This window comes from Bos javanicus, chromosome 15 (genome assembly GCF_032452875.1).
Source record: "Bos javanicus breed banteng chromosome 15, ARS-OSU_banteng_1.0, whole genome shotgun sequence".
Lineage (NCBI taxonomy): Eukaryota > Metazoa > Chordata > Mammalia > Artiodactyla > Bovidae > Bos > Bos javanicus.
Window position 1 is genome coordinate 58,542,693 of NC_083882.1, and position 144,179 is coordinate 58,686,871.

The following is a 144,179-nucleotide window of genomic DNA, read 5'->3' on the forward strand; positions in this document are numbered from 1 at the left end:
TTAAATTTATTTACTTGGTTGTGTTTAGTCTTGGTTGTGGCATGTGAGATCTTCGATCTTGCTTGCAGAATGCAGGATCTTTTTTTTTTTTTTTCAGTTCCAGCATACAAACTCCTAGTTGCTGCAGGTAGGATCTAGTTCCCTGACCAGGGATGGAACCCAGGCCCCCTGCACTGGGAGCACGGAGTCTCACCCACTGGACCACCAAGGAGGTCCCATGCTGCTTCTTTTAAAGCCAGGAAAATCTTTGTTGAGGCTTTAGCATTCCCACCTCCCTAGGCCTGTCCATCTGAGATCTTCCTCCTCCAGGGAGTACTCCAGGATACACAGATTTCCATTCCATTTCCATTTCAAAGTTCTTCTCTTCTTTCTTCTGCTCCTTCCAGAATGCCAAAGGTAATCTCCTCAATGGGCTTAGGTTTTATAAAATTCCGGATCAAGATCAGAAATGTCTTGCAAACAATTTTGGCCTCTGGCCCTGTGAGGAAAGTCTCCCTTATGGCAAGAGGCCACAGAAAGGCCTGACCATCTGCTTACAGTGCAGGAAAGGAAGAACACAGGGTGGGACAAACACAAATTAATATTCCCAAAGCTAAATCACCACACACTGTTGAAAGCTTGGTGAGTATCCTTCCAGAATTTTCTTGTGCTTACAAAGTAAAATATCTATTTACACATAAGCTATTTTTTTAAACAAAAAGGGATTTTAAAAAAATCATATGTAGTCACAAATTCATTTTTTCACTTAGTATAGCATCTTCCTAGATTAATCTTATTATGTTTGATGAGACTGGGTATTGCTCCATTGATTGATATTCAGGTTGCTTCTGTGATTTTGTTCTTACAAACCATGCTGTGTTATGCACGTATATGCATGTCTTTGTTTTGTTCATTTTCCTGCCATTGCTTCCTAGGAGTGAACTGACTGGCTTGACCAAGTGGTTAACGAAGCTTAAGTACTCAGATTTATTTGCAAACTGCAACTGAGTTCTCTGCATCCTGTACCATGGGCTACGGCCTGTTCTGGTGGTGGTTTGACACAAGCTGGTTTTAGAGAAAGACAGAGCCCCTAAAATGAATTTCTCAAGTTCCTAATTCCTGTAAGTTTGATAAAGGAGGTGCGGTTGGTCCAAAATTTATTCCAAAAAGCTCCCTCGTTTGCCACTTGGAGTAGGAGCTCACCATTTGTGTTTAGGCAACAAGAACCTGGAGTTCACCACAAATTTGCTACATGACACAGGCAAATCACTTCCCATTCAAGGTCTTCGGTGTGTTGTTAGTGAAGTGGAGATGAGTCACACAGATGATCTCCCAGGGTCTTCCTGCTATGATATCATGATATTATACATATGACATGCTCTCTGAGTCCATAAACATCCACTGTCCTAGGGCGGTAACCAGCATCCATCTGTGGGTATATGGCTGACCTTGGGCTGCTCTGGATCCTACTATGCCTCTTCAGGGGCTTCCTAGGAGGTGCTTACATCATAAAGAACCCACCTGCCAATGCAGGAGACATAAGAGATGTGGGTTAGATCCCTGGGTTGGGAAGATCCCCTGGAGAAGCGAATGGCTACAAACTCCAGTGTTCTTGCCTGGAGAATCCCATGGACAGAGGAGCCTGGTGGGCTATAAGCCATAGGGTCGCAAAGAGTCAGACACGACTGAAGCGACTTAGCATGCACACGTGCATACCTCTTCAGCCTCTTACACTATATTTTAGCAATACCGTATTTGTATTAGCTTATGTTTCCCTAGAAGTAAACCTTGGGACCAGAATTCAAGTTCAAGGAGTTGATATTTGGGAAGTTCAGGAAATACCTCTAAAAGGGTAGGGAAAGTTTGCAGTGAAGGCAAGTGGCCATTAGAGGGTGGATGCGGACAGCTGTCACTGTGGCTGTCTGGAGCTTATTCCCAAAGGCAGTCCTGGGAAAAGGTATAAAGCACCTGCCATAGAGTTATCTTGCCTGAAGGGCAAGGAAGCTGGGGTGTTTATACACCACCTCTCACCATCATACTATAATGTGCTAATTAGCAGCACTTTTAGCCTACTACACACAGCATCTCTGCCTCCCCTGGTGAGAGGAAATCAATCAAGAGTACAAGAAGAGGGACTTCCCTGGTGGACCAGTGGCTAAGACTCCATGCTCCCAGTACAAGAGACCTGGGTTTGATCCCTGGTCAGGGAACTAGATCCCATATGCTGTATATCTAAGCATCCACATACCACCACTAAATATCCCACATGCCGCAACAAAGAAAGATACTGCCTGCTGCAACCAAGACCTGATGCGGTCAAATAAATAAATAAAATATTTTTTTTAAAAAAGTGCAGGAAGAGTTCTCTGGAACACAGCCTTGGGATATGAGCACGCCACGACCAGTGTCTGCTACCTAACTCGTCTTTGCCTTTGCTCGTGTTCTCCTTTCTCCGTTCTTTATCTGGTTAACTTACAACCCTGAGACACCCTGGGTTTGCATCCTGCCCCTGCGCCTCACTACCTGTGTGACTTGGAGCAGGTTGCTTAAGCTCTCTGTGCTTCAGTTTCCTCTTTTGTGTGATAGGTAGAGTGATATGATATTTTATCTCATGAAACAGTATTTAGGATTAAATGGTAATGGATGGGAAACACTTAGAGCAGTGCCTACTGCTACGTAATACTTCTCTAATATGTGTAGTTATCATTTTTATTACCCTTCAAAAGTTCATTGAAGGAATTAGCCCTGAGACCCCCAACTGGGTTAAGGGATCAGGCCCCTTCTGAACACATCATGCTGGTAGTTTCCATATGAGTCTGTCTTTTTCTACGGACAGAGAGTTCTTCCTCAGGCCTGCATCCCTTGTAGTGAGTGCGGGGCTTAGCCTGACTTTCTGTGAAAGTGAAAGTTGCTCAGTGGTGTCTGACTCTTTGAGATCCTATGGGCTGTATAGCCCCACAGGCTTTTCTGTCCTTGGGATTCTCCAGGCAAGAATACTGGTAGTGGGTTGCCACTCTCTTCTCTGGGGGATCTTCCCAACCCAGGGATTTGACCCCCATCTCTTGTCTCCTGCATTGGCAGGTGAGTTCTTTACCACTAGTGCTACCTGGGAAGCGCAACAGAGGTAATAAACAGAGACTCTGATTTTACTCATTTACAGATAAATGCTTTGTTTTAAGAATGACTCTGGGTAAAATAAAAATTTCACTCAAGTGTAGTAATATGCTTCCTTTATCCTAACATACATACTCCCACCAGTGTCCCCAAGAAAACACATATACACACACTCACACAGAGGAGAGAGAAGCAAACATTTTTTAATGCTTCTGAAATCAGGTTGAGTTAGTCTTAGCACTGAAATGTTTTGTCACCCCATCTGCTTTGCTTTCAGAAAATCAGCTGTTATTAAAGAAATGGTGGGCTCTCCCATTAAAATTGACGATGTTTGTTTTAGGAGCTGATATGCTGAGCTCACTGAGTTTCAGCCTCACCTCAGTCAAGGATGAGCATGGCAGGTTGTGGGAGGTGGTGGAGGGGGGGTTGAGTTCTAAGAGTGGAACAAGGCTTGTTGGAGCCATGCCAACCAGGGGTCTGAGGGTCAAGATGAAGAAGCCTGATCAGATGCCAGGATGAAGGAGCAAGGGACATTGTGATGCACAGGAGACAAAGTTCAGGAATGGAGGGAGAGTCACAAGAAATGAGAGGATGAACCCTGTGCTGAGGGGCAGACCCATCCAGGAAGTCCTCCTGTGTGAGAAAACAGCTGCATGGTGTGAGAGTAACTTGGCCTGGGATGGACACCCCAGGACCAAGATTTGTGGCCAAGTGGCACTGAGAGAAGTGGGCCTGGCCCCGGGCCTCAAGGGGGTGGTATAGTTTGGGTGGGGGAGGGGAAGGCAGCAGTGATGAACCAAGGGCCACAGGGAAGTTTGCTGCTGCTGCTAAGTCACTTCAGTCGTGTCCGACTCTGTGCGACCCCATAGACGGCAGCCCGCCAGGCTCCCCGTCCCTGGGATTCTCCAGGCAAGAACACTGGAGTGGGTTGCCATTTCCTTCTCCAGTGCACGAAAGTGAAATGTCAAAGTCGTTCAGTCGTGTCCGACTCTTAGCGACCCCATGGACTGCAGCCTACCAGGCTCCTCTGTCCATGGGATTTTCCAGGCAAGAGTACTGGGGTGGGTGCCATTGCCTTCTTAGTCAGGTGCTAAATGCTGCCTCATTCCATTTTGGTTGAAGAGAAACATAACTCTGACAAGAAAAATTTAGCAAATTGGCTTCTAACATCACCAAATCAGAAAAGGAACTTTGTAGGGAAAAAAAAGCAAAAGCAAACCTGAGTAGGGTGAGAGATAAATTAGAAATTTGGGATTAACAGATACACACTACTGTATATAACATAGATAAACAACAAGGACACAGGGATCTCCTTGCAGTCCAAGGGACTCTCAAGAGTCTTCTCCAACACCACAGTTCAAAAGCATCTATTCTTTGACGCTCAGCCTTCTTCACAGTCCAACTCTCACATCCATACATGACCACTGGAAAAACCAGAGCCTTGACTAGATGGACTCTTGTTGGCAAGGTAACGTCTCTGCTTTTCAGTGTGCTATCTACACTGGTCATAACTTTCCTTCCAGGGAGTAAGCGTCTTTTAATTTCATTGCTGCAATCACCATCTGCAGTGATTTTGGAGCCCAAAAAATAAAATCAGCCACTGTTTCCACTGTTTCCCCATCTATTTGCCATGAAATGATGGGACCAGATGCCGTGATCTTCGTTTTCTGAATGTTGAGCTTTAAGCCAACTTTTTCACTCTCCTCTTTCACTTTCATCAGGAGGCTTTTTAGTTCTTCTTCACTTTCTGCCATAAGGGTGGTGTCATCTGCATATCTAAGGTTATTGATATTTCTCCCAGCAATCTTGATTCCAGCTTGTGCTTCTTCCAGCCCAGCGTTTCTCATGATGTACTCTGCATAGAAGTTAAACAAGCAGGGTGACAATATATAGTCTTGACGTACTCCTTTTCCTATTTGGAACCAGTCTGTTGTTCCATGTCCAGTTCTAACTGTTGCTTCCTGACCTGCATACAGGTTTCTCAAGAGGCAGAACAGGTGGTCTGGTATTCCATCTTTTTCAGAATTTTCCACAGTTGATTGTGATCCACATAGTCAAAGGCTTTGGCATAGTCAATAAAGCAGAAATAGATGTTTTTCTGGAACTCTCTTGCTTTTTTGATGATCCAGCAGATGTTGGCAATTTGATCTCTGGTTCCTCTGCCTTTTCTAAAACCAGCTTGAACATCTGGAAGTTCACAGTTCACGTACTGTTGAAGCCTGGCTTGGAGAATTTTAAGCATTACCTTACTAGCGTGTGAGATGAGTGCAATGGTATGGTAGTTTGAGCATTCTTTGGCATTACCTTTCTTTGGGATTGGAGTAAAAACTGACATTTTTCAGTCCTGTGGCCACTGCTGAGTTTTCCAAATTTGCTGGCATATTAAGTGCAGCACTTTCACAGCATCGTCTTTCAGGATTTGAAATAGCTCAACTGGAATTCCATCACCTCCACTAGCTTTGTTCGTTGTGATGCTTCCTAAGGCCCACTTGACTTCACATTCCAGGATCTCTGGCTCTAGGTGGTGGTCATACCATCGTGATTATCTGGGTCGTGAAGATCTTTTTTGTACAGTTCTTCTGTGTATTCTTGCCACCTCTTCTTAATATCTTCTGCTTCAATTAAAAAAAAGCAAACTCAAATTTCAATCCTGGCTCCTTAATGTAGTAGCTCAAAGAATTTGGGCAAGCAATTCAGAGAAGTAATCTCTGTGCACTTAAATTTTCATCTTGAAATGCAAATAATATCCCTCAGCTGTTGTGAGGAATCACTAAAGTAATAAGATAATGATAGTGATGATTTATTGAATTCTTAGTATGTACCAAGCCCAGTACCAGGGGTTTTCATACACTTCACCTTATTTCCTAGCATAATCCTACAAGATAGATATACTATCATTCTTGTTTTACAGATGCAAATTGAATCTCAGTCTGGTGAAGTAACTTGTGTCATCTCCCATAGCTAGAGAACATATATAATCATCATGCATGTTTAACACAGTATGTGTTTAACACACGTGAGTTCTCAGCTTTCATTCTGCCTGCAATACTAGCCATAGACGATTTTAAAGTCAAATCCTTGGAAGAGTGTTCCCCCTCTGCTGGTCTAGGGTTTGTTCAAAGACTGCCATGTTCTTTGTGAATTTGATAGCATCTTAATCTATAGAAATCACATGACCTTATTGTAATGTGCTGAATTTCTCTGCTGGTAATTCCTCTAGGAGACCTCCATCTGCATTGGTTTGCACCTGACTCTCTCAGTGGCATTTCCTCTTCTACCTGATTCCCGACATGATTTATCATTTGAGTTTAAGCAACCTGAGAGATAATGTCAAAATCCATCAATCCCTCCACAAACTTTGTACATCCCTTGGGTTTGCGTAGAGGATAATCTTGGCAACCCAATTCTTGTGAGAGTGGTGAGGGCTCCCAGAAGAGAACCAGGAGGCTGGAACACTTCCTAGAGCATGGAATGTCATGCTTGGGGGAACTTGAGTTTCATAGCACTTGAGTCCCAGAGCAGGAAGATGGGAACTGAAGAGATGTCATCCATACCCTGGGACGTCTCAAAACTGCAGGTGGGACCCAGGAGCCCTTCCTTGGTCCAACATGGGTCACCAAGAGCCCCTCTAGGAGTTCCAGGAACAATCCTGCATCTAGTCTTCCCTCCTCTCCCAGTTTCTGGCCTTAGGTTTGGAGGAAACCAGTGATGCCTCAGGGCTTTGAACTGGTTTCTGAGGAAAGACTAAGGCTGGATCTCAGGCTCCCTCTTCTCTCAAGACAAGCCAGCAGCCACGCACTGAGTGCAGCTTGTGGATTTGCCTCATAAAGTGTTTGTTAAAAAAAAAAAAAACAACGAATTAGTTGCGACATTTAAAATGAGAGACTGCATATGAAACTCCACATTTCTGGCATCTCTTGAAAAATCACATCTGATGATCCCAGGCTGGCATTTCCACAGTGAGAGTAGGCTGGATCTAAGGAAGCCTCCTCAGACAGGACAGGCACTCCCTTGCATGCCTTGGATCGGTGCTCATGGCTCCACACGCTCTGAAGTTATTTGCCTTATTATTTGCCTGGTCCCCTGGGCATTTTGGCTTTGAAAGAGCAAAGGAAAGTAGCAATGGGATTACAAGAGAGTCACAGTTTATAACAGGAGAAATAAAAGGCACTTTTAAACTATTGCCTTCATATATGGTTATTGAGTTTTGCAGAAAGAGAAAGTGGAGATGGGAGGAGTTAATTAGGCTCAGTGTTATGTGGTTGGTAAGTGGTAGAACTGTCATTTGAGGTGTGCAACCACAGAATCCCACTCTGCCTTTCTACCGCAATGACCTCACTGAGGATCTTCTTCCTCCTTATGAATAGGATACCCACTCATTCCTGAATCCCTAGGGCACCTGTCAGGCCCTTCAGAGTTAATATTATACCAAACACCATCCTTGATACCAGGAAAATCCAAGTAGAGTCTTGCTCTGGCTAGCATCTTCTCTGCTCTTTGAATCCCTAATGAGGATGTGTGTAGTGATATTCAAAGAGGAGAGGTTCTCTGTAAGTCAGCCAGGTTACCATTTGCCTTAAGGTGAAGAGGTTCAGGTTAAGAAGTTGGATGACTCAGTCCCACAGCTCAGCAGCCATCTGCACTTGACATCACGGGCCTGAATTTTCAGCCCCATTACATTCTTTCAGGTCCTTTAGTCTTGTCTTTAGTCAGGTCTTTAGTGTTGCCTGAGTTCATATTCATGTCCTAGGAGAGACTCATTTTTCAACCTGTGCTTTACTGCTCCCACCTCCCCACTAGCCTTAATTGCTCTTGAAGTACTTCTGGCATTATTTTTTAAAGACTCCCCTCCCTTAATTATTTCCAAGAGCCCATAGAGCCTACTGTGTGTGTATCAGACTTTTACCCTTTGGGTTTCTATGGGACACCTGCCTCATTCTATCCAAGTTCCTGGGGAGCTGCTTTTGCCAAACACCACAGTCTTTCACCTGACACCCTGGCCAAGGGGGGTCAAGGTCATATGAGTTCTGTGCAGTAGTGGTAGAACCAATGGCTCTTCTCTGTGTGGTGTTTTAGGGTGGCTACCAAACTGCCAGTAGCCTCAGTTCTTAGAGAGTCTGACCTCGAATTTTCTTGGTTTTTTGGTGGTGATTTAGTCACTCAGTCATGTCCGACTCTTTGCGACCCCACCAGGCCCCTCTGTCCACGGGATTTCCCAGACTAGAATAGTGGAGTGGGTTGCCATTTCCTTCTCCAGGAAGGAACCTGGGTCTCCTGCATTATAAGCGAATTCTTTACTGAGGCACCAGGGAAGCCTGTTTTGTTTTTTTAATGTTTACGTATTTGGCTGTGCTGAGTCTCAGCGGGTCCCAGGGATCTTGCATCACGCAGGATGGTTTGTTGCAGCGCAGGGACTCTCCAACTGTTGTGTGCAGGCTTAGTTGCTTCGCCGCATGTGGGATCTTAGTTCCCTGACCAGAGATCAAACCCATATCCTCTGGGTGGCAAGGCGCCACGGGACCAGCAGGGAAGTCCTAAGCTTGATGGTTTTTATCACAGCACTCTTCTGTCTCCAGATATACCCTCCCATTGCTCTATAGAACCCAGAGGCGATGCCCAGGAGAAATGGGTTGGGAGGCATGATACTGAGCTGGAGTCTGCCCTTCTCCTTCAATGACTAAGCCTATATTACTGCACTGAGACAGTCCACCTAATGCTGTCTTCCCTAGGACTGAATTTTTTGTGCAAACCCTTACTATTATCTTACCCGTTCTAGGCATGTCTGGATGGTAGTGACGAATGTGATTCAGAGTTCAGTTGGAACCCCTGAAATCTTAGGTGGTAGTATTTTATATTATCTCATGGCCTTAAAGAAATAGGCTTTATTTCATCTGAAATAGGCTTATCTTACAGCTTCAGTCCAGACACAGGTTGGCTTAAGTGCTCCTCTGGGTGCTTGGGTATGCACTTTCAGTGTCCTGTTTCCTAATGAAGAAAGCCTCATGACTCAAAGGAGATTTGGGCTTTAGATTCCTGCACTGTGTGGGCTGAGTAACAGGGCCCCAGGGCCCCAGTTGCTGCTGTAATAGGTGGAACTCCTGAGGTGACACGGAGGACAAGACATGGAACCCAAAGACAGGTTAAAGCCGGGCCTTAGGAGGAGACAGAGGCAGGAAACCCTCACACCACTGCCTTCCTCTGCAGGCTGGTTTCACCCCCTCTCTCTGTAGACAGTCATCCTCAGCTGACAGGAAGGTGTATGGCCATCTCAGAGATCTCAAGTTTACATGTGAGAGTTCCAGAAAGAAGCAAACTTGTCACGTCTTTCCCAATGCCACTTTCAAGCTTCCAGGGAGTAGAACCTGGCTGTTTCTACTTAGATCCATAGTCACCTCTGATCTACCCAGCTCTGTCCAACCCACATGTTTGTGTCAATGGATCAAAGGCCATCCTCAGAGAAGGGGTTCAGGGGATTTTAGGCGTTCCAACGGACTCTGAGCCACATTCAGCACTGACATCCAGGCATGCCTAGTGGGCAAGATAATAGTAAGGACTTGCACACACACACACAAAAGAAAAAACACACAAAAAAACTCAGTCCAAGGGAAGACAGGATTAGGCAGATAGTCTCAGTGCAGTAATACACATCCATCATTCTACCTGATCATATCTCTTACATTCACTTAAATCTTCCTGGAATGGCAATGAGGAGGGGAGGGATGGTACTTAAGAGAAGTAGTGAGATCTAGCAAATAATCTTGGTATCTAGTAGTTACAGAACGTTTCCTATACACCAGATACCATACTGAGTGTGTCACAGGAATTATCTTACCTAATACGTAAAACCAGATGGTATCAGTGGTTACTATTAGCCTCATTTCATAATGAAGACACAAGGCTTAGGGAGCCGGCTGGACCAAGATCTCTGTAGATAGCAGGGCTCAAGCCAAAACTTACGCTTCTAGTTATTTTATTTAAAGTCTGGCACATCTAGGTTCAAATCTTGAGGTTGCCACTAGATATGTGATGTTGGACTAATCTGAGTCTAGTTCCCTGACCTGTAAATGGACACAAAAATAACTTTTCAATTTAAAAGGTTTAAGCGACTAAAGACTATCATTCTCTTCCTCCATGTATCTGGGCTTCCCTGCCTCATCCAGGCACACCTGTTCTCTCATTCAACCTTATGGTAACCAAATCCTCCAGAATTTTCCAACCACCCTCTCATTCTCCATGAATTCTCAGGTTAGAAAAAAGTGATAAGAAAGCAGTATTAGGAGTCAGAAGATATGGATTTGAATCTTGTGTCAGCATTAAATTAATTTCTTGACCTCAGGCAGGTTTTTTGACAATGCTGAATCATAGTTTTCCCATCTATAAAATAAGAAGACTAGACTACTGCAAAGATATAGAAGTGGTGGCAGTGATGGTATATGTGTGTGTCTGTTCTAAGGATTAAATTAAGAAAGGCATGGGAAATGTTCTGGAACCTCTAAGGCACTGCTCACTTTGAAGAGATTATTATTAAGGCAGAAAAATCCTAGAATGACCTCCTGGCCTGTTGCCTGGTTGCCGGGATGTTTTAGGCAGGCATTGTTTGCACAGTGCTTTCATACTCTTAATTTGTAGCTGGATGTGTTTGCACATCTAAACTCTTAGATGGCACGAGTCTTGAGCCTAGGGTGCGTCTTTAAAGTTTCTTTACAAAACTTAGAAATGATGGATGCCTAATAAATGCTAGATATACAGATAGAATTCAGGCTTTCTCTGCATTGGTCTTTCATGTTATTGTAGCAATGTTTTTCAATAGTCTGGTGACCTCTTAACAATGAGCATTAAAAGCCTTTGAAAAATCTCAAAAAGCCCTGTTCAAATGCAAAGGTATTATTAAATTTTCAGGAGGTGCTATTATTACTAATACTATACGAATTTATGAGTAGCAATGGAAACCACAACTCTATAAGCAAAATTGCTTTTATTTCTGTTTTGTTCTTTGCATTTGGCAAAAACATCCTATATAGGTCAAATTTCTATATTTCTGTATCCTGTGTGCCTTAGGGCACATATTGAGCTATCAAAAGAAGAGAGAAATGTATAACAACTCAGAATCATGAAATTTCAGAGCTTAAAGATCATTATGTTCAGCTCTGTTATTTTATGGATGAGAAGACTATGTCTGAGAGACATGAAATGACTTGCCTAAGTTCACACTGTGAAATGTAACCTTTGTATGTCATTATTCTTCCTTGGGAACATTTGATGTCTTTGGTATATTGACATGTCCTTGGAAAGAAAACAATTTTTAAAGTGAAATCCTTTCTTTCAAGGGTAATGATATGTATCTTAAATTCACCAATGGAGATGGTAGAAATAAGGCAGTAGACAGAATTCAGAAAAGTTTGCAAGCTCACCACTTAGTTGACCACAAATAGGCCATTCAAGTAGCCAATTGCATTCCGGCCAACAGGCATCTAATCAGGTGACCTTCTTCAAATTAAATACTGAGTCTTTGTTGTTTAGTCATTAAGTCATGTCTGACTCTCTGGCAACCCCATGGACTGTAGCCTGCTAGACTCCTCTGTCCATGGGATCTTCTAGGCAAGAATACTGGAGTGGGTTGCCATTTCCTTCTCCAGAGGATCTTCCCAACGGGGAACTGAACCTATGTCTCTTGCACTGGCAGATGGATTCTTTACCACTGAGTCACCAGGAAAGCCCCCATATGGAAAGGACACTGATAAATACCATTTCCTTTTGCTTTTTCCTGTGTCAAGATGGGCTTCACCTAGCAGATCTGATGGAGTAGCAGTGATTTAAATATTCTTTTGGCAAAGTTCATATTTACCAATGTCTGACTATTAAATTGCCAAAAGCAAGATATTACTTGGGTTTATTTGATTTTAATACAGAGCAGGTGTTCACAGTGCATGATATACAGTAAGAGCTGTATCGCTGTTTCACACATACTATCTCATTGAGTCTCCTGGCAACTCTATGAAGTTGGTACCCTCCACCTTTTACATGGAGTAAACTGAAGTGCTGAGAGTACAAGTAACCTCTTGAAGGACACCCAGAAACCAGTGGCAGAACCAGAATTCAAACCCAGGTCTGTCTGACAGCCAGGCCTGTTCTCATACCCAATATTCTGTGTACTGTCCTGAGAAGCAAATTTGCTGTCAAGAAAGCTGTGTTCAGTTCATCCATCTCTACAACAACAACAAAACAAACAGCCCAGTTGAAAAATGGGCAGAGATCCTCAATAGACACTTTCCCAAAGAAGCTATACAGATGGCCAACAAACACATGAAAAGATGCTAACAGTACTAATTATTAGAGAAGTACAAATTAAAACTATAATGAGGTACTGGCTCAAAGCAGTCAGAATGCCATCATTAAAAGGTCTACAAATAACAAACGCTGAAGAGGGTGTGGAGAGAAGGGAACCCTCCTACACTGTTGGTGAGAATGTAAATTGGTGCAGCCACTATGGAGAACAGTAAGGAAATTCCTAAAAAAAACTCAAAATAGACCTTCCACATGATTCAGAAATCCCAGTCCTGAGCATATATCCAAAAATAACTCTAATTCAAAAAGATACACGCACCCCAGTGCAGCACAATTCACAGTAGCCAAGACATGGAAACCACCTAAATTACCACCAGCAGATGAATGGATAAAGAAGATGTGGTTCATATATACAATGGAATACTACTCAGCCATAAAAAGAATAAAATAATGCCATTTGCAGCAACATGGATGCAACTAGAGATTATCTTACCAAGCGAAGTAAGTCAGAAAGAGAAAGACAGATATATGATATCATAGATATGTGAAATCTAAAATATAACACAAATGAACTTATCTACAAAACACAAACAGACTCACAGACACAGAGATCAGACTGTGGTTGACAAGGGGGAGGGGGTTAGGGGAGGGATGGATTGGGAGTTTGAGATGAACCGATGCAAACAAGTACACGTGGAATGGATAAACAACAAGGTCCTACTGTGTAGCACAGGAAATTCTATTCTGCATCCTATGATAAACCACAATGGAAAGAACATGAAAAAGATTGTATATATATGTATGACTGAGTCATTTTGCTGCACAGTGGAAACTAACATGACATTGTAAATCAGCTCTACTTCAATAAAATAAATTGTAAAAAAGCAAACTGTGTTCTTGGAGTGTTATGGCAGGACTGAAAATGCTCGAGGTCCAGTGAGACCAAGAGCTAATGTGGAATGGAGGCTTTAGGACAGGGCCTGAAGACGATGGTTTCTAGCTTGGAAAATGAGGAGCAATGTCATGCAGGATGTGACACTGAAGTTGAGTCTTGAAGGACTTAGTTATCCAAGGACAGGAGTAAGCAAGGACAAGCAAAGAGCCAGGGGTGAGAAGGGCAAGGTAGTGATGGGAAGCAGGCAAAGGGTGTTTCAGGAAAACTGGATCCTGAGGGCTGTGCAGGGGAGCATGGAGGCAAGGGCTCTGAAACCCTAAGTGCTGCCAGATCACCACGGCCTCAAGTGCCAAGCTAAAAAGTGTGCATCTCAAATTGAAGTTGCCTAAAATGGCCCTTAAAGAGATGAAAGGAAAAAAAGAACAAAAACAAAAAATTAAGACCCAAGAGTCTGAGACATGGTTATCATTTATCAGTGAGAATTGGCAAAATATGAGCTTATGGATCTAGTCAGATCTCTTCTGAAAAAGGCACATCAGTTTACAGAGAAAAAAAGCCTTTTTTAACCACAAAGAGAAATGATTTTGCAAACAAATACTTGTTCATTTGAAGAGCTTTCTTTCTGAAATGTGATATAGTTTCCATTATTTAAATGAAAATACTATTGTGGGTATTTTTCCTAGGCTGGATAAAATACACCTAGAACTTACACTTTATTTGTGAATTCTTTGCCTTCCTCCTACCCTCCTTCTCTCTGTCCCTTCCTTTTGCTTGCATTTGGACTTGGCTTACCCCTTTGTCCTGGACAACTGGTGTCTTCTCCAACTTTAATTCTGCTCTCTCTTTCACATTTTCAATGTTGTATTATGTTTAAATTTCATGCTAAGACATGGAAGCAACCTAAATGTCCATCAACAGAGAAGTGGATAAAGAAAATGTGGTACATATATACAATGGAATATTACTCAGACATAAAAAGGAGTGAAATTGGGTCATTTGTAGAGACATGGATGAACCTAGAGACTGTCATACAGAATGAAGACAGAAAAAGAAAAACAAATATCGTATAATATCACTTACAGGTGGAATCTAGAAAATGGTACAGATGAATTTATTTGCAAAACAGTAGTAGAGACACAGACGTAGAGAGCAAATGTTTGGATACCAAAGGGGGAAGGGGGATGGGATGAACTGGGAGATCGGGACTGACATATATACACTGCTATGTATGAAACAGGTAACTAATGAGAACCTACAGTGTTGCTTAGGGAACCCTACCCAGTGCTCTGTGGTGACCTAAATGGGAAGGAAATCCAAAACGAGGGGATATATGTATACATATAGCTGACTTACTTTGCTGTACAGCAGAAATTAACACAGCATTGTAAAGCAACTATACCCCAATGAAAAATTTTTTTTAATAAATAAATAAATTTCACATTCACTGCAACGTGAATTCTCAGCCACCAGCACACCCAATATCCCTGGCATGACCAAGCTGAAAGGTACCGTCCAGAGAGGATATAACCTCAGATTACAGCTGAGAAGACGAAGGTGCAGACAGGGAGCGTGTCTTTCTGAAGAACATGACACCCGTTCTAGTTTGAGCAAGCTCTGGGAGACAGTGAAGGACAGGGAAGCCCGGTATGCTACAGTCCTTGGGATTGCAGAGAGTCAGACACAACTGAGTGACCGAACAACAGCAAGGCAGAGCTGGACCCTGACCTTATCCTCTGTTCCCCATCCAGTGCTCATTTTAGCACATCATCTGAGCACATGTATAAGCAGGGCTCGGGGGAGAATTTAGTTTCTTAGGAGTAGTTGGTTCGCAGAGTTCCAACAGACTTCTTATGTGCTATTTCAAGATAGAATCCATGGGGTATTTAGAGCTGGGGGGAACTTTAAGATCATCAAATCCACTATCCTCCTGTTGCAGAGGAGATGACCAAGACTGAGAGAAGTGAAGAGGGTCTTGCCCAGATCTCACAGCTGGAGAGGGACAGAGTAAGGTCAGGGATTCCAGTCCACGGACTCTCAGGCCCATGTTTTCTCTCTGTACATGCTCATCCTTATTCCTCGGAGTCTCCACTTCAAGAATCCATCTCTTCGCAGTCACACACACTGAAAGGAGTTCTGCTGCACAAAGCCTGGAGGAGCTTCAAGTGGAATGTATCCATACCAGGATGAAGCTGTGTCCTTGGTTTTCCTGAGATGGTCAGTTCAGGTTGGTGTGTGGTGGGGTGGAGGTGTGGGAAGCTGGCCAATTCTGCTCTGGCAAGTCCTTCATCCTTTCGTCCCCAAAATGTATCCCAGTTATTGACGGCTTCATGAAACCAGAGCCCAAGCCAGTCAAAGTGGAATCGGGAACATTGAACTGGGCCCAACCCAGTCAAAGACAAAACTTCATATTTGCACAGCATGGCTGCATCCACCCAATTCTCATACTCACAAAGCGAACACATGGTGAAGTCTCAATGGCTAGATTGGGTCACGGGTGTGGCAGGCGTATGTGTGAAATCACTGTGTGGACTAGTAAACACAATATATGGAAAAAAATGAAAAGAAATCCATATCTCCCTCATACTCCATTCTAACTCCTTTAAATAGATTAGATCCAAAGAAGAATATTGGTCCTGATCTCTACCAATCAGTCATCATTTTCAACCTTGTCTGACCAGTAAAATCACCTGGGAGCTTTGAAAACAATAGCGATGACTGAGCTCCACCCTTAGAGATTTTGGTTCACTTGATCTGGGATGGTATCTAGACCTCAAGATTTTTTACAAAACTCCCCAGATGTCTAACATGCAACTAGGATGGAAAACCACTCAATTGGATGATCCAGTAGCTTTCCCTGACTGCTGGGACCCATTCCTTTTGCTGCTGCTAAGTTTTTTGTATCCACTTAGGGTTAAATGCCCTTAAAATGTGGTGTTACACTGCGTCATTCAATCTCATAGACACTTGTTGAGTGCTTGATGGTTAGATGGACTGCAGGGGGTGAACAGATGAATGAAAATGCCCGTGGTCCTAGAAGAACATAGGGTAAAACAAGGGCCTCAATCTCCTCGACATTAATAACCACTGCCTGGGAAGGTAGCAATTACTTTTTTCTGGGAAAATCCTAAAGGCCTTATAAAATTGAACCTTGAAGATTCTATAACATGTGGGAACAATTTTATCTTCTTAGTAGATGATTCACTTATAGGGAGAAGAGGCCTGCCTAATGGGAAGGGTGCTTTGATAAGTCCATTATTGTGTTCAAAAGCGCCTTGGGCCAGTGTCTGGATTTGCAAGATGGAAGTGTCCCCGCATAACTGGGAGTGGGAGCTGGAAGGTAGGGCTGAATGCCCTGTAGAGAAGAGCTCAAAAGAACACTTGGCAACTTTTTCACCAAGAACTAGGGCTCAGCACTTGCAGCAACATGAATGGATCTAGAAACTGTCATACTGAGTGAAGGAAGTCAGAGAAGGAGAAATATTGTAAGACTTCACTTATATGTGGAATCTAAAAAGAAAAGATACAATTGAACGGACAGAAGAGAAACAGACTCACAGACTTGTGAATTTATGGTTGCCTGGAGGCCTGGGGGCGTGGGGAGGGGAGGGGAATGGACAGTTAGGGAGTTTGGGGTGGACATGTGCACACTGCTATGTTTTAAATGGAAAACCAACAAGGTACTACTGTATAGCATGTGGAACTCTACTCAGTGTTATGCAGCAGCCTGGAGGGGAATTTGGGGGAGAACGCATACTTGTATATGTATGACTGAGTCTCTCTGCTGTGCACCTGAAAATAACACAGCATTGTCAACTGGATATACTCCAGTACAAAATGAAAAGTTTTTAAAAATGTAAAGACAATTTTAAAAAATGTGGCTCAGGAGTCCATTTAAAATAAGATATTTGAAGATGAAAGTTTAGGTACTGTGGAATGGGAATTCTACCTTTCATGTTTACTAAGAAACCTTCAATAAAATCCGCACTGTTCACCAATGATTTGGTAAGAGTGAATTATGTGTGGAAAATACAAAGAGGATGCTGAGTCCCATTTTGAGATGGGCTGAGTAAAATCAGAGGATACATATGAGGCAACATCTCAAGGGCAGGGCTGCTGGATTTAGCAACAAAAACTCCAACTCCATCAAGTTTAGTTTGAATTTAAATAAATACAAATAATATTTTAAGTATGTCCCATGCGGTATTTGGACATACTTATATTAAATATAAGTATTTATATTATATGTATATAATATAAATATAATAGAGCCAGACATCCTGGAATGTGAAGTCAAGTGGGCCTTAGAAAGCATCACTACAAACAAAGCTAGTGGAGGTGATGGAAATTCCAGTTGAGCTATTTCAAATCCTGGAAGATGATGCTGTGAAAGTGCTGCACTCAATTTGCCAGCAAATTTGGAAAACTCAACGGTGGCCACAGGACTGGAAAAGGTCAGTTTTCATTCCAATCCCAAAGAAAGGCAATGCCAAAAATGCTCAAACTACAGCACAATTGCACTCATCTCACACGCTAGTAAAGTAATGCTCAAAATTCTCCAAGCCAGGCTTCAGCAATACGTGAACCGTGAACTTTCTGATGTTCAAGCTGGTTTTAGAAAAGGCAGAGAAACCAGAGATCAAATTGCCAACATCTGCTGGATCATCAAAAAAGCAAGAGAGTTCCAGAAAAACATCTATTTCTGCTTTATTGACTATGCCAAAGCCTTTGACTGTGTGGATCACAATCAACTGTGGAAAATTCTTCAAGAGATGGGAATACCAGCCCACCTGACCTGCCTCTTGAGAAACTATATGCAGGTCAGGAAGCAACAGTTAGAACTGGACATGGAACAACAGACCATTTCCAAATAGGGAAAGGAGTACGTCAAGGCTGTATATTGTCACCCTGCTTATTTAACTTATATGCAGAGTACATCATGAGAAACACTGGGCTGGAAGAAGCACAAGCTGGAATCAAGATTGCCGGGAGAAATGTCAATAACCTCAGATATGCAGATGACACCACCCTTATGGCAGAAAGCGAAGAGGAACTGAAAAGCCTCTTGATGAAAGTGAAAGTGGAGAGTGAAAAAGTTGGCTTAAAGCTCAACATTCAGAAAATGAAGATCATGACATCCGGTCCCATCACTTCATGGGAAATAGATGGGGAAACAGTGGAAACAGTGTCAGACTGTGTTTTGGGGCTCCAAAATCACTGCAGATGGTGACTGCAGCCATGAAATTAAAAGATGCTTACTCCTTGGAAGAAAAGTTATGACCGACTTAGATAGTGTATTGAAAAGCAGAGACATTACTTTGCCAACAAAGGTCCGTCTAGTCAAGGCTATGGTTTTTCCAGTGGTCATGTATGGATGTGAGAGTTGGACTGTGAAGAAAGCTGAGTGCCAAAGAATTGATGCTTTTGAAGTGTGGTGTTGGAAAAGACTCTTGAGAGTCCCTTGGACTGCAAGGAGATCCAACCAGTCCATTCTGAAGGAGATCAGCCCTGGGATTTTTTTGGAAGGAATTATGTTAAAGCTGAAACTCCAGTACTTTGGCCACCTCATGTGAAGAGTTGACTCATTGGAAAAGACTCTGATGCTGGGAGGGATTGGGGGCAGGAGGAGAAGGGGACGACAGAGGATGAGATGGCTGGATGGCATCACTGACTCGATAGACGTGAGTCTGAGTGAACTCTGGGAGTTGGTGATGGACAGGGAGGCCTGGCGTGCTGTGATTCATGGGGTCGCAAAGAGTCGGACACGACTGAGCAACTGAACTGAAATGAACTGATATTAAATATTATTCAATATTTATTTGAAATTCAAATTTAACTGGGAATCCTTTATTTTATCTGGCAGTGGTTTATGCTTGGTGGGGCTTTCACAATCAGGGAGTCAGGAAGTGAACAAAGGCATGGAGGAGGGAGAATGCAAAGTGTACTAGAGGATGGGGAAGGGTAGGCTGGGAGTTGTCTGAGAAATATAGTAGGAAAATAATCTATAAACATATCTATAAGGCTCTGAATGCCAGTCTGACTGATATATACTCTGTCAGCAATGGAAATCCTTTCAAGATGTCAAAGGAAGGGAAATCATGTGGCCCATCCATCTATCCATTCATCTGTCCATTGCTCCATCCATCCATCATTGCATCAATGTATCTATGAATATGGCATATGGGAAAGCACACATCCTCTGAATTTATATTCTCATTCTGCTATGTGCTCACTGAGTGATGTTTCGCAAATCATCCAGCTTCCCTCAGCCTCTCTTTCTTGAGAAATGGGCATAATTAGGTCTTCATCCTATACTTTTCATCAGGATTATCATGCTATCATACAAGTGCTGAGCAAACAAGGTCATCTTGAATGACTTCTTAAGGCCTTCCTCAAAAGCTCCAATACTATGTTTACCAACTGTTACCCTTATTACCCTAAAACATTCCACTCAGTCTGTCAGTTTCAACCTTTTGCAAAAGCACTGGACTTTATCCCTTACCAGCGCCCTTACCAGTGTGTAAGGGCAGCATCTCTCTCTCCTGCCAAGTCAGTATACAGGTGTTGCTATTCCTTCAGATGTGCTACAAACTGTTTTCTCGTGATTTCCATTGAATCTTCAGGGAGATCCTTCTGCTATCTTGAGGGAATAGATTGGGATGGGGGTAACAGAGTGGAGGTAGAGAATGCACCAGAAGACTATTCTAAGAGTCCAGACTAGAAGTAATGAAGACCTGAACCAGAGTAGTAGAAAGGGTGAGCTGAAAATGGAAGAAATGGATGAGGAGAAATGACCCTGAAATAAAAACAAAGGAAAGTTCTGACCCCAGGAGTTGGTCCCTTTGACATTGCTTCCATTTCCTCTAGGGACATGTCCTAGATAACGGTGAAATCGGATATTCCTTGGCAGTTTCAGATGACACCACCCCTGACTTTCCATTGGATGAGTGGAAGCCCAAAATAGCCTCTGGTCCCACAGGCGGGTGATTCCTGGGACTCAGATTCCTGTTCTGAAAAATTCGGGGAAGAAGCCAGACACTTGCCCACTCACGCTCTCACCAGCTGACCCTGCTGCCTGCTGACACAGAGCATGTGCCAATTCCGATGAGCCCTGTGGCCTAGCAAAGCTGGCTGTGTCCTGCACTGCTGCTCCAAGAAGCCCTCCTGGAAGGGGTGAGATAGGAGAGATGTTTTTCCTGCTAGGAGTCAATCAGACTGATTGCTTGGCAATTTGAGGTAGAGGTGGGAGGGAGACAGAAAAATTAGAAGGGGCAGAAGACAAACCCAAGTGTAAACCTAATGGTCAATCTGAAAGCAGAGAAGATATTTCAAACAATTGAATCTTAGTATTGCTTGAGCTTTACAAAGGCCTTAGGAGTCCCGCAGAACAATCCAAGCTTTAGTGACGTATGGGAGTTCATCTCTCTCAGAGCGGGCTGCTCGGAGGTGGGACAGGTGGTGACCTGTCTGCCCTCTGGCCGGTGGAGCTTTGTCCTCTGCACTGCCGCCACTGGGCCTTCAACTGCAGCCTCAGCCCTCAGAGTTTGTGTTTCCTGTTGCTGATCACAGTGAATTTGAAGAAATTTGAGGACCCTAGTTTGGGATTCAGTGTTTGAGCTTTCTGGTCATCCCATCCTGACTCTGAATGCTGATTTTTACATCTAGAATTGTTTTTCTTGTTTCTATGGTAAGGCTTCTACTTTATTTGATTTCCTCTGGGCCTAGGTTCCTAGCTGGTTAATATATAGGCCTTAACTCCCATGCCCAAGTCCTAGGCACCAGGTTAGGACTAGAATTCTCTGATGTTTCCTAGTCATGCTTACCTGAAGGAAGTGGAGTTTGGTGCAGTGGTTCTGCCCTAGCTGGTCAAGAGAACCATTGGGCAACTTTAATAGATGCCTGCACCCCTCTCCAGAGATTATGATTTAACTCATCTGGGGTAAAGCCTGGGCATAAATATTTTTTAAATGTTCTCTAATGATTCAAGTGTATAGATCCTGATCAAGAGCCACTGGTCTGGTGATTAAGATTGGGGCCCTTAGCATTTGCAACGATAGGAATAGACCATAAGGGCATTATGCTAAGTGACATAAGTCAGACAGAGAAAGACAAATACTATATGATCTCTTTTATATGGAATCTAAAAAAGCTGAACCTTAAATCAGACCAGTGTTTTCCTAGGTCAGTCTTAAGGCAATAGAAATAAAAACAAACATAAACAAATGGGATCTAATTAAACTTACAAGCTTTTGCACAGCAAAATAAACCATAAATAAAACAGAAAGACAACTTACAGAATGGGAGAACATATTGCAAACAATGCAGTCAACCAGGGCTTAATTTCCAAACTACATAAGCCGCTGGGTTTTCTATGTGGCGCTAGTGGTAAAGAACTTGCTTGCCAATGCAGGAGACTTAAGAGATGCACGACTGATCCCTGGGTCAGGAAGATCCCCTGGAGGAGGCCATGGCAACCCACTCCAGTAATCTTACATGGAGAATCCCATGGACAGAGGAGTGGCCCATAGAGTCACAAAGAGTCAAACACGATGAGGCAACTCAGCACACGTGCACACAAGCAGCATGTACAACTCAAGAATAACAAAAAAATCAAATAATCCAATCAAAAAATGGGAAGAAGTCCTAAATAGACATTTTCCCAAAGAAAAAATACAGATGGTAAATAAGCACAGGAAAAGATACTCAACACTGTTAATTATTAGAGAAATGCAAATCAAAACTACAATGAGGTACCACCTCACAGCAGTCAGAATGATCATCATTAAAAAGTCAACAAATAACAGACAGGAGAGGGTATAGAAAAAAGGAAACCTTTCTACACTATTTGGAGTAGGAAATGGCAACCCACTCTAGTATTGTTGCCTGGAAAATTCCATAGACAGAGGAGCCTGGCGGGCTACAGTCAATGGGGTCACAAGAGTCAGACATGACAGAGTGACTTTCACTTTGACTTTTCTACACTGTGGTGGGAATGTAAGTTAGTACAGCCACTATGGAAAATAGTATGGAGGTTCCTCAAAAAACTAAAAATAGAATTGCCACATGATCCAACAATCCCACTCCTGGACCTACGTCCAGAAAAAAAAAATGCTAATTCAAAAAGACACATGCACCCCAATGTTCATTGCAACAATATTTACAAAGTCAAGACACAGAAGCAACCTAAATGTCCACCAACAGATGAATGGATAAAGCAGATGTGGTGCATATATACAATGGAATACTGCTAAGCCGTAAAAAGAATGAAATAATGCCATTTGCAGCAACATGGACGCAACTAGAGATCATCATACAAAGTGAAGTAAATCAGAAAGAGAAAGACAAATACCATATAATAGCAATTATACGTGGAATCTCAAATATGACGCAAATGAACTTATCTATGAAACAGAAAGAGACTCACAGACATGGAGGACAGACTTGTGGTTGCTAAGGAGGAGGGAGTTGGGGAAGGGTTGGACTGGGAGGTTGGGGTTTGCAGATGTAAGCGTTTATATATAGAACGGATAAACAGCAAGCTTATAGCACATGGAACTGTATTTGATATTCTATGATAAACCATAATAGAAAAGAATATAAAAAGAATGTGTATATGTGTATTTTATTCAATATTCTATGATAAACCATAATAGAAAAGGATATAAAAAGAATGTGTATATGTGCATTTTTTATTCTTTTATAAAAGAATATAGATAACTGAATCACTTGCCCTATAGCAGAAATTAACACAACATTGTAAATCAATTCTACAATAAACAAAAATAAAAAACTGAACTTATAGAAATAGAGACTAGATGATGGCTACCAGGGGTTGGGGGTCAAGGCAAAAGATACAACCTTCAACTGTTAGAAGGAATATGTTTTGGGGATGCTAATGTATAGCATGGCAATTATAGTTAACAATACTTTATTGTACACTTGAAAGTTGCTAAGAGAATAGATCTTTAATAGTTTTACCACAAAAAAGAACAGTAATTATGTGGTGTGATGCAGGTGTTAGCTAACATTATGGTGGTTATCATTTTGCAATATATAAGTGTATCAAAAGAACACATTGTACTTAATTTACACAATGTTCCATGTCAGTTATACCTTAATAAAGCTATGCTATGCTAAGTCACTTCAGTTGTGTCCGACTCTGTGCGACCCCATAGACGGCAGCCCACCAGGCTCCCCTGTCCCTGGGATTCTCCAGGCAAGAACACTGGAGTGGGTTGCCATTTCCTTCTCCAATGCATGAAAGTGAAAAGGGAAAGTGAAGTTGCTCAGTCGAGTCCGACTCTTAGCGACCCCATGGACTGTAGCCTACCAGGCTCCTGCGTCCATGGGATTTTCCAGGCAAAAATACTGGAGTAGGGTGCCATTGCCTTAATAAAGCTAGATGGGGAGAAAAATGCCAGGGTCATAATGAGAATGCCAAGAGATTATTAACATAGAGGCAGCAGCAACTTGTAGGTAGCATATGAACAACGAAAGGAAACAAAGTTGATTTGAAAAAAATGGGATCTTGAGATTTTATAGACGAGGCTTCAAATCTGACTTTATCATTTACTAACTGTGTGACCTTGGGGCAAGTTATGTAGGCTATCTATTGTCAGTTTCCTTGTCTCTAAAATTATATGTATCACACAGTTGACAAGTATTTTAGATAGTATGCAAAGGACCTAGCCTGGCATCTGGTACAAAATAGCGATGTAAATCATTGCGAATGTCAAACTCTTTCCCATGTTCAATCAAGTCCTAGAGTCATCACTTCTTTCTGGGCTTCTCCCGTATAGATCACCTGTCTGAAGCTCATGGAATTCACTCTCTGTGAACACATCTGTAGAACATGCTTTGTCCTTTCATGCCCCAATTCTGCTCCAACCTGATGGGCACATCCAATCCTTGGCATGTTGACTTTGCTGCCTGATGGATCCCATCACCTATTGGATCTGTTCTTGAGAAATTGAGGAAATCTGAACTGCAAACTGAGTTCATCTCCTGCATCAGTTCTGTTCCATTTAAGGTCACAGAGCGTAACACCTAAACTCTGCTAGGACAACATGGATGAGTAGGGGACATAGGCCCTCTTCTGATGCCAACCCAGCAGGGACTGGATCACCACCTTTTCTCTCCTCCACCAAACCCAAACACAGAACAACTTTATAAAGTTTTGACCTAGAAGGATTGGGCATTCCTAAGTCTAGTAGTCTACTTACTAGTCTGCCTGTCTACTCAGTCCTGGCCACTCACAGGAAACCCTTCTGAGCTGCTATGAGATGGAAGGGGTGACAGCTGTCTCATTTTCAGGTATTGGAAACAACTGGTACAGAGTTGTAGAAACCATACCCTCATGTTGTTCAGCACAGACTAGAGTGTGTCCACTTCTGAAGGGACACCAGCCAATATGAGCCTCTTGGCATGTTAACCCTTAAAAGAGCAAGCCAGTGTTCTTTCAAAGGTAAAAGCTGTAAGCACCACTAGTGCGCCACCTTTTTGATGGAGGTCCAGCTCTTCTGAGATATGTAGCTACTTCCATTTCTCTTGTTTCCATATTTGCCCTTCAGTTCAGTTCAGTTCAGTTCAGTTCAGTCGCTCAGTCATGTCTGACTCTTTGCAACCCCATGAATCGCAGCATGCCAGGCCTCCCTGTCCATCACCAACTCCCAGAGTTCACTCAGACTCACGTCCATCGAGTCAGTGATGCTATCCAGCCATCTCATCCTCTGTCGTCCCCTTCTCCTCCTGCCCCCAATCCCTCCCAGCATCAGAGTCTTTTCCAATGAGTCAACTCTTTGCATGAGGTGGCCAAAGTACTGGAGTTTCAGCTTTAGCATCATTCCTTCCAAAGAAATCCCAGGGCTGATCTCCTTCAGAATGGACTGGTTGGATCTCCTTGCAGTCCAAGGGACTCTCAAGAGTCTTTTCCAACACAATTCAAAAGCATCAATTCTTCGGCACTCAGTTTTCTTCACAGTCCAACTCTCACATCCATACATGACCACTGGAAAAACCATAGCCCTGACTAGACAGACCTTTGTTGGCAAAGTAATGTCTCTGCTTTTGAATATGCTATCTAGGTTGGTCATAACTTTTATTCCAAGGAGTAAGCATCTTTTAATTTCATGGCTGCAGTCACCATCTGCAGTGATTTTGGAGCCCCCAAAAATAAAGTTTGACCCCATTTCCACTGTTTCCCCATCTATTTGCCATGAAGTGATGGGACCAGATGCCATGATCTCCGTTTTCTGAATGTTGAGCTTTAAGCCAACTTTTTCACTCTCCACTTTCACTTTCATCAAGAGGCTTTTCAGTTCCTCTTCACTTTCTGCCATAAGGGTGGTGTCATCTGCATATCTGAGGTTATTGACATTTCTCCCGGCAATCTTGATGCCAGCTTGTGCATCTTCCAGCCCAGTGTTTCTCATGATGTACTCTGCATATAAGTTAAATAAGCAGGGTGACAATATACAGCCTTGACGTACTCCTTTTCCTATTTGGAAATGGTCTGTTGTTCCATGTCCAGTTCTAACTGTTGCTTCCTGACCTGCATATAGGTTTCTCAAGAGGCAGGTCAGGTGGTCTGGTATTCCCATCTCTTTCAGAATTTTTCACAGTTGATTGTGATCCACACAGTCAAAGGCTTTGGCATAGTCAACAAAGCAGAAATAGATGTTTTTCTGGAACTCTCTTGCTTTTTCCATGATCCAGCAGATGTTGGCAATTTGATCTCTGGTTCCTCTGCCTTTTCTAAAACCAGCTTGAACATCTGGAAGTTCACGGTTCATGTATTGCTAAAGCCTGGCTTGGAGAATTTTGAGCATTACTTTACTAGCCCTTACACGGCTTCTATTAAATTCTACAGGGATTAACAGACTGGCTCCAGACCAAGACTGTCTGGATCCCAGACCCTGCTCAGCTACTCACTAGTGACCTTTGGCAACTTCAGTGAACTCTCTACCCTGTGTTTTCATCTCTAAAATGGGAGACCTAATCCAACTATCTAGTCTATGGACTCTTAGGAGGATTAAGTGAGCACGTCTTCACCAGGTGCCTTGCATGCTGCCTGCTTGCAGTCAGCACAAATCATTCTTACTGTGTGAAGGGCTGGATGACCTGCAGCTCAACGATGAGGTGGGATCTTCCTCATGGGACATGACTATTTTTATAAGTGTGGCTCTGGTGCCTTGTATCTCTTTCCAAGGATGACTCTGTAAGTTCATCCATTTTACCCTGGCTTCCATTTTTTCCATTCAATTGGGATGGACACTTAAAAGATAATTTCTAACATACAGTCTAGAAAGATATCTTTGACTGTAGTAGATCTCCTTCTCCATTTGCCTAAGTGTGAGTATTGGTCACAGTTTAACTGTCAAGGAATATTGCAAGGGGCTACACTAGAGTTGCCTTCCTGAGTCTTCCAGAAAAGACAAAGTAGTCTTAGATGCTAATGAAACACAGATGAAATAGGATACCCTCTAGGGGTCAGAGAATATTAGAGAACAGTCTCTAATATCTGCTCTAGATGAGCACAGCTTATCCACAGTCAATAGAGTTTGAGACTTTTCCATGGGTCCATAATTTTTCTTAAGGGTTTCATGTGTATTGACCTATTTGATTTTCACAAAATACTATGAGGTAAGTGATAGTATTTTTTACCTATCCTTTCCAAGCAAGGAAATTGGGACACAGAGAAGTTAAGTAACTTGCCCACAGACACACAGCTCTAGTATCAGAGCTAAAATTCAGAACCCTGCCCTCAGGTTTCAAAATCCATGGTCCTGTGCTCTGATGGGGGTGATAAGTTGGATCCCAGAATAAATAGTGTCCTGAGGTCACCAAGAAGGGAAAATCAGCATGAACTGGGAGCAGACACACATGGAACTAGAAAGAAAATTTATGTTTTCAGAGATTCAGGCCCAAAGGCTTCTGGGCCAGGAATAAGCCAAAGTTGGGAGACTAGACGAGGAATTCCAGACTCTCGCCTACCTAGAGAGGTTTGTCTCCTAAGCGGGCCAAAGTTCTTTTCAGACTGACCTTCCCTAAAAATTTGCTGTTAACAAGTCTGTTGGGTGTGGTGTTGCCATGATTTATCATGTGACACCCTTATTTTCACTGTCATTGTCTCCAGAAAGAGGCTATACCTAGAGTGCTGCTGGGAGAAGCATGTTGAGAGCTGCATGACCTTGGTGAAGTTATAAACCCAAAGGAATCAAAAGGCAAGTCTCTTCTGTTTTGGAGGTTCTTGCATCCTGACTTCACAGGATGCAAATCCTGCAGTTTGATCCGGGGTTTCCTGACCATAACTCAGCAAAACACACCAGATCTCTCTTTCCCAGGAACCGTTTCCATCACAGAGTGACATACGACATAGGCACATATCATTGTCTGGCTTCAAAAGCAAGTTTAGAGCCAGGCAGAAAATGTTTGCACCTTGAAGAATATATGGGTACCTTTGCCAAGGAATTTCCTGCCCAGTTGTCAGAGTTGGTAACATTTTCATAGTTATGTGTGAAGGGAAAACTTCCTGGGGCATCTCCCCCGCTTCCTCAACTCTCCTTTTGACAGGGCCTCCTGATTTCAATCTCATGATAAATGCTGCACTGTGCACTTAGTCATTCAGTTGTGTCCGACACTTGCAACCCCATAGGCTGTAGCCTGCCAGGTTCCTCTGTCCATGGGATTCTCCAGGCAAGAATACTGCAGTGGGTTGCCATTTCCTTCTTCAGGGGATCTTTCTGACCCAGGGATCGAACCCAGGTCAGAATGATAGACTCAGCGTGGAAGTTACCTCCAAGACCATCCAATTCAGCCTCTTCCTGCAACAGATGAGGGCTTGAAGTTTCAGAAATCAGAAATGGCTTTGGCCATTCTAGTTAAAGACTGGACTACCAGGATTCCTGGCTCCTAAGGTAGGCTTGTCAGCGCTCAGGTTTCCATGTGGTTTAATAAATAGGTAACATAGGTGTACACCCTCCACCCCAGCTCATAAATGGAGACTCTTCAAATGCAGTTTGCAGTGTCTTAAATGTGCAGGAATATGCACACACAGACACACACACACAGATGGGGTGAGGGTGAGAACACATTATTCTCCTGTCCTCCTTTCCAGAAATAGTTCCTACGATTAGGAAAAGGTTTGCCACGGAGACTGGAGAAGCCCTTTGCATTTGCAATCTGGTCATTCTGGAGGGGTGAACCTAGGACTCTTCAGCTGGACGTTAATAGCTGATTAATTCAGAAAGCTTATTTAATTTGTGACCAATATAGCTCTGTTTCGCAAAGAGAGGGCTGTGTTGGCAGATGCAGAGACCAGCTCCCCAGATGGAATAATCTTTTTCTTATTAATTTGCTGTATGTTGCTTCTCATTTCTCACAGTCACTCCAAATGTGTTACAAACGACTACATGCTCTGGGTCCTGAATCCACTATTGCTATAGCTTTGGGAAAAAAAAAATATTGACTGTCAACTGCAGTGAGCTTTCCCAGCACTTTTTTCGTGCTCGATTTTTAAATTAACATTACCGTCTCCCACCACTGAACACTGCTCCACCTGGGAGCAGCCATTGCTCTGGTGTTTTTTAGGAAACGACAGTCTAGATGGTTTGAGTGATGTTTTCAGGGCCCTGGAAAGAGGTCGAGGTGTGGCTGGGATTGAAACTCACAGTTCCAACTTCTTGGGCTGTGGAGTCTTCCTATTGTCTAGCATATGAAGCAGGCTGTTTACTCCCTTCAGGCAAGGGATTCATGAGCATTGCCTGGAGAGCTTGTTAAAAACTCTGATTTCTGGCCCTGCCCCCAGAGCATCTGATTCAGTAAGTCTAGGGTAGGGCCTGAGAACGTACATGTCTAACAAGTCTCTGGGGGTGCTGCTGCTGCTGATTGGAGAGCGCACCTGGAGAACCATTGCTTAGTTGAATGAGAGGCACATACAGGTAGGATCGCAGAGAGTGGGGCGACCGAGTGACTTTACAACAGGTAGAACGACCTCCAAGTAAACACAGCTCGGTACTTTTTGAAGAAGGTCCGATGTTCGTCACTCAGTAGTGTCCAACTCTGGGACAGAGGAGCCCGCCAGACTCCTCTGTCCATGGGACTCTCCAAGCAAGAATACTGGAATGTGTTGCCATGCCCTTCTCCAGGGGATGTCCCCAACCCGGGGATCAAATTTGGGTCTCCTGCATTGCAGGCGGACTCTTTACTGTCTGAGGATTTTTATTTCGTTTTGTGTCTTTCGCTTTTCCCCTGACACTAAGCACCAAATTAGAGTTTAGAAACTATTGTGATTATTTTTTAATGTTAAGGCTCAATGGAGACTGTAGACTAAATTAATTTGACTGTGTACCTCGGTATGTGATATGGATTTTTCCAAAATGTGAGCACTTAAGCTGGACAAAAATATTTCCCCTGAGTTCAGCCATTCTAGGCAGACCAGCTCCTGGTTCCTAAGGAACCATCTGAACAGCATACAGCACCACAATGCGATGCTGCAGAAGCATCCTGGTGATGATTTCTAAATGCAGAACATGCACCCCAAGCTCAGTCTTTCAACCAACATTTTTTTCTTGTCACTTACAGGCTTATGATTATTAATACCCTGTCATTAACTACAGTGTTGTTTGCGGTGTTTTAGGACGGAAGGGCTTATTTTTGCAAAGGAAAAGTACTTTTGTTTTGCCAGATACAAAAATCAGCAGCTCACAGTTAAATATACAATGAATGCAAAGGTCCTATTTGTTTATTTTGCATGTGTGTGATGGGTGGGATAAGATTTAATGAACTGGAAGACCAGCTTTTACAAGTCTATGCTACTGACATTACTAAGCACACAGGATTGTTTATCAGAAAAGCACATGTCAGGTCGCACAGGTCCTGATCTAGGATTTTGTGCCTAGCAAATAATTAGAGGGATTGAGGTAAAGGCCTATGGAAATCCTATAGAGCCACATAAATGGCTTTTTTTCTTAATGAGGAACATCATGGGTAAAACCACATACTTTTGTAATATTTAAATACATTCTTCAGGCAATTTACTGCATCTACTCACAAATCAAAAAGCAAGGAGGTTGCCTCCTTCCTCTCCCACCACACCACATACCCTGTGCAAGTTAAACAGTGGCTAGAACTGAAGGAACAAGGGATAGAGGTGTGGGTCAGATATTTATTAGCTGAAATGTACATAAAGGCTGGCTGGTTTGGAATGGCTGCATCTACTCTAACCAGAGTTTGGTTCTTAGGTGGGGAGTTCATAGCCCCAGTCACCAGTTAGCTTATTGTAACCAACAGCAGTCAGTTTCCCAATTATTTCTCTCCCAAAACCAACCACCTAATCTTTAAAACAAGTTAAAACAACCCACAGCTTAAAAAAGAAAAAGCCCAGATTCCATCACTAATTTTGCTGTTCAACATTTTAAGGTTAGCGCAAATCTGTGGATCACTGTTTCCAAGCTAAATAATTTATCTACCTACATTATGTACGTAAGTTGCTTCTTATCCGAGTTATCAACTTCCTTTATTTAACCATGGCTTACCAAAACATACAGCCACCTCCACTTTAGCTGACTTACAGGACAGGCTTGATGAACATGGAGAAGACATGTACGTTTTAATTAAGCCTAAGCCCTAATGCTGCTGGGGTACTGGCTGAGCTGAAGCCAGGCATGAAGGCTTCTGTTACAGTTCACAAGGTGTTGACATTTTATCCAGAGTTTAATAACAACTGAACCAGGGAAAACTTAACACTGATCCATTCTAAGAATTCAGATTCTCACTCAGAACTGTGACAGAATTCAGTATTCAGAATCAGTATAGCTAATAAAAAAGACTTCATGGACACTGCTTATGACCAAAGAGGCTTATCAATAAGGTGATAAACAACAGCAATGGTCTGGGTTATTTCCAGGCATCTTTGTGATGAAGGAGGTTTACCTTCTTACCCAGTAGCTTGAGTACCTATTGACTACTCCTGTTATGTTCAAGTTGGATACTTTTGATGTCTCCATCTTTTGTTGTTTGTTTGTTCCTTGGACCTCTTCTTCTGATGAAAACTTCCCATCATGTTTACCAAACTCCTTTAAGGAGTTTGAATGTCACATTGAATTCTCATGTCTTTTCACTCAGGATTCAAAGTTTCCCAAACTTCTAATTCCATGGCTGGGCTCCTGGCTTCATTGGCTGTTGGGACTTCTAGAATTTAGAGTATTTTGCAAACTCACTGGACTGTTTAGGATTGAGGAATTCTATCTTTGGATCTGCTCTTCCAAATCCACAGGTCTGTTTGTTATGACTTCCTTGATCCTTATTTATAAGACAATACAAGAGGAAACCATGTGTGTATATGTTTGAAATAGAAATGATACATTGCACAGATATAGTTCACCACGTTCTGGGGTGGGTTGTCAGTGTTCAAACGGGGAGTCTAAAGAGTAGGAACAGATGCTTTTTTCCCTTAATGGCCCTTTCTCTCATGTAAAATCCTTCCATTTATTTCCCTAAGATTTAGTGATAACTTTAAACACTTTAACTAAATTACCCAGTGGCTTGGCAGCCATGAATGAGGCAAAATCTTTTTAGAAATCCTAGCAATCTGTTAGACTGTGGGTACTGTGATATAAAATCTGCATGTTCCACGTAGAAAAATTAAATCAGTGCAGTTGATGTGAGCACATAATGCAAATGGCACCATTTCTAAACCAAGGGTACATGACCTGCCTCTAAATATTGAATTTCTATGTTTTTTTTCAGTCATTGACTTTCTAAATTTGGGCCAATTTATCCTCATTATCCCTAAGTAAACCTACTTTGATTTTTTTAAACAGTTATTTTATAATCAAATAGAGCCAGCCAGCCCTGATTCATGGATCCTGGTGTTGCTAGGATACATGGCTTGGTATTTGATGAAAGTATATCACTTCAAAGGGGAAAACTTTCAAGTGTCCTAGAAAATGACACTCCCCCGTCTTCCACTGTGGAAGACAGGCCCAATCCTAGAGCTTCTTGAAAGCTTGCAGACTGCAGGATTGGCCTCCCATGCTTTGAAATAAGCAACCCTTCTGGAGGGCTGTGCAATTGCTGAAACTGGTCAGGTTGATCTTAAAGCAAGGAACACACGTATTTAACAAAACACGTTTTCATGTTTGTTTCACAGTGAAGAGAAAAAAACCCAGAACCCCCAGATTTTATGTACTTTGAAAATATATTTAAAAACATTAAAAATTCTATATTTAAAACATATATTATATGTTAATTAGTACACTTAAATAGAACTTGTATTTACAATAGGCTTCTGATGCGATTAAGTTTTAATGCCAATTTTTTTCAAGAACATAATTATATAAATATACTAAAATACAATAAATATTTTTTTGTTGGTTTGTTTTACATGGTGAATAATATCTTTACCATAGAGAGAACAAGGCCACAGACATTTACTTACATCGTCAATGGGAATCACCATAAAAAAAGCAACAGGCTTGCTGCCATGCATGAAACACTTCTGCCACAAAGAGACCACAGCAAGACTTTTAAAAAAAACAAAACCAAACAAAACGGAACACAAATGAACAGCAACAGAGAAAGATTTGAACAAAATCAACCTTAGGTCAATGTAAACCACCAAGCATGTGACTGTGATGTAGGTTGTTGAGTAAGAGACTGCCACTGACCACATGGTTGCTGAAACGTCTCCTACTCGGCCACAGATTTGGCCTTTGCAATACTCTTTGAAACCGTGAAGGGGACTTTTTCTGGTTTTAGAATTTTGCCCCTCAAAAGGAGGCTGGGAAAAACTGACAGCAGATATTCCGAGAATTCATTACATGTTAAAAATAATTACAAAGATAATAATTTCAAACAGCACAAAACATAACTATACTACATAAAGTTATCCCTTCTTTTAAAGACAGGTATTCGGATGGTACCATAAAATATAGGCTTGTTCTAAATGAAAGACTGAACAAGTTACACATTATTTGCTGATGGTATCTTCATTCCCTGGGTCATGGTAGACAGCCTCTTTTGTTTATCTCTTACCCTAAGATGCAGCAAATTTCTTGAGGCTTTCTGATACTCCAGAACTGGCCCAGGAGATTTTCAAGTTTATACGATGGGCTAAATGCACCTTAGCACTAATTTTCACTGGGATCCCTTTTGCCCAGGACCACTATTCCAGCTCCCAACTCGATTTCTCCTAACCCAAGATGGCAGAGGGAAGGTAGGGACCCTCTCCATGAACAGACAGGGTGGTCAGGAGGCGGGGAGCATCATTTCACCAGGGAGCAACATTTTGTCAGCTTGTCCTGGTCTCTCCCACCGAGCAAGGTGCCTTTAAGCCTTTGGTATCTTGGATGGGCAGACACTGTTCCAAAGTCTTGTCCCTGGACAAGATTTTCTATTGGTAACTGTGGTCATCCAACCTGAGTTTTGGGGGGACCTTTTCCTGTTTTTCCTTCCCCTTTACCGAAGTTCTCAAAAAACAAAACCCTGGTTTCCTCATGTCTAATTTCAAAGCAATCAATGTTCATGTAGCAAACATCTCCCATTTCATTGAATCCATTTCATGATCACAATGCCACCCATGTGGTTCCAAAAATGCTCCGGGCTAATCCAGCTTTACGCAAAATTATTCAGGGGCAGAGGGTATAATCAGCTTGAGCGGGATCCTCCAGCGAGAACCTCTTAGCACTGTTAGATAATGTAGGCACTTAAAGCTTGAGGTCCAAGCAACTTGACACGTGTCATGCCAGAGCCACCCCTGATGAGTCCTTTAGAGGTCTCCCTTCTGGAATGTCTCAAGTACCCTTCCCCACCCCCACCTAGGCCTCAGCATGACCACTCAGAAATTTCTCCTGCACCACCTGGACAGGATACATCCACTCCACACAGCCTCCAGATGGCTGTTTAGTCTCATTTCACTGGCAGTGTGGACTCCTGCTCTATCTAGGTGTTTCTGGGTCTGTATAGAACTCTCCTTTGGCTTCCAAGGCAGTTTTAAACTTTACCATGATTTTTTTTTAATCCTTATAATGATTGACCCAAATGTTTACCCCTCATCTAAAAGAATCTTCATCTTCGAGTTATTTTTTGTTGTTTTTCTCTCCTCTAAACAAAAAGAAGAAGAAAGAAAGAAAAGAAAAGAAAGAAATCACTATTCTCTAGGCTTCTGAGTGCCATGGTGTGACAAACCTGTCTACTCATTTGCAGCAGTGGTAAACTACTTCAGGGCTTGCGATTGGTTTTTCTCCCTTAAGAGGAAACAAAACAAGGAGGGGACCAGAGGGGGTGGGGGGGAAAGAATGTGCTCAGAGTAAATGAAGATCTTTCTGACCAAAGTAGATGCCCTCCCCACCCCCACCCACCGACCAAGGCCCAGAGGGTGAGTGGGCGCCTAAGTGGTGCGCCATGGGAAGTGGAGTGAGCACTTCATTTGTTTGTCATAATTTTATTCACTTTCCAGTCATCTGATTGATACTGCCAACATCTCTGCAAATGAATCTTTGACAAATGAATCTTTTATCAACCAGAATATAGATGGAAGGAATTCTTTCCCCATCCCTACACCCTGTGGGAACTAAAAAACAAAACAAAACAAACAAAAAAAAAACACAAAACAAACAAAAATATACCCCTCCCATCCCCGATCCCCTAAGCCAGTAAAGCGATGACAACAGCACCTTGACATTGTTTTAATTCCAACGCTATCAGAAGTTAAAAGCAGTAAAACAGATAGAGTACTAACAAGAACGAAGATACTTACTGTCTAAAATGTAAACGGAATGTTTTGGTTCAAATTTTTGTTAGACTTTTTCTTTCTTTTTTTGTCTGTTTTCTGAAAGAGGACAGTTTGTTATCAATTCACAATTAAAGCAGCATGCAATTTATTAGTAGTATTTTTTAAACTTTTTTTTTTACGTTTTTCAATTCTTGGCAACGGCAACAAACCACAACATTGAGGAATGTAAAGCAGACTTTTTAAAGTTGTGCGCAAAAAATGACTGTTTCCCTTCTGGTCATGGAAATGTCCAATAAATAGATTGTAGAACCACTGTACTGTATAAACTTCATTTATACATGCAGTTCATAAAATTATTTTTTTTCTTAACTGAATAATTTACCCTGTTATGTATATATACAAATAGATCATTTTTGTCTCAATATAATCTATACAACATAAAGCCACTATCTTCCCCTCTTAATGGTCAGTGTACATACACAAGAAGTGTCTATCCGTATGAACCGCCAGCCAATACGCTTTTTGCTATCCATGGTGAGGGCCCGCACGTACGACTGGGTAGTTCGGCACTGGGAGTTCCAATGCCTCTTGTCTATGCCCCTGCAGCCCTCCTTCGTGTAACCCATGGGATTGCACTTGGTCTCGTAGAAGTACTGCTTCAGCTGGCCTTTCGAGACGGGGACTTTTTCAAGGACCGTGACCGTCCCGCCCGACATGTCCACTGCAGTCTTTTTATCCGCTGCGGTCACCCACTCGCTGATGCTGTCACACACGCTCAGCTCCCCGCGGCGGGCGGGGTCCGAGTGGCGCCGGACCCTCATGGACATGTTTGCGGCATCCAGGTAATTTTTGTATTCCTCGAGCAGGAAGAGGAGAGGGGGCTCCAAAGGCACTTGACTGCTGAGCATCACCCGGGACGTGTACATGTCCGCGTCTTTATTGTTTTCCTCGCTGGGCCGAACTTTCTGGTCCTCGTCCAACAGCTCTTCGATCACGTGTTCAAAAGTGTCAGCCAACGACGACGAGGACGTCAGGCCTCTTGAACCCACCTTGGGCCCATTCATGCTCTCCAGAGTCCCATGGGTCCGCACACCTGGGTAGGCCAAGCTGCCTTGGGCTCGGAGGTTGGCTTCTTTCATGGGGGCAGCCTTCATGCAACCGAAGTATGAAATAACCATAGTAAGGAAAAGGATGGTCATCACTCTTCTCACCTGGTGGAACTGTGGGGAGAGAGCAGAAACAGGACACAAAGACGATTTAGGGCTTTCTTTTGCTGGGAGGCAGGGTAGCCATCTGATTGTAATTCCAGGCCATTCTGTAAGGTCAAGGTTTCTGCTGTACTGGTGATAAACTTGCAGCTGCACCAGGCACGGGTTAATGTCAGTAGTGTGCCCAATAGGCTTTAATATAAACCAGAGCTGTGCAGCCCTGGTCCCAAGGTTGAGCATGTAAACCCTAGATTAGATGGCTCCTGAGCAAGTGAAAAAGAACTATGGCTTCGAGTGTGCTTTCTTCCTCCCAGTTGAGCAGCTTTGTAAGTTTAATTTTTAATGATCTCTGCTCAGGCTGTCACAAGAAACACATCAAAAATGTTACCAAGCAACAACTGCACGGGTAATAGTAATTTTCCCCCTCAACTTGGCAGCATGGCTCTAAGGCAGGAATGTGTGATGGGACCAGGAGTGCCTGTGGGGGGTGGGCCTTTCTACCTACAGACCATCCAGGCACGAACGAGAAAACGAGTCAGGGAGCTACAAGGAGGCTTCCCATTGACTCTCTTTCCTCCCACAGAGATAATACATTAGAAGAAAGGAGGCACTTCTTTGGTGGTCTAGAGTTAGGACTTGGCACTTTCACTGCTGTGGCCTGGGTTTAGTCCCTGGTCAGGAAACCGAGGTCCCCAAAGCTGTGTGGCATGGCCAAAAAAAACCCCCCAGAACAGAGAAAGATCATTTCATCAAGCCATCCAGTTTTACTGATAAAAAACCAAAGGCCACGGAGGACTTGCCTCCCATCATGAAGAAAGTTTCTGTTAGAACTCAGGGCTCCCAAGTCAAGCTCCAGTGTCTTTCTACTTATTTTTCTTACTACACTTTGGGTGGCCGTAATGAATATAAGTTTTGCTTATTCCCAAACAGAAGTCATTTTCTACATGTTAATTTTAATGACGTGTCTATGCCTGGGGCTGATATCATGAAAGGAACGTGTCTGCTTAAGAGAGAGCTGAAGAAGGAGGCGTCGAAAAGCTTGGAAGGCAATTTCCAGTGCCTGCCATATGCACATCCATGTGTATGTCAGCTCCCCTGGCCCCTTGCCCCTCAGCTTTTCTGGCGCATATGCAGACCCATCTAAGAGAGCGTAGCCTCTTTTTATTGGAATGTGGCCGGTGTGCATGTGTGGGTGCGTGCAAGCCCTAAGCTGATCGTACCTTTAAAAGGCCGAGTAGCACTGTATACATTTTGGTACAGGCAGCTGGTGGTTCTTTCTGGGCTTTTGAAGTTTTCTGGGAAGTCCCTTAAGAGCACACCACAAAATTAATCTTTTCCTGTTTGCCAGAGGGTAGCTATACTCTAAATTTGACTCTCTCTCTGCAAGCATGCTCTGGGAAGCCAATTAGAATGAGCGAACAAGTGAAGTGAGGACATACCTACAGACACAAGGTTACCGTCGGGTGGTGGAGGACATCAGAGTCACTTACCTGAAGCATCGCATCCCTGAGTAGTAACGAGAAGCATCCTCCCCGCCCCCCACCTGGACACTCTAACTTACTCCTACTCCTCAGTTCTGGAGCAAGGACTTACAAAAAGACACTCATGTGCCATAGCTGTTATATTGTCAATCAGTAGGAAAGGGGACTGCCTGTCTGCCCATGAAGTGTCACTTGCCAGGGAAGGTAACCTACCTCCAGTCAGTAGGTCATACTGCAGAAAGAGCTGAAACTCTGGGCATAAGGAACCAAGGTGTCTGTCCTCCACTTTTATTGAAATCACAGTTTCTACTACTATGAGACTTAATTATTGTCCCCAGACACCAACCAATTTCCTTGCAGATTCAATCCTGCTTTGTGCAAACAGCAAGCATGCTTGGAGCTCCTTGGAGTGCACAGTCTCAGATTAGCACAGACACAAAGGTTTGAAAAAAAAACACAGATATCCATTCTGCTAATACCTGAACTTCTGGAAAGATTCTGGATTCTACACCATCAAAGAACTGGATCCTCCAAGGAGATTTCTACTCCTGGCAGGCGGTATTTACACACTGAATGAAAACCCTTTCTCCTAGCATTCCCTGTCCAAATTAAAGCAACCCGAGGGGCACCTCAAATGCAGGTCACTGAAAAAAAGACAAATTTAGAATATTTTACTCCTGCCCTCTATATCATACTGGCTGAGATTTGCTGTGATGAGCTACCTTTTTTAAAAAAATTGTATTTTGGCTGTGCCAGGTCAAAGTTGCAGCTTATGGGATCTAGTTCTCTGGCCAGGGATCAAACCTGGGTCACCTGAAATGAGAGTGTAGAGTCTTCACCACTGGACCACCAGAAAGTCCCTGAGCTATCTTTTAGTACCATATTCCCTGAAATCTAAGCTGCCATCCTCATAAAACATATCATTTTAGGTACCACTAGGATACAAAAAAATGCAGACAGATAAACTATCGCTTTCATTACCACTTAGAATGGAAAAGAGCTCTTTTAGACTTATTTGGACATATTTTATCATAGATAACTTTTGTACAAATGTAAAAAAGAAAATTAAGCAAAATAACTTGGTTAAGGCAATGACAACTATGTTGCAACTGCTGCACAGCCCATGACAATAAAATGACATTAACTGTAAGACATGACCCAATTCAGGGATGTTTAAAGAAATGAGTAAGAAAATGTGCATCTTAGAATTAACAAAATGGGTAAGTTTCGTGTTTACTAAGTGCTCACACTCGCTGCTTAAAATGGCCCAAGGTATTGAGATAACTTAAACTATACAGGTGGAAAATTATTTTATTATCACTATCATACTGAGTCTTTAAATGATCCTTTTTTCTATACTTAGCTTAAAGAAGCTGACACTGTAAAGTTACTGCTTTTCACTTGTCTCATTTGTCTTTTTATTAAAAACTTTTTGCTTATAAAAGTAGTTCAGTTCAGTTCAGTCGCTCAGTTGTGTCTGACTCTTTGCGACCCCATGAGTCACAGCACGCCAGGCCTCCCTGTCCATCACCAACTCCCGGAGTTCACCCAGACTCACGTCCATCGAGTCAGTGATGCCATCCAGCCATCTCATCCTCTGTTGTCCCCTTCTCCTCCTGCCCCCAATCCCTCCCAGCAGCAGAGTCTTTTCCAATGAGTCAACTCTTCGCATGAGGTAGCCAATATATCACTTTCTCATCAGTTCCACAAGCAAGTACTTCAGAGGAACAAATGGCATCTGAGTAAATATAATTTGGCTTTCACCCTGAGCCCAAACATGGGCCTTCCTTAGAGCAGAACATCTGTAGACATTCAGTAATTAACCTACCTGGTGATAAAGCCCTCCCAGCACCCCCCCGCCCGCCCCCCAACACATTTCTACAATGCTGCCTGCCTGCTGGCTTATAAGGTCAATATTTCCTGTAGGAACAATGTTCCTTTCTAACTCTTCTGTTTCTGACAATGGTTTCTTGATACTTTGGACCACCCAGGGTGCAGGTTAGAAATCTTGGAATCAATTCTGATAATGTATTTCTTTCAAAGCCTTTAAATCCAGTCAATGAAGAAACCCTGCTCATTTTTCTAAAATATGTCTCCTGTCCATCCTATTTTCTCCATCCCACTGCCACTCTCTCAGCACACAGCCCTCACCATCTTATTTTGACTATAATCCTCTCATCCCCTTCAGTGTGCAGGACATCCTTTCTGCTCCACTTAACTCTGATGACCACTGTCTGACTAACCTCTCATCTTAGGCTCTTATATGAAGACGTGCAATGACTATTTATTCCACCAGATCAAATCCAACCTTTTTTTACTTGGTATTCAACACCTTCCAAAACCTGGCGTCATCCTACTTAGCTGACTTTCTTATGTTACTCAGTGCTCCATCACCTCTGCTCTGATCAAGCCAGTGTCCTTGGGAGTCCCATACACATCATTACCTGGAAGTGACTTGTTCCTTTCTTCTGGCAAATTCTTTTTTCTCTATCTGACTAAATCTTGCTTATTCTTCATGACCCACTTCAAGCATCAAATCACATGTGTCACCTTCTCTAATTGCTCCAGCACACACTGACCTTCTTTGCCTCTCGGATTCATGTTGATGTATGGCAAAACCAATACAATATTGTAAAGTAATTAGCTTCCAATTAAAATAAATAAATTTAAATTTAAAAAAATAAATAAAATTCCACCTGACGTCTCATTTAGTACTTCATTCCGTACTCACTTGTTAATTGTTAACAGTGTTTGTTAATTATGCTAAGTCTTCAGTTGGATGATAAGCTCACTGAATCATAGGTGATTCCCCCATAATGCTTAACATATATACAGTAGTATATACAGAATAATACAGTAGTACTCAGTCAAAACGTACTGACGATTTTATTAAATCATGAGAAGACACAGTTCTGACATCATTTTCATAGGAAGTCTTTCCACATGGCACATACCAGTGAACTCACTGAAATTATTAGGTCAAGTACAGGCTGTGCTAATCCCAAATTATAAGCTCTAAAGTATTTGATAGATGGTAATTATCAGCCATGGAGTTTCTCTAATAGGATAAAATCTTACTTGAGTAATAATTTTTAAAAACAAATAGTACTACAACACACTAACTGCCCCCACTACTTCCTGTATAGCTGTTTCTAAGAGAAGACTTGAAAAGGGGGCAGTAACAATAATTATAGCAAAAATTAGAACTTTCAGTCTTTTAATGTCCTTTCTTCTATTTACCTCTTTAATGAGTAATTCTATATACCATATTAGCAAATCATAAAAGGTTAAGTAAGTGCTTCCGTGACAATTTTCTTCTCTGACAATGTCTTCAGATGAGCCTTTATTGTGCAAGATACAAAAGAGGCTATGCAAAATTACTAAGTAGATTTTTAGTCTATATATCTATTTATATACAACAAAATTCACTGCTGCTAATTCTGTTCCAAGCCTTACAACAATCAACTCAACCACATCTATAAAATGCTAGGCAAGTTGTTTTTAGCCCCATTCTTGAAAAATTAAACATAGTGCACAGGGCTAAAAAGAAAATTAATGAAATAGAAATGAGGTTTGCTTTTAAGCCTTACTCACAAGTTTTAAACATTCAACCAGATGAATATCCATGACAGCATGCTGTAGTAATAGCTTTTATTTGTCTAAAAGACTATGGAACATTCACAATCAGCATTTGACTGTCACAAGGAGATAGAACAGGTGTTATGATCCACATTATACAGATGAGACAATTACTGTTCAGAGAGGTCAAGTAACCTATCAGACATCATAAAGCTATTAATAAAAGGTTACCTGTTTCACTGTCTACATTTTTACCATCAGGAGGCAGAAAAAAACATTTCTAAATATTGTTTTAATTTAAAATATTTAACTGCAGGGAGGAGAGACAGTGCTATGAAAAGTGGTCAAAGAAGAAGCTTATAAAGTGTGGACACAATTTTCTCTGGTTATATATATCTCGGAGTCCAACTTTCTAAAGGCAGCACCATTAAGATATTTTGACCTTCAAGACCCTTCAATTTTAAGGCTTGATTAGTTCAGCAGATGGAATTTCAGACAATTCAGTCCTCCTCTAAAAGAAAGCTTTGCAAAAATTTATGCATGCTGGAGCCAAGTTTTCATGCCAGAGCTAAGAAGGGGAACCAAACAATAATATGGATAATTTGGGCATACAGGGAGAAAACTACAAAGCTTTGTTTGTTCCCCAATCCCTTTGAGTTCTGTCTATGAGCATGTAGACAAAGAAAACACAGTTTAAAGATATACTTGCTCATGTTAGTTCCATAAGCAACAATAATGGTAATGTTGGCAAAATTATCAACTAATATTTAATTTCTAACATACATGATGCAAATCAATTAAGAGCCACCTTAACAAAATCTTTCAAGTCAATATCAATAATCTTTAATTTGTATCCAGTTTCATTCCATGCATAGGTTAGGCTTACTGTTGTTGTTCATTCATCAGACATGGATCTGTTTTCAAGCTTTACAGTCTAGGAGGGAAGTAGGACATATATGTAAAGTAACTAAGATATAAAGGTAGAAATGACCCAGGAAATTACAGGTACAGTTCTATAAAGAGAAAGAGGTTACTTCTAGCTAGAGAATGAAGAATACTTTGTGAGCAAAGATATCAAAGGATAGAAAGGATTTAAATGTATCCAGAAAGGACCTCACTGATGGACAGCAGCTGGATTAGAGGCATGGAGTACATTTCTTACCTGCCTCCTGAGAAATCTGTATGCAGGACAAGAAGCAACAGTTAGAACTGGACATGAAACAACAGTCTGGTTCAAAATCGGGAAAGGAGTACATCAAGGCTGTATATTGTCACCCTGCTTATTTAACTTTTATGCAGAGTACCTCATACAAAATGCTGGGCTGGATGACTCACAAGCTGGAATCAAGATTGCAGGGAGAAATATCAACAACCTCAGACATGCAGATGATACCATCCTTATGGTAGAAAGTGAAGAGGAATGAAAAAGCTTCTTGATGAAGGCGCAAGAGGAGTGAAAAAGCTGGCTTAAAATTCAGCATTCAAAAAACTAAGATCATGGCATCTGGTTCCATCACTTCATGGCACAAAGATGGGAACGCAGTGGAAACAGTTTTCTTGGGCTCCAAAATCGCTGCGGGTGGTGACTGCAGCCACAAAATTAAAAGATACTTGCTCCTTGGAAGAGAAGCTGTGACAAACCTATACAATGTATTAAAAAGCAGAGACATCACTTTGCTGACAAAGGTCTATATGGTCAAAGCTATGGTTTTTCCAGTAGTCATGTATGGATGAGAGAATTGGACCATAAAGAAGTCTGTGTGCCAAAGAATTAATGCTTTCAAACTGTGGTGCTGGAGAAAACTCTTGTGAGTACCTTTGACTGCCAGGAGATCAAAACATCAATCCTAAAGGCAATCAACCCTGAATATTTATTGGAAGGACTGGCGCTGAAGCTGAAGCTCCAGTACTTTGGCCACCTGATGCGAAGAGCTGACTCATTTGAAAAGACCCTGATGCTGGGAAAAATTGAGGGCCAGAGAAGAAGAGGGCAACAGAGGATGAGATGGTTGGTTGGCATCACTGACTCAATGGATCTGAGTTTGAACAAACTCAGGGAGATAGTGAAGGACAGGGAAGCCTGGTGTGCTGCAGTTCATGGGGCTGCAAAGAGCTGGACATGACTTAGCAACTGAACAACATCAACATTTCTGGGGAGAAGAGTTCTAGAACAGTGAGGAATAAGAGTGAATGACTGACAGGTTTTGAAAGGCTCTTTCAGGGTGATGCTCAAGAGTTTGGAACCCGCCAAACAAGCATGGAAGAATCAACCAGAGTTTCTGAGTGGGAGGAATGCTTCGAGAAGTTCAGTTTATCACCATATGTAGGAGAAACTGAAAGAAATGATGCACTGGAAGAGACAAGTTAATTAATTGATTTTATTCTTAGTGGCTATTGAGCTTTGAAAATAAATATTAAGGAGTACATATGGAGTAGGGGTTAAAAGCCTGGACATATCTTTTAACTTATTCTATGTATGTATTTTTAGGCTTAAGTTGCCAAAAGCAAAGGGGTTAGAGAGAAGTATGCAGAGCTAGGTGGTAGCCACAAACCATGTCTGTCTTGGCCAAAAGAACAGAACAGAGAGAGAGATGGAGGGAAGGCAAGAATATAAACTCTCATTCCAATTATGATTACATTGAAGTTGGGTTCTACTGCTCAGCACTTTTAATTCAAAGATCTCTAAATGGTTTGCAAATATTAAGTAATTAAGACTCATAGTACCCTAGAGGTGCAGGTAACTATAATTATCCCCATTTCATCTAAGAGGAAAGAGAATCAGAGTTTTTAATCAACTCATCTACTCGCTGTGGGTCCCCTGATAGAACAAGGTCAGAATCTCAGATTCCAAAGGAAAACCAGGCTTTCACTTACAGGGACTAGACTCTTCCATCCCTCTGCATTATTTTTGTATCGTTTGCCCATTAGGTACATGTTGCTTAGCCCAGAAGACTTAAAAACAGAAATACCTCACATTCCTGAACTAAAATAATGGGTCGCTGGAATCCACAAATAAAATGGAGAGGGAAAAGCTCAGACGTTCACCTACTTACCTGAATGACCAATCAATTGAAACTAATAAATATTTCAGTAAACGATATCTGATAATGTATATGTTCCAAAGCTGTGAAGAAAGTTCCTTTAAAAATGTAGTTCTTTTTAACCAAAACATAGTTAACATCCAAGAGCACCTGATTATACTTCCTATGAAACACAGTCCTTCACACTACTCTCTGATCCCCAAGGATGCCCGTGGTGATGAGTGACACCTGGAGACATTAGCCTCACCAGGAGTGCCAGAGAAACTGCTGATTCTTAGTTCAAACCCAGAGTGACACATACATGTGAGTACCGTGCAAAGAAAGTATATTTCCCTGAAGCATAAATTTAATACATAGATGTACATACTCCTTTGATAGAAAGCCATATAACTCTGGTCCTTTATTCACTCTTTGTATTTACCACCCTATTTCTGAAAAATGATTTTTTTCCACTGGTTGGAGACCTACCTTATCCAGGAGTCAAACTAGATCATATTCTCCATTAGGCTAAGGATTAGGCATTTTCTGAATGAATGCAATTTGTACAGTACCTTGCACAAACTACGTCCTCACACATGCTAAATGACTCCGTTCCCTTTGTGCTGGCAATATTTGCGTGGTTTTTACGGAGGCACAAGTAAAGTAGGGAGGTGCAGTTAAAGTAAGGGGCGTCCCTGGTGGCTCAGCAGGTAAAGAATCCGCCTGCAATGCAGAAGATGGAGGAGACTCAGATTCTACCCCTGGGCCAGGAAGATCCCCTGGAGGAGGGCATGGCAACCCACTCCAGAATTCTTGCCTGGAAAATCCCATGAACAGAGGAGCCTGGTGGGCTGCAGTCCAAAGTGTCGCAAAGAGCTGGACAGGACTGAAGCGACTGAGCACAATTAAAATAAGAGCAGTAAGACTTCAAGTGAGTGACAACGATGGAATGAATTTTGGAATAAGAGACAGAAAATGCCTGGCAGATGAACCAAGTCTGGGCAGAAAACATCCCACCTGGCAGTCTAACCCCGGGCACAGCTGTCACCGTGTGAAGGTCTCCAAGAGCTCCCATCATTACTGCACTGGGAAACCTGCTGTTCTACTAGAACCAAGGGAGCATCCCTGAAAGCCACAGCCGCCCAGAGCTGGCAGTCTTACCCATGCTCTGCACCCTAATACTGCCCCAACAGGGCACATCTCTAGCCTCTAATAAAGAAGTCTCAAGCATATGCAAGTCACATGCATATCAAGTAAGTAGACTGTTTAAAAAATGCTTTTAAAAAACTACCAATTGTTAGATTATAAGAACCAAATGGCAGTTAACATTCAATTAAAAAACGAACCTCTTTAATTATTAATAGGATTTTGTTTTCCTTAGAATTTCTGGTGGAATTTGTCATAATGAACTAAAATAAAGTTCATATTTAATAATGTTCTGACTATTAAAAGGCCAAAAGCAAGGAATTATTTATCAAATTTCCACACAGGATAGACAATAATATTAATTATGAAGACACTGTCTACCTGGTGCTGTGAAGTTTTAGTAATCCACTGTGTAAGGAAGGGCCTGAAAAAAGTATCAAGTGTTGATCTCTACAAATGCTGTGAAATCATAGGGAAAATTATCCTACAAAGGGAAATGACTGTGGAAATAGTAAATAAGGAGATGCAAACCTCATTATAACATAGGCATTTAAGTTATATTTAATCACACAGGCTTTGAATTTACAGAAAAAATTTACTCATAAAATTTATTTCATGCAACCTAAAGTCTCAAACTTCAGATAATTTTTTTAGTGCTACGTTTATAAGCTAAGTGTATTAATGCAATTCCAATCTGTTACAACAGAAGGAAAAACCTGTGGAGCCTGAAATAAGTTTTAGGAAATAGAGGTATGGGATCAGTTTCCACGGGCTGAAATTAAATGAAGTCTTGCTTTCCAAAGTGGAATCCATAGGCCTATACCATTAGCAAAACCTGGGAGCTAATAAGAAAAGCAGACTCTCGGCTTCCCCGCCTCCATCCCATCCACACACCCACTCAGTCAGAATCTGCATTTCAACAAGGCTCATAAATTCAAGGTGATTCACATACTTATTAAAAGTCGAGAAGCACCGGACTAAGTGATAAGACACAGAAATGATAGGGTTAACATCAACTTAAGTATCTTCCTTGGTTCAACTTGTTTTGTTTGGACATTTATTAGGTGGGAAAGTAGTTTTGCTTCTGTAACATTAAGTAAAATTTGGGTTCCCTTTATGTCAACTGGCTTTTCCACTATTGTGTTTATACCATAAAGTGCAGGATACCTATAAATGTGACAGGTTGAATGAAAATTTATAGAGCACTACTGACCTAAATCTGGACTTCCACTCAGTCGCTAATTTTTATCTCAATGCTACAAGGCAAGGGCAAGCATAATTGGCTTCCCTAATCACTGCAACCTTAACACCAGTGACTCAAGCAGAATGACACTGGAAATGATATGACTAGTTACAGCAGCTAGTAGATTTCCAGGCAAATATTTTCAGCCAGATGTCTCTGATCCTTCTAAGTTCTTCTGTCTTGAAATAATGGAACAGAGGCAGAAAGAACAGACTCACCCACTCAATGGAGATGTCTTATTTCTAGGCTTGTCCTAAAACAAACAGATCCAGCTCTCTCCTACCAAGTACTATGAAATTAAAACAAAAACTCACAAAAGAAAACTACAACATGGAATCCCCCGGCAATCCAGTGGTTAGGATTCCTCACTTTCACTGCTGAGGCTCAAGCTCAGGGTTCAATCCCTGGTCGAGGAACTTAGGATCCTGCAAGCCAAATGGTGAGACTAAAACAAACAAACAAACAAAAACAACAGCCGCAGCAGCAAATAGTCCAACTCGAAAGTATAAAGCATCAAAATCCCCTCCACAACTCAAGTCGGTCTTTATTTCAATAAGGTACCCAGCAGCAACCCATTTCTCAATTGAGTTCCAGCATCTAGGATCATTTGTTTCAAGATGGAAGCACCAAAAATGATTAAAAAAAAAAAAAAGATTTCTAAAGAAAAGTAAAAAATTTGAGTTGAATGACATTATCAGGAAGTTGATGGGGTAGTTTCATAAACAGAACTGGAGACTGGTCCACTGTTCAGGCTTTTTTTTTTTTTTTTTTACAAAGGACTGAAAAGATGGCTAATTTCCAAAGCCCAAGAAGTCACCAAGTTCACCGGTACAAATGCAAATGACTCACACGGAGAACCCCGATATTGTGGCTGTTAAATCACTGGCGAATGGGTGGGGCTGAGATGCCACAGACCCTGTTCTCCCAGGAGATCTACCTTGAGCCCCACAGAGTTGACACAGATGTCAGCACTCTTAGGGACTGCCTCCCTAAACAAGGCGATGGCACCTACTGACAGGGGCTGTCGTGAAAGCACAGAACTCGGATCTTCTTCCAGTTTCTGGATCCAGGAAGGAGCATGCTCTAACTAAAAAAACCTGCAGGGGTAACACAACTGCATTCTCTGTCCCTAAGGGGAGAACATGCAGTAACTCAAACCAGAGGATGAAGAAAAGCCCTCTTTAAGAAGTTTGCCACAATGTGGAGACTGGGAACATGCCAGAACAATTGGGAAAAAAAAAAAAAAAGCAGAGAAGAAAGTTAAGACCCGTCGGTCCTATTTCTGCCTCTTTCTTCGGAAGTGGCAATGTCACATCGACAGGCTGCTCTCAGGGTGCTGTTGGACTGACACTCTGGAGTTTCTGCCAGGAGATGCTACGGGGACTTTGACAGCTGTGAGCCAACACCCACTCGACACCGTCGCCACACAAACACGCTCTTAATGGACCCCAGAGCTGCGGTAAAGGCATGCCCTTCTCAGTGTTTCCACAGATGGTGCTCCTGGAAATTTCCATACCCAATGTATGCCTGTGGTTAATTAGTTATCTGAGCAATTCCCATAAAGAATATCTGCACACAATTAGACCCATTTTAGGTCCAAACCAGAAGGCTTCAACGTCATTAAGTCAGAAGGGGTGGAAAGAGAATAGGATGGATGAAGAGATCTCCCTCTAGATTAGACCCCATCCTTGGAAATACACAAAATTTTAATTTTTAACAAAGCAAAGGAGGTGAAAACAGGTAGGGGAAGAACGTGGATGGATAAGTTGCCTCTAGAATCAAAAGAATAACATTCCTTTAGAAGCCACTACCAAGAAATCCTAGGGGAAAGATAAAGTGAGCAAGAGAAGAAAAGCTCACCTTTATGAGACCATTTTCAGGAATCAGTTTGTTAAATTCCACTGCAGCACCAATACACACTCCACAGCCCTTCTTCTGGGATGCACAGTCATGTACAGGAGCGTGTGGGTAGAGGCCGAAACGTGTGTGGACACGCCACCCTTTCTGTAGCAACACGGTGTTCCGCGCGTTCACGAGGATTAACCTTTTCCACAAAAGGAGCAAACTGGTGGCTCCACACACAGAGTTGTCCTTCGGGTTATTTTTGCATCTAACTCTATAATTTCTTTTAATTGCTTACTGTAAAGCACAGGAAAGTGCTCATTATTTGTAGCTTAATGCAGGAGCAAGAATAATTGCAGTCCCCCGCCCACTGCCCTCACCCCAGCCCCTAACCCTTCTGTGTGTCACCGTTCATTTGAAGAGCACAAGGAATCTAGTTTCTGGGCCCGAAACATAATGAAGCAGGTGTGGACCCTATTCTAGAAACTGGCTGTGCTCCAGAGCTACTATAAGATACAAGGAAAATACTAACATCTCAGATGGCAAAAGATCTATATGGCTGGTCAGGAAATACCCACATCATAGACTGTACCTATAGGAAACATTCAAGTCTGTGGTTTCATGAGTATGAGGACTGTGAGAACATCTGCTTGCCTCCAATCCTTTTCACTCAACATTGACTCCTACATAAGACATGCAAACTCTTAACACTAATATATTTAATCTAAGCAAGGTAAGGAAGGCTGTGTTTCCACACAGTACCATAAAGACATACAGTATTGGTAGCGGTGTATACAGTGGGGATTTGGGGAAGATGCTCTGGGACATTACATTAAATAAGTAATGTCAAACTTCTCTTCGAATTAGAAACTGATTTAAAATAATAGCTAACATTTATTGGTTCTGGAGGTAATCTAATTATGAATAGTAAGTTTACAGCTGAGAACACTGAGACTCAGAGAGATTTATAAATCATATTGCCTAACACCATATGCCCGGCATGTGGTGGAAATGGAATGTGAACCCGGCTGGCTCGCGTGCTTTTATCCATATGGGGTCAGATGTGGATGTGGTGTCTTATATTTTGAGGGAGGTCCATTGCCCCAGTTTCTTATTTATTTAAGCAAAGCCCCATGTGATCATTCCTGATAAGTAGTTTGTTTACATGCTAATTCCACAGAGGTTGAATATAAGCCTAAGGTTTCCTCCTCGCTACCCTCTTCCCAATATTGAATTATCCCTCAAGGTACCAACCATACATGCATACTTAACAAGGCAGAGTGTCAAAATTCTGCAGGAATTTGCTGGACATTTCCCCCTGAGGTCTCTTCAGGCACTGGAAAAGAACCACATGCTTTTCAGACTAGGAGCCACAGCTACCAAGGCCACGCCTGTCAACTCCACATGAGTAAGAATGACTTCAATCAAGAAGCACCCAAGTGCCTTTAAAAAATACTTGTGACATAACAACCTTTCTTTTTAGTATCTCAACCTGATCCCTTCCAAGTGTAGAGACCTGGCAAACTAGGCTACCCCGCTTCTGATTCATGCAGTTTTTCCTGTTTCAGGAACAGGGCTGAGGGCAGACTTCCCTGGTGGTCCAGTGGTTGAGAATCTGTCTTTCAATGCAGGGGACACGGGTTTGATCCCTTGTCTGGGAACTAAGATGTCATATGCCACAGGGAACCAAGCCCATGCTCCACAACTAGAAAGCCTGAGCACCACAGCAAAGATCCAGTGAAGTCAAAAATTAAAAAAAAAAAAAAAAGAGTAGAGCTGAGGGTCTGAGACAGGAGTGAAAGTAAGGCTAGAGAGTGTTAAATTTATTCTCAGGGAGCAGTTCAGACAAGTTAGGGCCCCAAAGACAGGAGACCAGATGGTCCAGTGCAGACAGAAAAGCGGACTCTCAGACTGTGCTAATAGGAACCATCGTGTCAAAAAGCCAAAGGAACAAGGGTAATGGAATGCAGGTCTCATGCATCTTCTCTGCCACCCAGCTGGTACCCTGAGGCCCTCCAAGTGAATGACTAGGCAAAACAGACCCCATGGCTCCACAGAGCGGATGCAGAACATATACCTGGGATGATGTCCTGAATGTGTGTGGTGGGTCAGATGTTGATGGCATAAAACAACACTTTGCTTCTGGCAATAGTCAGCCCTCAGAAGAGAGCAAGCTTCTAGAGAAGCAGCCGTAAGGAACCTGAGAACAAAACTGGAAATGCCTGTTGTGAAGCCTTGACAGGTATTAACAAAAGAAAATGTGTATCCACATTTGTCAGTGGTGTGTCAGCCAGCTTCTGGCAGTCCACCCTTATGCCCAGGAATCATTTCGTGTTTCTCGTGTAGCCAGATACAGTCATCAATCAACTCCCCAAGTGCAACTGGTCCTCACAGGGGAAGAGGAGTGGCTTTCTGCTTTAAAGTGGCCCCATCACAAATTATGAGAAAGAAGAAGGTTCATTTGGACTGAATAACCATCCTGCCAATTTCATTTGGCAAACTTCTCTATGCAGTGGAATGCAAGGGAGTTTTTTCCCCTAAACTCAGGAACTCACAGAGAAAATTAATGGAGAATCAATCTTACCAGTGAAAATGCCAAAGAGTCCTGCGAAGATGACATGGAATATATGTATGTTCTTCAACAGTTGGAGATGTTGTCTAGGGTATAAATCTTGCATTTACAGGATAGTCTATTTGCATCATGCAGGAAACTCCCTACAGCTGGAGAAGTCTAGCAATACTGTAACATTGTATCCTATAGTTTTAATTTATCTTATAAAGGACTTAGTACTAGTAGTGTTAGTTGCTCAGTTGTATCTGACTCTTGGCAACCGCATAAACTGTAGCCCGAGGCTCCCCTGTCCATGAGATTCTTCAGGCAATGATACTGGAGTGGATTGCCATTCTCAGGGGAAGTGCAAAATTAGTTTTCAAAAGAGCGTCCCCGTGGGAATGAAAGTTTCAAGCTTAGGGAGACTTCCACTGTGATTTGGGATCTCTCTGTTGAACTCAGTTCCTAGAAATAAGGTTGCTGCTGCTGCTGCTACTGCTGCTAAGTCGCTTCAGTCGTGTCCAACTCTGTGCGACCCCATAGATGGCAGCCCACCAGGCTCCCCTGTCCCTGGGATTCTCCAGGCAAGAACACTGGAGTGGGTTGCCATTTCCTTCTCCAATGCACGAAAGTGAAAAAATAAAGTGAAGTCGCTCAGTCGTGTCCAACTCCTAGCGACCCCATGAACTGCAGCCTACCAGGCTCCTCCGTCCATGGGATTTTCCAGGCAAGAGTACTGGAGTGGGGTGCCATTGCATTCTCCAAGAAATAAGGTTAGCAGCTGGGAAACAAGTGTTGAAAGCAGGGTACGCAGCACGCTGCAGTGGGACAGTTGCCTTTTCTGCCCCAGCAGACACTGCTGGGCTCTTTCGACCCAGTATTGCCATTAGGTGAATAATGAATGCAGGTGTAACTTTCCACTGCAGGAAATTCTGCAAGTGGCAACGTGGGTCCATTCCACGTGTGTCACTAGAGCCGGCACAAACCCACGGCCATGGCGAGGCATTATTTCCATTGGAACTGATGCCGGCACCAGTTCTTGGAACTGGGCAGCATCCCCACTGCAAACCAGGGCCAGGGAAGAGACAGAGACCTCACTTATAAGGTCCCCTCCTGTTTCTCATCCTTCAGACTAATATGCACTCTGTTGGTAAGGCTGGTACTGAAACAGGCATTCTCATTTACCAATGGTGGCTACACAAACAGTTCAAGACCTTCCTGCAGTACAATAAGGCAATATTTATCAAAATTTTAAATGAATTTCCCTATGGATCCAGCAAGTCTACTGGGAATAAATCTACAGTAACAAGTAGGTACTCTTGCCTGGAAAATCCCATGGATGGAGGAGCCTGGAAGGCTGCAGTCCATGGGGTCGCTGAGGGTTGGACATGACTGAGCGACTTCACTTTCACTTTTCCCTTTCATGCATTGGAGAAGGAAATGGCAACCCGCTCCAGTGTTCTTGCCTGGAGAATCCCAGGGACGGGGGAGCCTGGTGGGCCGCCGTCTATGGGGTCGCCCAGAGTCGGACACGACTGAAGCGACTTAGCAGCAGCAGCAGCAACAAGTAGGTACATATGTACAAAATGATGAATACACAAGGTTATTAATTGCAATAAAGCACAGAATAGCAACTAAAAGAAGCCCCATTTCTAGCTAAAGGAAAATAAACTATAGTACATATTCATAATAAATTCATGAATTGAAAGGAACAAGTTAGCTTCCATATACTGAAATGGAAATAAAAGCAAGATATAGATCAGCACATGTATACATATACATACTATCTTTTGCTTTAAAATGGGGTAATGTAAATAATATCCATATTTATCTGTATTTCCATATAAACACACTGTAAAGGATTCACATGAGATGGAAACAAATAACCACCCCTCAGGAAGTATGTGTCAGGTGGGATTACAAGTGAGCACAGCACAGGTGGGACAAGACTTCTCAATGCACACATTTTAATACTATTTTGATTTTTGAATCATGTCAATAAATTATCAAAAACTTTAAAAAATAACCAATTAAAAAAATGTTTAACCTAGAGGCTTCACTTTTGGCCCCAAAGAATCCTTCACAATGCTCTGATGCAACAGACACTTCAGAGATTCAGAATTCTGGCGCCTGGTGGTAACTAAAATAAAAAGTCTGGGTCGGGGGAAGGGGGGCTTCCCTGGTGGTCCAGTGGCTAAGACTTGACCTTCCAGTGCAGGGGGTTTAACATCTGGTTGGAGAGCTAAGATCCCATGTGCCTCCTGGCTAAAAACCAAAACATAAAAATATAAGCAATATTGTAACAAATTCAAGAAAGATCTTAAAAATGGTCCATATAACATATATATATTTAAAGAAAAACTCTGGGTGGCGGGGGCAACCCATATCAACTTTGGGGACATTTCCCTGGAAGAAACCAGTCTAAAGTAGAATGGTTGGATGTAGAAAACAGTCTCTGGGGCTAGGGGCTGAAGATTTGAGTTCTGGTCCTACTTTTCCCACTTGCTATTAAGTTGACCCTATGAAATGGCTGATAACTGGCCTTTTTTTTTTTTTTAACCAACAAAGTAGACAAATTTGTGGGTGAACCTTCCTGAGTGAGCCCATTCAAGGATTCTGCTGCCTCAGCTCTGTGACAGGCAGAGGGTTAGAGTTCTCACCCCACCTGCCACAGCATCATGCCAAGGGTCACCAACAAAGGGCAATCCTATAAAGAACCTTTGTAAGTTAAGCATAACACCAAGCTGAGTGGTGACCATGGCCAAACATAGGAGGAGAATGAGACCCATTCCCCAAAGTCAGATGGTGGCGAAGAAAGAAAACTTCTAAAAGACGGAACCTAAATTAAACGGAACATAAGAGTAGAATGCCAAAGAAAGACTTTGAAGAGAAAAACACGTGGTTAAATGACTCCATATGTGGTCATCTGCAACAGAATATACTGCAAAATCCAGAAGCCTCAACAGGGAAATCAGGGAAACATATATGGAGCAAACTTTCAGACCTGAATACAGACGCATGATCAATGTCAAACAAATGATCCAAAAGGATGGCCCTTATCTTTGCAATCAGTGTAGCTGTTGGAGCCGTGTGTCTGTCACATGCAGGTAGGCCTCCAACTTTCCTCCAAAATCAGATGCAAACTTCAGATACTTTTAAAAATGCTCCCTGGAGGACCTTACACCCCAAATTTAGAAACAGGATGAAAAAAAAAAAAACTCTTTAAAAAGGCAAGAAAGAAAAAAAACACTCATCTCCATATGTACATCTGAACATCATCTGGAAAGCAGATCTATGAAATGGATGGCCAAAGCTGCACCACAGTGTTAAACTCATCATGAAAACCCCAAGGTTGCTTTCCTTTACCTGCCTGAAGTAAAACGTTCCAAGAAGTAGGAAATAACCACAGGAGGAAGTTCACTGGTGGTGCCCTAACCTGGTACTGCCATCTAGATGCCTGGAAACCAGAAGCCTCTTTGGAACTCAGAAGAAAGTGAAGAACTCCTTTCTGCTTTGATTAAGGAAGGTCTTTGGACAAGGTTCCTGATTCCAGCTGGGTCTAGGTGGTCGAAACAGTACCATGCTTTCTGAGACCACCACTTAATGACTTCGATGAACCCTGCTGAGATGTTCTCAGGCTGCTTGGGGTCAAATGCCATCTCCTCTCACTTTCAGCTTCATGTTTCACAATCAACCATGTTTCCTTACAGAAATTTCTCTAGGAGGCTTACTATCCTGTATTATTTCAAGTCAGAGTCCCCTCTTGCACAAAAGGCTTAAACTACCTCTGATTAAGAATCAGAATGTGTTCTGTTTTAGTTCAGGATTCATTTATTCATTCAGCACAGGTTATTAAGAACTTACAAAGTTTAGATGTACTTTGTTTTAGGAAAACCATTTTCAAGTAAGTTTCTTGTAAAGTAGGAATAATTAACTTGGTAACTCTTAATAGATTCTTCAAGTGACTGAATCCTGAGTTTAAATCCTCACTGATTTTCAAATATAACAAAAAAATTAGTTATGGAAGTGGGTGCACTCCCAGCTAACTCAATAGCTTTCAAGGGAGGTGTTTCAATGTTACCCCTAAATGGTCTATATGGTTAAATACTGAGTTAGAGATTCACTAGATCAAAAACAATTCTTTAAAAAAATGTTCATAGAAACACAGGGACAATGCATTAACACCTCCAAGGTATATGTCAGGGTCAAGGATACAAGCTCATATTTCATCAGCAGAGCTCTGGTCATTTGAAGTTGAAGGTCATAACAGGCTATGTTTCTGTCATTTCCTCATGAGAAGGAAACTAAGTTGTACTCCATGTTTATTCCATGAGGAAAAAAACCTACAAATATTTTTAAAGCTACATTTTGGCCTCTTCTCCCTTCACAGCTACAAAGGTCATCATCTTTCTATGGCTGGATTATCTTCTATTTGGATGTCAACTTGTCAAATTTATAGCTTAGGGTGACTATAACTTAGGATGACTATGACGTAGCATTCTCCTAAAATCGACATTTTAACTTTTGTTCATTTACTAGACATTCTCTGAGCACAGATACTGGGAACACCAAAAGGAATGAGACAGAATCCTTGCCTTTGAGGACTTCACTATTAAAGTGCAGGGCAGGAGGGTGAGGGGTGGAGAACAGGTTAGACACATTACAGACAATTATGGTTCAATGTAGAACACACTGTAATTGATGTATGCACATGGGGATTCCCCGAAGAGAAAATGTAAAGGAAGGTAAGGTGAGAGAGAATAGGAAATTGTCAGTACAAGTTTTTGTTTACAATAGACCATGTTTCAGAGACTAAAAGATTGTATTACCTGCTTGTAATGTAGTGAAGGTGAATCTCTGGGATTTACCCATGAAGGACCCACGAAAAGTCCAGAGTTGATGAGCTTTATAAACTGGAAACCAAAAGGCTCATTTATGAATATTTACATAGAACCAATTTCCCATTTAGAGTGCTTTTTTAGCTGAATATCACAATGCTGGAATCTTTATCTTTTCCAGGGAAAAAGACATGCTAAATTATTTAGCAAATAGCTGTGGAACCCCTTACTTTGTATGTGCACATCAGTGAGCTATGCGCTATGGAGACTAAAGACAATATAAGAGATAAAGCTTTTGCTTAAAAGTTTTTGATTAAAATACACAAAAGAAAAAACCTAACTTAAAACACAACTTCCTTGGGACATATAGCTCATTCAACTTTGAAAAAATTACCACTTCTTTTCAACTTCCCACTAGTACATGTTTGGGTTAACCACACCTCATCCCCTTGGGATTTTCTGCTGAGAACAGAATAGAAATAAGATGCCAAATGGGAATAATACAGGGTCAGAGTCATGTTAGGAAAGCTGTGTTAGAAAATGCAGTGGGGCCTATTTCCTACTGCTGCTGCTGCTGCTAAGTCGCTTCAGTTGTGTCCGACTCTGTGTGACCCCATAGACGGCAGCCCACCAGGCTCCTCTGTCTCTGGGATTCTCCAGGCAAGAACACTGGAGTGGGTTGCCATTTCCTTCTCCAATGCATGAAAGTGAAAAGGGAAAGTGAAGTCTACCTCAGATCAAGTCCCCTCATGGAAACACAGGAGAGGGAAGAGGATTTCCTTCATTATTTGAGACACAAGGAATTTAAGTAACTTGCCCAAGATCACAGATCTATTGAGCAATGGAATGAAACTCAATCATCAGCTCCAGAGATGCAGGGTCCCAGGCTGAGACTGTTTCATGAACTTTCTATTTAAGAAATGTTTCTTTAGGGACCTCCCTAGTGGCCTTGTTTAAGAAACCGCCTTCCAAAAGCAGGGGACAGGGGTTCAATCCCTGGTGGGAGAACTAAGATCCCACAAGCCATAAAGCAACTAAGACTGTGTGCGGCAATGAAAGATCCCACAGGCTGCAGGAAGACCCAGCATGTCACAACTAAGACTCTATGCAGTCAAAAATCCATAAATAAATAAATATTAAAAAAATTAAAAATAAAAACACAATGTACCTTTAAGGTATACCGAAAAAAAAAAAGAGAGAGAGAGAGAAAGAAATGTTTCTTTAAAGTCACAGACTATCCTAAGCAGGATATTCTAGAATGTTTTTCTAGACTAAACTTCACATCCACAGCTCCTAGCAGAGAACCTGATACAGAGAAGGTACCCAATGTTTAACAGTTGCACAAGTATTGCTTATATAATTAACTATTGTAAGATAGAGACTGTGAATGATTCAGGAATCCAAATAGGGTAGGTTTCTCTTGAGCAGAAGTCTTTCCAGAGGAAGTCGAATTCGAGATGAGTCTAAACAATGAGTCGGATTTAGATGGATGACAGGAAGAGAAAGTCAATGAGTAAGTAAATTAGCCTCCAAAGATGACAACAAAAGGGTTCTGGTCTTGTTACCGCAGGAACAAAGTGAAGCAGATTTAGACCTGGAGCATGCTAATAAAGTTTTCTTTTAATTTTACTGGTCTTCGTTGCTGTGTGTAGGCTTTCTCTACTTGCAGAGAGCGGGAGCTACTGCTCATTGTGCTATGAAGGCTTCTCATTGCAGTGGCTTCTCGTTGCAGAGCATGGGCTCTAGGCGCTCGGGCTTCAGGAATTGTGGCACGTGGGATTTGTTGTTCATGGTACATGGGATCTTCCCGGACTAGGGATTAAGCCCATGTCCCCCTGCATTGCAAGGTGGATTCTTACTACTGGACCACGGGAAAGCCCACTGATAAAATTTTTAATAGTCTCAATAATAAGTCTTTGGCTCCAAAATCACTTCGGATTGTGACTGCAGCCATGAAATTAAAAGACATTTGCTCCTTAAATGAAAAGTTATGACAAACATAAGCAGATTGTTAAAAAGCAGAGCCATCACTTTGCCAACAAAGGTCCATATAGTCAGAGCTATGGTTTTTCCAGTAGTCGTGCATGGATGTGAGAGTTGGACCACAAAGAAGGCTGAGCGCTGAAGAACTGAGGCTTTCAAACTGTGGTGCTGGAGAAGACTCTTGAGAGTCCCTTGGACAGAAAGATCAAATCAGTCAATCCTAAAGGACATGGGTCAAATGTCCCTGAATACTCAATGGAAGGACTGATGCTGAAGCTGAAACTAAAATACTTTGGCCATCTGATGGAACTGACTCACTGGAAAAGCCCCTGATGCTGAGAAGGATTGAGGGCAGGAGAAGGGGGTGACAGAGGACGAGATGATTGGATGGCATCATGGACTCAATGGACACGAGTTTGAGCAAACTCTGGAAGATGGTGAAGAATCTTTCACCATGGGAAGCCTGGCATGCTGCAGTCCATGGGGTCACACAGAGTCAACGACTTAGTGACTAAACAACAACAATCCCAATAGCAACCCTGTTAGGAGGTTGAGGCACAGAGATTAGATGTAGTTTGTACAAGGTCCCAGACCTTGTAAGTAAGTGGTGGCCATAGAATCCTACTCCATCCTTGGGCCAGGCCTTCTGCTGCCGTATGGAAGTCTGTGATTAGGAAACAACTTTCAAGTCAGGAGATTATCTTCAACAGGCTTCCCACTTCAAAGCTTTGGAGTTTCTGATTATTTACAAGGCTGCAAATCCCTTCTAACCATGCTCAAATCCAAGTATTTGGATGACGAAGTAAATGGGTCTTTTAAAATGTATTCGGGTTCAAGCTCAGCAATTCTTCAACCTTCCTGCAAGTCTGAACCACCTGTGGAAGTTTCTAAACACAACACATGCCCAAGCCGCAGCCCAAACCTCCAAATCTCAGGGACTAGGACCTGGTATCTGTTTGTTTTTTTAATGTTTATTTTTTGGCCACACTGGGTGGCATTTGGGATCTTAGTTCCCCAACCAGAAACTGAACTCGCACCCTCTACATTGCAAGTACGGAGTCAACCATTGGACCACCAGAGAAGTCTCTGTGAATTTTCTTTTTTAGTTTCAAAGGTAATTCTGATGATCATCACCTTTTAAAAAAATTTTTTTTTATTTAGTTAGTTAGTTTGGGCTGTGCTTGGTCTTTATTGTGGCTCGCGGACTTTCTCTAGCTGCTGTAAGCAGGGGCTACTATTTGTTGTGATGCCAGGGCATCTCTGGAGAAGGCAATGGCACCCCACTCCAGTACTCTTGCCTGGAAAATCCCGTGGATGGAGGAGCCTGGTAGGCTGCAGTCCATGGGGTCGCTAAGAGTCGGACATGACTGAGCGACTTCACTTTCACTTTTTCATTTTCATGCACTGGAGAAGGAAATGGCAACCCACTCCAGTGTTCTTGCCTGGAGAATCCCAGGGGCAGGAGAGCCTGGTGGGCTGCCGTCTATGGGGTCACACAGAGTCGGACACGACTGAAGTGACTTAGCAGCAGCAAGGCATCTCATCACAGTGGCTTCTCTGGTTGGAGAGCACAGGCTCTAGGGCTTACAGGATCAGTAGTTGTGGTACACAGGCTTAGTTCCTGGACCAGGGATTGAACCAGCGTCCCCTACACTCCAAGGCGGACTCCCAACCACCTGACCACCAAGGAAAGGCCCTGATGATCACCATCTTTAAGAACCACTGCTCCATGCTATGCTCTCCAATAGTTCACTTATAGGATCCTCAGCTTTAAGCAAAATGATTACTAAGGAGCTCAAAGAACAAGACATACCCTTTTTCTCTCTTCAAGTATTTAATTTCCTTAAAACAAGGAACTTTAAAAAGTCCTTAAAATAAACATTTTTTTATCTTCCCACCATCACTTTTTGCCAATCTCTTCTCTAGAGAGCAGAGACGAGGTCACGGTGATGACACTGGTCTCCATCTGTGCCAAGCACTCACATTAACAAGGGTGAAATATGATGTCTTACTTGAATTCTGCAGGTCATGGTTTAGAGAGCCTGTGTGATGGTAAGAGGGCTGGATTAGGATCACAGAGCTGTAATCCTTGCTCTGGTTCTATAGCTGTGCCACTTAGATCAAGTTATTTACTCCAAGCTTCAGTTTCCTCAACTGTTATATGGGAATAAGGTGTGCCCAGTTTTTTTCAAAGGGTTATTTATAGGGTCAAGTGGAACATGTGGATGCATTTTCTTAATGTATGGAACACTATACCTTTGGACAAGATTTTTACTGAAATGTACAACCTTGGTGCTAGTGGTAAAGAACCCACCTGCCAATGCAGGAGATGTGAGAGATGTGGGTTATGATATCTGCGTCGGGAAGATCCCCTGGAGGAGGGCATGGCGACCCACTCCAGTATTCTTGCCTGGAGAATCCCATGGACAGACGAGCCTGGCAGGCTACCTTCTATGGGGTCACAGAGTCAGACACAACCCAAGTGACTTAATGTACATACAATCTTACCTACATATGACAATAAATTCATGTAGGAATGTTAATGATGCCAAGTCAACTACATTTTGGTGCCAGTACCAATGCCTACCGGGGCACTGTACTAGGACAAGCTATCAAAACCTCGGATACTGCTTGAAGCAGTGATGGCGAGGGTTCCCCTAAATTTCAACATGAGATTAGTTTTGAAGAACAATCAAATACTCTGGAATAATAGACACTTTCAAGTTTTAAGAAAATCATTGCCAGGGATGTGAAAACCAGAAAAATACACTTGTATTTTAGGAAGAACATTTTAAAATAAATTCTATTTATTTTTTTGGCCGTGTCACATAGCTTCAGGGATCTTAGTTCTCAGACCAGGGACTGAACTTGGCCCCAGCAGTGAAAGCCTGTAACCACTGGCCCTCCAGGGAATTCCTTATAAATTTTATTAATGATAAATTAATAAATCATTAAAATTAATTTATCATTTTATTAATGATAAATTTTATTAATTATGATAAACTTAAATGATTATTAAAATCTTTAAGATAAGGTCATCCTGCATTGCTTCTCAGCCATTACATGTCTATGATTATTTCCAAAAATTATCCAGTAGGGAAAATTTCACATATCCATATCTAAGTTACCGAGTTACCATTTCTGAATAATTTAAACAAGTGGATGAACACAATCCTGAATTTGAGAGAATGGCTGCAAGAATGGGCAGGACAGTCATTTCCATGAGGAGGGAAGAAAGACTTAGGACTTGGGGATTTCTACTTATTGACTTTTCTCAAGAACAACAGTTTTCCAACTGAGTTTTGCAGAGAAGAGTATCAAGAGGCTTCTTGCAAGGGGCAAAGTCAAGGTCAAGGAGGCAGGACTCTGCTGTTCCCACTTATAGTTCAACTAGCCCAGCACTGTTTATTTTGTTTTATACATTGGGGTTCTACTGGAGATTTTGTCAGAAGGAGAAAAATCCAGTCCTACAATTTACTTATTTACACCTATACTACTAATTTGGATGTTAGAAGATCTGTGTCTACTCCTCTGGTTTTGTCTCAAAGAACGAAAGCAAAGGTCTCTGTCATTATGTACTTACGGCTTATTCTTTTGTATTTAAGGATTTACAGTTTAATCTGATTGCCCTGCTCAGGAGTGAAAGAGAAGGTTAGAAACACGGCTGAAGGTTTGGTATTAGCAGGAAAATGGGATTTCTTACCACTTCCTGGTCCTGTGGGTTTTTTGTTTTTAATTTTGGGTTGGGTGGTGTGTGGGGTTTTTTTGTTTGTTTTGTTTTGAGATTCACAAGAGAACTATGTGAGAGTTTGCTTCCTTGTTGTATATCAAGAGGTTAGATATTTCTGAGTTGATGGTGCCAAACTATGCTCTAGTTCCACTGACATATTTACACGATCCATGAACACCACACACGGATTCTTATTTATTCCCTATATTTGAGTAAAAACACCTTCTGACTTCATGGTGAAAGGAGACCACCCAATGGATTGAAAAGTGGTTTTCAGTAAACTCTTAAAAAAAATACCATTACTAAACTTAAACATATTATTGACTAACATTTAAAGATAATATTCACAACACTGATCTTTCCTTCTTTTTCTTACTCAGCATAATCATGAAACCAGATTCTTGTAAATGGAAACATTCTCACATTTTAGCTCCTTTAGGGGGGAAACACATGGGATTTATAAACACTGTCAAATAAAAGACACATTCCTGGAAACTAAGAGGCCCAAACATGCCCTGGTAAGTAAGTAAAAAACTCCATCATAACACCAGTGGAAATGAATGGCATTTTTAGTCCAGAAATTCTTCGACTGTGCCTTCTACCAGCATCATTAACATGAGTTCCTCCAGAAATAGCCTCAAATAATAGCAAAATATTTAAGGCAATGTCTAAGCATTTTCATTGCCTTAATTTGAACACAAAATGATACTCAATTGTTATATATAAAAAAGAGATTATTCTCTTAAGAGTGACATAAGTTTTTCCAAAATATTACAATCCACAACTGAAAATACAGGACAGGCAGGGAGTTCTGAAATGACTCAGAGAATTTGTTCAACAGCTTTTTAAAATACTCTTTTGAAGTGAGTATATAAGGAGGTAATGGAAGCCTTACCTGGGAGAATCAATGGAGTGGCTTACTAGGAAGCACCTGATGATGGATGGATCCATCTAGACCAGTGCCTGGCACCCACTGGGCACTAAATTAATGCTAGATGAATGAATAAATAAAAGAATCATCCCCCATGTATAACACCTTTACTTTCTTTAAAGAAAAGCTTTGAAACAGGAGAAAACATGCATGCAGCAACATGAACTATAAAATATGTGAAGCTCTAAAGAGTATGTAAACAGTAAACTGCTTGCTTTGCTGACTGAAAATATGAATATTTGATGAGACCATGCAGAATAAAATGGTCATGACTCCTAGGAGTGTAACCTCTGGTCTAAACTTGCATATTAAATGTGGGTTAATTAATTTCTGACTGTTCTACAGAAGAGCAAAATAAGTTATTAGAAAAAAAAAAAGAAAGTTAATCTATCCATGTTGAAACATGAAAAGGTTGAGGGAGGGGCCAATTCTTGGACAGTTTACATTTAGAAAAGGAAACTCTTTGGAAAACTGTTAATAGCCGAGGGTGCTATACTTTGAGAAGGGGAAGGTGAGTGCTGTGGGCTTTTTTGAGTTCAGTTACTGAACTCTAAAAAAATCTAATGTCAAAAGCTAATTTCTTAAGCAATTTGGGTGTCTGAACCTGATCAGGACTCTTTTTAAAAACATTCCATTCTGTATGATCCAAAGGAAAAATAACTACTTTTGAGAACCCACGTGAAAGTATGAAAAAAGCAAAAGTCCAGCACTTTTCAAAGAAATGGGAAGGATTTCTGATGCTCAGTTCATGATGCTGCACCTATCTCAGGCAGAAGACCCAAAGAAATACGTGATTGTCATCAGGATTGTATGTGAACTAAAACAAGGAGCATACTGATGATATGACCAATATATTTGAAAAAACTTAGGAGTACAAAGGTACTTCAGAATATACCTAACTCCAAGCTTCCACGTTAATATCCATCCTTTCTAAAAGGGTTTCAGTCTGTGCTTATAACAGGAAACTGATCATATTCCATATTCTTTCTTTGTTAAATCATAAATTCACTCAATTCAATGCCTTGAATGTGGTGAGCCTGTGATATTTACTTAATTAAATCAAACTGAAAGTTCTTCTAGATACTACGTACAGTGCTTAAATTTATATCACTGGTTCTAGATCTGCTCTCTGGGGCAACATAAAGTAAATTCTCTCTTTCCTCCGTATGCCAGTTCTTCACAATTGTGAAGACGGTCCTCTAGACTGGACATCAAGAACAAGTCAGACATGCGGCCCCCTAGTCCCCCAGACATGGTGGGCAGCGACAGGATATTCTTTCTTATTGAGCCGGTTGGGTTCAGAATTCTTCTTAACCCAGACTTCTGGGAGCTACCATCATGTGAATTTAGACTAAAGAAGACAAAAATACATTCGCCATTCCAGCCTAAGTCTTCCTGTCCCCAGGCTACCCATTCCAAGTTTCCTCAGTCATTGCTTACTTGCGATGGTTTCCAACTTCCTATGCATCCTGGTCACATTGATCTCAATATATACCCTTTTGTCAGTGCTGTACGGAAAGCAACCTATTTCATTTCTTGAACTGAAGATAATACTTTTCCTAAAAAACTTGTTCTTTTTTATGGGAGCATAGCCTATTAGTGTAGTGACAGTTTCAGGCGGACAGCAAAGGGACTCAGCCATACTTACACATGTATCCATCCTCTTCCAAACCTCCCTCCTGTCCAGGCTGCCACTTAACATTGAGCAGACTTCCCTGCGCTATTCTATGTATAGTCTACTTGAGAAATGGGGGGAAATTATTAGTTTCCCCAAACTAAAACTGCAGACCAAAACTGCAGTGTGTGTGTGTGTGTGTGTGCGTGCGCCCAGTCGTATCTGACTCTTTGCAACCCCCATGGACTGTAGCCCACCAGCCTCATCTGTACACGAAAATTTCCAGGCAAGAATTCTGGAGTGGGTTGCCATTTCCTCCTCCAGGGGATCTTCCCCACCCAGGGATTGAAGCTGTGTCTCCTGGGTCTGCTGCATGGGCAGGCTGGTTCTTTACCACTGAGCTGCCTGGAAGGCCCTAAACGGCAGTAGTTCTATCCAAGTCCCTCCACCCCCATCGCCATATAGACACACCACTGTCTCACACTCATAGCCGGCGGCTGTTTAAAACTTCTGAGTTTCCTTTGTGCAGTCTAAGTCAGCCCCCCGAATCTGGTCCCAACTCCATATTCTCTCTATTTGTACAGTTGACTTTTAACCTAACTAATCATAGTATTTTACATTTAGCTGATCCAGATTCTATCATTCAACAGAACGCCTGCTGGCTTTATGTTTCAAAATGATAAGCACATCGTCTGTGCCTTCAGATACATTATCAGCCGGCGTGAGAAGGCTGAATGTGCCTTCACCATGTTGCATAAGAGAGAACACCTTCAACAGTTTGGTCTAGGAATGTGGCCTGGGACTCCGCCAAGCATCTCTGCCAGCAGCGTGAAGCAAATTTCTCGACCTTCAGATTCTGTGTGATGTAAAAGAAATTTATCTGTGTTTAAAAACACTCCCCATAATTCAAGAAATAAATGAACATGTGAAAATTCAGGGAAACTTGTTTCAGTTTGGGCATAGGTTCAGTTTTCAAAAGCAGAAAGCAAGTATCAGAATAGGCAGCAAATGCTGATGGTAACAGCTCCAAACCAAGAGTGATTAGACTAAATGCCATGTGGCAAAAATTTTACTCTATGAGTTTCCTTCTTTTTCTATCTCCCTCTCGCACCCCACCCCCCATCTCGCTCTCTCTGTATGTGTGAGAAATATAGATTTTTCTCCTGAAAAGTTAAGTTTTCTGCACCTGATTGCTCCTATGCATGACACAATGCACAGACAATATAATACCTTCCTTTGGTTATCTGCTTACCAGAAATTGACACTCACTTAACATACACTGTTTTCTGTTCCCTGAAGCACAATGATCAGCATCGCCACCAGTACCTCAAATTGAAAACATTAAGTGAAAATTTACCAACAGGTTTATAGTTGCTACTATCTAAATTGGCTTTAACATTTCATATGTTCCAAGCATGACAACTTTATGAGTGAACCAAATTGTGCACAAGCAACTTCAGAATTCACCCAACTGAAGGACATTTATAATACCTACCACGAAAACAAAAATATTACACTTATTTCCTCCAATTTCTGCCTCTCTGCCAGCAAAAAATATTTTTTGTTGTAATTACAAAGTTTCTTCATTGTCCACACTGTCAGAATCTGAGGCAGCTATTAATCAATCTATTTGTTCATTCAACAATACTCGTTGAAGTGTTTCTTCTACGACCAGAACCATTTTGGATACTACTGCGGAAGCACGCAAAAATGAAGGAAATGCAGATTTTGGCATCAAATAATTTTAAGCTAATTTTAATGACTGGTTCCTGGTTCCATAAATTTTTGGTGCTGGCTCAGACGTATAGGTTTATCTAAGGTTGAGGCAGCTCTTACAATGCCTTCTCCTTGTCTTCCACCTTCCCCCTTACTTTTTTGGTGTTTAAAGTCTTGCTACATATATGACCCTTTTTTTATTCTCAAATCATTAAAGTTAAAATTAGATCATAGATCAAAGGCATTCTTAAGGTCATTCTATTCAATTTATTTGGTGTTATTATATCTCAGAAAGGGCAATGAACTCTCTGTAGCAAGTAAATAAAATCAGAACCTTTGTACTCAGTGCTTCAGCATATATCGTTGAAAATAAAAAATGTTAAAAAGGAGGCCCGCTCTTCTTCCTGGTGGGTTATTCTACGTTTGGCTACTATTAAAACACTAAAAGGACTTGGTGTAGATATTGAGGTATGTATCTGCCTGTTTTAAAAACCTCATCTACAACCCCAAGTGCATCCTAAACCACCCACACACAAACACCACACCCCTACCAACACATACACTCACCAAATCTGAATAGGGTGGCAAGGCAATCCTAGTAACCATAGTCTTGGAAAAGAGGCTCATATGGCACAGAAGCCGTTTGGCTGGTAAAGCTGGTGATTTTGTTCTCTAGGTGGCGCTATTCCACTTTTGATGAATTGATTAAATTCCTTCCAACTGTCCGTTTATTTTCTATTTCCATCATATAAATCTTAATTTTATATGTACTAGTTGTAATTAAATGACAGATTGCCTTCCAGTTTGATTTCAATAAGCTCTTTTGAAGTAAAGTGACTTTTTCACCACTTGATGTTACACATTTCCTAGTTATGTTGTCTTAGAGTTAAGGAATCTTCCTTTGCCTGACCTCCTCCCTTTAAAATGCAGACGCATGTCAGAAACACAGAGGGGCATCATAAAGCTTCAGCCAGACCAAAGGAACCAAGATGAAAGCACATTTAAGAGCTACTAGGTTCTGCGAGCTCTCAAAATCAGGACATTACTACCATGACAACCAATGAAAAGTTTTTTCAAGTGAACCTTTGGGGAAAACTGCATAACACATGTTGTTCTCTGGGCTCTTTGGAAATAAACTTTTATTTTATGATGGCTGTCATGGAACTTTGTGAAATGACTTTGCTTCCCCACCCCCAGTCACTCTGCTGTCCGACACCCACCCCCCAATTCATCTAATGAAACCCATGCTTAAACTTTAGACAATGTACAGATGAGACATCAGTGCAATTAGCCACTTCTTAGCATCCAGTGTTATCGGGTCAGATTTGTTTCACCAAAAGCGTAGTGTCGCAGAGTTTGTACTTGAATTTGAGTACTTACATTTAAAAAAAGCTCTCACACTACTTCTTTGACAAGATACTCATGTTTTTCTTACAGAAACAAGAATACCTTCCAGTTCACTTAGAAAACATGCCCATTTACCACTCCATCACTCCCGTAAGTTTTCCCAAGTCTATATATTAGTGAACTCCACTGTTCCATATCTATCATCAATAATGATTCCATATATTTAATAACTAGGTCCATGACTTTTCTAAGCCTTTGGTGTGAGTATTCTGGAAAGCCAGAGATGCATTATTTACGATTAAGCAATTCTAGGATTTCCCTGGTGGCTCAGTGGTAAAGAATCTGCCTGCAATGCAGGAGACCAGGGTTCGCTTCCCGGGTTGGGAAGATCCCCTGGAATAGGGCATAGCAACCCACTCCAGCATTCTTGCCTGGAGAATTCCATGGACAGATGAGCCTGGTGGGCTACAGTCCATAGGGTGACACAGAGTCAGACACAACCGAAGTGACTAAGCAGCAGCAGCAAATAATTTTATGACTTAAGAGGAAGTTTAAGGAGACTTTGAGGACGCACATGTCTAAGCTTAAAAATACCAAAGGCTTCCACTGTTTCCTAGGGTTAAACCCCATGTACAAATGACATATGGATTTCATTTGCCAACATCATTTACTGTTTAACGTGACTCCATCTTAAACAGAGTAAATGGATGCAGAGTGTAACCAAGAAGTTCACTTAATTCTGAAGCCCATCTGGGCATGTTATTCATCCTAATAAAGAAAATTCATCACAATGCAGTTAAACATTCAAATGATTTCTTCCTCCATGAAGCAACAGCTAGCCGTTTGAAACCTAGAATTCCCCGGAATTTTCTCCTCCATTCCTCTTTTAAAATGCAGTTCACAGCTTGAGATTACAGAGTCTGCTGGTGGCTGAATGACTGCACTAGACGGCTGAGAGTCCTTCAATTAAGCAGCAATTTTGCAATTAGTGGAAACTGAGGGAACCATAACAATCATTTGACAACAAGTTGAGACAAGTTAGCAATTACCCTATTAAAGGGATACATTCACATGCATTGGGCAGAGCTAGGCTAGGGGAGCCCCCTCACACAAGCTGAACTCTTCTACACAGGGAAATGTAAATGTAAATGTTTCAGCCATTAAAATAAACTCAGTTTTATGGACATCAGAAACGGCAATGGTTTTCATTTTAAAAGATACTCAGAGTTGAGCTCTCATGTACTTTTCCATTCTGTTTTCATTCAAGCAGCCTAAAATCAGTCTGTCTGCTGTGGGACTAACTTCCTAAAACTAAAATGTTAATGAAGTACTTGTAGATTACCTTTCCATTGCGTACATCTTCAATATTCTAAAGCTTAGTAGAAGATTAAGTCTATGGTTGAGCCCCAAAGCTGTTGGCTCTTACATTCCACAAATTCACACCTGCATATAGGGCTGTGGATGTGTGTGTATGACCAGGGTGGGAGGGAGGTATTGGATACTAACAGCAGGTTCTAAAGACAAAAGTACCCCAAATTAACAAGCTCTTTGCTGTACTATGAGGTGGGCATGCTCAACTTGCTGTGAGCTGCAAACCAGAGCTATTTATTTTTAAAAGAAATGAGATTATCAATCATCTGCTTTTTGACTATTGAAAAGCTGGAACTCTTGAAAGATTCCAGGAAGAGAATAACTTACATTCTAATGCTGCCCCTATTAAACCGAAAATTCAAGTATTTTGAGCCAGGATTGTAGAAACTTGCATTATTTGCAGAACTTCCCTCTCTCCAGGTGAATCAAATGAACCAGCAACATTCCAGCATCTCCCCACCTCTCTTTGGCTATTTTCAGATTTAGGCAATTAACTCAGATAGTATAAATGAATCATTTGAGGTGAGGTCATTGTATTTCTGGCAAATGATCATTTTCTTGGTTCCTTCTGTTTGCAAGTAAAAGTTACACTTATTGAAAAGACATCCTAAAACAGAGTTCCTAAATGTTTTATTTTCTGGACACCCAAATGTTAACCCGCTGTAAGTCTTAAATAATCTTAAATATGATCTTAAAATAAATGAGATTTCCAGTTACTAATTCAGCTCTGAATAGGCAATGAAAGGCTCCAAAGGTATGTGAAAAATTACTCTGTTATTTTCCTTTTTTAAAAAATGTGATGTCTAAGTGTGTCTGCAATGTTCTAATGCTTCAAAACATGTACGTAAGTCTTGTTTATCTGGAAATCATTTCTTTCTGCTTATATCATTTATAAATAGAAAACGTTTTGTAATGACTTAAAATAACTCTACATACATAATGCTTCTCCTGTCATAATACTTAGTACAGGTCTATATTTACCAACATTTATCACATTTTGCAAAATAAAGTGGAAGAAAAAAAAAAAAGACGAATTTATGGCCTGGGAATTCCAGTAATGGTGACCAACGAGTTTTAAATTCCAGTAAAGGTTATGGTTACATTTCAACAAGTGTCTCTTTCCTTTTCCTTACCTCCAGCAGTAAACTTGCAAAAGAAGAATCTTAAGCAAGGTATTTGCAAAATCAAGGGACAGGAGTTAATGACCTTAAGCAAGGTATTTGCAAAATCGATAAACAGGATTAATGACGGTTTTAAAGGGGTGTGGTCCCTCGGGTCAAAACTTTATGGTCTATTGCTTGTAATAATTTGGAGTACTACATGTCATAATCTCATAAATTTTCAACCTAAAAATCATAATGTTGCATGGGTAAACAAACACGTGTAGACGAATTAAATCAGTACCTCAATAAATTAAAATGAAAAAAATATAAGTATATACAAATATAATTTTAAGGCCAAAATGGCCTCTGACTTTATAACAGACTCACATAAAAATACTTTTTTGGGGGTAAAATTAAAGGTAAGGGGGTATTTTCCCAGAAGTTAAACCAATTTGAAGGTCTCATTTAATAACATTACATCCTATTTAAAATCAATATGCAGTTTCATATGCAGTAAAAAGAAATCAATGTTCCCAATTACACATGACTTTGCTTGAAAAAGATAACTGTACTAGGAAATTAATAAACACTCAGGAATATGCTTTTCTTTGCTTCTGGCCAAGAACATTCCTGCACTCTTGTCAGAAAATATTCGCTGTTTACTGCAGACATCGAGAAGTAAGTGTAAGATCCCTGAAGGACCCTAAACTGAGATCCAGGAATCCCTAACACACCACCAACCATAGCCTGTCAAAGCTCCCCCAGCTCAAGGAAAACTTGCACTGGAGCCAGGGAGGCGCGACGAGTCGAAATTCATCCGAGTCGGGAGTCAGAAGCGTCATTCAACAAGTCCCTCCTACCAGCTACCGAAGAGATCCCGCAAAGCCATCTCTTACCACTTCCCCAGCCCCCAGCCTCCCGCCCCTGCAGCCGCTCTGGGTAGCTTGGCCGGCAGAGGGCACCCTCTACCTTCCCTAGCGCCGCTCTCCCCACCCCCTCCTCTTCGCGGCCCCTCCATCAGCGTCCCTCCACCCGCTCCACCCGCAACACACAAACAGCATCCTTAGACGGTGACTCTAGTTCACCCCAGCAGTCCCAAGGCTTTTCTTCCCTAGGGGGTGCCACCAGTCTGGAAGTCCCCTTCTCTGCCCGTCGAGCAAAGAGCCTCCAACCCTCAGCTATTTCTTTCCAGGCACGGCTAATTCACCCATTTCCTCTTGCCGGCTATGCATGGCATCCCTGGGGACCTAACCGAGTCAGAACATCACCCTCCGCCAAACACACACACATACACACATCCCTCCCAGCCCCTGAAAGCCAAAACTTTTCACTTTTCTGCAAGGTGCCTCAAGGGAGGTGCCCGGGGTGGGGAGAGGCGTGAGCACAACTAGCCCCGGAGTCCCTCAGCCCCTTTCAGGTCCGAGTTGCAGGAGTGTGTCAAGTTTCCCAAGATAAACTCGTACTGGACCCGTATACGTCCGCTTTTAACTCAGCTCCTGGGGAGCAGGTGATGATGTGCAGCCCTGCTGAAGCCCCGGGGACGCGGTATGCGGGCTGAAGGAGCAAGCGGCCCCCCAAAACCTGCGCAGGGGCCACCCAGCCCTTGGGAAAGATTCATATCTCAGCCCCAACCCCGTCACCTCAGCCGGGGCCCCCCACAGCTGGCGCCCTAAATCGCTCTCACGACCCCTCCTCTGCTGGGGGTCCCCGGGGCGCCGTCTTCTCCCATCGCGCAGCTCTGCGTCTCTTCTTGGCTTTCTCCCCGCCACTTCTGGGCTTCCCGGGGTCCCCGCTCTCTCTCGGGCGTCCTGGCTACCCCTCTGGATCGTGCGGTGGGAGTAGAAAGCTCAGCAGGAACAACTCAAAATGCCCCCTTCTCTTGGAGGGGAAGAAAGGAGTTCTGGCCTGTTCCCCATAACTTCGCCCCCACCCCTCTCCGCCCCAGCCAACTTTCCCCGGCGGACCGGCGGCTCTCGAGCCAAGCCCCAGGTCCGATGCTCGCCTACCTCGGGGTCCACACAAAGCTCACGGGTCCCCGGCGGCGGAGTCACATCGTCGTCCCGCTCCTGGCCCCTGCGCCCAGCCCAGGTCCCCGTCGCGGAGCCGCTCGCCGCCGGCCCCACAGCAGCGGTGGCAGCTGCAGTTCAAGCGTCTCATCAACGCTTCCCGTGGAGGAGGTGGGGGGCGCGCCGGGCCGGTTCCTCGGCCGCGCCCGGAAGCCCGCGGCGCGACGGGGTGCGCGGGACAGCGAGCGGGCGGGTGCGCCCGGGCGCGGCGGCAACGGGGACCCGGAGCTCCAGCCTGCGTCTGGAGCTCGGGTCAGACATTATTTAGCTCTTCGGTTGAGCTTCGATTGGTCAAACGGCACCGCCCCCCGCCCCCCTCCCCCAACTCGCCCGCGCCACCGAGACCCGTGCGGGGCGGCCGCTTAAAGGGAACGCTGTGCCTTTTCCTCGCCCCCGCTCGGCCCCGGGGAGTCCCCGGGCTGCCCGGGCGCCCCGGACCCGCGCACCCCCGTTCGGCCAGTCCCCGGGGCCCTGCGATGTGGCCCTGTAAGCCCCGCGCCCGTCCCTGGGGCGCCTCAACGGGACGCGCGCGCCACGCCCGCGGCTCCGATGGGTGACCTAGCCCCGGCCCGGGGGAACCCCGCGTCCCGGGCCCTCCGCGGAAACCCGGGCGGTCCGCGCCGGGACTGAAGGGAGCAAGCGCGCATCGGGCGCCCCCGGGGTCTCGCTCCCCTCTGTGGCAACTCCCCCCCGCTTCATCCCGGCACCTAAGTTCTGTGGGAGAGGGCGTGCGTTTCCCGGGCCACGGACACACCTTCCCGCACCTTCCCGCACGACGGAGCTTGCCAACGCGAGCACACAATGAAATCGCACAGAGCAGGGGGGCTATTGGTTTACTCCGCTGCCTTAAACACGCCGCGGCTTAAACAGAGTTCGTGCACTGACCTCTCCGGAGTTTGCCTAATAGGAATCCAATCAAGATAATAACGGCATTTTTTATTCATGAACACCCCCAGATAACGTTACACCAAGTTACTTGCTCCAGTCGGGAAGCCGAGGCAATGACAGACCTCACTCAAGCCACACGCTTTCTAGTCGACCAAACAAGAGGAAAAAAACGGAGAGAAAGAAAAGAAACCCACCTTTTCAGTCACTACTTGTCAAAGTAAACATCAAGGCAGCTGCTCTGGGGAAGACTTCGGCCCCGAAACTCCCAGACTCTATTCTTTTTTTCACGTTCCCTTTGGTTAAAAAGAAGGGGTGGGGTTGAGGGGAGTCTTTGGTGCCCGCTATGTACTCCTTCTGGTCTGCAGCAAAGAAGTTAAATTATTGATAGTGGAAATTGCATGGCGGAGGTAATACTCGCACCCCCTGAGCGAAGAGCTCCATTTGATCTCGGCAGAGGCTGGGAGATTTCATGCTAGCTTGTGGGGGGGGGGGGGGGGAGCGGCTGCGCGAGCAGCCTTCTCCGGGTGAATGGGAAAGTGGGTGGGAGTCCACGAGAGGGCTCCACGGTGCCTTGACGTGCGCTGTCATATGATACCTCCGCTGCCTCGAAATAGACACTCTAGTGCACGAATTACCAGAATCAAAATTCAGCGCATTTAAAATGATACATCTTTTATTAGAAGAGTTCCGTTCCAGGGCATTGCATGGTTCTGCAGATGTTTTCACTTCCCTCCCTAGCAAACTTACACACATAAACCAACCCTTTTAATAAAGAACCTGGGTAGCAAAGATAAATAAAAAGCCTTCTGTTTTAGTCTGTGTGTGTGTGTGTGTGTGTGTGTGTATGTCTCGGGGTGGGCAGTTGTCTCAATTAATCCTCACTTCGCCCCTCTTCCCCCGCAGCAGTCTTTCGGATTCTTAGTTGCAGGTAGCCAAGACTCTTGCAGAGAACTTCATATTCACTTTCAATATACTATCGGACAAACGCTTTCAACCGTCTGTCTAGGTTCCTGCTTGAAGGCGGAATTTTCTTCCCACTAGTTGGACCAGTTCCTGCTCGAGAGTACAGACCTTAAATTTTAGAGTAAGGAACGGGAAAAGACCCTGACATTTAACTTGTAATCCTGGGACCTCTTCCGAGCATAGGAACCACCTGTCAGTCGTGTTCAACTCTTTGAGACCCCATGGGCGGTAGCATGCCAAGCTCCTCTGTCCATGGAATTCTCCAGGCAAGAGTACTGGAGTGGGTTGCCATTTCCTTCTCCAGGGGATCTTCCCGACCCAGGGATCGAACCCAGGTCTCCTGCATTGAAAGCAGACTCTACCATCTGAGCCACCAGGGAAGCCTAAAAAACCTCCAGGGTTGCCTATTAAAATATAGATTTATCCTCCTGAAACTGTGATTTAGTAGGGGCGGAGCAGCGTCCAGAAATTAGCATTTTAACAATCACCCCTAGCGATTGGGAAGCAGAAAATCTGGGGTCAGCTTTGAGAAGCACTCTTTCTTAAGCAATGCATATTTGGGTGTCATTGGAATCTCTCATTTCCCCCCAAATTTGGTAGGCATTTTTATGAGTATGTGCATTTCTTCTGTAATCTCAAAGGAGTTTGACCTAATCATTGCTAAGACTCATTGCTTTAAGAATTTTTCTAAACACTCCAACATTAATTTGGGGAAAGGGAAAGATTATAAACAGCTTCCTCCCCTGAACCCTTCTGTGGTTATCAAGAATGTGCTGTTGAACTGAATATGTAATATCATTATATACTCAGTTCAGTTTGCCTAAGGGTTTACAGTTAAAAAAAAAAATGAGTGCACTTATATTAGCTGTTTTAGAACTTCTAAAGACCAGTCACAGAAATTACTATTCTTATTTTATAAATGAAAACCGGAGGCTGAGTGCCACGAAATCATTTGCCCGAGTTCACACAGCTAAAATGCCAGAGACAAGACTTTAATAAATCAGGAACTCCAGCTAGAAATATCCCTGCCTCTCCCCACCCCCAATAAGGGAAGCTATGTTTCTTGGAAGTGTTATCGAGATGTGCGATCTTTTAGCGCCTCTTTGCAAATTGTTGGACTGAATAGTCAAATTATTCAAATATATGCATATTCTTAGAGTGTCACACATTTAGCTTTGCACCTCTATCAACTTGACAGTATACATGACCAGCACAAACTACCCTACAGCACAGATGGTGAAGTATATTGTGGAATATTTAATGTATGTGAAATATACAGGCTAGTTGGGAGCAATGAAGGACAGAGGTCATGAAGCCCAGCTTGGCCCCCTCAAAAAACCTCTGTATGATTCCCTAGGACGTCCCAGATGGCTCAATGGTAATGAATCTGCCTGCAATACAGGAGACTTGGGTTCAATCCCTGGGTTGGGAAGATCCCCTGGAGAAGGAAATGACAACCCACTTCAGTATTCTTGCCTGGGAAATCCCATGGACACAGGAGCCTGGCAGGCTCCATGGGATCACAAAAGAGTCAGGCACAACTTAGTGACTAAACAACAAATTGATTTCTAGGGGTGTAGGCTGAGTGCAGACACAATTTCTTTTAATATGGAAAAACAATTTGAGAGGCTAGTTTATAAATTAAAAAAAAAAACTGTACTGCTTTATAAAATACTGGAGGAGCCCTACCCTAAGCTCTCTCTCTCTCTCTCTATATATATATATGTTTATGACTTTATGATAACTTCAAACCAGTGCTTACTTTCCAACTTTAAATTTGCTTGAAAATGAGTTATTTCTCCAGGTTTTTAAGCTCACTTGTAATTGCGTTCCTTCTGGAGAAATACCTAATCAGTGAATATCAAGAATCTGAGCATTCTCAATGTTGCTAAATGAGAAGTTATGGCAAATCTACCTACTAAATTCACATTGCCACGTCAGCATTTCTGCTGAAGGAAGGAGTGTTCTTATTTCTGACACTTCTGGTTGTATGTATAGCCAATCTTCTTATTCCTACTCTCCCTCTATGTTATACAGATGGATATATCCTTACTTTCCAGTGTGTGGTGCAGTTTTACTGAGGAAAAGACAGATGAGCCAGAAATGGCAAGAATATTTAGAAATAAAAGAAGATCAAATGCCAATTCAGATAAACCTTCTGATGAATCAGACCTCTGGACACTTTTGAGCATTTCCCAACTTTCTGATTTGTGATAATGGTGTTACCAAAACAATAAAAACCCAGACTTAAATGCTTGCCTATTTGCCTTAAAAATACATCTTACATTAAAAACAATGATGCCAAGATAAAGTTGTACCAGTGTCTTGATTGGAATTCTGAATAATTTTTTTATTTGGTTAATTCAGGTGGCATATAGAGATAGTGTTAGAGGTCTAAGATCAAATGCTTTACAAAAATCATTTTCCTATTGTGATCAAGGGTGATGCTGAAAATATAGAGCATGTATTTCTGATTCTTTTTAAAGATTGGTCTCTAACATGATAGCTGTGGGAGCAAAGATTCCAAGTTTGTAATCTGAATATTTTCTCAGTCACCAAAAGGGGGGAGAATTTCACTGCTTGAAAAGAAAATGCTCTCGATTCTACTTTTGTGGGACCTACAAAATTAATTTTGAATTAATCAAAATCTCTATTTTTGGTTGCTGCTGCTAAGTCGCTTCAGTCGTGTCCGACTCTGTGCAACCCCATAGACGGCAGCCCACCAGGCTCCCCGTCCCTGGGATTCTCCAAGCAAGAACACTGGAGTGGGTTGCCATTTCCTTCTCCAGTGCATGAAAGTGAAAGTGAAGTCGCTCAGTCGTGTCCGACTCCTAGTGACCCCATGGACTGCAGCCTACCAGGCTCCTCCATCCATGGGATTTTCCAGACAAGAGTACTGGAGTGGGGTGCCATTGCCTTCTCCGCTATTTTTGGTTAGGATCTAATCAATCCTTCTAACAGAATATTTAGAAGGACAAAGGTCAGGGAGAAATTCCCATCTATTCTTGTCAGGAAATATGAACTAATCCTCATTACCCAAGTGGGAGCAGAGGCAGTAAGCTCAGATGTGACACTGACATATTTTTTTCTATTAATAATTTTAATTGGCTGAGGTCAATTCTACTATCACTATAAGCATTTTATGTTTAATTATGTTTACTTAAGTTTCCTAGTTACCCCTGTCTTCAGTCTTCCTTGCAAAAAAAAAAAAAAAAAACAAAACATGTCTAGGATCAAATCAACTGACCTCAAAAACTGCTGAAAATTGGCATAAAGGAAATAATAAGTAAACAGAAAACTCTCTTGCTGAGCAGAGTGGCAAAGATGTTTTCAAATTCATGATGTATGGTTTCAAAGGGCCAATACAGTGTGAAACTGTCACTCATAATCCTCCAAATTATTGAGCAAGGCCTGTCCTGAGAATCTTACGGGAGAAATAATATCCCTATTCACTGGATGGTACCTTAATATGAGGTGTACTTCTTACTGGTAAGCTTTTCATGAACCATAAGAATAACTGTGTGCCATACTGAAATACATCCAAATGGGTCAACACCTGTTACAGAAATTATGTAACCAGTGGTACCCCACTCCAGTGCTCTTGCCTGGAAAGTCCCATGGACGGAGGAGCCTGGTAGGCTGCAGTCCATGGGGTCGCTAAGAGTCAGACACGACTGAGCGACTTCCCTTTCACTTTTCACTTTCATGCATTGGAGAAGGAAATGGCAACCCACTCCAGTGTTCTTGCCTGGAGAATCCCAGGGACGGGGGAGCCTGGTGGGCTGCCATCTATGGGGTCGCACAGAGTCAGACAGGACTGAAGTGACTTAGCATAGCATGGTCATTAGTGATGAACAAAAGAAAAGCACAGTAAGAAAATGTTAGAAGGGCCAAGATTAGGAGAGCAGCGCAAAAAGGTCAAAAACTGATCCCATCTGGGAATAATATTTAGCTGGATCAAAAAAAAAAAAAAAAAAGCATAAAAACCATTATGAAACAACTAACTTCCAAACATATGAGAGTCATCAACTCCAAGCCCTCCAAGTTACCTGAGTTCTCTGAGAACATTTAAAAACCAATAATGAGCAATAAATTGGTTTACTTGTTACAATGTTTCTACAAGGATAGTCAGAAGGGACCTGACTGTGGGCTTCAGGACAAAAGTTAGAACTGACAATGGTAGCTGATTTTGCTGGTTTTGCAGGGAGAAGAGCCAGGAAGAACTTTAGCAAGTTTAAACCAAAGTGTTTTAGGACATTGAATCAGGTTATAAGGAGCAGGTTACCTTATTTTTGAAACCCAACTATTTAGGTTGTGTGATGATGGGAGTGAGAGATTTTCTACTGCTAAATTTTATATTCTTCATGGAGAAAGTTAGCAACGTATGCAAAAAGATAATTTAGAAAAAATAATTACTGAACTTCCTAAAGTCATATTTGAAAAACCACACCAAGAATGTGGCCTATTTTTCCATGATTCTGAATCTACACAGTGTCTATGGTGAATATTTTTTGGGAGGAAAGACTCAAGCACTCTTGTCAAAATCCTCTGGGTAACCCAGATGTGGTAGGAGTAAAGTCCCCAGTGGTACCCATGCAAGGATTAGGTTTTAGATTTGTGTCACATACAGAATCATTTAGAAACCTCTGACACGCTTGATCTTCTTAACTTCAGTTTACTACCTTCGCTTCATAGTTCCATTCATTCAATTGATGAAAACTTGCTGAGTACCTCCTGCCAGACAATGCTCTATGGACTAGCATCCATGCAAATGAGTAAAACACATCTTAGCCCTTCAGCTGCTCAAATTCTACACCTAAGGTTTGTGTTTTAATCCATTGGGCCACATATGAGTTAGTTAAAAGTAGGAAATTATGCTTTGTTTAGTTTTCCCTTGCCATGGGTTTACTGTGTAGAAAGATGACCGTCAGCATGACCCTAGTGGTCAAGGGGTAGTAGTGATGGTCAAGAAACCTGCTCCCAAAGCTGAAAGGGCAGCTAGCAGCTGGGGAGGGCCGCTCGTGGTTGATCAGTGCCCTAGCCATCTTTGGTTAGCAGTGTTTTACAGAAGGCAGACAAAGGATAAGAAATTAGGGTAGAGTTAGTGATAGGGAGAAAATAAGACATAGCTTGGGAAAATAATTTTTCTAAATAGGATTAGGTAGACTTATAAAATGGGCTCCTCAGGTGGCGCTAATGGTAAAGAACCCACCTGCCAATACAGGAGACACAAGGGTTCGAACCGTAGGTTGGAAAAATCCCCTGGAGGAGGGCATGGTGACTGGCTCCAGTATTCTTTCCTGGAGAATCCCATGGACAGAGGAGTCTGGCAGGCTACAGTCCATACAGTCACACAAAATCAGACACCACTGAAGCAATTGAGCATGTACACATGCAGACTTATAAAAAGATAGATCCAGAAGGGATCTTTCAAGATCATCTCCTCTTCCTCACTACTCATAGGCCCATCACAACAGACCAGGAATATAGACTACACATACTTCTTCTGACAACCTTTCTAAGAATCCAGTCATCATAGTGCTTGGAAGTTCCCACTTGTAACATATTTTTGTTCTTGTTGCAATTTATATTTTATTTCATTTCATCCAACCTTAGTGAAGATAGAGACCAGCTGCTTCCTAACCATCTTGTGTTATTAAGTCACCCCTCAGCTTTTCTCATAGCAAGAAATCAGATCTCACAACCTTTCTTCACAAACTCCAACTTCCAACCCATTAATCATGTTCTTTGGTCTACCCTGGACCTCCTCCAAGATTTCCATACTCTTCTGAAAATGCAGAGGCCTGTATTAGACATGTCTGTGAAATTATCCAGGGCTCAGGAAACATGGGAGTCATGAATTATCTGAACACAGCTGTTGGGAAAAACTAAAGGGAAGATTCAACCAGATTGATGAATCCTTTCCTTGCAACTTGGAGACAGAAGTGGTTGTTTCATAAAAAGATGAGCCTTTATGTCAAAGCTATATATTCTATCCTTAGCTTTCAGATGAAACATTTTTCAAAAGAAACAGATCTTTAATAGGACATTTTGTTTTTATTTATTCTCAGCAAAATTGTTTAAGAACAAGTAATTTTTCTGTTCTCCACTTAATGTCCCAAGTTGTAGACTTTATCTGATAAATTAGGATAGTACTTTCATAGTCTCAAGTAATTTCTCTCGGAAGGTAAGGTCTACAAAACACTACATGACTGTTGAACTTTGAACTTTCTCCTAAATTAAACCATGTCTTTTCATTTCATCTGCATTCCAAACCTAATTAGAATACAGTAAAACTAAGTTGAAGGCCACAAAAGAGAATCAAGCTAACCTATATGATTCCTAGAATCAAGTTTAACTGATAATTTCCCTTGTCAAGAATACCTCTGTTATGATCTCACAATCTAATGTGACCAACTATTTTGGGACTTCTAATTCTTGATAACCCAGCTGAAGAGCATGAGATTAGCATAAACATCATCCCCACTACTCCTGGCTGTCTGTTTAGGCCATGTTGAAGGAATTCAACGGTAATTTCAAAATCAATCCAGCAATGGGTTAAAAGAAATTAAGCCAGACACGGAATGAAATCAATACCCTAAAAAGAAACTGAGTAGAAATGGGTAACATTTACTTCCCCTTCCTAACATCATTTGGAGAAACTGTCAGGGCACTCTGTGGCCAAAAGATTACTAAGAGATTTGCTTCTAAAACTTTAGTCTACCAAGAAGGGCACCAAGAAGTGCAAAGTCTGGCTGAGCCTAAGAAAGAGTGATGGTGATACAGATGGACAAGACAAATATAATAGCTCATAAAACATGAGGACAAAGAGATGGGGTAGAGTGGGAAGTGAATGGGGAAAAGCAGAGCCACACATTTAAATTCCAAGATCTCTTCATTATTATTATTATTGTCATTTTAGTTATGGTTACATATATCTTCAGGGAAATTTATTTTTCTCTGCTTGGACTGAAGTCATGACCTGGGAGAGGGGGTGATATATAAGAGGTGGGGGAAAATAGATGCCCAAGTTTGGAAGTCAGATTTTGAGTCTATGATACAAATTAAATATATTTCTAGGATGCAAATTCAGCTCACAGTCAGTTTTCCTCAAAACAGACTCCATACTGAATTAGAAAAATGAAGACCCAACTCTTTATTATCAAATTTTATGCTTCTCCCAAATGCAGTAAAATTTTTAGCATTGAGAAGCTTTTATTTCAGAGACATGTTTTCCAGGAGGCTTTGGGAAGAATGAGCCAATGCTATCATGCATTCTGGCCTTTTTAGCAAAAAAAAAAAGTTCCCAGGATAAATAACTGAAGTTAACTTGCATTGCTCATTGCTTTATGTCTATGATGAATGCTAACTTGAATTACCATTCTCACATAATAAACATATTTTTATGGTATTACAACCAGATTGTGGATGTAGATCATCTTAGAACTACTTTGCAAGCCAAATTTCCATTGCCTTTCATTTTATCTGCACACAAAAACTAATTAAAGTGAGTAAAAATAAGTTGAATTCCATAAAAAAGAATCATGCTAACATACATGATGCCAATTTATCTCAGAAAATATGTCAAAGTTTGACATATTTTTGACTATTTGCTTGACTAATTAACATTTTTTCTAATTTTACTTTTTTTACTATGTTTTTGATAAGTCAAATTGTTATTTATTGATATGATTTTGCCCTCCATTCCTTGGAAAAATTTATAAAGTGTCTAATTTACCCTTCAATGAATTGATAAGAGCAGTACAGTATTTAATAATAAAATTAATCTTGAAAACAGAATTACATGTATAAATATCATATGAAGTACAAAGAAACAGTCTCAAAGAATATTTCTTTGGAAAATGATATGAGTTAAAAAATATAAAGTTTAAATTAGTGAACATTTCCTAGCATTTTTAAGAAAAAGGATTTTAAGGAATTTTAGAATTTTTTCCTTATTTTTATTTTTTGTTGTTTTAAGAAAAATATATCAATTTTTTTGTTTTGCTTTGTTTTCCTAGGGTAAGAGGGGAGTATGCTACAAGAATAAATAAATAAAGCTGTTGCCAAACCTCAGATAAAAATCTAGAACCAACTGAAAACACTGGGAATAATATAAGAATCAATGAAAACTTGAGGTTTCAATTCATCTTGTCTTAGTTAGTGTCTCAATAATCATAAAGTAACTATAGAGTATTAAAGAAATTTAAAATACTATAATTAGTTTTGTCCTGAAAGTGAAAGTGTTACCCGCTCAGTCACGTCTGACTTTTTGCAAACCATGGATTGAAGCCTGCCAGGCTCTTCTGTGAATGGAATTCTCCATGCAAGAACACTGAAGTGGGTTGCCATTCCCTTCTCTAGGGGATCTTCCTGACCTGGACATCAAACATGGGTATCTTGCATTGCAGACTGATTCTTTACCATCTGAGCTGCCAGTAGGATCAATGGAGTATTGAAGAAACTTAAAATATTATAATTAGTTTTGTCCTAACAATTTGAAATTAGCAATGTCTTATTGGAATGCTGTTAATATTTTGTTAATTATGTTTATATTTAAGAAATTAAGGTATATACATAAAAATCAAGATATTTTGAAAAATTAAGATAATCAAAACCTTGCTCAGGCTATTTATTGTTTTCTTATGTTTGATTATTAGAAAAGAGAAGAAGTATCATGATCATATGATATGATTGTAAGTCCTTCAGTAGTCAAGAGAATTTGGGTTCTTGTTTAAACGCTATCACTCTCTGGTCATGTGACCTGGAAAGTCACTTCACCAGCCCACGCTTGTTCACATCAATGCTATCAGTTTCATAGAAATGTTTATTGAATAAGTGGAACAGCGTTAACTACTGTGCATCTCAGTCACCTGATCAATGAATGAGGCCAGGACAGCAGGCTATAAGCCACGGTTGCCAAGTCTAGTGGCACATTCAGACTTCAGCTCAAAGGAATGCATAATTCAGGTGATTTTAGTGTACTAAGGAAATTTGTGAACTAGATCATCTTTAAGGTTCTTTTTTTCCATATAAATTTCAACTGCTTACAGGAACTGTATATCTTTGGTAAACTAAACTTGAAACTCATGTAATTATTTCCCCTAAATTTAGAGCCTTGAGCCAAGGTAAGGAGTCATACTCTTCTGCATTTTATACTACATAGTTATCTATGATGAGGTTTTAGGTAGACTTTTTCATACACCAAAATGGCCTTTAATATCATCCTTTCCCCCTGGGCTGGTTTCTTAGCTCTGGGACATATCAAATGCATTGTGAGTTCAGGCCATCCTTCCTTGCATAGATCACAGTGGCAGTGGGATGAGGTTTTTCCATAGCCTCCAGATCCTTGATTCTGTATATGACTTTGGCAACTCTGCAAAGACCACTGACTTGTACTATCTTGGACTTACCAGTTTGCATCCATTCCCTCATTAAAGACAACATCTTTCTAAGAGTTGTTTTCCAGAAGGAAGATGGATGAAATTTATTAGGAAGATGCCCAAGTCGATGTTTAACTCCTTTACCCAGACTACCCCCAGCTTAGTTTCTAGAGCTGCTATTCTGAGTTCTGAGTTGGTGCAAAGATGCAAAGGACCCAGACACCAATACTTGGCATTCTCCCAAACGAGATGCTAATTCCAGAGAAGTTCCAAGTTTGGAGTAGGGCTTTGGGAGGAAGAACGTTAAATTGCACAAGAAAAGCCAATAAACATTTTAGTCCCCAGCAGGGACTATCAGCCTTGTAATTACGTTTAGGATTGTGCTTGTCAATCCCCTTCTTCTCCATCTCTGTAAACAACATGTTAGCTTTGGAAGTTTGTCATCCACTGGGTTTTTGGAGAAGGCATTCCTCATCACAGCATCTGCAGTGCTATAGCCAGTAACAGTTTGAAAAGGCAAATTTATGAAAAGGCTTCTAAACATACTAAATCCTAATCTAAACAATTTATAACGTTTCTTACTCAATAACTCTCAGAAGTCAACTATCTTGGAACTGCCCTAAACAAGTTAAGAAAAGCGTCAGACATCATCCATGGGGTTCATAAACTAAAGTAAGTGGAAGGAAGAATGTGCAGGTGAAGTATTCCATGGAGTAGTCTTTCTCTTTGATGACTATATACTTATTTCTGGACAATGTATACTTATTTCTCTCTTGTTAGTGTTTTAAACATGACAACAATTATAATAAGAACAACTAAGATTGTGTAGGGACTTACAGATTAGTTTACTGAGTAAAAGAAAGGGCTTGGAATTAGACAGACCTGGGTTTAGTTAAGCTTAACCACTTTTTGATTCTGCTAATTTAGGATATTGGCTCAGACGGTAAAGCATCTGCCTGCAGAGCGGGAGACCCGGGTTCAATCCCTGGGTTGGGAAGATCCCCTTGAGAAGGAAATGGCAACCCACTCCAGTACTCTTGCCTGGAAAATTCCATGGACTGAGGAGCCTGGTAGGCTACAGTCCATGGGGTCGCAAAGAGTCGGACATGACTGAGTGACTTCTCTCAAGGAATTAACTGCCTCAGTTTCCTTATCTTTAAAATAGGAATACTAATAATCTCTGCCAAGAAAGATCATTGCAAGAACTCAGCTATGAGAATGTAGAACGCTCATCGTGGTGAACTCAACAAAGTTAAATTAAATGATTAATTTATTTGATCCTCCCCCACTTTAAGAGGTAGCACTTTCTCCATATTATGATTGCGAAAACGGGGTTTTAAAAAGGATAGGGGACAATCAGTGGTTTGAAAACCTTTCATTAGTTAGCAAAGATTCAATATAATTCTAACGCAGCATTTGTGGCCACTGATGTTGAGATTCTCAGCCATACCAAAGGGTTGTGTTAAAGATCTCTTGACAAAAACGTGTGTGCCAACCTGACAATGAGGAATCCAAGTCTAATCTGTGTGGTAGCTATTCCATAGGGAAGTGTAATATTATAATGGACTTTGGAACTAGAGAACATTAGGTTTGAATTTTAGCTTTTCCATTTAAGATTTGCTGTATAATTTGGGGTAAATACACTCTCTGAGCTCCAGTTTCCTTCCTTATACAATAATATAATCTGTCTCAGAGAATTGCTTTGAGGGTTAAATAATAAATGTCAAATGCAAAGGAAACAACTTAGTACTGGATAAATGCAAAATGAATGCTATCCCATCCCATCATAATGTGCACGTGCTTTCTCATAGTGTAGTAATGACAGAAATGAAGTCTTTATAACCTCTTGAGGTTAGTGAAGCCACACCAGGAATCTGAGGCAATGCTCCCTAAGTTAATGACCAGAGTCTGAACTTTTTCTCTTTATCAGTGGAGTGATGGACTTCTAGAGCAGTGAGGGTAGTGCTAGTGGTAATAAGGATAAACCTCAGAGTAATAGGGGCATCCCTGGTGGCTCAGTGGTAAAGAATCCACCTGCAATGCAGGAGACATGAGTTAGATCCCTGGGTTGGGAAGAACCCCTGGAGGAGGAAATGGCAACCCACTCCATTATTCTTGCCTGGGAAATCCCGTGGACGAGGGGCCCTGGCAGGCTACAGTCCATGGGGTCACAAAAGAGTCGGACATACTAAACAACAACAATAGCAAGCTCAGCTAATAGAAACATATCTACTACACCTTAGCCATCTCATCTGCTGGTTCTTTATCCACTTGGCAACTTGTTAAATGGCAGAAGTGAACTTTAAAAGTTTTCTCCAAATGCCAGTTTCCTTTTTCCAGGATGGAACGTTCAATGGCTCATACTGAAAGGCAGGGAGAGACTAAACTAACATTTCTGAATCTATGCCATGTTAATAAGTACCCCCTTCCCCAAGTGTTCTATTGTCAAATATGTTTGGGAAATGCAACTCAGTAGTATTCGCCAGACTTTGCCACCAATAGAAATCAGTCACCTTTACACCATATGTCAGGTGTTACAGATATCCCAAAATACACAGACGCTTATCATTCCTGGAAAACTACAGTATTCACCTTGCTGCGTGATCTTATTTAGTCTTTAAGAAAGCACATATATTGGGCATCTGACTCATAACTCAGTTGGTAAAGAATCTGCCTGCAGTGCAGGAGACCCAGGTTCAATTCTCCGGTTGGGAAGATCCCCTGGAAAAGGAAATGGCAACTCACTCTAACACTCTTACCTGGAGACTCCCATGGACAGAGACTGGCAGGCTATAGTCTATGGGGTTGCAAGAGTCAGACAGGACTAAGCACAGCACTGTGTATCTATTACTATATCATGCAAATTGACTTTTTAAATATTTGTATGACGATATTTCAATGTAATTGACTTTGTGATTGTATACTTTTAAGTTTTATTCATTTAGAAACATTCTGAGAAGGGTTTATAGGCTTGACCAAACTGCCAAAAGAGGGGAGTCCACGGCACAGAAGTGGTTACCAACCACTTGGTGGTAATCCAAGTGCTGTGAATCCAACACACCCGAAGGAGAAGTAATAGCAAGGCCATTCTCAAACACTGGCTATGGAAGTTGTTGGGGGAGAAAGAAGCCCTTACTGGAGGAGGAAGGTAAGAGTAGAAGAAATCATTGTTTCCTATCAACACAACCAAAACGGTAATGAGTAAGGATGGTAGAGATCTAGCTCAGTGGACAAATGGATGTGAAGATTACCCTGAGAAATGACACGTCTGTTTAAGAACACATCCAGTATTCTAATACTAACCCTGTTTTGGTTTTCTTTTCTATTTATCTGCTCAAATTTTCCCATGTTTCCTCTCTTTTTCCCATTCACTTGCCCTGTAATGTCCTATCCCACAGGCTTCAGATGTTTATGGAGCCTTTCTGCAATCCCTCAGTTTAGGTATTTTTTCCCACAGTCACGTTATTACCTAGGGATAGTAACAGTTGCTATTGTCCTTGAAGAGGGAGATAAGACAAGTCAGTTCCAACTCCTGCTGGTGCTGATGGGTATGGGGTTTAGCATACTCTGAAGGAATCCTGAATTCCATACCATCATAGCATGCACTCTGGGCACAAAGATCTCAAAGCATCTTCTTCTGCTGTTACAGGCAATTGATTGGGTTTCCCTTTTCCAGTGTGAGAAGGTTTTTAAGTGCATTTAACATTCACTCAGAGGTTAAAAACAGTGGCAAAGTACTTTCTACCTCCTGGGGTGATCCAGAAAATGTTCACAAATGGTCAAAAGTGCCTCACACAGGCCATAGGTTTCTCCTAGCTACAGACGAAAGTTAAATTTGGAGGTCACACACTGCTAAACTGTTGATTTTTAGCAACTCGACTTTTAAGTTTTTTAGTTTTAAATTAATACTTTGGAATATATTTTCCCATTTGTCTAAAATAGAATTTGAGAATGATGCATGTCATCCTGAGTGCATCAGAAGTTATTTTAAATATGGCATCTTTATAAAAGTCAATAGCTGCCTCATCAAAGGGCAATCATGTCCAGTGTGGGTGGCTGTGCCAATTGTTTTTGAACTACTGCAGCGATCTAGCCAATCCCAAGGAATGGCTTGCAGCCTTTCTACACCCACATTTTTCTTAATTATCTTCACCAGGCTGAGTTAGCTAAGGACAGACCTATAGCATTTCCTGGATGTCAAAATGCCCACACACCTTCTGCAATCCTTGGGCTACCAGCTCCCTTTCATGTTTCTCCTGGTTGGTCTATCTAATTACCTATTATCATGTGTATATAATGCATTATTCATGAGGCCCAGACAATTTCAGGGTGTAATATCTTTGATTTTAAAAGGAAATGACCTGAAAAATGAGAACTTCTGCTGGCACAAAGAAAATAAGCATTTAATTTGTTAGTGCGTCTCTCATCAGCCCATCCCTTTAAAAAATAACCTGCAGAAGTTTGAGATCATCATTCAGATGAAAACTTTCCAAGTTTGTTTCTCAAAAAATGATTGGTTCAATATCCAGATTCTTTCTATGCTAGATTCAAATAAGTTGCTTTGATTTTTCATAATGTACTTCCTAACAAAAAAGTTAAAAATTGGTGACACCAAAATTGTGCATCATCAAAGATTAGGGTAACTTAGGCCCAAGAAATAAGTTAGCCATCATATCACTCAAACTTGGAGCTAAAATGGAACTCAGAGTTTATCCTAAGAACATCCTCCTTGTTTTCTGTGTGAGGAAATATGGATCAAGGGGGACTAATTGATTTTTCTAGCTACTGGTAATTAGTTGGGAGCAGAGCTTGAACTCAGGCTTTTAATCTACTTCACTGTGTTCTCTTGGAAAAGATAAGAATCCAGAAGTCTATCTTCTTCTAGGGAAATTAAAGGACAAATCAGGTCTCTAAGCTGTAAGTCCACCAAGCTAAACACCTTTTAGTCTTACACACTGCTGAATTTCCAGACTTTAGCATAGTTCCTGGCACATAGTAGATTGTCAGTTAATGCTTACAAAATAAATTTATGAACATTAGAGTCTCTATAGAAAGCATTCCTCTTGGGCAAATGGAAAATGGCCTGTTAAGCTCATGATCCCCATAAATATTAGAGTACCTACTAAGAGAAGCAAGATCCCAGGCATTCAACACTAGGATGAAATTCCAGAGGGTTAAAAGAAAACAGGGCTTCCCAGGAGGCTCAGCGGTAAAGAACCTGCTTGCCAATGCAGGAGACATGGGTTTGATCCCTGGGTCAGGAAGACCCCCTGGAGAAGGAAACGGCAACCCACTCCAGCATTCTTGCCTGGGAAATCCCATGGACAGAGAAGCCTGACCGGGTGCAGTTCATGGGGTTGCAAAAGAGTTGGACACGACTGGACAACTAAACAACACGAAGAAAATACGCCAGCATGAATCCACACATCGGAAACGACCCCTGAGAACCTCCCAGGCCCCAGATTCTACAACTCACAAGAGTCCTGTTTTGTCTTCAGCTGTTTTTATTCTCTGTGTTGTTTTGGGGGGAATTAGTGCCTGTTCCTTAGACAGTATATCAACCCTAGAAATATCCTTGCCTTCTTTGAGCCTCCAATTATGGGAGAGTGAAAGAATGGCTTAGAAAGAAAAGGTCATAGACTGGCAAAAACTTTTCATTGGCCTATAGAATTGTGGGAATGATTTGTAGGTAACTTTTTCCCCCTTTTAAATCAAAGAAATCAAAACAGGAGAAAATAATGCCTACAAGCCCCTCAGATGCCAGAGTGGGGTTTGAGGCAGGATGGGCTGGAGAGCTGAAGTGTGGTCCTTGAAATCTGAAGAAAGACTCTGAGTCAGTCTTTCCCTCTTACTGGCAATGTGCTCTTGGGAAACCCTGAACCTGAGGTTCCTCATTTGTGAAAGGTGACTAATAATTCCTACCCTTCCCTCCTGGCTGAGATCAGATTAGGAAACCTGTGAGAACTTTCAAACCACTATGTGCGTATAAAGTATTATTAGTAGAAATACACATAAAGTCTGCATTATCCTGAATTCTTTATAGGACTCCTTTAGAATGTTAGAAAAAAAGGGGAAACGTCAATCTGAACTTTAGAAAACTCAGAATGAACACTCCAAAAATTGCCAACTGACAATGGAGGCAGGGATAAAGATTTGACATTTTCATTTTTGCACCCTGGTGTTTTGGGGTATTAGTCTTTAGGGACTACATGTTTCTCTCAAGACACACTTGTTCAAGCAGTAGCTTTAACATCCAAAGTAAAAGAAGATTTAATATTTTTGAAATATGGCCACTCTTTGGCCAAAAAGGAGAGAAATTTTCTTTTTATTATTTAGGAATTTAATCTTTCTCCCCTTAAAAGTAACAGCCTCTCTCCCCATTTCCATAGGATTCAATATCAGTAAGCTCTCACTAAATGTTAATGTTTATTGTTATTTATTAAATGCCACGAAGTATCCTTTACATGGATCAAGGCATGTAAATTTAAGAGACTCACCGATTGTTAAATTCTCTAGAAACACACAAACACACCCATACACACAAGTGCACACTCACACACATACACAGCAGTAGCAGATCAGCAGAGAAAGACACCAGCCAAAGAAAGATAATTTGAGATACTTCTGAGGTAGCAGTTGTAAAATTAAAATAGGCAACTCATTAAATTATCCATAGAGTGAAAAGAAAGCTACAAAAATAGATATTTTTCTGGCAAGTCAGTGCTTTTTAGAACAAATTTAGTTTTAAGCAGAATCTTAAAATCAGATTATATCAGTTCATATTCACTAGAATCAGTTAGATGGTTAGATTAGCTTTTCCTAATTAAAGAAAAGAATTAGCTTTCCTGGCTTTTGATAGAAGTATATTTAATAAAAACTATGTTCAGTTAGACATCATTTTAACTGACATATTGTAAGCAGTTTGATTAAATGAATGTTATTTGAGCAAGTTGGAGCCTTGTCCCTAAATCACAGAATTAGAAATGAAAATCCTTTGTAAGTCATGCCACAGTGATGATTTTTTCCTCATTTCTATTTGTTGGTTTTTGTGGCTTATTATCTATTTTGTGGTCATCCAGGCCTTTGCCTCTCACATTGCCTGATACTGGAATGTTGTTTCTTACTAAGCTTCCCCTAGAGGACAGGCCAGGAAAAGGAAAGAAACTAAATTCACTAGCTTCTCCTCTTATTAAGAATACATATTACAGATTCGATAGGGAAAGAGTCTGGTGAATGAACGAAGCAGCATATGAATGTTGATTTTAGATCTTTTAAAGGTATTCTTTCCAATTTACAGATAGGCAATTTTACAAACAATATTTTGTAAGCCAACAAGAACTTGCTTTTCAAATCCCATTTACTGCCTTACCATACACATTAGATGATATTTAAAAATAACTAGCACTCTGGTTGAGATGGAAATGCTGTAGGCAGAGAATGGCATAGTGATACCTCCCCCTTATGGAGTGTCTTCTTCCCAGTTTGCAAAGCTCTTTCAGACATTCTCTTCTATCCTCCAAAAATTGCTGTGTTGTAGGTCTTACTATCAATGACACTGAAAAAGCTACAGGCAAAACGAATATATTTTCATCTGAATCAATACTGATATATTCCATTGGGGGAGCTAGACCAAGCTGAAGTCTCTCACACAGAAATTTTAACATGCAAGACCAGGGGGCACAAAAGTAGGCTAGTTTACTCTTCGTTTTTTTTTAAGGTCAAAATACCCCCTTCCTCTTTCTTCCCCTCTTCTCTTTAACACCTTCTAATGTTTTCTTTAGTTTCAAACAGGACAGTTGAAATTTCTTGCGTTCGTACTGAAGAGCTCTATGTAAATACACATAAACAGTGACGATCAGGTGCACTATACTTAAAGTGACACTCATTTTCACAACAGCAGGCGAACCCATTTCACCTACAAGTCAAGGATAAGCATGTGAGCGCGTGTGAGAGGATGACGTGACACTTTTGAGGTTTAAGTTATTAAAGATCCCGAGGTTACAAGAATTAGGTAAGCATTTTCCCTCCTTGTCTCTCGAAGACTCGAAATCTACAATTTTCTCCATTTGACTGTCAGATAAATTGGCAAGTCGACTAAAAGGATAATATTCCCTTAACGGTGCATTCATTTGAAGCCCTAGCAACTGTATTAGGCAGCAGCGAGTATTCGCTAGCAAAGCATTTCGAGGAGACAGGGAACTCTGCAATTTAGAGTGACAGATGATTTTTTTCTCATCCATCAAACCGCCTCAAAATGTCACAATATTTACACCTCTTCCTTGGTGAATTAGAATCCAGAGACAGGCAGACGAGGAAAAAAAAAAAAAAAAAAAATGCCGACCGGTTGCCGCTTGATTTGGGGAAAAGCAAGTGTTGCACCTTTAAATTCTGCCCCTCGGTTCCCCGTTTCCCCCCCTTCTCGGGATTTTGCAATAAATCTCCCAGTTCTGCGTTCAGCCCTGCAGATCCGTATTTAAAACAGCACCATCTGGGAAGGGTGGGCGGCGACGGTGATGCGGACTCCTTGGAGTTCCTTTGCAGCACGCTTGGAATTGCATCAGACTGATCAGAAATCCCCCCGCCCCCAAGCCCAGCCCCTCCCGCCCCGTTCCCCTCCCAGCCCCTCCCCTCCCCTCCCTACGCGTAGATCTGACTGAGAAAATGACTGGATCTCGGAACAATCTGTGCCCCATTCGCTGCAGGCTTGCTCCGTAAACCCTGCCCAACGCTCCCTTTGTGTGCGTAGCAGCCTATCACCGTCATCTGATCCTAGTGCCTGGTTTTTATTTTTATTTTTTTTCCTTCTAAATCGCCACAATATCCTCGCGTTGCCTATGAATCCATTCTTTTCACCTGAGCAGAGTTGGAATTCTTTTTTTTCGTTCTCTAAAACAGTCCAGTGAGTTTCGGAAATAGGTTTTCCCCTACGCTCCCCCACCCCCACCTCAAGCCTTGTCTCTTAATTAAAGAGGGCTGATCCAGGAAGGAGGAGTCCAGAACGCACAAGCCCTGGGGTGAAAATTACCACCCGGCTTGGCTCGTAGGCCGGAACAAAGGGGCCGGGAAGTGGGTAGGTTGAGGGCTGTAGGAGTGTGGAGAGGATGGTGGCCCCTGCGCAGGGGCGCGCAAGTCCCTGGACTCCCAAAGGGGAGGCAAGACAACGCTGTCGCGCGCTCCGGCCGCTCTCTGTCCCCCTGGGACCGAGGAGGGGAGGTGGAACGGAAGACTGGGAGGCTCTGAGCAGCTTTGATCACCCCCGCCCCCTGGCCCACCCGGGCGGCGGCCAGAGGGCCGCCCTCCACACGCGCCTCCGGGTGCAACCTCGCGGTGCTGGGCGGTCTGTGCACCCAGCTGATTGGTAGCTGGGTCCAGCCGCCGCGCGGAGCTACTCGTGTTCTCCTCCACCTCCTCCAGCCGCCCAGACCCCATTCCCCGGCCCGCTCCCTGGCTCTTCGGCCCGTAAAGGACCTCTCCTCCCAAGTAGAGGCCCCCTTTTCCTTAGTTACCCCGACTGACTCGGACCTGGGCTCAGAGAGGCATCCAGTCCGGCGGGGGAGCGGAGCGCGGTCTCGGAGGCTCCCCTTCCCTTGAGAAAGCCAGAGCCCTCTAAGCCAGCACCCGAAACTCGTCGGGAGGGAGGAAAGAAGGCAAGGGTGGGGGGGAACAAAAACAGAAACATCCAGCCAGGCGCGAGGGCGACGGAGGGAAAGAGAGAAAAAGGAAGGGACGGAGGCAGGAGGAGGGGGCGGGGTGGAAGGGGGGGCGGGAAGGAGGGAGGGGGAGAGAGAGGGAGGGAGGGATACAGAGAGAATGAATCCTTCTGCCTAGAAGAGCTGAAATTACCTTGATGCATTTTGTGTTGGAGATTTAGCGTTACCTCCTACCCTCTCCCAACCTCCACCGCCCCTTTCCTCACCGCACACCACCTCCACCGCCTAATTCTAAATGGTACAAAGTCAAAATTTAGGAAATCGAATGTTGAGTAAAAGCTTCATAATTAGTAATGAACCTACTGTACACACACACACACACACACTCACACACATACACACACACACACACCAGCAGAGAACGGAAAAGAAGGAGATGAAGGGGAGAAAAGAGAAATCTTACATTTGAATCAGACATTTGCAGGTCCAAGTTAACTAAACTCATTATATCCGCAGGAAAACTGAGCTTCCCCACCCCCCTTCTCGCTTTACCCTAAGGCTCTCACCTAGGGCAATTCAAACTGGGCAAATACCAAGAAACAACCCCCCTCTCATACTCTCCTTCTACTTCCTCCCCTCCACCGCGCGTCCTCTCGGGAAGATCGAGTATCAAAATAGCTCAAAAATTGGGGTTGCAGGGGGTCCCCGCCCCGGTGCTTACCTTCTTTGCGGCTTACACCACCCCGGTGGCTAGATCCTGGAGATAAACACTTGCATTTCCCAAAGTTAACCCAGTATACCAACCCGGAGCTTGCCAAGAGTCTATTCCAGCCTACACCGCTAGGAAGCCAACTTCAGCGAGCTCAATGAGGGGACCAAACTGGGGCTCGCTTTCCAAATGCTGCGCTCCAAAATCTGACTCTCTCTCCAGCCCCGATCTCAGTGTGAGCCGAACCTCCGAAAAGACGCTTCTTAAGGGCGACACAGGGCTGGCTTACTGCGGGGCCGAGACAGCTACCTGAGGTACCACCACCTAAGACAAATCCGTCGGCTCTGTCCAAGGTGCTGAATGGGCTCGTATCTCCAGGATTACACACCCGGCGCGGCGGGAGGAAAAGACTAAAAAATCTGTAATTAAGTGATATTTGATATTGCTCTAGACGGTTTCTTCCACTTCCTTACGTTTTGTCACGTGCGGATGGCTTTGCCAAAGCCATCCTGTTAATAGTTGATCACATGTTGATGAGACCCTTTTCTCCTATGAGAGGCTTACCCATTTCATTACCGGCAATATGCCCTTCTGACTTATTTCTCTCCCACCAACCCCACCCCCATCTGCACCCAAACTCCCAGTCTTTATCCTATCCTTACCCCCACTCCACCCCCTGACCCCAAACTCTAATAGCATTATTGTTTTAAGATGGAAATTAATCTTCTTGCGAATGTCAATTACATGCCCACATATAAATCATAGAATATGCTCATATATCACACACATAGAAGCAAAGAATGGAATGCAAGAAGGCTGGGAGAGAAGCATCAGCCTTGAACAGCCAATATAACACACACACCCTCCCTCCAACTCCAAGTTTGTTCCACGCAGTTCCACATTGCTGTGTTAAATCTCAAATGATTCCAATTAAAGTTGCACTATGTAAAAACCCGATTCTCCTGGCCTGAGTAGCTGCTGTTCTTTGGCGTGTGAAGTGCTAGGAAGAGCTGTGATATGCCCGTTGTTAAGCAACATGTCAAGATTTTTCAAATTATAATGCAGGGTTTATTGCTACTCACCATTGTGCCTTTGCTGTCCTGGAGACTCAAGTGTCTTAAAATCCCGTCTCCCCAACAGATGCTGGAAGGTAATGTGTCTTGTTTGAAGTCATCATGTGAGAAGTTCGGCTTTGCTCAGTGGATCGCCCACCACTTGGTGTGACTTATGAATCTAATAACCCTTTGCAATATCCGCAAGCTTAAACTCTCAACCACCTTGGCGACTACAGAAGACAAAGCAACTCGCATCGATGTTGAAAAACCTATAGATTTACGCAAACGCCCTCACTCCGAGAGACACGTTTCCTTTTGAGTTCTTACGTGATTCTAATGAATGAGCGAGGTTACCAATGACTGCCCAAGTGCCCTGCTATATAGCGGTGGTTCCCAGGGCTGCCTTCCAACCGCCGGTCACTGGGTCCTGGCACAGAAAGTTCCCGGGGAAAGTGGGGAGTTTCAGGGTACCCTCATGTAAATAACCCAGCCTGCACACCGCTCCCTTGCCCACTGCTCAGGTCACACCTGGGGCTCTGGCATAGCTGAGCTCGGCTCGGGAGATTTTCCTGTCGCCAGGTAAGAAAACCTTCGCCTAGACAGGCTAGGGCGGGAAGACCGCTGGGGAACTTGTTGCTTATCAGCGCCAGAAGGCTACCGCTTTAATAATAATACCAGAAAAACGCAGGGGGAGGGGGGCGAAAGCGGGGGAGGCGGCAACGACGACGACTATCCGTGTTGTTTACGTGACCAACTTACTGTGACTCCTTTGGTAAAAAGGAAACTTCTTAGAAAAGTTCGTACCCCTCCCCCTTCCCCCAATGACTAAGGGTCCCCAGCTGATGAGGTCGTGAGTGACGATCAAGTCGGAGGTGGGGGGATGGGGAGATAAGCGGGGAGGGGGTGTGGGTGAGTGACTTGTCCTTGGGAACAACCACATGCGTGGAAGCGCGCATGAGCCCGGCAACTTTCCCTTTCCCTCTTAGGGACTGATGACTAGGCGAGAGGCACCCGAGCGAGCCACTAGTTGCCCACAGGAACCTGTGTAAATCGAGCTCTCGAGCGGCCGAGTTGAATGAAGTTCTGACTGCGTTTGCTCTAATGGTTATGGCTTCTCCAATGTGAGTTAACAGCGCGGGTGCGCAGCTAGGTCGGCATGGCGCACCGCGAAGTGTGGAGCCGCGGGCAAAGGCAGGGAGGGGTGCCTCCGCAGCGGTTTGACGCTCCGCGTCCGCTCGGTGCTTCTTCCCCGGAGTCGCTTCCGCATCATCCGGGGGCTCCCGGGCCATCAGGGTGCCCGGGTGAGAGCGACGGGGAAGCGGAGCGGCGCTTGAGAAGCCGGAGATGGGATTGAGCTCCGCGAGAGGGGCCTCTCCCAGGAAGCCCCGCGGTTAGCACCCGCGCTTCCCGCTGGAGAGGTCACGTGTTGGCGGAAAGTAACTTAGGAGGGATAGAATGAACTTCAAGGAGAAGAGAAAAAAGCAAAAGAAAACAAACCACCTCCCCACCCCCTCACCCGCACCTCCCTCGGGCCCCCCCCTCCATGTGTAAAATAAAGGTAAAGGAGGAAGAGGTGGGAGGGGGCGCGGCTCTCTGCTGGAGACCTGCGGAGAGCTTGCGAAATTTCAGGCAACGAGCCGTATAACCCGGTCATCCGCAGCGTCCCCCGGGCCTAGGGAGGCGCTAACCCAAGGTAGCTTTCCATTGAAGCTGCCCTTTGCCTACCCCCAGTCGGCGCCTCCACAGCCGAGCAGAGGAACGGAAGACGACTGTAAACCAGTTGTTATGGAGATGCTGGTCGCTCTGAGGAGCGCAAGTGCCCTGGAAAGTCCCCAGACGCATTTCAGGTTTCGTCGATTTGGCACCAACACCAAGATGTTACTCTCCACCCAGAGTTCCCAGGAAGGGGAAGCCCACCAACGGCGTCGCAGGCCCTGACCGCGGCGCTATCGACTGCAGGGATGAGGCAGAGAGATGCTGCAGAAGATGGTGGATAGCTCTTAAGTTTCAGACCATCCAACCTTTTCCAGTTTCCAGTTTCTTTATGCCGATCAAAAGTGCTGTGTCTGAATGACATTCGTGCTTCCTTAGGTGAATAAACCTCAGTTACACGATAGGATGATTAGAAGCAAGAGAAAATTAGCATTCAGTGGCTGCTTCAAGGTCCTCTCCCCTGCCCCCTCCCATCCCAGAAATGCCTTCATTATGGAAAACGGAGTCTCCATTGGTACTGCGTTGTTATTACTACAAGTAAGTCCAGTGTTGAGTTGATGATGGCTCAAGAGATGTTTCCAGAGCCAACCTAGCTTATACTTGGATCCAGCCAAAGTACGTATTCTACAAATGCTTGTCAGACCTCATTAGGGACAGTTCTAGACTTGCCAGGCTCCTGGAGACCTGAAATAGGTCATTATAAAAAGATGCCACACATCTACACAATCGCCAGTGTAACAGTTCCCTCCAATTAAAAGGACTGTTCAGATTGTCCACAAATTGCCACTTTTTGTCGATCCATGAATTAGCCAGCAGATGCTGCCCTAAGACTAGAACAGCTGGCACACGCCATCCTCAGAGGTCTTGGGGTACAGGTTTTGTGGACAAAACCAGTTTCCTGAGAATGCAATTCATAATACTGTTATTAAGTATTCAATATCTCATGTACAGATCTGAAATCTTGAAATAACCCAAGGCGATGATTACTGTATAAACATGATTATTCCCCATCATCTATGATATATTTATATGACTTTTTCCTCAACAGTTTGTGGTCTGTATAGAGACTATTAAGTTACTTCTCTGATGGATCCTTGTTCTGAAAATTAATGTCATATTTTGTATGATACTACGTGGGATATCTTGAATTGTGAGCTTGGGTTCCTGGGGACTCAAAGCATGAATGACTGATTAGTTTGAAATGATTTAGACAACACATGATGGTCCTGAAAATATTTCCCAAGGAATATTTTTGACTATTGTTGTTCTTTCTCGGAATCATTACTAAAACCTATAACTCATAGATCAAGATGAGGGACGAAAAAGTAGTGAAAGTCACTCAGTCATGTCCAACTGTTAGTGACCACCTCTCTGTCCATGGAATTCTCCAGGCAAGAATATTGGAGTGGGTAGCCATTCCCTTTTCCAGGGATCTCCCCAACCCAGGGATGGAACCTGTGTCTCCTGCATTGCAGGCAGATTCTTTACTGTCTGAGCTACCAGGGAAGCCCCTTGGTGAGAGACAGGAGCTGTTATATAAAGAGAGTTGCTATAGAGAGTTGGAGAAAGGAGTTAAGAGATGGTATTTGACATACATATATTTTCCTCTCTTGATTTCTCAGTGATCTGAAGAAGAATTCTCTTCTCTTGATATGTTATCAGCTTTCCACCTTTTATTCTCCATCCACTCACTTGCATATTTTCTTTTTTTACATCTGCAAAAAAATCCAGTTTCTAATATAAGCAAAAGTTGCATTCATTTAATTTGTTAAGATAGATGCCAAGCACTGGACCTTCCACAGTGTTCATCTCAGGAGCACTTATTCCTGAGATCATCTCATTTTCTCCACAAAGCCTTGGTCAACTATGATATGAATATCACACCTCTCTAGGTTCATCTGACCCCATTCATTTTTAGTACTGGTAAGAACATTTCAAACTGAACAGTAAACAAAGCTTGCTTTCTTAAAGATTACTAATGCAACAGTGTAGCCAAATTTAAAGGCAAGTGTATTAATACAACCTAGAAGGAAGGATTTTTGTTTTCAGACCAGGAGTACTGTGTTCTTTATCAGTGCATGGTCTGATGTTCACATGCAGTTTTCTATCAAAGCCATAAAGTTTATCCTCTGCCTGTACCTTTATGAAGAATGGTACAAAAATTAATAAGAAGGAGCTTATCAAGACTAGGAGGCACAAAAATATCATTAAGTCGATGTGTCAGGAGTCTCGGAATTAATGGGAGAGAGGTAACAAAACAGGAGTCTACAAAATCAGAAATGAAAAAGGATTTCTTTTGTTTAGGCAATTAGCAGATGCTTGGAATATCTCTTGAGACAAAGTCCCCTCTATCTCAATTTCTAAAAGGAAATTCAGCAAGCCACATTCAAAAGAATATTTTGGGTACTCCCTCCCCTGTGTCAAGGTGGAATTGACGAGAGTACTTTATTCTTTTCTCCCAGGTTTCCCTCCTAAATCTGTTAGTAGTTAATTACTGAGCTTTCCATCTCATCATGTGTTGGATAGATTATTTCCTTTCCTCACCCTTATTTATATTTCCTCTCCTTCCCCTTCAGTACTTGTTCTATGCCAGGTACTTTGATAGAAGCTGATGATCCCTGTATTAATAATTGCCTACCCTAAAGAATCTCAGAGTCTAATAGACCCAATATCTAATCTATAAAGAGTCAATGAGTCAGGTGAAGATGATACAGCTGCATCGCACATGGTTAATTATTGCCAAGATGTCAACAGTTGCCTTCTCCCAGCCATTACCTAAGGATCAGTTGTAATCAGTGAAGAAAAGTATTCACAGAAAGGCCTCAGATAGTGACATAGCTACTGTCTGGGAGGCTCAGGAAAAAAAAAAAATAGGTAGCAAAAGAGTTCTTCTCATGATATAAGAAGTGATTCTGACCAGGTAGGAAGAAAGATTGGCTCTCTTAGTCACTTCCTGATCTCTAATGGTTCTCCACAGGCAATAGAAGGAGAAGCAAAGAATCATGATGCACAATTTGGAAGGCTTTCTGAAAACAAGAATAGGCAGCGATTGCCAAGAACCTGGTGTTGAGCTTATATTTAAAAAGAACTCAAGGAATCTTCCATCTACAAACCTAGTTTAGTTAGAAAGGAAACAATCCAAGCATCAAAAAGAAAGCAAGCAAGAGAAAACCTTAGAAAAGTCATGATGTAGTTTCAATAACCTCTGTGCATTCCTGAGCCTGACAAGTAAGCATGAGACAGAAGATCTGGATATGTCTTAACTCAATTTCAGGAAAACCAGACAACCCCATAATGAGGCCAAAGCAAGACCACATGGAATATTGAGGAAGAACTGAATGACGCTGTCTAAACCATCCTACAGACAAGAGATGAATAAGAGGAAGTCTGGGTGGCAAGTAGAGGAGAAGTGATGTTGTTAATAAAAAAAGTTGATAGGAGATTAAGACAGGTCAAGAGCATGTCAGTTCAGGGCTTGTGAGAAAATACATTGAGCTAAATGTAAGAGCATATTCAGTTCAGTTCAGTTCAGTTCCATTCAGTCGCTCAGTCGTGTCCAACTCTTTGCGACCCCATGAATCGCAGCACGCCAGGCCTCCCTGTCCATCACCAACTCCCGGAGTTCACCCAGACTCACGTCCATCGAGTCAGTGATGCCATCCAGCCATCTCATCCTCTGTCGTCCCCTCTTCCTCCTGCCCCCAATCCCTCCCAGCATCAGAGTCTTTTCCAATGAGTCAACTCTTCACATGAGGTGGCCAAAGTACTGGAGTTTCAGCTTTAGCATCATTCCTTCCAAAGAACACAAGAGCATATTAGAAATTGAATAAAAAGAGAAAGCAAATCCCGAAGGAGTAATATAACTTTGTGGTCATTGTTTAGTTGCTAAGTCATATCTGACTCTTCTGCGATTTCCCAGGCAAGAATACTGGAGTGGGTTGCTATTTCCTTCTCCAGGGGACCTTTCCCAGCCAGGGATGGAACTTGCATCTCCTGCGTTGGCAGGTGGATTCTTTACCACTGAGCCACCAGGGAAACCCTCATATAACTTAGGACCATGGAAAGGCAATTAAAAACTAGTAAAAGGGTCCAAACTGTGATTGGGCCTAACAAGGTATGTTTCAAATCAACTTTGCCTAGAGTATCTGGAAAGAAATGTTCATAGATGCTAAAACATGCTTCTCATAATTAGTGTGCATATGAGTGTTCTGGGCAGTTTGTTAAAAGTGGATCCTGAAGATGAAGCTTTGGCATTTTTAACAAATCCCCTGGTGATGAGGTTGGATGACTCTTTGTGACTGCTACTTCAGCCTATGGTATTGTTTGCATTATGACTTCATTGAAAACTAGCTATCTCTTTATTAACTGAAGTGAATACCAAATAACAAGAAATAATTCAAGGAAGAGACCTGTTCCTTTAACCCTAATGTTACACAAATCACAAAGTCTAGCTTACTTTTCAATCCATTAATTCCAGAAAGTTCCTGAATATAATGGGCATCAGCCTCTCACATCAATCAGTCACACTGCCGTAGTTTGAATGTTTGTCATTTCATATGTATTGGAATAAAAGAAAAGAGAATCAGCTTGGAATGTATTGTGCACATTGCACAACTGAAAAGCAGTCAGAGAAAATTATTCTAGTCATGTAAAGAGGATTGGTTAGGTCATATTGAGTCCTGAGCTCATTCTGGGTTTCTTTCTATAAATAGGATATTTTGGAACTAGAGAAGGCATAGCAGAAGGCAACCAGAATGACAGAGGGATTTGGGGAATTTGCTTCTGCTGAAAGGTTAAAGAAACTAGGTCTGTTTTCTTTTGTAAGGAGAGAAAAGATGGTACCTCACTGAGGTGATATCATTCTGAAAGTAGTGGAAGTAATAGGATGCGACAAGAGTGCCTTATGGAAACAAGAGTAGAAGGCTTCTGGCAAGGAATGAAGGCCAGAAGAATGGCTCTAGCTTTTCTAAAGGCCTTCAGCTAGCAGTGTTCCTACTGGCAAAATTCCACTGGTCACAAAAGGAGCGGTAAACACTGAATTTAGATCAGGAAATAAGTGAGAGATGTAAAATAAGGAGACAAAGAGGCATCTTATCTCTTTTTTTCATTGAGAAAATTTTCAAATGGGCATTTATTAATCCCACAGAAGCACTGCACTCATAGCCCATGATGGAGTTTTCTGACACTCTTCAGGCTCAAGGACTTTGCTTCTGTAACACATTTCTGCTTCCTCTTCACCCTCAAGTGGTTCCATAAATTCAGCAAAAAAAAAAAAAAAAAGGTAAATAATCAATTACAATTGCAAGGCTCTTCCTCTAATTTACTTTTTCCTCTTTATCAATCCTGGAAAACATTCTAACATTTTCATCTAACATTTTCATTTCATCTAACATTTTCATCTGATCCCCGAAACTCAGAGATGGAAGCACTTACAAGCTACTTTTGTCAACCCCATCATTTTATAGCAGGGGAATATAGAACTCACTGAGTTGATAATCATGCAATTTTGTCTATTTGGTATTAGAGCATATACACTTTCCAGAAACTTTGAAAATTCCCCAGTGAACTCTCCAGAAAATATTAGTCATACCATGACCTGTCTTTTCAATAAGTCAACCCATGCAAGAGAAATTACTCTAGGTCGCACAGTGCCTTCATGTGGGAACCTGAGGAGTCCTTTGTCTTCCAGCTGCTCAGGGCTTTCGTGTCTGAGGCCCTGCTGTAGAGTCAATGGAGTGGCCAGACACCAGTGCTCCCCTCCTCCTGCCTCTCATCCTTTGTAGCTACCAGACTGTTTACCTCCCAGAATGTTTGGGCTTGAAGTTACATTAATGTGAAGGTATTTGGGAAAAAAAAAAAAAAAACCCTCATCATTTCCAAGAATGGCTTAATTACAGTGCCTTTTCCTTTCACATCCTTCTGTCCCCTAGGGTGAATTTCCAGCATTAAATAAACACTTCAAATATATTGGGGGCTTCCCTGGTAGCTCAGATGATGAACCCACCGGCAATGCAGAGGACCTGGATTCGATCCCTAGGTTGGGAAGATCTCCTGGAGAAGGGAATGGCAACCCACTCCAGTATTCTTGCCTGGAGAACCCCCATGGACAGAGGAGCCTGGAGGGCTGCAGTCCATGGGGTCATAAAGAGTCGGACACAAGTGAGTGACTAACACTCAAACACTCCGCTGCTTTAAGTGATTTCAAACTGCTGTGAATGGTCGGTAGTTCAGGAAGTCACTGGGAGAAGGAAGCAGTTCTCTCTAGCTTCTCCTTGCAAAGGTGTGATGCTATTCTCTCTTCCTGCCTCTTCCTCCACCAAGACAACATGGAATTCTCTATTCCCACTTTTATACTACCCTGCTCTCCTCTGTGTCCTGAACAAGGGTTAACCTGAGGAAGAGATGGGGAGAGAGTGTTCCAAGAAGAGAAACTAGCCTCTGTGAAGCCCCGGAGGTGGTGTTTTAATTAGTGTGTGTAACAAGTCACTCTAAAACTTAGTAGCTTAAAATTAAAATCAACATTTATTATACCCATACTTTCTGTGGGTCAGGAATTCTTATTGAGCTTAGCTAGGTAGTTCTGGCTTGAGGGAAGGAAGTAGGTGGGGAGGTGGTGTGGGGCAGGCCTTTTATTTATTTATTATTTATTTATTTGGCTGTACTGGGTCTTAGTTGCAACTTGCAGGATCTTCAATATTCCTTTCAGAACACAAGATCTGTAGTTGCAGCATACAGGATCTAGTTCGTGACCAAGGAACCTGGGCCCCCTACACTGGGAGCATGGAGTCTTAGCCACTGGACCACCAGGGAAGACCCTGGGGCAGGACTTCTATGATACTGCAGTCAAGATTTCAGCCCAGGGCTGCAATTATCTGAAGACCTGATGGAGACTGAGAGATTAATTTTCTAAGCCACTCACATGGATAGGAAATTGGTGCTCCTGGTTGGCAAGAAGCCTCAGTTCCTCCCCATGTGGACCTCTCCACAGGCTGCTTGAGTGTCCTTGCAACATGGCAGTCGGCTTCCTACAGAGCAACAATCCCAGAAACAGAGCCAGGTAGCCACCATCCTCTGTGTAACCTTGCCTCGGAAGTCATGTAACGTCACTTCTGTCACTTTCTATGTTAGAAGTGAATCCTTGCCTTGTTCTACACGCAAAGAGAAGAAAGTTAGACTTCATCTATTAAATGGAAAGTTGTCAAAGAATTGTATAACTTTTTAAAACCACCACAGTTGGAAAACCTCTAACTTGTATGCTGCTGCTGCTGCTAAGTTGCTTCAGTCGTGTCCGACTCTGTGCGACCCCATAGACAGCAGCCTACCAGGCTCCTCTGTCCCTGGGATTCTCCAGGCAAGAGTACTGGAGTGGGTTGCCATTTCCTTCTCCAATGCATGAAAATGAAAAGTGAAAGTGAAGTCACTCAGTCGTGTCCAACTCCTAGCTACCCCATGGACTGTAGCCCACCAGGCTCCTCCGTCCATGGGATTTTCCAGACAAGAGTACTGGAGTGGGGTGCCATTGCCTTATGGTACCACAAAGGGCAATGCCACTGGGACATGATTAAAGAGGGCGGGAAGAGTGCAAAAGGAGGCTGGAGAAACAAGTCTGTGGCTTAGATCATGCAGGGCTTGGAGAATATTTTGGATTTTTATTCTCAGGGCTTTGGGAAACCATTCAGTGGAAAGGGTTACATGACAGGTTTCACATTTTAAAATGATTACTCTGGTTGCCCTATGAAGACTGCATTCTCTGGAGAAGGAAATGGCAACCCACTCCTGTATTCTTGCCTGGAGAATTTCATGGACAGAGGAGCCTGGCAGGCCACAAACAGGGGGACATGACTGAGAGACTAACACACACACAAGTATGGAGTCCAGGTTGGAGTCTATTACAGGCATCAGGTGAGAGATGACAGTAGCTTAGACTTAGAAACATGGGTAGATATGAGCTATATTTTGGAGGTAAATCAAAGGACTTGGTGATTGATTAGTTTATGGAATGAGGAGGAGAGAGGGTTCTGGCATGAACAATGGGCACTTTTGAAGGAATTATTATGGAGTGGAAAAGATCGGAGAAAAAGCAGATTTGCAATTTAGGTTAGGGGAAGGAGAGACCAAGGGTCTAGGTCATTTAATTTTCACAGCCAACTGAGAGACAAGGTAAAATGATAGCCACATCTACTGGACACTAACTCTGTGCCAGGCAGTGTGTTCAGGACATTACCTACAATCTTTTTAATCCTCTCAATAAACTATTATAAGTAAAGGCATAGAGAGGTTAACTAATTCTCCCAAAGTCAAACAGCCTGTAAGTGATAGGATAGAAATTAAAACTCAGGATTTTCAGATTCTAGAGCTTGTGCTTTTAAGTCCTAGACTACACTTATCTCTCCTTGTCTTTCCCCTCTTTTAATACATTCATTATTGGGTTTTTTTAGCTTTTTTTTTTTAAATTGAAGCATACGTGGTTTACAATGTTGTGTTAGTCTCTGGTATACAGCAAAGTAATTCAGTTATCAGATTTTTTTTCCCTTGTAGGTTATTAAAATAGACTGAATATAGTTCCCTGACCTATACAATAGGTTCTTGTTGATCATCTATTTTATGTATAGTAGTGTGTACATATTAATCTCAAACTCCTAATTTATCTTTCCCCCCTTCCGCTTTGGCAAAGCGTGTTTGTTTTCTTTGTCTATGAGTCCATTTCTGTTTTGTAAATAAGTTTATTTGTATCATTGTTTAGATTTCACATGTAAGTGATATCATATGCTCTTTGTTCATTTTTGTTTTTATTGTAGTTTGTGTTAGAATATTGCCACAAGCCAGTTTTAATTAACTATACTGCCCCACCCCCCCGCTCCCTCCACCCCCCACCCCCCACAACACACAGTGGCTGGTATATAATTGAAGCTTAATATAATTTTGTTATGTGAATTAGAATTAAACTGATCCTTTTATCTCTGGGAAGACTAGTTTTCTAACCTCATACAACACAGAAGGCTAGATTGAAATGCAAGGTAAGGCCAGAAGATGAGCATGGAATACTAATGGTCTCCCGTTCCAGGAAGCCTTAAGCCACATCTGGAGTCACCCCTTCCCCCATCTCCATCCTAGAAGGGAGCAGATGCACCCTAGAAGCTTCGCCAAAACATAGGTCAACTCCTTTCTATGATGCAGGTTATTCTTGAAACCCAAGAGCTACAAATCAAAGATGGGGTATACACTGCAAATTAGGGGGCACTAATGTGATGACTCAGAGTCCCAGAATGGGTCTGAGTTTGCAAATCACTGAAGAGATGTTCCCAAAGTCTTGACAGATCTATGTTAAGGCAGAAACAAGGACATCATATTCTCCAATATTACTGTGATTCAGAATCTAAATAGTGACCTGAACGCCAGAAATGTCAGCCAAGAGACAGGAAAAGGAATGAGCAGGATAGAGATCTGGGTACGAATAGAATAATTGTGAAAAGCCTGGAATTTCGAGAGAAAAAGAGGAATCTCTGGCCCCCACACTGGGCCTTTCTTGGTTCTTCTGCCTCTGCCTCCTGCCTCCTGTAAGGCAGGACACAAGTCTTAGAAAAGGGCCGCACTGGAAAGAACTTTCATTCAGACTCTCTTACCAGCTGTATTCTCTGACCTTGGCAAATCATTTTCTCTCTCTGTGCCTCAGTTTTTCTACTCATATAATGGCATTCGATTTGACATTTGTTTTGAGCTGAATTGCATCCCCCCAAAATTCATCTTTTGAAATCCTGCTCCATAGTACCTCAGATGTAACCATATTTGGAGATGGGGTCATTAAAGAGGTGATTAAATTAAATGAGGGTGTTAGTGTCAGTCGCTCAGTTGTGTTTGACTCTTTGGGACCCCATGGACTGTAACCCTCCAGGCTCTTCCATCCATGGAATTTTCCAGGCAAAAATACTGGAGTGGGTTGCCATTTCCTTCTCCGGGGATCTTCTCAATCCAGAGATGGAATCTGAGTCTCACATTGCGGGCAAACTCTTTACCATCTGAGCCACCAGGGAAGCGGAGCTCTAACCCAATATGACTGATGTTCTTATAAGAAGAAAGACACCAGGGATGCATTTTTACTGAGGGAAGACCACAAGAGGACACAGCAAGCCAGTGGCCATGTGCACTCCAAAGACAGAGGCCTCAGCGGTAAACCAACCCTACTGGTACCTTGTCTTCGGCAGCTTCCAGAAATGTGAAAAAATAAATTTCTCTTGTTAAAGCCACCCAATTTGTGCTATTTTATAACGGCAGCCCAGAAAATGAATGCGTATTTCAAACTGCCAAGTATTCTGCCTTCCTGTTTCTGTGAAAGTTCCTTCAATACACTTAGTATTGGGATCCATCGAAGCTGACTGCAAATGCTTTGACAGTTCTCCCATCAGTGGGATCAATGTGCTCCTCTCCCAGATCCTGATGGACTCTGTGACTGCTCTGACCAACAGAATATAGCAAAAGAGACACTGTGACACTTTCTGAGTTTAGGCCTTAAGTGGTTCCGAGCTTCTCTTCCTGTCTCTGGGAATGCTTGCTCTTGGAGCCTTAGGCTGCCATATCAGAAAGACCATGTGCAAAGCCATGAAATTACATAGAGAAGGAATGGGGCCAGTGGTGCCTAACCTTCCAGTATGTCCTGCCAAGAAGTTGGCACATGAGTGAAATTGTCCTACAACCTCCAGACCACATCAGCTACCCCTGAAGGCTTTCAAGTGACCCTGTAGAGTGGAAGAATTGTCTGGCTGAGCCCTGTCTGAATTATTATCTCACAAAATCATCAGTTATAACAAGGTTGCAGATATAAGTGAACCACTAAGGTTCTTGTTAGTTTGCTACAATGATATAATGAACATTTCTGAACTGATTTACTGGATATAGCTCTATCAACTCTATACAAGCCTCTCTTACAAAGTCTCACTTTGGGGGAAGAAGTAAGGTGCAACTATTAAGGGAAAAGGTTTTGGGCTAAGATTTGGATTTTGATAAGTTCTGCCTTTGACAATTCTCTTATTTCAAAGTCATTTGGCATCTTTGATCCCAGTTTCCTCATCAGTTAGATGGGGATAATCACCCCTCCTGTGTGAGGCTTCGTGAGAATTTAATGTGTTAGATATCACATTGCTAGGCAGATAGTGAGCCTCCTGTAGATGGTAACCACTATTCCTTCATAGGTAATGCTGCTTCTGCTTCCAGTTATGATAATGAAACCAGGTGCACTTACCTATACCTGCCAGTGAAGTTGGATGAAATGCATCTTCCAAACGAGCCGCTTTCTTTGGTCTGCCACAGAGTCAAAATCCCACCGTTGACAATTCACTTATTTATGACTGTGCTGGGTCTTTGTTGCTACATGTGGGTTTTCTCTAGTTGCGGCGAGCAGGGGTTCCTCTGAAGTTGTGCTGTGCATGCTTGTCATTGCAGTGGCTTCTCTTGTTGCAGAGCACAGCTCTAGGGCTCACAAGCTTCAGTAGTTGTGGCACATGGGCTTAGCTGCCCCAAGGCACGTGGAATCTTCCTGGACCAGGGATTGAACCTGTGTCCCCTGTGACAAGCAGACTTCTAACCACTGGACCACGGGGAAATCCTCCAGAGAAGTTTGGAATGAAAGCTCAGGTCTGAGAAATGGCAGAGAAGAGACTAATCAGGAGGGCAAACCCACTGGGAAGTTAGGTGGGGTTTTGGAAGCACAGAAAGGAAGGCTTTTCCCAGCAATGTCTCCTAGATTCCTCCAGGGAAGGAACTCTTTCTCTCTGGTGTATTCCCAAGGCCCTATCAGTCCTTTAGTCCATAGCACACTCTGCCTTCTGATAGAACTACTTCTGTCGATGTCTGTCCCTCCATCCAGAGTAGCAGCACTGAGAAAGCAGAAATCAGGTTTCCTTTGTCCTTATACCCCAGCCAGAGATCTGGCAAAGAGGAGTTAATAAATAGTTGTTGAACTGAATTGAGGAAACTGTGGACTCAGAGGAACAAAAAAGAACACAAAAAAAGCAGTTATTGGACTTTGCTGGTAGTCCAGTGGCTAAGGCTCTGCAATCCCAATGCAGGGGACCCAGGTTCGATCGCTGGTCAGGGAACTAGGTCCCATATGCCACAGTTAGGAGTTCACATGTCACAACTAAAGATCCTGCATACTGCCAGGAAGATCAAAGACACCACGTGCTGCAACTAAGACCCAGGGCCGGCAAATAAATATATATATATTTTTAATGCTTAAAAAAACCCACCAAGTTACTAACTTATTTCTTTTTTGTGTGGTACTGACCTGGCCTCAGTTTCCTTCTGTGAAATCATGGACTTAGACCTATTGATCTCTAGGAAGGCATTTTTGAACTTGACAGCAGTGAACTAATTAACATCTCCGCACTCTTTATTCTCAGAGTGCAGGCTTTATACCTTGAATTGAGGTGAAATCCAATCTAGAGGGCTCATGTTCATTAAAAAGGCCTACGGCATTGCTTGGAAGTGTCAGATGCTGGCTTGCCCAAATTCCAACAGGGATAATTGCATTCTGACAACTTCAAGTTTCCCTGCACTCTTCAATTGGTTAAGGTAGACTTCGCTTCCCTTCTCAAATTATTTTGCACTGCTGTCCTTGGCTGTTAAACACATAATTTGTAAGCCATTTTATTCTTTCTTTTGAAGGACTATGTAGTTTTGCTAAGGTTTAATAACAATTTTGACCACAAAAAATATTGTATGGCTTTGGGTTATTACCATGGATGAAAGGCTGTGCCTACATACTATATTGGGGATATTTTAAAACCTTATTAGTTGTCCTTCAGTGTTAAAGAATGACTCTGCAATATGAAAATTCTTTCACAGTGATTGATCCAGGTATTTATGGGAGGAGAATAAAATGCCATGAGAAGTCGAACTTCCCTTCTGACAGAGGCATGGACTTGCCTCTAAAAATTGCCAGGGGCCACATATGTTACTTCGTTAATAAGATAACTGTAGATTTCAGCGTGTTATATAGTTGTGTCTTAAAACACCCTTAACCTGACCTGATATACCTCCCAATCTAATAAAGGAACGAGAACATGTGAAAGGTATTGGAAATTATGGTGGCTCCATTAATATTGCTATAACCATGATTACATTTATAGGTTTATTTTCTGTCTTCGTCATGGAATGCAGAAACAGAGGAGGCAATGTGCTGTAACTTGCCCTCATATTCAGTTCCAGCAAGATACCTCTGTAAAATCATTTGTTTAATATTAAGGAGGTAATTTAACCCATTTTGTGAAGCTTTATTTTATTAGCAGCTGCTATAATAGGTTCCATCTGATCATCTTTCTTTGGTTATAATAATAACATCCTTATCCTCTTAATGATGAAATTTTCTCCACTCCTTTGATGTCTGTGCTAATTGCTATCTATTGTAATATTTAAATTCAGAATTAGAATGAGTTTCTTCCTTCATCTGTAGCTCTTAAAAGAGTCAAGTTGTGAACACAATGACACCGAATCAAACCCTAACTTGAGGCCTGTAATAATCTTAACAGCTCAATGACTCTGCTATTATAAATAGATGATTCTTCCCTTTCATCACCAAATGTTTACTGAGCACTTCCTTTGGCTAAGTAGGAAGAGACTGATGAAACGATTGCTGTACCGCTATGACCCTGTTACCCATTTCCTCCTTGACACGGGTAGTATACATGTTGGAAAAAAACTAACAATTTCACTAAATGTATCTGTAGGTAGGATGAATGAGATAAGGCATGGAAAGAGGAAAGGAGTGCTGATAATGAATTACGAAATGAAGTCTCTGTAGGGGGTCCTCTAACTCTGTTTGGACTTTTTCTGGAATCTCTTAGAAAAAGGACCCATTTCCAAGCTTGGCTTGGAATTTTGGAGTATTTACAGACTCACAGAAGTTTTTCCGCGTGACCCAGCTCCATAACAGTATATTTGGGTGAAATTGAGTAAACATTTGTGTTGCTATCCAAAGCATGTCATGTGCTGCTTGTAAGATTTCTCACATGATTGCTGATCTCCCCTTGGAGTTTATTGCATTGCTCAACACTCAAGACAGGAAGTTTGTCACTCAAGTCAGGAAGTTTCCTGCCAAAAGGCCAGATTGTCTTTATGACCTTAAATTTATTATCATTATTATAATCGGTTATAATAATATTATATCATTTTTATATCAGTTAATTTTCAATCAGTTAACATTCTCTTAATCTTCTGACCCTTTTTCTGATGGTTGGGGAAGCCTGGTGGGCTGCCGTCTATGGGGTCGCACAGAGTCGGACAAGACTGAATTGACTTAGCATAGCATAGAAAATCTTTGGACTATATACTTTTTTAGTGATTATGATCTGGTTTAAAGGAGTGTCAACATTACCCTTTAATTTAGGAGATTGAAGTCAAAAGTATGACATGGTATTTACACAACTTCTAGGACAGACCCATTTATCTATGTTTTAGTTGCCTTCTGTCGTGACTTTAGCAAAAAGAAGCAGACTAAAAAGGCTCATGGATGATCATGGACTTAGGGTTGGTAACTATAGAAGGGTTCTGGGGGTACTTGGGTTCTACAGACAGAATCAAAATCTCTCTTATCATGGGTTTATGATTGAGGTGTGTCTGTGTGTGTGTGCATGTGTGTGTGTATGTATGTGTGTGTGTGAACACTGATTTCTTCAAGGAGGGAGAGAGGGAATTTGACTATTTATAGAGGTACTTCTTCCAGCTGGTAAATGCTCAATAGATGGACTGATTGAGTAACAAAAGTACCAGACATATATAAAGATGGAACTTGCTTTACTGCAAATAGTCTTGAAAGTCACTAATCTTCCATTTAATTTGATTAATGAATATAAACTGTCTACACATGCCATAAATTGTGTTATGTTCTCTGAGTAATTTAAAAAGTGCATAATTTCTCTGAAGACACTTACTACTAGTGAAGGGTGGGAAGCACATGGATAGCCACTGTCCCTTCCTGCTCCCACATCAGACATTTCTAATCGATGATGGTGCTCTTTCTGTCTGAATCTGGATTCAGTCTCAAAATCTTTTTAAACCTGATGCTCTAGGCAGCTCTTTCCAATCCATCTAAGTTGGAACAAGAAAGAAAATCCATTTACCATCCTGATTCTAGTGGATGGACAGATATATACACAAATGCCTGTTATCAGGTAGACCATATCATTAACAAAAATAGATATTCCTTAAGTATTTACTACATACTGGGTCAAATTCTCAACAATGGATTTAGTAGTTGTGTCCCAAAGATGAAAATGACTTAAAGGAAATCTTATTCGGATCATCTTTTGAAAAACAAAAACATATACTTCAAAAGTAGATTATCATCCTCTGATTGACCTGCTTGACAAGATCAACTATGTATAGGATTTTGTGTATGTATCACACATGTACGAAATGTTCAACTTCAATTAAACTCTTTCATCAGACTATGAGATGAAGCAGAACAAATAGGGAAGTGTGGTTTTTCAAGGAAAAACAATTCAGAGTAGGAAAATGAAATTAAAGCATTCAATGAAAGTGAAGAGAAAGAATATGGAAACTAAAATTACTAAACAAATCTCTTCCACCCTCCATTGGACACAGGAAAAAAATATTCATTTTTCTTTTGTTTCCTGATTGAAAAAAAAAAACCCTCTGATTCCTATTAGATTAGCTTTTATAGCAAAGTCTAATCCTTAATATGTTAACAAAGCGTAGAGTATTTTTTAAAGTAAGACATCAATTTAGCAAGGTCTGTAGACTCTAGACTGGGGCTTCCCTGGTAGCTCAGACGGTAAAAGCATCTGCCTACAATGTGGGAGACCTGGGTTCGATCCCTGGGTTGGGAAGATCCCCTGGAGAAAGAAATGGCAACCCACTCCAATATTCTTGCCTGGAAAATCCCATGGACTGAGGAGCCTGGTGGGCTACAGTCCATGGGATTGCAAAGAGTCGGACACGACTGAGCAACTTCACTTGGGACTTGTAGACTGAATGCTTATGTCTTCTCAAAATTCATATGTTGAAACCTAATCCACAGTATAATATTTGGAGGTGAGACCTTTGGGAGGTGATTAAGTCGTGAAGGTAGAGTCCCCATGAATGGGGTGAATGCCCTTATAACAGAGACCCCAGAGGGTTCCCTCAACCCTTTCCTCCATCTGAGGATTCAGGGAGAAGATGACTGATGGCTCTCTGTGACCTAGAAAGTGTATTCTCACCAGCTACCAAATATACGGAGGCCTTGACTTTGGATTTCCCGGCCTCCAGAACTGTGAAAAATAAATGTCTGTGTCTATAAGCCACCCAATCTATGCTGTGTTGTTCCAGCAGCTGGGACAAACTAAGACGTGGGGACATTCCTAAGAACTCACACGAGATTTTAAAAAGATAAAGGCATACATTACCATATGTAAAATAGATAGCCAGTGGGAATTTGCTATATGACTCAGCAAAATTCAAACAGAGCTCTGTAACAACCTAGAGGGGTAGGATGGGGTGGGAGGTAGGAGGGAAGTTCAAGACGGAGGGGACATATGTATACCTATGGCTGATTCATGTTGATGTTTGGCAGAAACCAACACAATACTGTACAGCAATTATTCTTCAATTAAAAGTAAATTAATTAAAAGATGATAAAGGCTTTCTCGGTGACACAGTGGTAAGGAATCCTGCTACTGCAGGCGGAGAAGGCAATGGCAACCCACTCCAGTACTCTTGCTTGGAAAATCCCATGGACGGAGGAGCCTGGTGGGCTGCAGTCCATGGGGTCACTAAGAGTCAGATACGACTAAGCACATAACCCCATACATACAATACAAAGAGAAATGTTACATTACCAAAGAACTTTAGGTATGTTAAAAATGTGTTAAAAAATAAAATAGACATGCATATACCTAAGCAGAAAGTTTGGGGCCCCATGAGAATGTCCCACAATAACTTTATTTTCTAGTCCATTCTTTTTCCTTTTGAGGGATTTCTTGGCTTAAAACAAATTTGATCAGTCACTGATCACCTATCATGAGCCACATGATTATAGTTACTTGAGTTCTTCCTGACTGTTCAGAGAGTTTATGTCTTAACAGTTCATCTTTAACAAACCTGTGAGATAGGTACTGTTATTGTCATTTTATAGATGGTGAAACTGAGGTAGAGAAAGACTAAGTAATTCGGTCAAAATCATGCAGTCAGTGAGTAATAGAACTGGAATGAGAACCCTCATAGCCTGGTCCCTGTGCCCACATTCTTAACTGGAATGCTTTACAGCCTCAGAGGGGAAAGTGAGGCTGCAAATTGGTAGTCTGGGTTTCATGAGCTAACTCTACTTCAAAACATTACTATTAGGGCTATTTACCTTCACAATTATATTGCTTTTGTGTGTGCATGCGAGTCGCTCAGTTGTGTCCAACTGTAACCCCATGGGCTGTAGCCTGCCAAGCTCTTCTGTCCATGGGAATTCTCCAGGCAAGAATACCAGAGTGGGTTTTCATTCTCTTCTCCAGGGGATCTTCCCGACCCAGGGATTGAACCCAGGTCTCCTGCATTGCAAGCAGACTCTTTACTGTCTGAGCCACCAGGAAAGCCTATTGCTTTTAACTACATGTAAGTAGAAATGCCGGAGAAGGCAATGGCACCCCACTCCAGAACTCTTGTCTGGAAAATCCCATGGACGGAGGAGCCTGGTAGGCTGCAGTCCATGGGGTCGCAAAGAGTCGGACATGACTGAGCAACTTCACTTTCACTTTTCACTTTCCTGCATTGGAGAAGGAAATGGCAACCCACTCCAGTGTTCTTGCCTGGAGAATCCCAGGGATGGCAGAGACTGGTGGGCTGCCGTCTATGGGGTTACACAGAGTCGGACACGACTGAAGTGACTTAGCAGCAGCAGCAGCAGCAAGTAGGAATGCAAGGATGATTATGACTTGGAATTTTCTCCCAAATCCGTGATCCTATTCCTATCATTCATCTTCAATAAAAATTAATTTTTGGAGTTCTCTGTGTTGGTTTTCTTCTCAGTGGTTACTCCTTGGTCTCAGTTTGCTGATTTTTTTCTTTGCACCTAGACTTCTAAATTATGGGGTTCAGTTCTTAGTTTTAGCTTTTGGTGATTTTCTGTATTTATAATCAGTGTTCAGTTGACTAAGTCTCGTAACTTTAAATCTTTTAAATAACTCAACTCTAAAATTTAGACTTCCATCTCAGACCACTCCATTTAATGCTAGATTGATATATCCTATTGTCTACTTGATAGATGCTTCGATATCCAGTAACTACCTCAAATTTAAATGTCCCAGCCTGGACTGCAAACTCCTGCCCCACCTTCAGAATCTGCTTCTCCCATAGTCTTCCCATATTTCAATGGCAATTTAATTTTTTCAAGTTGCTCAGGGTAAGAATCTTGGTATAATCCCTAACACCTATTTTTCTTTTACATCCCATTTTCAATCCATCAGCAAATCCTTTCAGCTGTTTATCATTGAAACATAACCAGAACCTACAACTTCCTACCACTTTCCCATATTACTTTGATTCATGCCATCATTACCTCTTACTGGGGTTATTTCATCAACCTCTTCATTGGTCTACCTGCTCCCACCCTGGCCCATTTCTGTGTTGCATCTCCAGTCTCCCCTTATCTCAGAGAGATCACGGTAGAATCAAAGTCAGGTCAAGTTGCCCCTCTGATCAAAACAATCCAAGGGCTTCCAGCCTTATTTGGCATAAAAGCTGATATTCTTACAGACTTATCCTTTGCCCTTAAAGGACTTTTGAGCTCTACATTTTCTTCTTCCTCCTCAAGGCTCTGAAGGTTCCGACTACTTCTCTGACTGTATCTCTGTCCACTCTGGTCATTTATTTTGTTCCAGCTACACTGGTTTCCTGACAGTTCTTGAAACACGGCAAAGATGGTCCCTCTTTGATACCTTTGGACTTGCTGTTCCTCTGCCTAGATGCTCTTGTTTTAGACAACCACATGACTCACTCCCTGAGTCTTTCAGTTCTTTAGTAAAGAACACTTGTCAGAGAGGTGTTTAACCATCTCAAACAATATGTACCATCTCTTCACTGCCTATACTCTCCTGACATGATTCTGCTTTATTTTCCTTTAAAGCATTTATCAATGATTGTTTTTTTTATGTTTTATTTATTATGTCTTTATTTATTTATTTTTTTACTGTTTAAATTGCTCCAACAGAATGTAAGCTCAGTGAGGGCAGGGACTTTACCTATTTTATTCCCTGTTGTATTTCAAGCTCTTGGAACAGTATTTTGCATGTAGTTGGTGCTCAACAAATACTTGTGGAATGGCTGACTTCCTGAATGAATGAAGGAATGAATGAATAGGCATCTACTATGAACCAGACACTGACGTCAGCACCATGGGTTTAGTAGTACACAAAACAGATATGGTTCCTGCCTTCACGACGCATGCTCTATATTGCTTATCAGTGTTCTTATTTTCTCTAGAATAGCCCAAAGTTCTTTCTTTTTAAAAAAAAAAATTATTTATTTATTTGGCTGCGCTGGGTCTTGGTTGTGGCACTTGGGAGCTTCTTTGTTGAGGCATGTATAATCTTTAGTTATGGCATGTCAGCTTTCAGTTGAGGCATATGGGATCTAGTTCCCCGACCAGGGATTGAACCCTGGTCCTTGCATTGATACAATGCTGTACTTTCTCTTTTATCTCATTTCTCTGTTTCTAATAGCCTGGTAAGTTGAGGATGCATGAACATCAGTGCTACTGGACCACGTAGGATCAAACCCCAGTCTCCTGCACTGCAGGTAGATTCTTTTACCATCTAAGCCACCAAGGAAGCCCCGATATACACTCATGAACATTGGTGCTGTTGGGTAAATTTTCCTTTTGGCTCAGGCTTGGACTGTGTGGTTCAGAGTGCACAGGTAGTTAAGAGGCCCAATTTCCTATTGTTATGTAGCCCGTGCAGAAGTGTTAGCTCTTCTTTTATCTCTAGGAGTGTCTCCTACAGAAGCCCCAGGGATCCAGGGACACCCAGATTGCATCCAGGTCTGTGCTTCCCTAGGCGGCCACAGCAAACAGTGAGCAATTGTTTTTCTCCCTTTGACTCACAACTCTGTTTTCACCTGGGCCTCCTTAGAGGAAACTTTATTCTTCCAACTTCCTCTGAATGGCTACTCTGGCCCCATGCCATTTCTCATTCCCCACCAAAGCTCCCTCCGTAGATAAGGATTTTTGGCACGTTTTCAAGGATGTTGCTGCTGAATTATCTACCTCTGTGCTTTCTTACATTTGCTTTTATGACATTTCTTCCATTCTCCATTGTTCCCTGCAACTTTTGTTGATGACAAAAGATACCCTCCATTTACATTTGAAAAAGGGTAGCGACTCTGTTGTAAAGCTGGAACAATACCTCCAGAAGCTCAGCTTCAGTCCCACTTACTCAGCTGAACAGTCGTTTAATATTTTAATAAAATAAAAACCTTCCTTTAGTACCTACTGCTGGGTCTGTGAAGTTTATGATGCATCTTTTATATTCATTTCCACATTTAAGTTTTAATATTTTCCCTCTCTCCCCCGAGCAGCTTAATACACTGCAGGGAACACTTTCCCTTGATGATGAAAACAATATTTTTAAAGGTAAGTGGGGTTTTTAGTTTAAGTATAATCAGGGGACTCATTAAGGAATGTGTTCTACATCCCAGTACCTGGATTTTTGCTTCTAAACTATTACTACGTATGCTTGAGTTTAAAATATTGCTATTTGATAATTTTGAAGGGTGAGTGGAGGGATAAACCATTTGTATTAAGGTTAATGAAAAATCAGTAACATCTTTGAGCTGATCAAAGGCTCAAATGATGATATTATCTTGGTGAAGTTAGACCATCTTCAAGGCTTACAGTCCCTGAGACTATCACCCAAAGAGAAGTATTATTCTCTCAAAGACAGTTTTATATTAATTAGGTATATTAAGATTGCTGTATAAATAGCCATTGTTATTGAGAAGCCATGAGAAGAAATATAATAACCCTTTGAACTGGAATACATGTATGGTAAGAACGAGCATATTCTTTCTCTGTACAAAGACCCACCTATGACACCAAATTATAATGAGAGGTTGTTTGATAAGCACAGAATCAGAATAAAGGAGATTAAATTGATTCCAGCATCAGGCTAAGATTACCTGACACAATGGTGGTTCCCTACACAGGCTACGTCTCTTTTGTAAAACCAGTGGCATTCACAAAATTTTTAGGAGGTTGGGGTCCACCTCAGACCTAAAATGAGGGTCAGGCATTTTTTTTTTCTTAAAAACTCTGCATATGATTTTCTTGGTCATTCATGATTGAGACCTTCAGTCTGATACACAATTGTTTCCCCAAGAGCAATGGTTTGGTCATGGTGCCATATTATCCAGTCCCCAGGGGGAAGACTCACTCTCTCCTGGTTGGTGGTTAGTCATAACACCAAGATTTGCCTTGTTATTTCCCTTTGCCTGGGGTTACCAGGATGAACAATTCTTTTTTTAGATACGATTTTGCATTTAGTCAAATGTTTGCTCTGACCAGAGTCCTTTCATTTTTAGGTAGCTTTGTCCATCTCCGCTCTGATTCAGCATGCCCTGATCATACAATTAAATCTTTTGTGCACAAGTAATCCTATTTCCTGCTTTGGGAGTTTTGAGGGACCCCTTTTATTTTAATCCCATCAAGAAAAACAAATGAGCAGAGAAAGGAAGATATTTCCCTTTCCTTACCTTTCCAGTTAGGTAAGTTTAAGCAGAGATAAGCTATCCCGTAGAAATGATGCATTTGCTGCCATAAGGACCACAACCAGAGGCTGTCAGCTCTTTCCCCAGATTGCAGCCAAAATTGCTGCTGTTGTCCACTCAGTCATGTCTGACTCTTTGCGACCCTCTGGACTACAGCATGTCAGGCTTCCCTGTCCTTCATCATCTCCCAGAGCTTGCTCAGATTCATGTCCATTGAGTCGGTGATACCATCCAACTATCTCATCTTTTGTCGTTCCCTTCTACTCCTGCTTTAATCTTTCCCAGCATCAGGATCTTTTCTAATGCGTCAGCTCTTTGCATCAGGTGGCCAAAGCACTGGAGCTTCACCTTCAGCATCAGTCCTTCCAGTGACTATTCAGGGTTTATTTTCTTTAGGAGTGACTGGCTTGGTCTCCTTACAGTCCAAGGGACTCTCAAGAGTTGTCTCCAACACCACAGTTTAAAAGCATCAATTATTTGGCACTCAGCCTTCTTTATCGTCCAACTTTCACATCCATACATGACTACTGGAAAAACCATAGCTTTGACTAGACGGACTTTTGTTAACAAAACTTTTGTTAGCAAAGTAATGTCTTTGCTTTTTAATACACTGTCTAGGTTTGTCATAGCTTTTCGTCCAAGGGGGAAGTGTTTTTAAATTTCATGGCTACACTCACCATCTGCAGTGATTTTGGAGCCCAAGAAATGGTCTTTCTTAAACATGAATTTGATCACGGTGAATCCCTTCGGTGAATGCTCACAGCTCTTGTGCTTAAATTTAAGCTCTGAAGTCTTGCAAAGCCTTCCATGGTCTACACACTGCTTATTTCTCTGGCCACCTCACTTTTCACACCTCCATAATCATGCTTCAGCCATCTCAGGATTTTGTTCACTTCCTTGAATGCGCAGGTCTCTTACATTCTCTCTGCCTAGCACACGTCATCCTCTTTTTCCCTGTTAGCTCTTCCCCTTTGATTCTTAACTTCACTGTCACTTCCTCTGTAAGACCTACTCTTATTTCCCCATCCAGTAGAGATGTTAGCTATAAGCTCTCAGGGTGCCCTGGATTTCCATGATTGTAATTCATATTATGTTTTAAAAAACAGCTCAGTGATTCACCTTTGCTTTTAACATAAAGAGCAAATTTGGATTAATCCTTAATCAACTAGCTAGCCCTACATTTGAGATCTTATTTCTCTATCCTCTGGCCCACCATTCCTCAAAAATCTTTTATTTCATCCATTCTTAGTTACTTCTTAGCCTATTATAACTGCCCCCATCACCAGGCCCATCTACCATAGAATATCTTTGCCTTTTATATTGGATTCATTTTATGATGAGAATGAAATATATATTCTTTGTAAGTTACCATAGACAAAATAGAGAGGTATTATATTTCCAAGATGGATTTAGCTCAAAAATTTTAAGACATTTCATTCTTTACTCTTTCTGAATTTAACTTCCAGAGACAGCCTCTCTCACTGTTGATCAAAGATTGCAACTACCTCTGACTGTGTCATTTCTGAATGAAAGAAGGGGGAGAGAACTCTTCTGTAAGCATGAAGTCCCAGCCAAGCACATTTCCCCGGCTTAATTGGGAGGAAGCTAGTATACCAGTGTGTCTGCTTTAGACATAGCCCAGATTTTCCAGTACAGTTAGGATTTCAAGTTATTTAATATTTTCCAATATTAGCATTGTGTTATGTTTTCTTAAATGAGAATTCATTTTTAAAACATTGTGCTTGTCGTCCCAGTGAACCAGCCCCAAGCATCCAGTATCGTACATCGAACCTGGACTGGTGACTCGTTTCATATATGATATTATACATATTTCAATGCCATTCTCCCAAATCATCCCACCCTCTCCCTCTCCCACAGAGTCCAAAAGACTGTTCTATACATCAGTGTCTCTTTTGCTGTCTCGTATACAGGGTTATTGTTACCATCTTTTTAAATTCCATATATATGCGTTAGTATACTGTATTGGTGTTTTTCTTTCTGGATTACTTCACTCTGTATAATAGGCTCCAGTTTCATCCACCTTATTAGAACTGATTCAAATGTATTCTTTTTAATGACTGAGTAATACTCCATTGTGTATGTGGAGGGAGGAGGGTTCAGGATGGGGAACACATGTATACCTGTGGCAGATTCATTTTGATATATGGCAAAACCAATACAATATTGTAAAGTTAAATAAAATAAAATTAAAACAAACAAACAAACAAAAAACCTTGTGCTTGGTGTACTGGTACATGACCCACATTGGTCCAGTAAAAGTCAAACCTAAGATTTTTATTAGTTCTATAGGGAAAGAAGTGGAATTTGCCCTGGAGTTGCTAATTTTTTTACTCAGACATAAGGCTGGAGCTGCTGGTGACCATCTTTGTTGCTAGTGGGAGAAAATCTGCCTAAGAATAAAGCCACACAGGGCAAAGCAAACCAAAACACAGAGGCAGATTTTCATGGATTCAGCCTGCGCACATGAAATTCAGCCATGACCGAATCCACCATGTGAAAGAGTCAGAGGTAGAGCTGCAGGGTCCCCAAGACTGAGGACCCCTAAGACTCTTTCAGGTGCCTGCAAGTTTTAAAGTATTTTCATAAAAATAAGATGCTATCTGTCCTTTTCAGTCTAATTCCCTTAAGAGTGTGTAGTGGGGCTAAATTATATTTGATAGTGCAGTGGATTGAATGTAGAGAGAGATATGAGGATGCAGCTGTCTTCCATTAAGTGAGGCATTAAGAGATTTATAAAAACATGAAATGATATGACTTATCTATTTGAGGGGAATATAGTTATTTTTCAATATTCATATTTTTCAATAAAATATGCTATTTTGTAAATATTAATGGGTCTATAATTATCACTTAAAATGAATATATTAATACATAATTTTAAATAAAGATGACTCTACACATGGACATCACCAGATTGTGAACACTGAAATCAGATTAATTATAGTCTTTGCAGTCAAAGATGGAGAAGCTCTATACAGTCAGCAAAAACAAGACTGGGAGATGACTGTGGCTCAGATCATGAACTCCTGATTGCATAATTCAGACTTAAATTGAAGAAAGTAGGGAGAACCCCTAGACCATTAAAGTATGACCTATATCAAATCCCTTACAATTATACAGTAGAAGTGACAAATAGATTTGAGGGATTAGATCTGATAAACAGAGTGCCTGAAGAACTGTGGACAGAGGTTCATGGCATTGTACAGGAGGCGGTGATCAAAACCATCTTCAAGAAATGCAAAAAGGCAAAATGGCTGTCTGAGGAGGCCTTACAAATAGCTGAGAAGAGAAGTGAAAGGCAAAGAAGAAAAGGAAAGATATACCCATCTGAATGAAGAGTTCCAAAGAATAGCAAGGAGAGAGAAGAAAGCCTTCCTAAGTGAACGATGCAAAGAAATAGAGGAAAACAATAGAATGGGAAAGACTAGAGATCTCTTCTAGAAAGTTAGAGATACCAGGGGAACACTTCATGCAATGATGGGCTCAATAAAGGACAGAAATGGTATGGATTTAACAGAAGCAGAAGATATTAGGAAGAGGTGGCAAGAATACACAGAAGAACTATACAAAAAAGATCTTAATGACCAAGATAACCATGATGGTGTGATCACTCACCTCGCCTAGAGCCAAACATCTTGGAGTGCAAAATCAAGTGGGCCTTAGGAAGCACCACTATGAACAAAGTTAGTGGAGGTGATAGAATTTCAGCTGAGCTATTTCAAATCCTAAAAGATGATACTGTTAAAGTACTGTACTCAGTATGCCAGCAAATATGGAAAACTCAGCAGTGGCCACAGGAGTGGAAAAGATCAGTTTTCATTCCAGTCCCAAAGAAGGGCAATGCCAAAGAATGTTCAAACTGCCACACAACTGCATTCATTTCACATGCTAACAAAGTAATGCTCAAAATTCTCCAAGCCAGGCTTCAACAGTACGTGAACTGAGAACTTACAAATGTTAAAGCCAGATTTAGAAAAGGCAGAGGAACCAGAGATCAAATTGCCAACATCCATCGAATCATAGAAAAAGCAAAAGAATTACAGAAAAACATCTGCTTCCTTGACTATGCTAAAGCCTTTGACTGTGTGGACCATAACAAACCATGGAAAATTCTTAAAGAGATGGGAATACCAGACCACTTTACCTGACTCCTGAGAAACCTGTTTGCAGGTCAAGAAGCAACAGTTAGAACCAGACATGGAACAATGGAACTGGCTCAAAATTGGGAAAGGGGTATGTCAAGCCTATATTTTGTCACCCTACTTATTTAACTTCTGTGTAGAGTACATCATGTGAAATGCCTGGCTGGATGACTCACAAACTGGAATCCAGATTGCCAGGACAAATATCAATAACCTCAGATATACAGATGACACCACCCTTATGGCAGAAAGCGAAGAGGAACTAAAGAGCCTCTTGATGAAGGTGAAAGAGGAGAGTGAACAAGTTGGCTTAAAACTCAAACTTTCAAAAAACTAAGATCATGGCATCCAGTCCCCATCCAGTAGATGGGGAAACAGTGGAACTAGTGACAAATTTTATTTTCTTGGGCTCCAAAATCCCTGCAGATGGTGACTGCAGCCATGAAATTAAAAAACACTTGCTCCTTGGAAGAAAAGCTATGATAAACCTAGACAGTGTCTTAAAAAGCAGAGATATTACTTTGCTAACAAAAGTCAGTCTAGTCAAAGCTATGGTTTTTCCAGTAGTCATGTACGGATATGAGAGTTGGACCATAAAGAAGGCTGAACACTGAAGAATTGATGCTTTTGAACTGTGGTGTTGGAGAAGACTCTTGAGAGTCCCTTGGACTCCAAAGAGATCATACCAGTCAATCCTAAAGGAAATCAATCCTGAATATTAATTAGAAGGATTGATATTGTGTTTCATTTCATACAAATATAATATTGCCTTGAGAAGTTGGGGGATGCTCTACTGGCCAATAATAACCTTTATGTTTTATGGGCAGAAAAAAAAATCTCTTTTTTCTCCTACTGTAATTCAAAAATGAGGAGAAGACTTGGAATAAATGAAAGAAGCCAGGGAATGTTAGCCTGTGTTGCAATGTAAACCACACACAGGAAAGAGGTCCTTCTGTCTCCTAGCACAGGAGTCTGTGAAATCTGTTCTTATAGGAGCCCTGGGGGCTGTTCCAGACTATTGGAATTATCGGCTATGATTTCAGGGCAGCAGCACAAATCAATTTTAGGTTAAAGGGCAAAGAGTTCTTTTGTCTTTCTCATCCATCAAGACAAGTTTTTAAAGCCTGAACTCTCACAATCACCTTCTCCTAATGGGGTTTGTCACTTGATTTTTGGTTTTCATCACCACTGCAGTCAGTTTAAAACTTCTTATGCCAGGAAGCTGCTTTGAAAATATCTGAAGATTCAGCTGAATGCTGATTTGGGGCAGGACTGATCAACCTGCAAACAAACCAATTTTGGAAAAGGTTGATAACAAACACTGCTTTTTTTTTTTTCTCTTGAATTGCAAACATTCAAGGATGCATGGCAAGGATGCATAGCTTTATTTATTCCAGAAACACTTAAGCAGAATGTCGTAATGAGAGTAACTATGGGGACAAGGAAGGCCTTTGAGGAGGTGACGTTTGTACTGATCTTTGCTGTAGGAGGAAGAGGTAAAAACAAGTTACTGGCAGGGCACAGAGTAAATACAGGAATCTCTAACATGCAAAATGACAGATCCATTGGAGGATTAGTAGGCTTTCACATCATGCAGTGGTTATCACATTCACCTTATATCTGATGATTAGAAGAGAGGCCAGTGAGGCTGAAGCAGAGTGAGTAAACCCCAAAATAAAAGGAAGCAGGCAGGGGGCAAATCATGCAAGTCATTGCATAACTGCGACTCACTGAAAGATTTCAAACAAAGGAGAAGGGAAGACAGAATATACAGAAATGTACAAAGTGAGGATATGCTTTTCTCCTTGGCTTTCCACCCCAGGAAAACTAGAGCATGAATGGTACCTGTGTGCACACTGAGCTGTTCTTTACCTCCAGAGGCTATTCCTCCATCTGCCATGCAACCTTCAAAGAACCCCTCAGATACCATAGCTCCTCAATGAAGCTAGAAACTTGGGCTGTGTGGTGCTATGGAAAGCGCACGAACTTGGGCATTTAGGAAATCCAATTCTGTGTCCTGGCTCAGTCACTTTTAAAATCACCACGGGCCTTGCACAAGATTGTTAACCTTTCCAAGACCCTTGTTTCCTTTTAGCTGACAATAATATTCATGCTGCAGAGTTGCTGTGAGGATCAAATGAGATGACATTTGTAAAGGGCATGCTGCACAATGGGTGCTCCATAAATGCTAGTTTTCTTCTGCCTTGAAGGGCAAGATGGCGGTGGTTAAGAGCATGGACTGTGAATCAGAATGATTGGGGTTTGCATCTTGCCCTGCTATATGCTTCCTGACTAATCCCAGGCATCATTTCACCTTTTCACAGGTATATATACTTATTTGTATGGGAGCTAATAAAATTGTAGTACTAAAATCATAAGATTGCTGTGAGGATTAAATGAGATAATCTATTAAAAGCACTTGACTCAGTGCCCGACAAATAACAGACACTCGAAAAATACTGGATAAACAAGAGCAGTACTCAGAACGGGTGCTTTGTGACACATATGTAGTGGGATCTATGAAACACTTTCTAAACGCATATGTGTGAGCCACTGTGGCTCAGAGGTTAAAGTGTCTGCCTGCAATGTGGGAGACCTGGGTTCCAATCTTTCCGACCTGGGTCGGAAAGATCCCCTGGAGAAGGAAATGGCACCCAACTCCAGTATTCTTGCCTGGAGAATCCCATGGATGGAGGAGCTTGGTGGGCTACAGTCCACGGGGTTGCAAAGAGTTGGACACGACTGAGCAACTTCACTTCACTTTAATGGATATTGGTGAATTCAGGTGTGCAGCGCAGGAACCTGGGTAAGACCAGGGAGGACGGGAATGGGGAGCTGCATACATGTTCATGGTTACCTTGGCACCCAGGAAATAGATGCTACATATGCTTCAGAAGTTGAGGAGACAAACTGAATTCTTCACAATTTTGGTGCATGAACACAAACTGAATCTCCTAAGTTATAAACAACAAGAACACGTGTCTTAAAAAATACAACTGAATTCCAATAAGTCATATTTCTTTCCTGAAGATATTTGGAGAGGTCCAGATTTCGAACATGATGGCTTCCCCACAATGCACGTGCTTCATCTCTGCTCGTGTAGCAGCAAGCTTGCCAGCCCTATTCAGGGAGGAGGTGGGCCTCCAGGGTGGCTGTCCTCGAGTAAGTCACATGGTGCAAGCACTCTAAACCACCCTTATAATCAAGAAGGGCAATTGGCCCATGGTCCGTAAGCAAGATCTGGGGGGAAATGCCGAGAAAGAAGGCTTCCCCATCAATATTGATTACTGATGACATGCTAACTTTTTCCTTGCTACAAGCTCATACTCCAGAGGTAAGTCCCTGAGTTCTAGAATATTCCCGAGTGACACAGGCTCAGCCCCCAGCACAGTGGCCTTCTCACTGGACACTCCTCTCAATGTCCTGGAATTATATACCATTGCAAAAAGGTCAAAAAACCTAAGGAAGAGCATTGATAAAGAGTCAGAGTCCTGCAAGCCAGAGCTATCCCAGCCCAACAGCTTTACACAGCTCTGTTCATAGCCCAGTCTACGGAGGTTGTGCAGTGCACAGGGCTGCATGGCGGTTTTGATAGCATTAGCATTTCCAAACTGAAAGTGTCCTGATTCCAAAATACATAGATGAGTAGCGAACCCTTATTTTGTGCCAGATACTTTCTCACAGATGATCTTATTTTATTAAATTCAGTAAAAATCTCAGGAGTCATTCCCAAGTGCGCCCTCTCCCTCTCCTTACCCCCACCTCCATATCAGGTCCTTGGCTTGACGCACAGAGTAAAATGTGCACCAGATCGCTGCTCAGCCATTCCTCTGCCACCACCCGGGGCCACACCCTCCTTGTCCCTCACCCCGGAGGGCCTCAACAGCTTCTAACTTTGTACTCTTCTCTCTACTCTACTCTTTGTACTCTAACTCTTCTCTCCTATCCTACCCAGCAGCCAGTGTGCTCTTTGGGACTGTTCTAGAACTCAGGGGCTTCCCTTCATGTCACTCGCCTACTTAAAACGCTGGGGGCACTGTCTATCACACTGCAAATAAGATGCAATCTGCCTACAACGACCTACAAGGTTCTGCATGACGTGGCCTCGCTGCCTATTTCTCTGACGGCATCTCCTCATTCTCAGCTCACTCACTCTGCTCAGGCCACACTGGCCATTTCTGCCCCTGGATGTCTTCAAATCTTTTGCCTCCTTGGGATCTTTGCACTTGCTGTGTTCTCTTTTTCTGGAGTGCTCTTTTCCCAAATGCTTTCTTCCTTTCCCTATCATTTTATTTTTTTTTAACCAGATCTTCAGAGATGCCTTCCCTGACTGCTGTACCTGAAATATCTTTCCCAGTGTAACCCAGTCACTCACTGCCCTCCTAAACTTCTGTCTTTTACTTCAAAGCGCCGAGCGTTGGTGTTCCCCTGTAGCTTTACTTATTGTTTATCTCTCCTGCCAGAATGTAATCTTCATGTGGACAGGGACTTTTTCTTGTTCACGGCTTCTCCTTCTACAGCTAAAACAGCCCTCTGCACACAGTAGGAATTCAATAAATGCATGTTAAAAAAAAATGTTCCATGAATTTAATCCTTAGAGCACAGTTTTTCAAAGTGTGGCCCCAGACCATTAGCATCAGCCTCTACTAGAAAATTCTTAGTACTGCAAATTCTCAGTTTCTAACCCGGACCTACTAAATCAGAAACACTGGCCGTTGGACCCAGCTAGCAATGCTTTAAGAAGCTCAGTAGGAATTCTTAAGCATACTCAAGTTTGAGAACCACTGCCTTAGAGCAAATGCATAAAACAATATTAAGCCTGCTGTACAGATTTTTCAAAGGTAAATTTTAGAGAGGTAACATAGTTCAGACAACTTAAGGAAGAATTAACATTATCAAATGTCACATTGTAAGCATTTAGTAAATAGTATTAATAATAGTATTTACAGTAGTATTGTTACCTACTGTGTAGCAGGTGCTATATTTAATCTTCACAATTATTCTATTCAGTGGGTATTAATGCTTCCATTGTTAAGTTTATTAAAGCTCAGACAGTTAAGTAATTTACCAAAGATCACCCAATAAGAAAGAGGCAGAAAGATCTGCTTGCTTGCTTCTTTCTTTTTTTTTCCAGAGAGATCTAAGGACGGATCACCAATGTGGTAACAGATATGCAAGGAAAACACATTTGGCATTTTCTAAAATAAATGCCAATTTCCCACAATTGGCAGTGATGAATGGTGGGTCTTGACATCCATGGACCCCTCCAAAAGGGAAGTAGATGTCCTTTCATTCTGGCGGCTTCAACGCAGAGACACTGACCCACCTGATCTTAATGATCCCCATCTTCTACCTCAGAAACAGGGGCTGGGTCACTTTGGATATAGGTTGGCAAAAGCCTGGCTTGGGCACCAGGAAGCATGAATAATTGTGGGCTCAGCAAATCATGTGGGCCTCACTGCCTTCATGGAAGAGAGCTGACATTTGATGGTGATAGAGGTGATGAAGATGGAAATATATAAATATATATGCTGCTGAAGTCGAGTCACAGCTGTTCTTGGAACTGCAGGCCCTGAACACAACACACCAAACAGCAAAATCCTAAAATTGTGTCACGCAATCTGGTCAATTTAACCATGAATATTGATGGGGAGATTACTGGCTTTTCCAATTCCTCCTTATTCTTTTCTCTGTTTGGGGTTTTCATATCAATATCAATCCATTCCCTTATTTTCAGTTTTTTCCTATTATTGAGGCAAACATCTATGGGATGGATATTAAATCTCTGATGAAGGTAAGACCAGTGCTGTACTAAGTTCCACTTAAAACTGGTATCTTTACGTATGTGCATTTACACATGCCTGGAGGATTTTCCAAGGATCCAAGACATTGCTGTTTGACTTTTGCTTGTAGGCTGTTGTTATTGGCCCAGACTCTAAGGGCAAGATGGCATGTGACAAGTGGACTTATAGAAAACAAAGCCACTATGCTAGAAGATGTCAGAGAAAAGGGACACTGAATCACATGTATCTGTAGACCTATACTCAACATCTAGCACATACTGGACAAAGAATTGGGCTTCCCAGGTGGCACTAGTGGTAAAGAACACTCCTGCCAATGCAGGAGATGCGAGAGTTTGATCTCTGGGTTGGGAAGATCCCCTGGAAGAGGAAATGGCAGCCCACTTCAGTATTCTTGCCTGGAGAATCCCATGGACAGAGGAGCTTGGAGGTCTAGAGTCCACTGGGTCGCAACGAGTTGGACACAACTGAGTGAGCACAGCACAGATGACTAATAAATCTGTATGGAATGAGAATTTGGATAATGGATCCACAAGAAGAACTCAACGAATATTCTTTGGCTGGATAAAACAAGGAAGAATGAAAGGACTCTCCTCTGTTATACTGATTAGGAAAATATTACTAAGAGCCTCAGTGAATGTCAAATGAAGATTTGAAAAAATGCTTGGCCCATAGTAGGCAGACAAAGAATGACATCAGGCAAGCAGTCATCTTTCCTGCCACACGAATGAGATCTGCAGAGTGTAATGGAAAGACACTGGGCTTCTTCCTGAGAACAGGGTCCTTATGCTTGGAATAGTTCTTTTTTTTTTTTTAAGTCTGTGTATTCCATCATGTTACCAGAAACTTGGACTGTTCATTTGAGTCACAATTGTTTTATATCTTTTCTCACCACTTCTTGGAGGCACACAGACACTCATTTGTGCAAGCTCACACATTAAGGAGAGGGTACAGTCTGGGCTTCTGACACGTCCACACTCATTAGAGCCATCAGAAAAGTCATTTCCTCCCAGATGTCTAAAGAGCGGCTTTGTTTATACACGTAGATCCACTGGGTCGGCTCACGAGGCAGAGTTCTGACACGTCTGGCGCTTTCGGAGCCTGTGACATCAGGAACTTTTCTGGACATCTTCCTCTACTGCCTGGATACTAAGCCCAAGTCACCAACTCTGCTGGGCTCTCAAAAAGAACTACTGTGGAAAAACTGCCCTGGAAAATAAAATTTCGTCTGGTGTTTCTAGCCACATCAAGATTGTATTTTCAGTTTGATTTCAATAGCCTTTGGGTCAGGAGTATAGGTGTCCCAGGGGATCTGAAACCCCTTCCCACTATGGAATGAGGCACTCTCCATTAAGTATCTTAAATCTAATTCCTGGGCCATGTTAATTGAGCTTTTTGTGCTCGTTTTTTCATCTGCGAAAAGGGTTACTATTGATACCTATACTGTACGATTTTTGAGGCTAAAGTCATAATATTAAAAGCATTTGAAACAGTTCATTGGAAGTCAAGCTTGGGAAATCCCACAGGGATTGTGGGCGCCCCTCCATCTTGCAAAGTGGCTTTGGTAGTAGGGAAGAAAAAGTAATTCGGGGATGACAGGGTGGGGATGGTTTCTGCATGCCTGTGCTGTTTCCATCTGTTTAGGACTTTTATTCACCTAAGAGTTTGGGGCTCCCTGTCAGATTTCAGATAGTAAAAGCTTTCAGTTGTTGCTTAAAAAGGGGGAAAAAGGGGGGTTGAAAACTTGAAAACCAGGGATCTAGCATAATCTTCCATTTCACAAATGAGAAGGAGGACTCAGAACCAGTGTTTGCTCTGCTGTCCAACTCAGCCCCCTCCCCTCCCCTGTCAAACTTGATTGTCCTTATCCTATGGTATCCACCTAAACCTGGTTGGACAGACAGAAAAAGAGGCATAAGCCCATTCTTCTGTTATAGGTTAAGCCTGACTGGGGACTTCCCTGGCGGTCCAGTGGTTAAGACTTCGCCTTCCAATGCAGGGGGTACAGGTTTGATCCCTGATAAAGGAGTTAAGATCCCACATTCCTTGGGGTCAACAAACCAAAACATAAAACAGAAATAATACAGTAAGAAATTCAATAAAGACTTGAAAAATAGTTCACATCAAAGAAAATCTTAAAGAAAAAAAATCTGAAGCCTGATCCAGTAGATTGGTCAAGGCTATATAGTTAGAAAGTTGTTTAGACTAAAATGTGGGGTTTTTAATTCATTCTTCAGCACAATTTGTGGAACAACTGGTACCTTTCAGTCACTTTCAGTGCTATTGCTATTGGATCCCCTAGGACCCTCAGCTCAGGAGAGGACTGTAACCATGGGCATGAGAATTCTCATAATGCTGCAAGATTCCTTTCCATGGTTTTGCTCCCTCTCATCCATCCTTAGGAGCAAAAAGGACTCTAAAAAGCCATAAAGCCTTTCATTAAAAAGTCCCTCATAACCTGTGTTATGAGAAGACCAGAATCTACCTTCAGCTGGTACCTTTGATTTCTTGATGTGGCTTTTTCTTATTTATAGAATGAATATGAAGGTGCCCATCTCATGAAGCTGCCAGGAGGGTAAGTGAGAAAATGAATGCACAGCCCCGGACCTGCACTCAGGCTTCACAGAAGAGATTCAGCCAGTTGGATCATCCTTCTCCTGCCATAGTGAATATACACCCTTCTCTTTTCCCAGATTCCTTTAAGGACTCGCCTAGACAGTTTGGGTATACTAAGTTCTTATTTCTGAACTTTTTTCCTCTGTCTGAAATGTAAATCTCTGTGGGAGTCCCAGCACCTCAAGATACAATCCTGAAGTTGGCACGGTAGCTGTGAGTGTTTTTTATCATCTTTTTGGAAGACAAAAATGAACCCTATGAAGTAAGCAGAGCAGGTGACATGACTCCCATTCTGCAGATCATAAACCCAAGTGAAATGAAGTGACTTGCCCAGGATCAGGTAGCTCATGGTGTCCAAGCTGGAATACAAATCCAGATTTATCTGACTCACATCCACTGCTCCATCTGGCAGCCTCTGGTCACCTCTGGTGGAAACCTTCCTCTAATCTCTCCTGGAAGGATGAGTTATATTTTTATAGAAAAGTATTTTTGTCTCTTTTTTTAAATTGAAGTATAGTTGACAAATACTATATGCTATTCTTTACATGTGGAATCTAAAAAATAATACAAGTGAGTCTATATACAAAATAAAAATTGACTCACAAACAGAAAACAAATTTAAGATTATCAAATGGGGAGGGGGAGGCATAAATTAGGAGACAGGATGAGATGGTTGGATGCCATCACCTACTCAATGGACATGAGTTTGAGCGAAGTCTGGGAGATGGTGAAGGACAGGGAAGCCCGGCGTGCTGCATTCCATGGGGTCACAAAGAGTCAGACACGATTTAGTGGCTGAACAACGAACCACAGTGGGATTAACAGATCCAAACTACTATACGTAAAATAGATATGCAACAAGGATTTACAGTATAGCACAGGGAATTTTATTCAGTATCTTATAATAACCTAAAGAAAACAATCTTCTCCATCCTAACAGTAAAAATACTGGTGCGGGAGGTCATTCCACCCCTTGGCAGTTGCCTCCAAGGAAGGCCTGGAAATGTGTGGGAGGCAGAGAGAGGAAATTGGAGTGCCGCTAGGCCCCCCAACCCCGTGAGAGTTGAGGAGGTGGGAGACATGGGACAAGTCAAGCGTAAAGGAGGAGCGAGAGTTTCCAGGCACTCCCCTGTATAAACACAGCCCTGACAGAGGAAACGTTGCCTGCAAGGACACGCTTGACGTTCTCTTGAGTTTTCAAGGGGAAGGGCTGAGTCACCACGGAAACACCACCCCTTATCTCTCCTCCAGGTCACAGGCAGGGAGGTGGGACTCTAAAATAATTCTTCACATTCCTGAGCTACTCACACATTCAGAGGAGAGTCGTCCCCACTGCTCTCTGTTTTGCCCACCCACATGTTTGAGGTCACAGACTACTGTTTTAATTTCATCCCACCTGGAGTCATACACCTTGATCTTTAACTTACAGGGAAATATTTTTATTTTGCACTCATGTAACATTTCATTTGCAATTAATAGACGACCCAACTTAAAGTGGCTCAAATGTAAAAAAAAAAAAAAAAAAGTGTTAAGTAAAGAGAGAGAGGGAGGGATGTGGTCACAGGGTTGGTTAACTCAGGGGCTCAAAGTCAGTAGCTTCCCTCTGTCTTTCTCATCTGCCATTTTTAGAGGGTTAGTTTTATCTTTAAAGTCATAGAATGATGGTCACAAGAGGAGCAACACAGTCCCAGGCTTTACATTTGTTTTCATTTTTATTTTTTAACAGCAAAAACATTTTGTATTGGGGTATAGCCAATTCCAAGCTTTATATTCTTAAACAGATGCACCCAAAAGCAGAAAGGTTTTGCTTTCATTTTTTAAAATCAGAGAAAAAAGACTTTTCACAAGTCCTCTGGTAGACACTTCTGCCTCCTTTCTGGTCAAATTGCATCTTGCCTTTTGGTCAAAGGAGCCAACAGGAATGGGATTACTACCACCAGGTTAGGCTAATAATAAAGACTCATTCCCTGAAGCTCAGCAAGACAACTCTGTCCAGGAGGAATACCCCCAAACTAAATCAGGCAAGTTTGACCTTGGAATAGTAAATGAAGCAGGGCGAAGGCTAACAAAGTTTTTGCCAAGAGAACACACTGGTCATAGCAAACACCCTCCTCCAACAACACAAGAGATGACTCTACATGTGGACATCTCCAGATGGTCAATACTGAAATCAGATTAATTGTATTCTTTGCAGCTGAAGATAGAGATAGTGAGTTTGAGCAAGCTCCAGGAGTTGGTGATGGACTGGGAAGCCTGGCATGCTGCAGTCCACGGGGTCACAAAGAGTCAGACATGACAGAAGGCAAAGTGGTTGTCTGAAGAGGGTTTGTACATAGTTGAGGAAAGAAGAGAAGTAAAAAGCAAGGGAGAATGAGAAAGATATACGCACCTGAGTGCAGAGTTCCAGAGAAGAGCAAGGAGAGATAAGAAGGCATTCTTCTTGATAACTGTGGCTTTGTAGTAGAGCCTGAAGTCAGGTAGGTTGATTCCTCCAGTTCCATTTTTCTTTCTCAAGATCGCTTTGGCTATTCGAGGTTTTTTGTATTTCCATACAAATTGTGAAATTATTTGTTCTAGCTCTGTGAAGAATACTGTTGGTAGCTTGATAGGGATTGCATTGAATCTATAGATTGCTTTGGGTAGTATACTCATTTTCACTATATTGATTCTTCCAATCCATGAACATGGTATATTTCTCCATCTATTAGTGTCCTCTTTGATTTCTTTCACCAGTGTTTTATAGTTTTCTATATATAGGTCTTTAGTTTCTTTAGGTAGATATATTCCTAAGTATTTTATTCTTTTCGTTGCAATGGTGAATGGAATTGTTTCCTTAATTTCTCTTTCTGTTTTCTCATTATTAGTGTATAGGAATGCAAGGGATTTCTGTGTGTTGATTTTATATCCTGCAACTTACTATAATCATTGATTAGTTCTAGTAATTTTCTGGTGGAGTCTTTAGGGTTTTCTATGTAGAGGATCATGTCATCTGCAAACAGTGAGAGTTTTACTTCTTCTTTTCCAATTTGGATTCCTTTTATTTCTTTTTCTGCTCTGATTGCTGTAGCCAAAACTTCCAAAACTATGTTGAATAGTAATGGTGAAAGTGGGCACCCTTGTCTTGTTCCTGACTTTAGAGGAAATGCTTTCAATTTTTCACCATTGAGGGTAATGTTTGCTGTGGGTTTGTCATATATAGCTTTTATTATGTTGAGGTATGTTCCTTCTATTCTTGCTTTCTGGAGAGTTTTTATCATAAATGGGTGTTGAATTTTGTCAAAGGCTTTCTCTGCATCTATTGAGATAATCATATGGTTTTTGTTTTTTAATTTGTTAATGTGGTGTATTACATTGATTGATTTGCGGATATTGAAGAATCCTTGCATCCCTGGGATAAAGCCCACTTGGTCATGGTGTATGATCTTTTTAATGTGTTGTTGGATTCTGATTGCTAGAATTTTGTTTAGGATTTTTGCATCTATGTTCATCAGTGATATTGGCCTATAGTTTTCTTTTTTTGTGGCATCTTTGTCAGGTTAAATATAGATCAATGGAACAAAATAGAAAGCCCAGAGATAAATCCATGCACATATGGACACCTTATCTTTGACAAAGGAGGCAAGAATATACAGTGGATTAAAGACAATCTTTTTAACAAGTGGTGCTGGGAAATCTGGTCAACCACTTGTAAAAGAATGAAACTAGAACACTTTCTAACACCATATACAAAAATAAACTCAAAATGGATTAAAGATCTCAACATAAGACCAGAAACTATAAAACTCCTAGAGGAGAACATAGGCAAAACAGTCTCTGACATACATCACAGCAGGATCCTCTATGACCCACCTCCCAGAATATTGGAAATAAAAGCAAAAATAAACAAATGGAACCTAATTAAACTTAAAAGCTTCTGCACATCAAAGGAAACTATTAGCAAGGTGAAAAGACAGCCTTCAGAATGGGAGAAAATAATAGCAAATGAAGCAACCGACAAACAACTAATCTCAAAAATATACAAGCAACTCCTACAGCTCAACTCCAGAAAAATAAATGACCCAATCAAAAAATGGGCCAAAGATCTAAATAGACATTTCTCCAAAGAAGACATACAGATGGCTAACAAACACTTGAAAAGATGCTCAACATCACTCTTTATCAGAGAAATGCAAATCAAAACCACTATGAGGTACCATTTCACACCAGTCAGAATGGCTGCAATCCAAAAGTCTACAAATAATAAATGCTGGAGAGGGTGTGGAGAAAAGGGAACCCTCTTACACTGTTGGTGGGAATGCAAACTAGTACAGCCACTATGGAGAACAGTGTGGAGATTCCTTAAAAAACTGGAAATAGAACTGCCTTATGATCCAGCAATCCCACTGCTGGGCATACACACTGAGGAAACCAGAAGGGAAAGAGACACGTGTACCCCAATGTTCATCGCAGCACTGTTTATAATAGCCAGGACATGGAAGCAACCTAGATGTCCATCAGCAGATGAATGGATAAGAAAGCTGTGGTACATATACACAATGGAGTATTACTCAGCCATTAAAAAGAATACATTTGAATCAGTTCTAATGAGGTGGATGAAACTGGAGCCTATTATACAGAGTGAAGTAAGCCAGAAGGAAAAACATAAATACAGTATACTAACGCATATATATGGAATTTAGAAAGATGGTAACGATAACCCTGTATACGAGACAGCAAAAGAGGCACTGATGTATAGAACAGTCTTATGGACTCTGTGGGAGAGGGTGGGAAGATTTGGGAGAATGGCATTGAAACATGTGAAATGTCATGTATGAAACGAGATGCCAGTCCAGGTTCAGTGCACGATGCTGGATGCTTGGGGCTGGTGCGCTGGGACGGCCCAGGGGGATGGTATGGGGAGGGGGGAGGGAGGAGGGTTCAGGATGGGGAGCATGTGTATATCTGAAATTAAAAAAATAAAAAAATAAAAAAATAAAAATACTGAAAAAAAAAAAAGAAGGCATTCTTCAATGAAAAATGCAAAGAAGTAGAGGAAAATGATAGAATGAGAAAGACTGGATATCTCTTCAAGAAAATTGGAGATATCAAGGGAACATTTCATGCAAGGATGGGCACAATTAAGGACAGAAATGGCAAGGACCTAATAGGAGAAGAAGCGATTAAAAAGATGTGGTAAGAATACACACAGCTATACAAAAAAGGTCTTAATGACCAGATAACCATGATGGTGTGGTCATTCACCTAGAGCCAGACATCCTGCAGTGTGAAGTTAAATGGGCCTTAGGAAGCATTACTACGAACAAAGCTAGTGGAGATGATGGAATTCCGGCTGAGCTATTTCAGATCCTGAAAGATGCTGCTGCTAAAGTGATGCATCAGTATGTAGCAGATTTGGAAAATTCAGCAGTGGCCACAAGATTGGAAAAGGTCAGTTTTCGTTCCCATTCCAAAGAAAGACAATGCCAAAGAATGTTCAAACTATTGCACATTTGTTCTCATTTCACATGTTAGCAAGATGATATTCAAAATCCTTCAATCTAGACTTCAGCTGTACATGAACAGAGAACTTCCAAATGTATAAGCTGGATTTAGAAAAGGCAGAGGAACCAGAGATCAAATTGCCAACATCCATTGGATCATAGGGAAAGCAAGGGAATTCCAGAAATACATCTACTTCTGCTTCATTGACCACATGAAAACCTTTCATTGTGTGGATCATGATAAACTATGGAAAATTCTTAAAGAGATGGAATACCAGACCACTTTACCTGTCTCCTGAGAAAGCTGTATGCAGGACAAGAAGAAACAGAACCAGACATGAAACAACTGGTTCAAAATTGGGAAAGGAATATGCCAAGGTTGTATATTGTCACCCTGTTTATTTAACTTCTATGCAGAGTACATCATGTGAAATGCCAGGCTGGATGAAGCACAAGCTGGAATAAAGATTGCTGGGAGAAATATCAACAACCCCAAATATGCAGATGGCAGAAAGTGAAGAGGAACTAAGGAGTCTCTTGAGAGCTGGCTTAATACTCAACATTCAAAAAACTAAGATCATGGCATATAAATGGGGAAAACTGGAAACAGTGGCAGAGTTTATTTTCTTAGGCTCCAAAATCACTGCAGATGGTGACTGCAGCCATGAAATTAAAATTTTGCTCCTTGGAAGCAAAATTATGACAAACCTAGACAGCATATTAAAAAGTAGACACATCACTTGGCCGACAAAGGTCCATCTAGTCAAAGCTATGGTTTTTCTGACTTCCCTGGTGACTCAGACAGTAAAAGCATCTGCCTACAATGAGGGAGACCCATGTTTGATCCCTGGGTCAAGAAGATCCCCTGAAGAAAGAAATGGCAACCCACTCCAGTACTCTTTCCTGGAAAATCCCATGGATGGAAAAGCCTGGTAGGCTACAGTCCATGGGGTCACAAAGAGTCGGACACAACTGAGCGACTTCACTTTCTTTCTTTCCCTGCATGGTTTTTCCAGTAGTCATGCACAGATGTGAGAGTTGGAAAGAAGGCTGAGCGCCAAAGAATTGATGCTTTTGAACTGTGGTGTTGGAGAAGACTCTTGAGAGTCCCTTGGACTGCAAGAAGATCCAACCAGTCCATCCTAAAGGAAATAAATCCTGAATATTCTTTGGAAGGACTGATGGTGAAGCTCCAATACTTTGGCCATCTGATGCAAAGGGCCAACTCATTGAAAAAGACCGTGATGCTAGGAAAAATTGAAGGCAAGAGGAGAAGGGGGTGACAGAGGATGAGATGGTTGGATGGTATCATGGATTCAATGGACACGAGTTTGAGCAAACTCTGGGAGATAGTGAAGGACAGGGAAGTCTGGCATGCAGCAGTCTATGGAATTGCAGAGTTGGACACAAATTAGTGACTGAATAACAACTATAACAAATCAGACTTGGAGACAAGGAATGGGAAGGGAGAAATGGCTGCTGGATAGGCGACCAGGAGGGTCTTCTACAAGACTTGGGTACAAGACTGCTCTGCAGATTAGATGAGATATGTGAAAAATACTGTGCATGGTTTCTGGAAGAGAATAAGTTCACTGTCACTTTCTCTGCTCTTATTTTTATCCCATCCTCTGCTTACTATTCCCCAAGTTGGCTCACAGCTTTAATCCGTATTCTCTGTGTTTAAAATGTCCCCTTCCTGGTGCAAAACTACTGTCTTATTCTGTTCTGGCTGTTATAATAGAGTACCATAGGCTGGGTGGTTTATAACAGAAATTTAATCCTGTTTTACAGCCTGGAAAGTTCAGACTGAGGTGCTGGGAGATGTGGTTTCTGATGAGGGACTGCTTCCTTATTCACAGACAACTGTCTCCTTGCTGTGATTCTGCTCAATAAAATAAAGAAGAAATCTCTCTGGGGCTCTTTTATAAGGGCACTAATCCCATCCTTGAGGGCTCCACCCTTGAGACTTCATCACCTCCCAAAGGCCTCACCTAGAAGTACTATCACTTTTTGGACTAGATTTCAATGTGAATTTTGAGGGTGACACATTCAGTCTACGGCAGCTACCAATACATCATGGCACATCGCAGGTGTCAGATTACAGTGAAGTCTTCCTTCAATTCTCAATCCTCCAAGGTGTATTTGGTTTTGTTTTTTGCAGTTTTGTTACTCTTTGTTTTGCATTTGTGTACTTTCTGAAATCTCCCCTAGAAGGTGAGCTCCCTGATGCTTAGACAAGGTCTCATTAATCTCTAAATCCTCTGTATAACCTCTCAGTTGGCACACTGCATAATAGGTACTCAGGAAATATCTGTGCAGTGGAATTGAATGCATTTTGTTCAAAGCTGCTGTCTTGGCTTCACATTTCTTGAACTCTAACTCCAATATTGCCCAGAGTTTGTGGTGCATTTCTTTTTTTTTTTAAATTGTGGCACTAGTGGTAAAGAACCTGCCTGTCAATGTAGGAAACATGAGAGACCAAAGAGATGTGGATTTCATCCCTGCATCGCGAAGATCCTCTGGAGGAGGGTACAGCAACCCACTCCAGTACTCTTGCCTAGAGAATCCCATAGACAGAGGAGCCTGGCAGACTACAGTTTATGGGGTCACAAAGAGTCAGACATGACTGGAGCAACTTAGCATACATCATATAAAATTAATTATCACAACCAGTTTTAGGTGTACCATATATAGTCACATGCATTTCAAGAAGTGTTTTATCTTCCCAAACTGAAACCCATTTCACAACTCCCCATTTCCCCCTACCCCCTTCTGTTTTCTGACAATCACCATTCTATTTCATGTCTGTATGAATTTACTCTAGATTCCTTATATATGTGGAATCATTTGATATTTATCTTTTTATGTCTGATTTATTTCATTTTGAGTAATGGCTTCAAGGTTCATCCATATTGTAGCACGTGTCAGAATTTCACTCCTTTTTAAGACTATTAAATATATATATGTACACACACACACACACACACACACACACACATACATGTTGTTTATCCATTCATCTGTTGATGGACATTTGGTTTGCTTCCATCTTTTGGTTATTATAAATAATGCTGCTATGAATGTTGGTATACAAGTCCTGCTTTGAATTCTTTTGGGTATATACTCAGAAGGAGAATTTCTGGATCATATAATAATTCTATGTTTATTTTCTTGAGTAACCAAACTGTTTTAAACAATCATCAAACCACTGGCACATTCTCTTGACTTGTACCGGTGCCACAGCTCCCGGTTTGGGGGGATAATCATCTCTAGCCTCAAAAAGGAAATGGATGAATCTGATTTGTAATCACAGATTGCCAGAAAAATTTGATTGGTCCTGGTGGGTCAGGTGCTCATCCTGGATGAAACTGGGATCGAGGGGCTCTGGGAAACTTTTGTGAAAAAAAAAAAAAAAGCATGACTGCCCAGAGTAGATAACTGTGGTCCTTGGAAAAAATGGGTCCATGTGGTTTCTGAAGATCACCAATAAGTGTTTATAACAAAAGTGTTTAACACTCAGTTTGGCTACTTGTAGTCACATTTCATTTTATTATTTATTTAGTTTTAAAAATTATTATTGGAGTATAGTTGGGTTACAACGTTGTGTTAGTTTCTGCCATACAGCAAAGTGAATCCATTATACGCATACATGTATTCACTCTTTTTTAGTTCTTTTCCCATATAGGTCATTACAAATAGTAAAGACTCTGTCTGCAACGCAGGAGACCAGGGGTTCGATCTCTGGGTTGGGATGATCCCCTGGACTAGGAAATGGTAACCCACTCCAGTATGCTTACCTGGAGAGTCCATGGAAGAGGAGCCTGGTGGGCTACAGTCCATGGGGTCACAAAGAATCAGACATGACTGAGCAACTAACGCACAGAGTACTGAGTAGAGTTCCCTGTGTTATACAGTAGGTCCTCATTAGCTAGCCATTTTATTTACCATAGTGTGTACATGTTAACCTCAATCTCCCAATCCCCACCCCTACTTTTTCCTCCGGTTTAACCATAAATTTGTTTTCTGTGACTCTATTTCTGTTTTGTAAAAACAAATTTACAAAAAAGTTTGTAAAAAAAAAAAGTTCATTTTTAAAGATTTCACATATAAACAATATCATATGACATTTGTTTTTCTCTGATTTATTTCACTCAGTGTGACAATCTAAGTTCATCCATGTTGCTGCAAAAGGCTTTATTTTGTTCTTTTTTATGGCTGAGTAATAATCCATTGCATATATGTACTGCATCCTCTTTATTCATTCCTCTGTAAATGGACATGAAGTCACATATTAAATCTATGATTTATTCTTGGCTATCCAAGGTGGGGGTCTCCAATTCTCTAATCAGAAGTTCTGCCAAGAAATTGGATGAAAGGAAACCTTAGACCAAGTGTCCCCTCTCATGACTCTTCTCAGTCAAAATATTTCAAAGGGGGACTCTCCTGGCAGTCCAGTGGTTAAGTCTCCATGCTTCCCCTACAAGGTATACAAGTTCAATCCCTGGTTGGGGAACTAAGATCCCACATGCTGCACTGTGTGGCCAAAAAGAGTGGGAAAGAAAGAATTTCGTACTTTCCAGATGCCATTCTCCTTTGACAAGTGATCAGAGTCCACGCTGAGCAGGAGGACTGGCCCTTGGCAATGTTACAGACTGATGACTGATGACCTGTCATTATAACAACTTTGTAAATGTGTTTTGCCAGTGCTGAAGACAAAAAAAAAAAAAAAAAAAAAAAAACAACCCACAAAAGGAGAAGGAGGAGGAAAGGTCTTTGACATTTTGGCCACTGAAGTCTTGTCATCCATCAGAACCTGGAACTCTGCCACCCACCCACTTGGCCACCGCTGGACCAGAAATGATGAACATAAGTCACTGTGGTTTTTCTCGTTTTTCAAAAATAGAAGAGAAGAGATTTGGCTAGAATGTGGCATGTCTGGGTTTCCAAATACATCTGCTTATACAGGGAAATGAAGGACCCAGGGCATGCTATTGTAGATATCAGTGCAGGGGCTCCCTAGATCTCAAGGTCTCAAGGTTATTGGTTTCCATAGAGAAGAGAAGATAATTTAGCTCAGCCTCCTCACCTTTTCTGGTTATCAGCATAGTGGATTCTTAATCTTTAAAAACAAACTTTATAGAAATGAATGGCTTAGAAAATAATAATTCTCCAAAATCTTACTCCACAGATATAAGTAAAGGCATTCTTTTTTTCCATATGATTGCTTTTGCCTAAATGGATTAATACAATAACACTGCAATTCTATTTTTCATAACAATATAACAGACATCTTTCCCTGTTAGTACTTGGAATTCTCATTTTTTATAGGCTGTACAATTTTCCATTGTACAGATGTATTATACTTTAATGTACTTATTCACTCCCCTATTTACAGCTATTCAGAGAATGAGGAAAATATTTAATATTCATATTTTTCCTCTCTCTCCTTGCTTCCCACACCTATAATATTTTATTGGGCAAAGGTGACTTTCAGATCAAAAGTTGGCTTCTGTCTGCTCTACTGGCTGGGTGATTGCTTTAAAATTAGCATCTCTCTTGGTTATTCATTGTGAAGCTCAATTACATGGCTATTTATTCTCAACTTAAAGACATCACTCTTCATTCCTAAATTAAATGATAAGGAATGCTCACAACCCTACAGAAATCTCAGAGGGGTCTCAGAGCTAGGGTCTAAGGAGAATCTGGCAACAGGGTCAGAGAGCTCTTTTGCAGTTTCTTCTGTTTTTCAGTTTTTCCACCTCATTTGATTTCCTTGGGAATTGGGGATGTGCATGGTGTGTGGATGTATGCACACACCGTGTATAAGAAGTGAAGCCGCTCAGTCATGTCCAACTCTTTGTGATCCCATGGACTGTAGCCCACCAGACTCCTCTGTCCATGGAATTTTCCAGGCAAGAATACTGGAGTGGGTTGCCATTTCCTTCTCCAGGGGATCTTCCCAAGCCAAGGATCGAAGCCGGGTCTCCCGCATTGAAGGCAGATGCTTTACTGTCTGAGCCACCAGGTTAATTCCTAATTTGTGTATATGTGGTATATACAAATATACGTCTAGGTATATATTGGGCTTCCCTGGTGGCTCAGATGGAGTTTGTCTGCAATGCTGGAGGCCTAGGTTCAATCCCTGGGTCAAGAAGATCCCCTGGAGAAGGAGATGGCAACCCACTCCAGTATTCTTGCCTGGAAAATTCCATGGATGGAGGAGCCTGGAGGGCTACAGTCCATGGGATCGCAAAGAGTTGGACACGACTGAACAACTAACTTATTATGTCTGGGCAAAAAGGCCTCAATAAGGATAGACTCCCCAGAGCAAAGCCCAAGGAGGCAGCCAGGCTGAATCTGGGGGTTACCAGGCAATAGGTACAGTGACCCTATTAAATTAGAGCAAATCTCAGGACAAAGCTTGGATGCCATTTCTACGGTTTTCATAAATTTGGAAAATTGATACCTTTCTTACTGTGATGATGCATGGGGCATCTCTAATCAATCAAATGTTTCTGAGCCCCTTTGTGATGAATATTGTGACTTCTAAGTAACATACCATTGAACAAACCAGGATCCTAGAGAAACCTTTGGCAGTCTTTTATTATTCAGACCTTGCTTGAACCACAAATGTTGGAAAAGAGCTTTGGTTTAAGATAGATGCTGGTTGCTGGGGGAGAGCTGAAGTTGGGAGGGGTGATTGGAGAGGGGTGGGTAAGGATTAAGGATGAACTCAAGGCATCTTGCTATTGCTTTCAAAATACTGTTGTCTGTAGTTACAGAAATGTTAGTCTGTGTTACTTAAGAAGGGCAGCTTTAGAGAAGTGTCTATTCTTCAAGTGCTAATTTAAGCACAGCGTGGTTTCCCAAGTATAAATATGGATTTAGTGTGTACTCTACCCTACTCAATATACGATCATGTAGCTGCAAAAGCCACCTTGTCCTCAGTGCGGGCAAGAGCCATCATCCTTAAAGTTCTGATTTTCTTTGGAGACAGGGATTGTTTTCTAAAGACCAAAGAGACTATTACCCCTTTTGTGATAATAACTGTGGTTCTTTAAATAAACTGTCCCATTAGTGCATAAAGCCCCCTCAGTCCATGGTTTTCTGTGTTCATCTCTAGAAAGTCCTGGGGGTAGGCTTTGATTATAGTCCCCTTTTTCACAGATAGAGAAAGTGAGGTCAGGAACAGAAAGCAGGAGCCAGGTATATGGTAATGAGAAACAGGGACTCTAGAGCCAGACAAAACTGGGTTTAAATTCGAGCTTCACCCTTTATAGGGATGTGCACTTGGGTAAGTTATTTTCTCTGCCCTTTATCATGAGAGGACAGTAATTTCTACTGTGTAGGGGTTGTTATGAGATGAAGTAAAATAAGGCATATTAAGCATTCAGTAAGTGCCTGGCAAGATCTCCTGGAGGGGAAAATGGCAACTCACTCCAGTATTCTGACCTGAAGCATCCCATGGACAGAGGAGCCTGGTGGGCTACAGTTCATAGGGCTGCAAAGAGTCAGACACGACTGAAGCGGCTTAGCATGAACACATAGTGCTTTGCACCTAGGAAGCCCTTGGCAATTGAAGAAACTCCTAACAACATTTGCAAGGACACAAAGATGGTAAGTCACAGAACAGGACTAGTGGGGAACTTCCCTGGTGTTCTAGTGGCTAAGACTCTGCTTCCAATGCTGGGGGCTTAGCTTCCATCCCTGGTCTGGGAATTAGATCCCACATGCCACAACTAAGACCTGGAACAGCCAGATGAGTAAGTATTAATAAAAATTTTAAAAAACAGGACTAGTGTTTGAGCTGAGTGTCTTTTTTACTACATCATATAGCAGGTTCAAAGGATCTCTTGGGGAAGTGAATTCTCTCCTGCTAGAACAATCTAGAATCACTCTGTGGTGGAAGTTGCACATTTAAAATGGACTGATCCTGCCAATGTGGGGCTATTTCTGGAAAGAAAGCATGCAAATTGAGTGAACGCATTCTAAGCCCCTACTGTGTGGTAGGCAGGTTTACTTTGCCATCTCATTTTATCAGCAGACACTTGTTCATTACAAGGACCAGGAACAGGATAATTAGGAAGTAGACCCAGGATCGGGTAGCTGGTAGGAGGCAGAGGGAACAAGACCCAGAGCTGTCCAATACCAAAGCCATCTTCCCACTGCTCTAATCCAGGGCCACCAAAGAGGCCCCTTCACTTTTTTAGGGGAGGCAGATTTGGGGCTGAGAAGGTGTGG

The 144,179-nt window shown here is 41.9% G+C and overlaps 1 protein-coding gene across 4 annotated transcripts; it reads right to left on the reverse strand.

Moving 5' to 3' along the window:
- Positions 1–32,556: 32,556 nt before the first annotated feature.
- Positions 32,557–94,753, reverse strand: BDNF (brain derived neurotrophic factor). 4 transcript variants are annotated; one of them, XM_061380982.1, is made up of 2 exons: positions 94,449–94,753; positions 32,557–36,223 (listed from the first exon to the last, which is right to left on the reverse strand). In XM_061380982.1, the coding sequence occupies exons 1-2, from the start codon at positions 94,449–94,451 to the stop codon at positions 35,450–35,452; spliced, it is 777 nt and encodes a 258-aa protein (XP_061236966.1). In that variant the 5' UTR covers positions 94,452–94,753; the 3' UTR covers positions 32,557–35,449. The 4 variants fall into 4 exon arrangements, with proteins under 4 accessions (XP_061236966.1, XP_061236970.1, XP_061236968.1 ...); XM_061380986.1 differs by lacking the exon at positions 94,449–94,753 and adding an exon at positions 93,379–93,635; XM_061380984.1 differs by lacking the exon at positions 94,449–94,753 and adding an exon at positions 72,856–73,148.
- Positions 94,754–144,179: the final 49,426 nt, after the last annotated feature.